Below are 125,088 nucleotides of genomic sequence, written 5' to 3'. Positions count from 1 at the left end.
GTTTCATGAAACCCCATTTGTTAATTGTTGTTAGTTCCTGCACTATTGCTCTTCTGTTCAGGAAGTTGTCTCCTGTGGCCATGCCCTACTAGCTCTTCTATTAGGTTCAGTGTTTCAGGTGTTATGTTGAGGACTTTGATCTGCTTGGACTTAAGTTTTGTGCAAGGTTATAAATATGCATTCTTCTACATCCAGTCAGCCAGTTAGACTACCACCATTTGTTGACGATACTGTCATTTTTTTCCATTGTGTATTTCTGGCTTCATTATCAAGACTCAGGTGTTCATAAGTGTGTTGATTCATGTCTGGGTCTTTGATCCTATTCCATTGATTATCATGTCTATTTTCATGCCAATATTATGTGGTTTTTATCACTACAGCTCTGTAGTATAGCTTAAAAATCAGAGATGGTGATACCTCTGGGAATTTCTTCAATTGTTCATTATTGCTTTATCTATCCTGTTTTTCTTATTTTTCCATATGAAATTGAGTATTATACATTCTGGGTCTGTAAATAATTGTGATGAAGTCTTGATTGCATTGAATATGTCAATTGCTTTTGGTAGAATGGCTGTTCTTACTATTGTTAATCTTGCCAATCCAGGAGCATGGGAGATATTTCCATCTTCTGCTATCTTCTTCAATTTCTTTCTTCAAAACTTGATGTTTTTGTCATACAAGACTTTCACTTGCTGAGTTAGGGTTACTGGAATATAGTCTACATTGTTTGCTGCTATTGTGAAATATATTGTTTCCATGATTTCTCTCTCAGTTAGTTTGCCATTTGTATATTGGAGGGCTATTGATTTTCTTGAGTTGATCTTTTATCCAGCCACATCAGTGATGGTCTTTATCAGTTGTACAAGTTCCCTGATAGAATATTTTTGCAGTGCCTATGTATACTACTATATAATCTACATATAAAGATACTTTAAATTCTTTCTTTCCATTTTGTATCCCCTTCATTTCCTTCATTTGTCTTATTGTTCTAGCTAAAACTCCAAGTACTATATTGAATAGATATGGAAAGAGTGGGTAGCCTTATCTTGTTCCTGATTTTAGTGGAGCCTGTATGCTTTTCTCTCCATTTAATTTGATGTTGCCTATAGGCCTTCTATAAATTGCCTTTATTATGTTTAGGTGTAGTGGGTAGCCATTCCAGATTTACAGATACATAGTCAGATGGACAGGTAATCTTCAAACACTTCATAGACCTAGAGAATATGGCATTTAAATAACTTAGAATTCTGTTGACATGAGACACAATTGCTCCTGGCTGCACCAATTTGATCCCGAGAGAATGTTGGGCTTCTAAGACATTTCCATTTGGAAGTTTGTCTTCATGGCACAAAATGGCCTACTGGGCAAAAAACTGCCCATGCCTCGATGCCTGACAGTATGAACTCAATGCTGTCCTTTCTGGACAAGTGGGACACAAGGAAAGCGACCACTGTACTCTGCCAAGACAGAGTAAGATGGTCTTTCAGAATTCCTGCTTCTGAAAATGGTCTGTCAGATACTTTAGGCCTATAGCCAATTTGAATGCACCAACAATGCTGAGAAACATTAGGTGACTTTCCAGGCTGCCAGCTGTCTCGGTCTACTCTTGCAAGATTCCCGAAAGTTGCTTGCATCCATCTACCATTTCTCAGGTACCATTATATTCCTTCTCAGGTCTTTGATGGGATTGAAGACCAGAAGTTATAGTTACAACTTAGTAGATGGAACATATTAAGTATTAGATTCAGGTTCTTTAGGATAGGACACCTTTTGGAATGATCTTTGTAACATGCCATTTACCTATGCTCTATACTTCTCTGGACTTTAGTATGTGTTTCTTGCTTGATATTGTTTGCATTGGTTGTAGTTCCATCTTATCTAGGTCATTATCCCTCATTATTCCTGGACAATATTTGATAACCATTCATTTGTATATAGTCTTGTATTAGGTTAGAACCTTCTTATTTAGACAAAAAGGGGGAGATGTAGTGGGTAGCCATTCCAGCTTTGATCTGGAAGTTCCAACCCCCATTGAGACTTTGGCAACTGTCACGCCTACAAGGCAGGGCCAAGGGAGGCACCTGGAGACCTGAGATCGGGCTGGGTGGCACTCACTCTGTTCTGGGAACCAGGACGGTGGAGGTGGGCCAAGCAGAGCTCCAGAGAAGACTGCTGGACTTCGATACACCTTTCTCAGACCCCACAACCTACCTATCCCTTAATTTGTAAGTTATGCCATTAAATGAATCTCCTTTTAACTACGTGGAGTGGCCTTAATAATTTCACCAATATTTAGGTATATGCCTTTTACCCCTAATCTCTCCAAGATTTTTTCTATATTTTAATATAATGTTTTTATTGATTATATGGGAATTTCACCTAATCCACCCCATCAGCCTTACATCCCCATCTTCTCAAGTCCACCCTCCACTCTTGTGGCCTCACCCCCAAAAATATAAAAAATGTCCAATTCGTGTTGTTCTTATAGTCCATATATTGGAGCATGGTCAAACTCTTGGTGACCAGACCCTTAAAGAAAAGTGAGTCCTTCCTCACTCCACTACATCCAGTTGTAGTAAGTAGCTCTTCCAGCTTTGAGCTGGAAGTACTACCTCCATTGAGGTTTCTGATAACTATCATGCCTACCTATGTCCTGCCGCTGATGCGCAGCCAAGAAAGGAGCCCTTAAGACCTGAGATCCTGATGTGCCAACTCTCTTGGTTCCTGGTAATCCTGGATGTCCTATGGTAGACTGAGCAGAGTTCTCCAGAGAACACTGCTGGACTGTACTTCACTTCTCCTGGATCCTGTAACCTATCCCTTTTCATGTTGTAAGTAAAACCCCAAATAAATTTTCATTTCAACTACGTGGAGTTGCCTTAATACTTCCACCAATATCTGGTGCTCATGTGAGGCAAACTCCAAAGGCCTGGGTGACTTCCACCCTCAGCCTCCTTTGTGGCTGCTGTGGCATGTTTTCCACACTTACCACACTTCCCTGTCTCTTTTAAAATTTCTTCCTCTCCTGGAGACCAAACACTTACCCATTCAGCCCTTCACCTCCTGATATTGTTTCTTCCCTTCCTTTGCTTCCTCCTCCCTTTTTGGCGGGCCTCTGCACCTGCCTGCCAAGTTCTGCATAACCAGGGATCACTTCCATGGTTCCATTCCCAAAGAAAGGGAGCAGCTAAGTATGGTCTCATTTCCTCCAGCAAGCTCAGCCCCCAAACTAGAGAAAACCGCTGTAAGTGAAGAGTTCCCTTCCCCTCCCTGTGCACAGGCTCCCTGCCTGAGCCCAAGGCTTCCACAGTCTCACCTGGTTAAAATAGATGCAGCACCTTCCCCCAGATGGCTTCCTGAGAGTGCTGCTTCAGCAGATGAAAAGGCACTGAGAGGGACTTGGAGCACCTTGGAGCTCTCTGTTCCCTAAAGCTCCAGGGAGTCACAGGAAGAACTGCCTATACTACCTTGTGCACACTCCTCTCTTGCCAGCATCTGACACCAGCCAAAGCCTTCAGCAGGACCTGCTTTAGAGCTACACCATTGACACCTGCTGGCTAAAAAGCGCTACTACTAATGATAGACACCCTAAGCCACATGTGGAATTTACATTACAACAGATTTCAAAGAGGGACTTTAAAATATGAAGAAAGCAATAGTATTGTATGGAATACACTCAACATAAGTAAGACAAATGTTAAATTCATGGTCTATCTCACATAGATTCATTCCAGATGACTGGCATCAGTTAATTTCAGCTGTTCTAGAACATAGCCATCAGTTACAGTGGAAAAGCTGGTTGAGAAAAGAGGCAAGAAATTTAGAGCAACAAGGTAAAGGTTTTACCTTTACCTTAACTCAGGTTTTTTTTTTTAATTTTTATTTTGCAATACAATTCAGTTCTACATATCAGCCACAGATTCCCTGGTTCTCCCCCCTCCCGCCCCCCTCACCTTCCCCCCAGCCCGCCCCGCATTCCAATCTCCTCCAGGGCAAAGCCTTCCCCACAGACTGAGATCAACCTGGTGGACTCAGTCCAGGTAGGTCCAGTCCCCTCCTCCCAGGCCGAGCCAAGGGACCCTGCATAGGCCCCAGGTTTCAAACAGCCGACTCATGCAATGAGCACAGGACCCAGTGCCACTGCCTGGATGCCTCCCAAACAGATCAGGCCAATCAACTGTCTCACCCACTCAGAGGGCCTGATCCAGTTGGTGACCCCTCAGCCATTGGTTCATATTTCATGTGTTTCCATTTGTTTGGCTATTTGTCTCTGTGCTTTATCCGACCTTGGTCTCAACAATTCTCTCTCATATAAACCCTCCTCATTCTCGCTAATTGGACTCCCAGAGATCCACCTGGGGCCTAGTCATGGATCTCTGCATCCAGATCCCTCAGTAGTTGGATGAGGTTTCTAGCACGACAATTAGGGTGTTTGGCCATCCCATCACCAGAGTATGTCAGTTCGGACTGTCTCTCGACCATGGCCAGCAGTCTGTTGTGGGGGTATCTTTGTGGATTTCTGTGGGCCTCTCTAGCACTTTGTTTCTTCCTATTCTCATGTGGTCTTCATTTACCATGGTCTCCTATTCCTTGTTCTCCCTCTCTGTTGTTGATCCAGCTGGGATCTCCCACTCACCCAAGCTCTCTTTCCCTCGACCCTCGCCCTTCACTACCCCCACTCATGTCCAGGCTGTTCATGTAGATCTCATTCCATTTCTCCGTCATTGGGCGATCCCTGTGTCTTTCTTGGGGTCCTGTTTTCCAGGTAGCCTGCCTGGTGATGTGAGTAGCAGTCCAGTCATCCTTGTTCCACATCTAGTATCCTGTTATGAGTGAGTACATACCATGTTTGTCTTTCTGAGTCTGGGATACCTCACTCAGGATGATTTTTTCTAGATCCATCCATTTGTCTGCAAACCTTATGATGTCATTGTTTTTCTCTGCTGAGTAGTATTCCATTGTGTATATGTACCACATTTTGTTTATCCATTCTTCAGTTGAAGGGCATCTAGGTTGTTTCCATGTTCTGGCTATTACAAACAATGCTGATATGAACATAGCTGAACAAGTGCTCTTGTGGTGTGGTTGAGCATTCCTTGGGTATATGCCCAAGAGTGGTATAGCTGGATCTTGGGGGAGATAGATTCGCAATTTTCTAAGAAATTGCCTTATTGATTTCCAAAGTGGTTGTACAAGCTTGCATTCCCACCAGCAGTGGAGGAGAGTTCCCCTAGCTCCACATCCTCTCCAGCATAAGGTGTCTTCAGTGTTTTTGAACTTAGCCATTCTGACAGGCGTAAGGTGGTATCTCAGAGTTGTTTTGATTTGCATTTCCCTGATGATTAGGGATGTTGAGCAATTCCTTAAATGTCTTTCAGCCATTTGAGTTTCCTCTATTGAGAATTCTCTGTTTAGTTCTATAGCCTATTTCTTAATTGGACTGTTGGGCATTTTGATGTCTAATTTCTTGAGTTCCTTATATATTCTGGATATCAGTCCTCTGTCAGATGTGGAATTGGTGAAGATCTTTTCCCATTCTGTAGGCTGTCACTTTGCTTTGTTGACCGTATCCTTTGCTCTACAAAAGCTTCTCAGTTTCAAGAGGTCCCATTGATTGCTTGTTTCTCTCAGTGTCTGTGCTACTGGTGTTATATTTAGAAAATGGTCTCCTATGCCAATGCGTTCAAGACTACTTCCTACTTTCTCTTCTAGCAGGTTCAGAGTAGCTGGATTTATGTTGAGGTCCTTGATCCACTTGGACTTAAGTTTTGTGCACGGTGATAGATATGGATCTATTTGCAGCCTTCTACATGTTGATATCCAGTTTTGCCAGCACCATTTGTTGAAGATGCTTTCTTTTTTTCTATTGTGCACTTTTGGCTTCTTTGTCAAAAATTATTTGTTCATAGGTGTGCGGATTAATGTCAGGGTCTTCAATTCGATTTCATTGGTCCACATGTCGGTTTTTATGCCAGTACCAAGCTGTTTTTATTACTGTAGCTCTATAGTACAGCTTGAAGTCAGGGATCGTGATGCCTCCAGAGGTTGTTTTATTGTACAGGATTCTTTTGGCTATCCTGGGTTTTTTGTTTTTCCATATGAAGTTGAGTATTATTCTTTCCAGGTCTGTGAAGAATTGTGTTGGTATTTTGATGGGGATTGCATTGAATCTGTAGATTGCTTTTGGTAAGATTGCCATTTTTACTATGTTAGTTCTGCCTATCCATGAGCATGGGAGATCTTTCCATTTTCTGACATCTTCTTCAATTTCTTTTTTCAGGGACTTAAAGTTCTTGTCATATAGGTCCTTCACTTGCTTGGTTAGTGTTACCCCAAGGTATTTTATGTCATTTGTGGCTATAGTAAAGGGTGATGTAACTCTGATTTCCTTCTCCGCTTTTTTGTCTATTGTATATAGGAGGGCTACTGATTTTTTTGAGTTGATCTTGTATCCTGCTATGTTGCTGAAGGTGTTTATAAGTTGTATCAGTTCCTTGGTGGAATCTTTGGGGTTGCTCAAGTATACTATCATGTCATCTGCAAATAGGGAAAGCTTGACTTCTTCCTTTTTAATTTGTATCCCCTTAATCTCCTTATGTTGTCTTATTGCTCTGGCTAGAACTTCAAGTACTATATTGAATAAGTATGGGGAGAGCGGACAGCCTTGCCTCGTTCCTGATTTTAGTGGAATTGCTTTGAGTTTCTCTCCATTTACTTTGATGTTGGCTGTTGGCTTGCTGTAAATTGCCTTTATTATGTTTAGGTATGTTCCCTGTATTCCTGATCGCTCCAAGACCTTTATCATGAAGGGGTGTTGGATTTTGTCAAATGCCTTTTCAGCATCTAGTGAGATGATCATGTGGTTTTTTTCTTTGAGTTTGTTTATATGGTGTATCACATTGACAGACTTTCGTATGTTGAACCATCCTTGCATCCATGGAATGAATCCTACTTGATCATGGTGGATAATTGTTTTGATGTGTTCTTGGAGTGTGTTTGCCAGTATTTTATTGAGTATTTTTGCATCAATGTTCATGAGGGAGATCGGTCTGTAGTTCTCTTTCTTTGTTGTATCCTTGTTTGGTTTGGGAATCAGGGTAATTGTAGCCTCATAGAAGGAGTTTGGTAATGTTCCTTCTGTTTCTATTGTATGGAACAATTTAGAGAGTATTGGTATTAACTCTTCTTTGAATATCTGGTAGAATTCTGCACTGAAACCATCTGGTCCTGGGCTTTTTTTGGTTGGGAGACTTTTAATGACTGTTTCTATTTCCTTAGGGGTTATTGGACTATTTAAATAGTTTATCTGGTCTTGATTTAATTTAGGTATGTGGTACCTATCCAGAAAGTTATCCATTTCTTTTAGGTTTTCCAGTTTTGTGGAATAGAGGTTTTTGAAGTATGACCTGATGATTCTCTGGATTTCCTCAATGTCTGTTGTTATGTCCCCCTTTTCATTTCTGATTTTGTTGATTTGGATGCTCTCTCTCTGTCTTTTGGTTAGTTTGGATAAGGGCTTATCTATCTTGTTGATTTTCTCAAAGAACCAACTCTTTGTTTCATTAATTTTTTGTATTGTTCTCTTTGTTTCTATTTTATTGATTTCAGCTCTCACTTTGATAATTTCCTGGCATCTATTTTTCCTGGGAGACTTTGCTTCTTCCTGTTCTAGAACTTTCAGGTGTGCTGTTAAGTCACTAGTGTGAGATTTCTCCAGCTTATTTATGTGGGCGTTTAGTGCTATGAATTTCCCTCTTAGTACTGCTTTCATAGTGTCCTATAGGTTTGAATATGTGGTGTCTTCATTTTCGTTGATCTCTAGGAAGTCTTTAATTTCTTTCTTTATTTCTTCCTTAACCCATTGGTGATTCAGGTGGGTATTGTTCAGTTTCCATGAGATTGTAGGTTTTCTGTAGTTTTTGTTGTTGTTGAAATCCAACTTTAGACCATGGTGGTCTGATAGAACACAGGAGGTTATTCCAATTGTTTTGTATCTGTTTAGATTTGTTTTGTGACCAAGTATGTGGTCGATTTTAGAGAAGGTTCCATGGGGTGCTGAGAAGAAGGTATATTCTTGTTTGTTAGGATGGAATGTTCTGTAGATGTCGATTAAGTCCATTTGAGTCATGATATCAGTTAAGTCCTTTATTTCTCTGTTAAGTTTCAATTTGGGGGATCTGTCCAGTGGTGAAAGTGGGGTGTTGAGGTCTCCCACTATTAATGTGTGGGGTTTTATATGTGATTTAAGCTTTAATAATGTTTCTTTTACATATGTGGGTGCCCTTGTGTTTGGGGCATAAATGTTCAGAATTGAGACTTCATCTTGGTGGATCTTTCCTGTGATGAGTATGTAATGCCCTTCTTGATCTCTTTTGATTGATTTTAGTTTGAAGTCTATTTTGCTGGATATCAGGATGGCTACACCCGCTTGTTTCTTAAGACCGTTTGATTGGAAAGTCTTTTCCCAGCCTTTTATTTTTAGGTAGTGTCTATCTTTGAATTTGAGATGTGTTTCTTGTATGCAGCAGAAAGATGGGTCCTGCTTTCGTATCCATTCTGTAAGCCTATGTCTTTTTATAGGTGAATTAAGTCCATTGATATTGAGGGATATTAATGTCCAGTGATTGTTCATTCCTGTTATTTTTTGGTGGTGATGTGTGTGTACTTTTCTTCATTGGGGTTTACTGCTGTGGCTTTATCTATTGCCTTTGTTTTCGAGGGTGTATCTGACTTCCTTAGGTTGGAATTTTCCTTCTAGTGCTTTCTGTAGGGCTGGGTTTGTGGATAAATATTGTTTAAATCTGGCTTTGTCATGGAATGTCTTGTTCACTCCATCTATGATGATTGAAAGTTCTGCTGGGTATATTAGTCTAGGCTGACATCCATGGTCTCTTAGTGTCTGCATTACATCTGTCCAGGACCTTCTGGCTTTCAAAGTCTCCATTGAGAAATCGGGTGTTATTCTGATAGGTTTGCCTTTATATGTCACTTGGCCTTTTTCCTTTGCTGCTCTTAATATTCTTTCTTTATTCTGTACGTTTAATTGTTTAATTATTATGTGGCGAGAGGACTTTTTTGGGGGGTCTAGTCTGTTTGGTGTTCTATAGGCTTCCTGTATCTTCATAGGCATTTCCTTCTTCAAGTTGGGAAAGTTTTCTTCTATGATCTTGTTGAATATATTTTCTGTGCCCTTGAGTTGGTATTCTTCTCCTTCTTCTACCCCTATTATTCGTAGGTTTGGTCTTTTCATGGTGTCCCAAATTTCTTGGACATTTTGGTTCATGACTTTGTTGACTTTAGTGTTTTCTTTGACTGATGAATCTATTTCTTCTATTGTATCTTCAACGCTAGAGATTCTCTCTTCCATCTCTTGCATTCTGTTGATTATACTTGCATCTGAAGTTCCCAATCGTTTTCTCAGATTTTCTATTTCCAGCATTCCCTCTGTTTGTGTCTTCTTCATTTTTTCTATTTCCCTTTTCAGGTCTTGGACTGTTTCCTTCATTTGTTTCATTGATTTTTTTATTTTCTTTCAGTATTTTATTGTTCTCTTCCAGGACTTTTTTGATTTCTTCTAATTTGTTTGCCCTTTCCTCTAGTTGTTTACAGTGTTCTTCACATTTTTTTGTCTTTTCCTCTACACGAGCCTCTAGCTTCTTCATGATGACATTCATAAGGCTATTTTCTTCTGCTTCTTCCAATTTCTGATGTTCAGGTCTAGGTGTTGGAGGAGGGCTAGGGCCTGGTGATGGTGTATTGCTATTCATTTTGTTGTATGTGTTTCTGCCTTGACGTCTGCTCATCTCCTTGTGGTTCATTCTTGGCCTTATCCGCACACTTGGTTCAGACAGAGCTGACAGATTCAGGAAGTCTCTCTCTCTTGTCCAGATGGGAGCTCTCTTGTCCAAATTGGGAAATCCGGGGCAAGATGGGAGCTGGGGGCCAGCCTCTAAGTCTCAAGAAGAGGCTTGGTGCTCGGGCGGATGGGCGTGGGGGCAGGGCGTGGAGACTGCAGGGTCTGCCAGGGGTCTTGGAGAAGGGGATCCTTCCCGGTGGGGCTAGAAGGGAACTTGCCCGGTGACCAGAACCTGGGGCCAATTTGGACAGGTCTTCCCGAGTGGCTGGTGCCCAGGGATGGGGTTCGGGGCAAGTTAGGGGACTCACCTGTGCTTCAGAAGGGAAGTCCAGGGCAAGATGGGAGCTGGGAGCTGGGGGCCGGCCTCTAAGTCTCAGGAAGAGGCTTGGGGCTCAGGCAGATGGGGGTGGGGGCAGGGCGTGGAGACTGCAGGGTCTGCCAGGGGTCTTGGAGAAGGGGATCCTTCCCGGTGGGGCTAGAAGGGAACCTGCCCGGTGACCAGAACCTGGGGCCAAGTTGGGCAGGTCTTCCCCGGAGTAGCTGGTGCCCAGGGATGGGGTCGGGGGCAAGTTAGGGGACTCACCTGTGCTTCAGAAGGGAAGTCCGGGGCAAGATGGGAACTGGGAGCTGGGGGCCGGCCTCTAAGTCTCAGGAAGAGGCTTGGGGCTCAGGCAGATGGCGTGGGGGCAGGGCGTGGAGACTGCAGGGTCTGCCAGGGGTCTTGGAGAAGCACATCCTTCCCGGTGGGGCTAGAAGGGAACCTGCCAGGTGACCAGAACCTGGGGCCAAGTTGGGCAGGTCTTCCCGGGAGTGGCTGGTGCCCAGGGATGGGGTCGGGGGCAAGCTAGGGCACTCACCTGTGCTTCAGAAGGGAAGTCCAGGGCAAGATGGGAGCTGGGGGCCGGCCTCTAAGTCTCAGGAAGAGGCTTGGGGCTCAGGCAGATGGGGGTGGGGGCAGGGAGTGGAGACTGCAGCATCTGCCAGGTGTCTTGGAGAAGGGGATCCTTCCCGGTGGGGCTAGACAGGAACCTGCCCGGTGACCAGAACCTGGGGCCAAGTTGGGCAGGTCTTCCCCGGAGTAGCTGGTGCCCAGGGATGGGGTCGGGGCAAGTTAGGGGACTCACCTGTGATTCTTAACTCAGGTTTTAAGATCTCCCAAGATCAAATTCTTGGTGAGGGATGTTTCACTGATAAGAATGTACAAGCCACTTGTGATGAGCATACAATATCCCTATGCTGTACAGCAGCTCTAAATGCTTGGGAAAAAATTCCAGAACCAGGAAAAACAACTGAGGTATACACAAAGATATTTTAGGGACCATGAGAACCTTTCACTGATTTTTTTTTTTTACAAGGCCGATCACTACTATAACAAAATCTGTGTAAGATAAAGAATTAAGAAAAGTATTAATTGAGTCCTTGGAATTCCAAAATGCTAATACAGAATACAAAAGAATACTTACACCATTAAAGGTCAGATCAGCTCCTTTGGAAGAATGGATTCAGTATACTAATGGTGTTGAGTCTCTTAACTATAGTAATGAGGCTTGGATAGGAGAGGCAAATCTCAGAGGTGAGAGAAGGCCCATGGTACCAAATGTTTAAAATGTGGTACACCAGGTCATATAAGTAAAAACTGTACATGGGGTGCTCCTAGAAGTAATATTCCTTCTAGAAATAACCCAGACAGGAAACCCTAACCTTCTGGATTATGTAGAAGATGTGGCAAAAGCCAACATTGGACCAATGACCACAGATCAATAATAGATATATGAGGCAACCCTTTAATGGTGGGAAACACCTCAGGGGGCCTCTTGCAGGCCCCCAAATCAAACATGGTCCAAACATTTCCAGCCACTGTGGAAAAAATTTCTCTCCAGGACTATCAAATAAACCAATGCCTAATGTAAAGAGTGATACTGCAATGGATGATAGAACAGCTCTGATAGAATCAAAAATTCCAAAGAACACAATAAAATGAATATTTTGGCAGACTTCCATAAATGAACAAAGACCAAAGCTTAGAACTGGAATTAATGGCCTTGTTCTGGAGGGCCTGGTAGACATGGCTGTGAATGTGACCATAATTACACCAAAATCATGGCATCCAAATTGGCTTCTTCAAGAGGTAGATGTCCAATTTCTAGGGATTGGAACTCTGTCTCAGATAAAACAGAGTTCAAGATGGATTGAATGCATATGGCCAGAAGGACAGAGTGGAAGGCTAAAGCCATATGTAGCAAGTGTAGCAGTGAATCTTTTGGGCCAAGATCTGTTACAACAGTGGAATACCAAGATTAAAATTGCGACACTCTCAGAAAAGGAATATAGACCAATGCACACTTCTAGGAATAATTTCATAACATGCTATAAAAAACAGATACCAACCATTCAGGCTGTACATAAAGATGACTGAATGGGTCCATCCTCACATTGTATGACAAAACCCAGTTTCTGGTGTCCTCATATTCTATACTGATGTAAATAAATCAGGGAAAGCAGGATACAAATCAGGAGACTTAAGTAAAATTGTTCCAAGTTCATACAACTCTGTACAAAAGGCAGAACTGTATGCCATTCTTATGGTACTGATGGACTTCACAGAACCCCTCAATATAGTCACTGCCTCTCAATATGCAGAGAGAGTTGTTTTACATATTGAAACTGCTGAATTTATTCCTGATAATACAGAATTAACTTCATTATTCATATAATTGCAGGAAATCATCAGAAATAGGGAACATCATATATATATATATATATATATATATATATATATATATATATATATATAAAACATAACAGATCCCATATGGATCTGCTAGGACCTCTAGCACAAGGTAATGATGAGATTAATCAGTTACTAATAGGCAACGTGCTAGAAGCCTCAGAATTTCATAAGAAACACCACGTAAATAGCAAAGGTTTGAAGAAAGATTTCTCAATCACTTGGCAACAAGCCAAGGATATTGTTAAAAAAAAAAAGAAATGTCCTACATGTTCCTTCTATAACAAAATGAAGACAGACAATGCCTCATTGTATGTTTTCAATAATATGAGACAGTTTTTGCTTATTACAATGTAAAGCATGTTACAGGTATAGCACACATTCCCATATGCCAAGCAGCCATGGAAAGATCCAATCGAACTTTAAAGGATGTGCTAAATAAACAGCAACAAGTAACAATGAGTTCTAGAAATAGATTTCATAGTGTTTTATTAACCTTGAATTTTCTCAATGCTGATGATAAAGGAACAATAGCTGCAGAGAGATATTGGATGACAGAAAAAACTTGTGAGCTAAATTAACTGGTTTATTTCAAAGATGTGTTGACCTCAGAATAGAAACTAGGATATGTCCTACATTGGGGAAGAGGTTTTGATTTTGTTTCTGCAGGAGAAGAAAAGCTTTGGATACCAAAAAATTAATAAAAAAATCAAATCAAAAGGAGAAACCTGGCCGGGCGGTGGTGGCGCATGCCTTTAATCCCAGCACTCGGGAGGCAGAGCCAGGCGGATCTCTGTGAGTTCAAGGCCAGCCTGGACTACCAAGTGAGTCCCAGGAAAGGCGCAAAGCTACACAGAGAAACCCTGTCTCAAAAAACCAAAAAAAAAAAAAAGGAGAAACCCCTTGGTGAGAAGTAAAAGCTCATCCACCAATGTGACATCTCTACAAGTCATAAGAGAAATTTAACAAACAAAGGTTGGGGTAAGAGTCTGTGTTTGTCTTTATAGGATAATAGAAATACCCATCTTCAAGAAATCATAAAGCCTTTCATATCCAGACATCTACAGTAGAAAGAAAGAATCTATTGGTACCAATCTACACAGGGTAATATCACTGTCTACAATCTATATCTCCTTAAATCTGGAAAAGATGTGGTTTCAATTTAATTATATACCAAGCTGGCTTTGGAGTTGGAATTGACTTGCTCCTTCTCTAAACTCAAGCATATTGCTAAAGGAAAAGGTTGAGAGATTCTTCTGTTTCATATCAGAAGAGCCATCTGGTGTGGAACAGAGGAAAACCAATAAAAAGAGACCATTGTCTTCAAGATTCTAATTCTCTGCATGCTTACTCTTGATTTCTTGGAATCCTTTCTTATGTGTCATGTCATCTTTCAATCTAAACTTTCCATTTTGGTATTAATATGTTTAAGTTTTTCATAGTAAAAAATAAGTTTTTCCAACAGCAATCTCTGAACTCTCCAGAAGGAAAATGGGACCCCACAACAACAACTCTATCCAGTCCAGAATGATGCCATGGTACATATCATCATACTACACTTCTAGCCAGAATCTCAGACACTCTTACCCATTACTCTGAGACTGGCTGCAGAATCTACAGTTAATCCAACTGAGACTTAACCATCTGAGCTTTCTTACAGAGCCCAACAGAGATAACATCACTCCTTGAACAGCAGGAAGCAATTCTAAGAAAATGACACCCCTTTTTCCAAAAGTTTTCATGTTTCTGAGGGTCATGGGTAATGGTAATAGGGCTGGAGTGAAAGAAAATATTGGATTTGGTACTTTCCTTAAGAAAACAAAAAAAAGGGGGAATGGATAGGCATAGGATATTAAGGTAGATTGTATATACTAGTAAACTAATTTAGTAAAATATCAGCTTTAGATAAGTTGCACTGTTATGGATTCTTGTATATTGATACAAATGTAAACTATTTTTACATTCTTATTACAGATAATTTGTATATTGATACAAATACAGAACCATATTTGTTGTAATGTACATATATTTCTACTCTTATTTGAAAAGTTTGTAAATTGATACAAATGTAAAATTATATTTGTCATACTCTATGTATGTTCTACCTCTGTTTAGATACTTGGTATATAGATATATATTTAGGATTATTGTCATATTGCATATTGTACTATACATTCCTACCTCTGCTTTAGCTATTTTGTATATTGTCATAATTTTGAGGTCATTGTCCTTTTACTATACAATTGCTTACAGACTATTTACCATGTTTACATGAAGCCTTAGTCCTTAGGTTATCTAGGCAGATAAGTGGATTCTTATGTGGCTTCTTAGTTCTTGAACCTGATCTAAGGATGCCTAATCAAATAGTGTGTCTATGGGAATATGACCACTGGAGAACCTTTTTCATCTAGTTTGTTGAAAAGTTGTCTGAATAAGTCACAAGAATTATCAACCATTGTAGCACGGATTCATAAAATGATAAAAGTATTAATTACAAACACAAAACACACCCACTTCAAAACATCCCTCTGAAATATTTGGTCAAGTCTTTGCGTTCCTTTTACTCTTACCTCTTCTTTTCATTTTTAAAATGTTGGATTCAAATTTCTCTATGGGTTAAAGCAAAGTAGATACTTATGATAGTGGTAATACCACTATTTTCTTTATTGTAGTTGTCAGAGCCCACCATGTCAAAAAATGTATCTCTCCAGAGGATTCTTCTCATGAATGCAACTTCCTTGAAGGTAGAGATAGTCATGAAGGCTGACGGACTGGTTAGAACTGACATGCTCCCATCAAATCTGCCTTGCAAACCTCACATCCTTGCATCCCACTACACACTGTCATTTCAGGGAGGCAGGGATGTTTGATCTGGTTGGTTATGTAATATATGCCATTACCTATGCGACTTAGGGGAAGTGAGCAGGAGCCTTTGTGGCCTCCCTTGTCCTCACAGATCAAGCTCAAACTTTCTTGGTGACATCAGCTCTTCTCAGTGTGGGACCTCACCATAGGACTTCCTGTGGTAACAGGTACCATATGAACTATGCAAGTTTGCTCCCCTCCCCACACTACAGAGCACCTGCTGACTCACCTGAACTTATCATATGGAATGAAAAAGTCTGTTTTTCTCTTTTTATTTTCTAATCTGTTGTATAATTAAAAAATCACTGTGTTTTTTTTAATATTGTTTGGGTAAATAGGAATACATTTATTTCTATTGACACCATAGATACAGAGAAAATGTAATAATCATATAATATATCACAATGATCTGATTGATACTGTGATAGCTGCAGTGCAGACATTTACCAATTAAGTGATAAGACATTCTGATAGATGGTGACATTACCTTATACATACAGGAGTTTTATGACAGACATTCATGAATGTGACACTGTGGAATTAGATTTTCTGTGGACATGACTATGTCTGTGTGTTTCTTCTATTTTATTTTATCATAGATGCCTCTTAATGAATAAGTAAGAGGTGAATGTATCCCATGATGTTTATAAAACACCAATACATTTTTTATGAACAAAATTGAACTTACTTATGCTCAGCTACAAATAACTGTGTCTCTGGACATATGCAACACAAAATAATTATTAAGATCATCTTATAAGCCATAAGATCATAGAATGAAGTGCCAAAATTGTTTCCAGAGAATGAAAATGTCTGAATAAGGTCTTCTAATTTTGTGATGACTTTAGGCAGAGACTCAACTTCTTGACCCAGAGTCAAAATCATCATCTGTTCTCTCACATTGATAAGATTCATATGAGCAAAGGATTTGCTCAGCAAAGCTTAGAATAAATGTTTCTTTTTTAAAAAAAAAATTTTATTTTGCAATATAATTCAATTCTACATATCAGCCACGGATTCCCTTGTTCTCCCCCCTCCCGCCCCCTTACCTTCCCCCCCCCCCAGCCCGCCCCCATTCCCATCTCCTCCAGGGCAAAGCCATCCCCGCAGACTGAGATCAACCTGGTAGACTCAGTCCAGGTAGGTCCAGTCCCCTCCTCCCAGGCCGAGCCAAGCGACCCTGCATAGGCCCCAGGTTTCAAACAGCCAACTCATGCAATGAGCACAGGACCCAGTGCCACTGCCTGGATGCCTCCCAAACAGATCAGGCCAATCAACTGTCTCACCCATTCAGAGGGCCTGATCCAGTTGGTGACCCCTCAGCCATTGGTTCATATTTCATATGTTTCCATTCGTTTGGCTATTTGTCCCTGTGCTTTATCCAACCTTGGTCTCAACAATTCTCGCTCATATAAACCCTCCTCATTCTTGCTAATTGGACTCCCAGAGATCCACCTGGGGCCTAGTCATGGATCTCTGCATCCAGATCCCTCAGTAGTTGGATGAGGTTTCTAGCACGCTGTGTTTTTTTTTATAGCTATTTATATCTCTCTATTTTCCCTAGGAAAAAATTCTGCTGTCTAGTTGATAAAATAACAATATTGAGTCCAAGTTTGTTTAATAAATGTATGTTTTCAGAAAAAAAGACCTTAGTGTTGTGAAGAGTCTAGTATGTTGCAACTCTAGAATCAAATGACCTCAGGCCATCTCAGCTTCCTTTGTAGCCATTTTTTCTTAACTCTTTATATGGCCTTTCATCTTTGTGACTATTAGGCAATCTTTTTTTTTTTTTAAATTTTTATTTTGCAATACAATTAAGTTCTACATACAGGCACAGATTCCCTTGTTCTCCCCCCTCCCGCCCCCCTCACCTTCCCCCCAGCCCGCCCCCCATTCCAATCTCCTCCAGGGCAAAGCCTTCCCCACAGACTGAGATCAACCTGGTGGACTCAGTCCAGGTAGGTCCAGTCCCCTCCTCCCAGGCCGAGCCAAGGGACCCTGCATAGGCCCCAGGTTTCAAACAGCCAACTCATGCAATGAGCACAGGACCCGGTCCCACTGCCTGGATGCCTCCCAAACAGATCAGGCCAATCAACCCACTCAGAGGGCCTGATCCAGTTGGTGACCCCTCAGCCATTGGTTCATATTTCATGTGTTTCCGTTTGTTTGGCTATTTGTCTCTGTGCTTTATCCGACCTTGGTCTCAACAATTCTCTCTCATATAAACCCTCCTCATTCTCGCTAATTGGACTCCCAGAGATCCACCTGGGGCCTAGTCATGGATCTCTGCATCCAGATCCCTCAGTAGTTGGATGAGGTTTCTAGGCAATCTTTTTGAATATATAAATAGATCCCTAGCTTCTACAAACTAAAATACTAAGAATGTAAGAAAGCATCTGAGGCCTGTTCCTGAGATTTCTCCATATTTTATAATCACCTTACCTAATGCTTCCAAAGATAAATTTGACAAACATCTTCAGTTATGTTTTTTCAAATGCTCCCATGTTGGAACAAGGTATATTGGGGGAAATATCATCCCAGTGTTCTCAGTTATGGTCTCTTATATTTGGCTCCAGAATAAACTATTTCTTTTTATTCAAGTGAGAGCAATTTCTTAGACATTGAAGAGGGACTATTTCAGAGGAGAAAGATGACTGTTAGTCAGAAAGAGGAGGCACCAACATGTTAAAGAAAGGGTGTTTATAATGTCACAATCATGATATATTTGAATAAAAATGGTATTATGAAATCTATTCAATCATGTAATGAGTATGTACTAGTATTTTTCATAAATATACCAGAATATTTTTAAAAATTATGTGATGTTGATGAAAGAAGAGACAAGCCCACAAACAAAATGTAATGAAAAGTCAATAAAAAGTTTTCTCAATAGTCAATTTATCTTGATTGAGTTACAGTGATTGGTAATACTCCATTCATCACCAGCAGCTCTGTTCTTAAAAAACAAAGCAAAATGCAGACCAGTTGAGTGCAGAGGCCCATCTCTCTTTAAGTGTTCTTTGATTCTTATATTCTATAAAAGGAAAACTTTGTCCAAAGCATCATGCTGACTTATAAATGTGCCAGAATAAGTATCACTCCAGGCATGAAAAGAAATCTACTGAGACTATTTTATTCAAATCCATTCTTTGGGATTTTAGAGCAATAAGATTTGGGCAACAAAATATTGCTTGTGTCATTGTAAATAATGAGGATAACCATGATTTTGGGTTATCAAAGTTTATCTTAGCTCCCTTTGCAGCTATTTTTGTAATATTTGAGCAAGATTACAAAACTTGAGCAAACTTTTCTGACTTCTATGTTAATACAATAATGATATAATTATTAACTAGATTCATGTTTACTGTGAATGTTAATGATTACAATCAGCATAGTGCCACAGTGCACAGTCAAGAAGTTGTGGTGGATATAATTAAACTGAATGCTTTTGTGCAAAAAGGGGACCAAATGCAAGAAGTGGGTTAAGTTCTAAATGTCTTCTTAGACTCAGGCATTTAAATACTTGGTACCTACTTGGTAGTGCTGTTTGGGGAGACTTAGGTCATACCAATTATTTTTACTGTCTCTATAGACTACTGTGCTTATCCTCTTTACATCTGCACTGGTGGGATGGGGACAATTCTAATACCTTTCTTTAAGAATCTATGGTAGAGCCAGGGGAGTAAGTATGCCCATTACATAGTCACTTTGATTTCTAAATTCTTCCAGGTATGAGCAGTGAGACACTGACAGTTCTTTCAGTCTCATTAACTTTAAAAAAGATGGTCTTTCATGGTTGAACTATACAACACTGAAAAACAACTTTCTTCAGCTAAAAGATTAATGTATATTTTCTGATTCCAAATGTGTGAGTGATAGTTTTTATTTTTTTGGTCATCTTAGTTTTATAAATTGTCAAAGAGTAAAATAAGGAGCTGTAGGGCCTCTACTGTTGATCAAAATATGTCCCAATGTTTAATATTGCAAAGAAATATTTTAGATATGCAAGACCATGGTGGTACATAAATATATTTGTAGTCATTGGTACAACGTAGCAGAAGAATTGTCAGTTTGAGGTCAACCTATGTTACATAATAAGACTTTGTTAAAAATATATTTCATAGAATATACAAACTATCCATAAGTCATAAATTCCCACCTGGTCACTGGTCACTAACCTGAGAATGTAAAGGTTGAGGAGTTTTTTTCCATCTCAATATTAATCTATTGCTTCTCAAGAAAGTTGTACATTATAAATATGTTTGTTTATTTTTATTAGCACTATTTAGACACCAATCAATACCATTAAACCAGAAATTTAGATGTGTACCCTGTAAAGAAGGACAAAGGTAAAGAAAATCTTATTTTTCTCTATCAAAAGCACAAAGTGTACTTGAGAGAGAGAGAGAGAGAGAGAGAGAGAGAGAGAGAGAGAGAGAGAGAGAGAGAGAGAGATTAATGGTTATCTGATTGATCAGTCAATGACGTTTCAGTGAGGAACATGTTGATTCAGTGGGTAGTGTTATAAAGGCTCCCTGCTGGCTGATCACAGCTGTGTCAGTGAGAAGTGTCTCCATGGAGCCAGTCCTGGTCCTGGTGCTCACTGTCTCCTGTCTGCTGCTTTTCTCACTCTGGAGACAGAGCTCTGAGAGAAGCAAGCTTCCTCCTGGTCCCACCCCTCTCCCAATTATTGGCAATTTCCTCCAGATAGATGCAAAGAACATTAGCAAGTCCTTGACCAATGTAAGTATTCTTTGTGCTCTTCCAATAAGAGCACAAATATATTTTTAACAAAGTCTGATTATGTAGCATAGGTTGACCTCAAACTGACAATTCTTCTGCTACGTTGTACCAATGACTACAAATATATTATGTACCACCATGTTATTGATAATGAACATAAATTGAAAGCTGTTTTAAATGAAAATCTAGTATAAGAGGAATATTGCTATAAATAATCATAGTCAAAGCTCTTGCAAAGTATTGTGTACCTCAAAAGTTTTACAGGTGTATCTTGTCAGGAATTCAGTAACGAATGTGGATTCAGATGAAAAGATATTTATTTCACTGTATTTTATGAAGAAAGAAAAAAATTCCCACAAAATTGCACAATTTTTGAATATTTACTATCTTAAAAATAAAACAAAAAGCAGCCTTTTCCATTATTTTTGGTTGAAGGTCAATAGTGAGTAATATTTTATTCAATAACTCAGGTAGAACTTTAGACTTACATTTTTACTGAGGTTATCTATTTGATGCTGGACTCTAAAGAACTAACTGATCCCTAATTTACCTAAATACCAGTAGATAGAATAACACAAGAAATGAAAGAAAGAAGCCAAGCTTTCAGCATATGTGGTGATATTTATATCCAGTTTTAATTTTTGCAAAACCTAAGTCTTGGGCAAAGAATGCTGCCAGAGAAGGACCTGTTTTTCCAGGAAATATTGCATGCCTGTGGTGCAACTTCTGTGGTGCCCACTCTCTGTGTTTGTAGTAGCAGTTGCCAAATCTGGAATGTTCAACAGAATCATTTGTGATGACATACAAGTTTACATTTCAAAACTAAGTGGGCCTAGCTTTGTTGCTGTATTTCTGCATCATTTCATCTATTCCATTGGTCTACTTGTGTATTTTTTTTTGTGAGTAACAGACAGTATATATTACTATGGCTATATAATATAATTTGAGGTCAGGTATTGATATACCTCCAACAGTATTTTTACTCTTTAGGAGTGCCTTGACTATTCTTGGTTCTTTGTGGTCCCATATGCATTCTTCTATTGTTTTTCTAAACCTGTAAATATGGCATTAGAAGTTTGATGTACAGCATTAAATCTGTAAATAAAGAAGTATGTGTTTCCTAGTATGGGTGTTTTGTTCCTTGGTTTCTGTTTCTTCTCTGGTCTTCTGGCTGGAGTGGCCTGTGTTTGAGGAGAGGGTCTCCACACCTGTAGGCTGGACTTCTGTAGGTCACAGTGGAGTGGCCTCTGTTCAAACAGGGCGATTCTGCCTGAGTTGGGGGAGTGGGACATGGTAGATAGAATAGGAGGGGTGATTGTGGTAGGGTGGATAGACACTGAGGGAGTGAGGGCAGTCAGTATGCAGGTGGGTGGCCTACATGGAGTTCTGGTTGCCAGCTTCCTGCTGAATGTTTTAACGTGAAAATTTGTTGTAATACTTATATAACAACTACGTGAGCTCTGAGCCATTACAGGGTTCACTGTAAGCGATCAATAACTGATACTCTCCATAGTGTGATAAAAATAGGCTTCAGAATCATTTGAGGCTCAGTTTCGCCTGAATAAAAAAAATTAAAATACCGATAAAACACTGATAATACCAGTGTGAATGAGGTTGACTCCATGGAGATTAAAGTGACTTTTTTGTTTATATTTACACTTTTCTTTCCTATTTCCAGCTTTCAAAAGTCTATGGTCCTGTGTTCACCTTGTACTTGGGCAGGAAGCCCACTGTGGTGTTGCATGGGTATGAAGCAGTGAGGGAAGCTCTGATTGATCACGGGGAGGAGTTTGCTGGAAGAGGAAGCTTCCCAATGGCTGAAAGAATTAATAAAGGCCTTGGTAAGTAAGTGTACACATTCATGTGAGTGCTGCACAGTGTTTACAGTGGAAGTGAAGATAAAAGATGTGGATTTCTTCCTTAGGTACACTTTGGACCTCTCTGTTGTTTCCACCGATCAGATCTCTCATCTATTCCTAGAATCTATTTCTAGTGTTTTACCATTTCGTTTAGGCCTTGTTTTTAGCAATGGAAGCAGGTGGAAAGAGATAAGGCGCTTCTCACTCATGACTCTGCGGAATTTGGGCATGGGTAAAAGGACCATTGAGGACCGTGTTCAAGAGGAAGCACAGTGTCTTGTGGAGGAACTGAGGAAAACCAATGGTAAGTGTAGGTTTATGCATTTGTATCTTAGTCTAGGTATGTGTGTATGTCATGTTGATCATATTCTATGCTAAATTTTTCTTTGTTTTTAAACAGAGACAGTGAATATAGGTTTCATGTTAATTTTCTCCTGAGCTGCTTGACTATGCATTTCCCATTAGCACAAGTGTAATTTTTCTTTGTGGATCATTTCTGTGGATCACAGAATAAGTACTATTGATAATGGTGACAATGCCCAATCAGAGGATATTTGTTTTCATTTTCTTGGTTTACAGAGGTTTAACCAAATTAATTGAGCAGTGCAGGGTTTCTTGTAGGTCAATATTTATAAACCTGGGTAACAATGATGTGATTTACAGTTTTCATTTCTTTTTTTTTTCTTTTTCATTTTTCTTTGTTTAGAAATTTTCTACTCACTCTACATACTACAAACAGTTCCCACTTCCTCCCTCCTCCTACCCCCCAGCCCTCCCTCCCAAACCACCCCACATCCCCACATTCCCCAAATCAAGGTCTCCCATGGGGAGTCAGCAGAGGTTGGCATGCTGAGCCTAGGCAGGTCCAAGCCCTTCCCCCACTGCACCAAGGCTGAGCAAGGTGTCACACCACAGGCACTGGGCTCCCAAAAGCCTGCCCATGCACTGGGGACAGATCCTGATCCCCCTGCCTGGGTGTCCCCCAAACAGTTCAAGCCAAACAACCGTCTTCTGTATCCAGAGGGCCTAGTCCTGTCCCATGGGGGCTCCACAGCCATTAGTCTTGTGAATACTCAACTGTCATCATAGAGCCTTTGTCTGGTGACTGATGGAGGCAGATGCAGAGATCCACAGCCAGATACCCAGCTGGGCTCTGGGAATTCAATGGATGAGAGAGAGAAGGGATTCTGAGGGCGGGGGACATTGAGATCATGATGGGAAGACGTACAGAGATGAGCAGCCACACTAGTGGTTTTCATTTCTTAACTGAGTGTAATAGAATTTTCATCGATTATTGTGTCTACTATAGCATGTTATCAAAATTGTATTGCTATTTGTTTAAAATTTTTATTACTTTGTGACTCTTACACAATGTATTTTGATTGTGATCAGCTACCAACTCCTCTGAGATACACTTCCACTTTTCTCTACCCTACTTTGTGTTGTCTCTTTATTTTAATATCCACCAAACCTCCTTTGTGCTTGAAATATATGAACATTTTAGAAAATTTTTGTTAGTGCTTTCAGAATTTAGTACTTGTTTAAATTGAAATAGAATTACATAATTCCCCCTCTTTCTCCTTCTATCCCTTCCCAAATGCCCTCTCTTTTCCCTTCTCATGCCTTTCACAATCTCAAGTTGATAGTCTTTTTTTCTTTATTATTGTATCTATGTATATACATGTGCACATACATGTAAAAACTCTTAGGTACTCTTTGTTGTTGGATATAATACATATGATTTCAGGGATGACCACTCTGCACTTGGACAACCAATAAGAAAGCTTAAGCTTTGGAGAGGATAATTATCCTTACCCCAGGAGTCATTAGTTGTATGGAGTTCCCTGCTTTGGGGAAGGACTCTGTGAAAATTTTTCTTTCCACATTATCACATCTATTGATTTTGCCATTTTCCCTTTCTTGTTTTGCAATCATTTCTAGGACAGAAAGTTTAGTAGTAGACTTCTTGATATTCTGGTTCTTACAATCTTTCTGCCTCCTCTTCTGTGATGTTTCCTGAGTCACAGATGTAAGAGTTGTGATGTACTTGTATCTGTTGTGACTGAGATCCCCACAATCTATTGTCTGCTTTATATCCAACTGTGGCTCTAGGATGGACTCCCTTTGCTGTAGAAAGAGATCTCTTTAATAAGGGGAGGTACCTATACTTACCTATGCATACAAGGATATGACTTAGAATGTAGTAAAGAATTATGCTGGTCAAGCAAACCCTATAGTAGATACTTTTATAAGGCCCATCACCTCACTAGCCCCACAAAGTTGTCTCATTATTGAGCACATTCTTCTTCCCTCCTCTAATTCTTCCCAGATCTACCCACCTTTTCTTCCTGACTGTTTTTTTTATATAATTTTTTCCACAAAGGCCAATTTGTGCTGTTCAAATATTCTTGTATGTGTGACTTTCTACCAACTCATGGTTGATTTATCAGTGTCTATATTCTAAGAAAAACTTGACCCTTCCTTTTCCAGAAACTAATGATTGCCAATAACACCTATATTAGGGGTAGAACTTAACACTGACTCACCTTCTTTTGAGAGCTAAGTACTGTCAGCAGCTTCTTGACTGTTGGTGATTTTGTACCCACTTCTCTCCATACTGTGAATTGGTCTTGTTTAAACTTACATGGGTCTTGTGAATGTTGTCACAACTGTTTTAAATTGACTAGTGCTTATGTCTTGATGTGTTCAGGAGACACTGTTTCCTTTTAGTCACCCACCACCTCTGCCTTTTTCTGTCCCTTCTTCTGTAATGATCCTTCAGCCTTAGGAAACAGCAGTGAGATACAGATATCCTATTTATGGCTGAGCATTCCATAGTCTTTTTTGCTCTGTGCCTTGAGTAGCTATGGGTTTCTGTGTTAATCATCATCTACTGCAAATAGGAGCTTGGCTGATATGGGTTGAGAGATGCATTAATCCATAGATATTACTGTAATTTATTTGAAGTTGATTAATAGTATGCCAATTTAGCAGAGTGATAGTAGATTCTCCCTTAAAGTTGATGATATGTCTAGGCACAGCACCTTGACCTGAAATGGTGCCAAGTATGGGATTTATCTCATGAAACAGGATTAAACCAAAAATAATGTTGTTTGTAACTTCCATGGTGTTTATGCTCACTCTGGCACCAGTTGATATGTCTTGCCAGGCAAGTTGCTGTTGTTACTTGCAGAGTTTATGTCTGAGTGATATTGATCATTACTTTTCTCTTCTTGTAGCCCACATAGTACCTTCCAGCACTATGAGAGCTAGCCTGTATCAAAAATTTTAGAAATCTAAAATTAATAACTTAATGACACACCTTAAATCTTCAAACATAATGAATAAATAATACCATAAGAAGTTAGATAGGAAGAAGGCTGGGTATGGTGGTGCATGCTTTGAATCCTAGCACTCAGGAGTTAGACACAGGTAGATAACTGTGAGTTTGAGGTCAGACTGGTCTACATAATAAATTCCTGGATAGCCAGGGCTGTACTTTTCTCAAATCAAAACAATAACGAATAAGTAACAGGAGGAAATAATAAAAATCAATAATGAAATAAATTAACGATGCAAAAACAAACAAAAATGCAGAGAAGCTATGAAGAGCTGATTGTATGAAACGATTAACCAGATTTTTTAAAAGTTCAAATTTAACTGAGAGAGATGCACCAAATAGTTAAAACTGCAGATAAAGTGGGAGACATTACAACACACATGATCTCTCTGTGTAGTTCTGACTGTCCTGGAACTCACTCTATAGGCTAATCTGGCCTCAAACTTACAGAGTTCCATCTGTCTCTGACTCTTGAGTGCTGGAAAGGTGTGTGTCACTATTGTTTTAAAAAAAATGTTAAGCAGCACTGGTTAACATGCGGAAAGGTCATGAGGCATAAGCCACAACATGACCCAGTATCAGAGCTTTATTAGGAGAAAGGGCGAGGGGGAGGGGGAACAAAAGAACCACACCTGGGGAAGAAGCATATGCAGAGTGCAAAGAGAAAGAGAGAGTGGAGGGAGGAGAGAACAGAGAAGAGAGGAGTCTGTGTCTGGCATTTTAAGGATTCCCGTGCAGGTGGGCTTACAGAGCTACACCATGCATGCCCTGATTGCATGACTGTGCTGTGCGCATTTGTGCAATCACTCAGTGTACTGATGACATAAGACGAAGACCCCTTGCTTAGCTTCTGAACTGCGCATGTACGGTCATGCAGCTGGAGGAGTGGCCAAATCCTAACAGCAACCACTGCCTGTGTCAGGCAGCACCATGAGATCTGACATGCTCTCTTAGCCACCCCACGTATATAACACACACACACACACACACACACACACACACACACACACTCCCTTGAACACATGCACATAAATAATAAAATCTAGAGAAAGAAATTTCCTTATGAGTTTTTGACCTGTAATATCATACACATGTGTGATACACAAATTTTAAGCATTATATCAGCATAGTAATTTGATAATAGCGACTGGAAAATGTTTACAAAACTGAAAACCACACTTTTGCGCTAATATGCTGTGTAGAGTTTGATAGAACATAATCATAGTTTACTTCTTTTAAAAAATAAACATTATTGCCAATCATACTCCATATAGTCTGGGGCTTCATAAAGACATTTCATAGCAGTGTACCATGTACTTTGAACATGCTCACTTACTATCACCTTTCTGGCCACCCCATTCCCTTTTTTCTATTGCATACTCCCCCAGCCTTCTTTGTTATACTTAAAAAAGATCACTTATTTTTATTTTATGTGCATAAATGTGGCCTCTGGCAGTTGGATCAGGACTTATCCCCAGTACATGAACTGGCTTTTTGGAGCACGTTGCCTATGGTGGGATACCTTGCTCAGCCTTGATGCAGGTTGGGAGGGGCTTGGTCTTGACCCAACTTGGTATGCCAGCATGTGATGACTCCCCAAGGGAGGCCTTACCCCCTATGATGAGTGAATGAGCGGTGGTGTGAGGGGGAGATGAGGGATGGGGCAGGAGAAGGTGAGGCAGAGGGAACTGTGGTTGGTATGTAAAAATGAAAAAGAAAATTAAATAAGAAATATTTTTTAAAATGTTGGCTGGCCCTCCCTATAGAGAGACAGTTATGTAGCTTGATCTGCTTAAGGGGCCCCCTGGCAGTAGGATCAGAATCAATCCTTGGTGCATGAACAGGCTTTTTGGAGCCCACCACTTATGATGGGACACCTCACAAAGCATTGAGGCAGGGGTAGGGACTTGGACTTGCCTCTAGTAAATGTACCTACCCATGGGAGGTACATTCTTATATTTTTGGTTGTGAGCCTAGCCTTTAACGGCTGAGCCATCTCTCCAACCCTAGGGAGGTACATTCTTGTAGGAGGGAATAGGGTGGCTTGGGAGGGGGAGAATGGAAAAGCTGGAGGAGGGAGGAGGGGGATCCTTGATTGAAAAAAAAAATAAAAATTCTTAATTAAAAAAATGTTTGCCTGCACATCCATGTGTGCACCACTTGTGTGCCAGTTGCCACAGAAGTGAGAAAATTGTGTCAGACTCCCCTGGAACTGGGAATTACAGACTGTTATGAGCTACCAGGAGGATGCTCAGAACTTAACTTTGGTCCTCTAGAACAGCAGCAAGTTCTTTGACGGCAGAGCTATCTGTCTAGCACTGACTTTGTTATAATTTGTGTCTACTTTTCAAATACTGCATTTACTTCCTATGGAGCAAAATGCATTGTTTTAAATGATCAAATGAGAAAAGAGAAGTCTCTATTACAACACTCATGTTTCCCCCTCTTGGAATTTAACTGTACAATAAAATCTTTCCTTTTATTTAGTAATGTAAACAAATCCACATAGGAGTGGCTGCTCTTAAGATTATACATTATTGTCCTGTGAGGAGGAGGAATTCTCCCCATTTTTTCTTCTCACACCAGAACTCTTCTGCAGTGTTGCCATTTCCTCTTTCCTTGGATCAATACTCGTTTCCTTGGTTACTCATTGTGACTGCAGATCTTCCAGGTGTACACTCCTCTATTTAAATCCCAGTGTTGTATGACAATTAGGCATTCCAGTAAGGAACAATTCTCTTCTGAATACTGGAAATTTTAGGTTTATAAACCTTTTGTTTTCTTTCAAGTATCAGATAAAAGTGTAAAAATTTGTGTAACAGATTTGATCTGTTCTTATTTAAGTAGTGAGGTTGTGGCCAACTCATTTTTAAGATTAAAGTAATATGTTGATTCTATATATAGCAAATGGTTAGCTGTTAGTAAAATTGTAGATAAGATATGATTTAAAACTTCTAAGGATTCTTTACCTATTAACAGAAGCAAAATGTCTTCTTTGTATATTTTAATAGTATTTTTCTAATTGTTTCTAATTCTTCAGGCACACCCTGTGATCCCACATTCATCCTGAGCTGTGCTCCATGCAATGTCATCTGCTCCATTATTTTCCAGAATCGCTTTGATTATAAAGATCAGGATTTTCTTAACTTGATGGAAAGAATGAATGAGAATATCAGGATTCTGAGCTCCCCCTGGTTGCAGGTGAAGCAAGATCTTTTCCTTTTTAGAACATACATATAATCTTTCATTCTCATAGTTGAAATTCAATATAGACCAAGAAGTATGATGAGATGATACCATGGTTCTGAATAATATATTATGAAAGGAAAATCTGGAAGGCAGGTCTAAGCCATTTGCTATACAAACAGCAAAACTGAAAGGCAAATGCCAGGTTAGCTCAAGCCTGTTAGTTCCCTATCCATTGATTTTCCAACTATTGTCCACAGAACTGTTTGTATAAAGTATTATTGCACTTACATCTAGAAATGTGGTCAGTTGTTCACAGGATATTCTTCTATGCATAATTATCATCATCTTTTCTATTATTAAACATAACCTCATCATATTACCAGGCAGGAATATTTTCATTTATAAAAATATTTTCTTAAAAGAATAAGAACATTAATGGCAATGAAATCTGCCAGGAAACACTGAGTAGTTTCAGTGATTTGATGTGTCAGCTGGAATCCTAGTTGAGAAGATGAAAGCTAGAAATAAGAAGATGAGTGGTTTAATGCTGTGTGGCCCACCCATCTTCTCAGAGTTATTCCTAGGCTGAACTGGCATCTCCTGAACTATCCATAAAAAATGGCTGTGATCTGGACTGCCCAGTGCAACAAGGTTTCAGGCAGTTGGGCACTACTATGGTGAGTGTGATATGTATAGTGTGATATGGGAAAGAGAGAGATGGAATGGTTCATGTCATGTGGACAGAGGCACATCTGAAGAGATGAAAGCAGGGAGCAGTGGGCTGAGGTGGGTGACTTGATTGCTACCCAGGGCCAAGGTGATGTCTGGGCTTTTGATGCTTCCAAAAGTCCATGTCTGGGTTCATGTCCTTATTGCAGTCATAGTCTGTGTTGATGCCCATGGCTGTGATACCACTGATCCCCAAAAGAAAAGGGATCAGTGTACAGTTGGCCCTGCCCCCTCTACTTTCTACATCACTAGGGAGATCAGGACCTCTACCTCCTATGGCCAGCACAGTGGAGTTGATCTTTTTGACATGGGTAAGGTGAGCCAGCACCAAGAATGTGACATTGGCCATCTGACCCTGCCCCTCATCTGATATATGGTAGCATGCGCAGGGGAAAGATATTCCCCAAGTGCAGGTGGGAGAGCTGGCCCTGATATTATAAGAGTGGGAGAGCTGCCCTTGACCCCATCAGCTGCAGAACTCAGGAGAGCAGACTTTGCACTTTGCTTGGGCAGCAGAGTAGAGCCAACACTGTTGGCAGTGGTGTAGGTGAGTCAGCCCCTAAGTTGTGAGTGTGGGAGATAGTCAAGTTGTGGTGTGGTTGGGATAGAGATGCCCCCTTTACTCCTTGCAGCCTGAGGCAGATGAGGGCACTGACCCTCACCCTTATCATCTGCAGCACTCAGTTAAGCAGGCCGTACTCCTAGCCTGGGTAGCACAGTAGAGCTGACCCTGTTGGCAGAGGCATGAGTGAGCTGGCCCTGAGGGTGTGAGAATGGGATAGCTGGCCACACCTCCATCATCTGTCATGTGGTGGAGAGGGAAAGGGAAAAATGACCTCCCCTTGCCATCTGTGATGGGTGAGGGAGCTGACCCTAACCCTTACCAGCTTCAGCCCCTGAGAAAGTGAGCCCTGCACCTTGCCTGAGCAGTACAGCAGAGCTGACCTGCATGAACCTATTGAGGTAGGGAAGGATGTGCTGAGTGTGAACCAGCCCAGAGAATGTGAGCAAGAGTTTTGGGCCCTCCTCTCATCTGCCTTATGGTAGTATGGGTTGGGGAGAAATTCTCTCCTCCCCCTCACAGACTGTGGCAGGTGAGAGAGCTGTACCTGCCCTTCACCAGCTGTAGCATGCGAGAGTGGCCACTGCACCTTGACTGGGTAACACAGTAGATAGAGCAGGCCCTGATGGTGTAAGTGTGGGAGAGCCAACTCTGAGGGCATGAAAGCAGCTCATTGATATAAGGGGTGAACTAACTTGGGCTATGCCAGAGAGCTCACCTTGGTCCTGAGGATGATGGAGAACTGAAGGCCTGGCAAATATTGCATCTTCTCAGGCTCAGAAAAAGGGTTATGAGTTGGCCCAACCCAACATCCACCCCATCTGTGATCTGCTGAAGCATGTGGAGGGGCTAGTCCTGCAGACCCAGGGCTGCAAGATCTTTACAGCACAGGGCAGCAACAGGATATCCAAGAAGACTCTCATTGAGATATCAGTATTTATAGTGTAACAAAATACAGAGGCCTTTAGCCAGACCAATGATTATTTGCAGTGAACACTTGCAAGTAAAGATGTGTGGATAATAGGGGGTACTACATGACTCACTGTGTTACACTACAGCTTCCATGAGGAATTTTTCTTTTTTTTCTGTTAAATTTTATCTTATTTTATTGGGGGGGGGATGTAAGGGCAGAGGGTGGATGTGTGGGGATGAGGAGGTGTGTGAAATCAAGATGCATGGTATGAGGGACACAAAGAATAAATAAAATAAAGTTAAGAAAGAATGACTGTGATAATAGAGAAACACCTAAGGGCTATGGTACACATTTGCTTTCAAAGCCTCTTGGAGGCTCACCCACTTCTGAATACTCATTTCATGTCATAGGCTGGTATACAGGAGTTAAATATGTATGTGTGTGTTACTTTTATGCTATAAATAATTTGCCCAACTCTCTTCACTTCTGCCATCATATAAAAACTGTAAATGACAGTAATTTACATCATATATTTCATTTTTGGGAATAAATGGTATAAGCCTTCAGTGAATTTTCATAATTATGCTTTATACTAAAAAGGATTCATGAATGTGGGAACTTGATTATAATTCTTGATTTTGGGGCAGGAATTTCTCCCCCAAATCTCTCTACTATCACCTAGAATTGTTACATTCATGAAATAAACACCTGTTCCTTATGTTAGACACCATTTTTCATTCATGCCTGAATCTATAAACCAAAATTGGTCTTGATACATATTATAGAAATGTGTATTTCCTCATATCTGTTCATTTAAAAGGTTCTTTGGCCAGGGCTGGAGAGATGGATCAGTGGTTAAAGAGTATGCATTCTTCTTTCAAAGGACCTGAATCCAAATTTCAGCATCCATGTAAGGTGTCTCAAAACCACTAGCTTCAGGGGATCTGATAGCTTTGACATCCAAGGCACCCACACAAAAATGGCACACACAGTTATGCATGTATACACACACCACACACATGATCAAAAGTAAAACAATACATCCTAACAAAAAATTCTTGGTCTGATTTTGTAGGTCTGCAATAATTTCCCTTCACTAATTGACTATTGTCCAGGAAGTCATCAAAAATTTTTGAAAAATGTTGGTTGTAACAGAAGTTACATTTTGGAGAAAATAAATGAACACCAGGAATCACTGAATGTTGCAAACCCTCGAGATTTTATTGATTATTACCTGATTAAACAAGAGCAGGTAAAATGTTAATGTTAATTTATTTCACTGCTTCAACTATTTGTGGTTTATTGAACACTGAAATGTTTGTCAGAGATGATTTAAGTCAGCAGCATTTTAAAAACAATTTATTATGTGCTGGGATGTGCCATATGAATACTGATTACATAAAGGAAAGTTGTTAACTGGAGCACATTCCCTCTCTTCTTTAAAAAGTATTGCTGAGGAGGAAAACAATACAAAGGGAAGGTAAGATGGAAATAAATTCTAATCAGGTATAAAATAACCAACTATCACGGCAGTGTGAAAATTGGCATCATAAATGCACATAGTATAGCTAGATTTCTTGCATGTCAAGTGGATTAAAATTGATCTGGCCATAGTGTTTATTTTAAAATGATAGATATAGGAGTTAATTTCAGAAACACTGAGTAGTGTATGGAGAGGTATGTGGTGGGAAAGATTAGGTGTATAGAAGAATGAGGCTTTGAGTACAAGTTAAAGTGAATTTTCACCAAAAGGGGTTAAGGATTGGTATCTATTGGGTATCCTATCAGCATGATTTGCATTGGTATTGTGTAGTTTATTCAAAAGACAATTTTTCATTGAATTTCCTTGGGACTCAGTAAAAACCAGCTGCTGTAGATGTTTGGGTTTGGTTGTGGGCATGGATTCTACTCCACTGATCCTATATTGTCCTTTGCTAGCAGTCTACTACCCTGAGTTCTTCATTACTGCAACTGTGTAACAATACTTAATATCCTGGTATCTGAGTCCCCTAATGTTGCTGCTTTCTTTTGACAGATTATTTTGTGTACTTTGAACCTTTTAAATTCGTAAGATCTAGTTCACAAAGACCACTGAATGTAAAGTGATATCTCAGGGCTGTAACCGTGCTTCACTTACATTATGGTGGTACTTCATGTGATCACAAAACACTGCAACTACCACCTCCTTCTAGTTGGAAAGCATTCCATTACAATGAAAAAACACACCACGTCCTCTACTGACCATTCTTTTCCCTCCACACCATCTGTAGTAGTTGTGTGATTTCTGCATGTATAGATTGCCTATGATGAATGGGTCTTCTAAACTGACTCAGTATATGTGGCTTTAAATTTCTGCCTTGCAGTTGCATAAAATCTTGGATATTGATCTAAGTTCATCTTGTTCCAGTACTTTCTCATTTCTTTGAAGCAAACTTCGTTTCCATGTATTAATAGCACAGTGCACTTATTACAGAAGGATATTTGTGTTATTTCTACCTGTGGCTCTTCTAAGCCATATTGGACATGTTTGTTCATAGCTTATTTTTACTTCCCTTGTCTATATCCCTAGGACTGGGGTTTGTGAGTCAAATGAAATCTTCATTTCTGTTTTTCTTTTTTGAACAACTGCTAAACAAATTTCTCATTAATCCACTATTTCATATCTGTGTGATCCCTTATTTTCCAAATAGCTGCCAAAAGGTGTAATTTTGAAACTTTATTATTTACAGCAACCCAGTGAGTGTGAAGTTGTACCTCAGGGAAGATTTGATGGGTATTTTCTTTTTTGTTGTTTTTATTATTAAGAAATTTTCTGTTCATTTTGCACACCAACCACAGATCCCCCTCTCCTCCCTCTTCCCTCTCCCCACCTAGCCTTTGCCAACAACCCACCCCCCATTCCCACCTCCTCCAAGGCAAGGTCTCCCATAGGGAGTCAGCAGAGACTGGTACACTCAGTTGAGGCAGGACCAAGCCCCTCATAGCACTGGGCTCCAAAAAGCTACTCATGTACCAGGGATGGATCCTGATCCCACTGCCTGGGGGCCCCCTAACCAGTTCAAGCTAAACAACTGTCTGGACTCTCCAGAGGGCATAGACCAGTCCCCTGGGGGCTCCACAGCTATTAATCCATAGTTCATGAGTTTCCACTAGTTTGGCTGGCTGTCTCTGTACGTTTTCCCACCAAGATCTCAATGTCCATTGCTCATAGGATCCATCCTCTCTCTCGTTGATTGTTATCCTGGAGCTCGGCCTGGGGCTTGGCCATGGATCTCTGCATCTGATTCCATCAGTTACTGGTTGGAGGCTCTATAATGACAGTTAGGTTATTCCTTAATCTGACTACCGGAGTAGGCTGGTTCAGGCACCCTCTCAACTGTTGCTAGTAGTCTAAGGTTGGGTTATCCTTTTGGATTCCTGGGAACTTCCCCAGGACCCTGTTTCTCCCTATTCCCATGATGCCTTCATTTATCATGGTATCTCTTTCCTTGCTCTCCCACTCTGTCCCTGTTCCAGCTCAAACCTCTCATTCACTTATGTTCTCATGCCCAATCCCTTGCTCTCCATTACCCACACCCCATGCCCAGTTTGCTCATGTAGATCTCATCTATTTCTCCTTAACTGGACGATCCATGCATCCCTCTTGGTGTCTTTCTTGTTAGCTAGCTTCACTGGAGCTCTGTGTTGTAGTCTGGTTATCCTTTGCTTTATATATAGTATCCGCTTATGAGTGAGTACATACCATGTTTGTCCTTCTGAGTCTGGTTTACCTCACTCAGGATGATATTTTCTAGTTCTACCAATTTGCCTGCAAATTTCATGATATTTTTTTTTTTTATTACTGAGTAGTACTCCATTGTGTATATGTGCCACATTTTCTTTATCCATTCATCCGTTGAGGGGTATCTAGGTTGTTTCCAGGGTCTGGCTATTTTTTTAACAAGTAGTGATAGTGGACATCATTTTAGGTGCTGATTAGGCTTTCTGTGTCTTCAGAGAATTTTTATTCCAGTATTCTGCCTATTGGATTGTTTGCTGTGTAGAGTTATGGAATTGTGTATGTGTCCAGACACTAACCTCTCCATATAAATGGCATGAAAACATATTTCCATTCTGTAGGTTGTACTTTTCACATTCTTAATTATGTCCTGAACACTTTGGCATTTTTAATGGATAAAGTCTGATTTATCTGCATTTTTCGACCTTTTTTCTGAAATCTATGAGTTCAAACCATAGGGAACAAGGCTTATCCTTAGTTTACTCTTCCAGCATCCTTCTTTTCATGTAGTTATCCTGCTGTCATCACTTGCTGAAGTCTCTTCCTTTAGATGGAGCAGGCTTGGAACTCAGTTGTAAAAGTCTTGGCCATAGATGTTTAGGTTAACTCCTGGCTATCACAGTTCTACTGGTTTTGATGTTGATTTGTGTGTCAACACCTTACTACTTTCATTACTGTAGCTCTGCAATAAGGATTTTTCAACATTGTTTTATGTTTGATGCATTTGTTTTATTTTTTGCAATATTTTATTAATTCTTTGGGAATTTCCTATGATACAATTTGAACATAACCCCCAACTTTCATTAACCTCCTCTCCATCCTCTCATATTTTCTACCAAACTTTGTGATTTCTTTTTTCACTTTTTTCCTCATTGAGTCCAGTTTCTGTTGCTCGCCTAGCCTCAGGCCTGACATGTGATCAACCTACCAGGGGTCACATCACTGAAGGAAATTGACTCTCCCCTTCTCAGGGGCTAATCAGCTAGAGGTGGGATTTCATATTTCCTTTCCCTACTTTGTGCTAGGTTTTTATCTGGTGAAGTCCACCCACTATTTGTGTAGGCTGTTATAGTCACTTATGTTCATCTGTCCTTCTGTGTTCAGAAAACACTGCTTCCTTGATGTTATTGATCACTGATGGCTCTTACAACATTTCTGCCCATTCTTCCACAAAGATACTTAAACCTTCTAGGGAGGTGTGTTATGATTTAGGAGTGAGCATGTCACAATGCTTTATTCTCTGCACATTGAACAGTTGATTGTCTCTCTATTAATCTCCATTCCTGTAAGGAGAAGCTTCTCTGATGAAAAGTAAGACAGTTCTGGTCTATGAATATAGTAGGAATCACTTTAACACTATGCCCATTAGTCCATTAGACTAGTAGATTTTATTGCCATTCCTTAGCCCCTTTAACAGTGGTAGATATGAGTCCTAATCTAATGAAGTGGGCCTTAGATCCAATCAGAAATTAGCTGTTTGCTCCCATGACATTGGTGTAACTATTGCACTAGTGGCATGACTTACCAGGCCACGCACTGTGGTAACTTGCTGGTTCATATCTGTGTGAGACTGAGAGAACTTTTCTCCCCAGTGGCACACATGTCACATTCCAGCACCACAAATGCTAGCCAATAGGGATGAGGCGTCTAGATGAGTAGCAGCTTGATTTCTTCATGGTCTGTGACTCAAACATATAGTGTCATCAAACTAGGGGTTTACCATCAAGTTCTAGAGAGTAATCAAGAATATTGGCAATAACCTGTGATACTTAGGGATATATGTGACTCGATTGGCCAATAGCTCAAAAAGATGTCTGGTCCTAGGGTATGTATTTGATGTATATGCGTATGTATTTTTGAAGCTGTTATATTAGTAGTTTTCCATAAGTTTTTCAAAGGTCCTTTAGTGTAACTTCTCTCTCCTCATATTTCCTCTTTTACTTTACCAACTCATGCTCACACTTTTCATCTATGATTTTATTAATTTGGGTCTTTTCTCTTTTCTTTGGTTATTTTGGCTAAAAGTTTGCCAATCTTGTTAACAAAGTTTCTACTCTTGGCTTTTGTTTGTTTGTTTGTTTCTATTTCATTACTTTCAGTCTTGACTTCTGTTATCTCTTTCTGTCTAATATTTTGGGTGTCGTTTTTTTCTTCTTTTTCCTAGGCCTTCACATGCATTATTAAATTATTATTGTGCAAAGTCTCCAATTTTTATGTAGATCTTAGTGCTATAAATAGTCTTCATAGGAGTTTTTTCCTTGTGTCCCATAGACTCATATGTTTTCATTTTCATGCAAGTTTAGGAATGTTTCAATTTCCTTCTTTTTGTCTCTCTTAATCTCATTTCCATTTATTAGTGTACTGTTGAACTTCTATGAGTTTGTGTCCTTTCTCTCATTTTGATTGTTATTAATGTCTATCTTTATCTTTTTGTGTTCAGATAATATGCAGGATATAATTTTAATTTTCTGATATTCATCATGATTTGCATTGTGCATTATTATGTGGTCAATTGTGGAGAAAGTTCCATGGACTTCTGCAAAGAAATTATATTCTTTACTGCTTGGATGGAAGGTTCTGTGATATCTTTTAGGTCCATTTTTTTGATGATGTCATTTAGCTCCATATTTTTCTCTAGTTTTTGTCTGCATGACTTATCTATTGACAAAAGTGGTGTGTTTAAGCCACCTGCTAGTCAGTAAGTTGGGTCAGTCTATGATTTTATATTTAATAATGTTTGTCTTATGAGACTGGGTGCCCATGTGCTTGATGCATAAATGTTTAGAATTAACATCCTCGTGGTGGATATTTTTAGAATTAACATCCTCGTGATGGATAGTTATTTCATGAATACAGAATGTCCTTCCTCATCTGTTTAGATTAATTTCTTTTTTGAAGTTTTGGAACTCACACTTCTTGCAGTATCACTTGAATTTGAAAATTTGTTTTCCTATTAGAATTTATGTGCATATGAAAGTGATTCATTAGATTATTCTGAGGAATATTATTACCATTTTACCAATCTTTTGTCTTCTGATTCTTAGCCCCACAGTTGTTTTCCATCTCTTTGGATACTTTTTATTTCTTGTCACTAGCAGTGGTTTAAGTGTGTGCATCCTTCATGTCTTTGATTATGCATTCTTAGGTCTTTCACCCTTTTGCAGCTACTGTATATGTGATTATTGCCCTGATTTCATTTCACATTATTACTTTCTGCTGTAAAGAGTCATAACTGGACTTAATTTGCTGTCCTGAAATTGTACAATAATCATTTATTAGCTTTGATTGATTTTATCCAACTCTGGATTACACATGATTTTCTGCATATTTTATTACACTTCATAAATATCATTGTATTTTATCCTTTCTAATTTGGATTCCCTTATTTCATTTACTTGTTTAATTTTTTAGACTAAGATTTCTAATGTTTTTTGAAATAGTTCAAAAGTACATGCTCTTAGATTTTATTTCCATACTAAATTTAAAATAAATTTTTGGGGTTTTTGTAACACAGTATACCTTATAATTGTAATGTTCTTAGATGTTCTTTTTGGCACATACCTTTTCTTCTACCCATACTCTTTAAGTATTTATACCATGAAAGTTTGTATCCACAATTGTCAACTGTTTCCTGTGTCAATTGTAGTGACTATGTGCCCTTGTTTCTTTTTTTTTGTTGTTGTTGTTTTTTTTTTTTTTTTTTTTTTTTTTTTTTTTTTTTTCGAGACAGGGTTTCTCTGTGTAGCTTTGCGCCTTTCCTGGGACTCACTTGGTAGCCCAGGCTGGCTTCGAACTCACAGAGATCCGCCTGGCTCTGCCTCCCGAGTGCTGGTTTCTTTTGTTCTAATAATGTGTTATATTATGGTGACTGATTTTTTAAAAGTAACTATAGAATTTGGGGGTAATTACCACTTGGTCATAGTTTGTAGTCCTTAAAGTATTTTACACTGTACCATTTTCATATCTTTTTGTTATTCATTTTAAGCTCCCCCATAGTTTTAGATATTGCCCTGCAAAGAATAAATTCAAATAACTAACACAATCATGGATGCCATTTTCCATCTGGAAGGACACATAATACCACAATGAGATTTTATACTACAGTAGTAACAGTGGAACTTTTTCAAAGAAAACAAAACTGCTGGTGGATAATGTAATGAGAAGGACACTAAATATTACTTTGATAGGAGTGTCGATTATTACAGCAATTGTAGAAAACAATGTCAGGGGTCTCCTGGACTCTCTCTCTCTCTCTCTCTCTCTCTCTCTCTCTCTCTCTCTCTCTAATGGGACCCATGTACGTTACTTCTGAGCTTATATCCAAAGTATATCAGCATATGGAAAAGGCACCTGCACATTTGTGTTTGTTTCCTACTGTATTTCTCAGTCACTGAGATAATCAATCTAGAATCATCAATGGATAGATAGATGGATAAGAAATGTGGGGTATGCCGGGTGGTGGTGGCGCATGCCTTTAATCCTAGCACTCAGGAGGCAGAGCCAGGTGGATCTCTGTGAGTTCGAGGCCAGCCTGGGCTACCAAGTGAGTTCCAGGAAAAGGCGCAAAGCTACACAGAGAAACCCTGTCTCGAAAAACCAAAAAAAAAAAAAAAAAAAAAAAAAAAGAAATGTGGGGTAAACTGCAAGGATATGGTACTTTTTAAAAGTAAGAAGAAAGAAATCTAGTTATTAATATGCTAAGAAGTAATGGGTTTATTTAACTCAAGGACAAAGGATCTCATTACAGACCCATCTTAGTTTAATAGAGAATTTCCAGAGATAGAGTCAAATGTCCTCCACTGTTCTTCACCATATGGCCTTCATTTTTATATATGAATCTGCATATCTGAAGATTAGACATACCAAAATTCTTCTTCATATATTTTTATGGGAGAAAATAGATAATAAATAAAATGTTTCATTTATGTTTTTTAAGGCACAAAAGTACAAAACTGTATACACTTATGTGCAGATAATCATATCAGTGCAAAAGTTAGGCTAGTGAGGAATTAGGGTCAAAGCAAAAATTATAAAAATCTGTGGCATAGTCTTTGAAATTATATGTTAGTTTCTCCTCTACTCTATGTTCCAGGATTTTTGTTGGCAACAATATAAAACAAACATTTTGTAGCAGTCTCATTATAAAATAATTGCAAGTAAATAAAACATCATGTCAAATTAACTAGACCCCAAATCTATGCAACTCAATAAATTTCTATAGAGTTAGAACAACCATTTGGAAGATGAACTATGGAGTTTTACTTTAAATTTCACACTTTCAGTAACAAATATATGAACTGTATAAACTGTGCAAAACTGTAAAGCCATTGTAATCACATGTGCTGATAAATAATCTATAATTATTGCACCAAATTACTTTTAGGAAATCCACAGTCAACAATCGGAATTTACACTTGAGCATCTGGCAGCCACTGTGAGTGATCTGTTTGCAGCTGGGACAGAGACAACAAGCACAACACTGAGATATGCTATTCTGCTCCTTCTGAAGCACCCACATGTCACAGGTGAGGACTCAGGTGATGACCCATAGCAGGCCTATAAGATGCTGGAAAGACTCTGCTCGTGTCCTGTGTGGTATTCTTAGAGAAGTCTCAGTTCTTCACCTTCTGTGCCACTCACTGGCTCTAAAGAACAGCATGAATAAGAGAAACAGACTACAGGAAAAACAATGAAATTCTGGTCAGTGTGTGAGTGATCTGGAAGGTAAACTATGACATACGTAGCCTGGATATATTGTCTTGTGAATACATGTTCTTTTATTCTTAAAAGATATGTCTTCAGATCACCTAAAATCTTTTAGTTTCCTTTCCTCAATCTGATGAATCTAACTTTGGGTGGAGAAAAGAAAATTCACCTCACAGAAGCATAAGCAGAAAGTCTAGAATGTACTGAATCTGGCTGAGAAATGTGCATTCTGAGAAGTGTTCAAAATATTTAGATTCTCTAGAAACATTTTTCCATTAATGCAGAAAATGTAGATTAAGGAATTTTTTCACTTCAGAAGTCCATTTTTTTTAAACTTCTGTTAAACAATGATTTTTTTCAACTGTACCAATAGTTTTTTCTTTTACACTGTACTCTAAAACAGATCCAGTGGTCCAGCATGTATGAAACACACCTTCCCTCCTGTGCCCAATATATACTACATGATAAAAACACAAATGTGAATCAAAATTTTTATTTCTAGGCTAGGAAGAGATAACAATAAACAGCAAAGAAGGCTTCACCAATTTACTGAACCAATAGTATGAGGAATGAGAAAAATATAGATCAGGAAAGACGATGTTGAAACATAAATGTTAGATGAACATGCATGTAGTAAGACAAACAAGCTGTGGAGCTACATCTACAGACCAGCAAAGACTCCTATTCCAAATCAATAGAAGTTTAAGTAGAGAATAAAGTTGTGTACCAGATGCTGGCCTTCCTATTCCCATTCAGCAGTTGACCCTCCTTTCCAGGAAAATAAAATTCTTAAGGAAACTGAGTCTAATAAGCCCTTTACTCTAGACATTGGTGATTGACAGGGAATGAGCAATGCATAGGGATAATAGGGGAGGTCAGCAACATTTGAGTCCCAGAATTCTGGTTCTCAGAGCCCTTTCAGTGCCTTGTTCCATCAATGTGAGCAGCGAGGTCTATCCTCCATACAAAAGGAATAAATCAGCACTCCATATTTCACCACATTAATAGAAAATGTTTTTCACATATTAATAAGAATGGATTCAAAACATTCACCCAAGACACACACATGGAGTTTCAGGACTGAATAGAAGCATAAAACCCTTCAGGGAGATCCCCAAGTCTCATATAAACTATTCTCATTGAGCCTACACCAGAATTATCAAGATCAGCTGGTTTCTTATTATTTTATAAAATGAAAGCTCCAGGTTTGCTATAATTTTTGTCCAATTTTCCATTTCTTCATGAAATTTGTGAGAATGTTTGTGAGTAAAGTCACAGTTAGTCATGGACTCCTGGATTCTGAACTGCTCTTGTGTGAGGGTAAGAGTATCAGAGAGATTGCAGGGTACCAGGTCTGGGAAGCTCCCAATTCAACATTTACCATGCAGGTGCTGTAGGTGTTTAACAAAAAATGAAAGATGAAAGAGAAACAATTTATAGTCTAATGCTCCTTTTAGTTGAGTATATATTCCCAGCACTGAAAAATATTCACCTAAATTTCCTAAATCTAAGTCAAGAAATGGAAATTACAAACAAGTGAAAATGGCTTATGTTGCCACCAAAGGCCACCAGATGCCTGCATTCTGGGTCACCACCTATGGTCAATACAAACCCCTGTTGCAGTAGGACCATCCCTCACCAAGGAAGTGGGAGAGCTGGCTCTGCCCCTCCCCTGAGGGGAGTGGACCCAGCAGACCAGAGTGACCAACTTAGCTACCACCCAGGTACACATCCAGGGCTTTGAGGTGGCCCTCCCCAACATCTACCCCATCTATGACCTGCTGGAGTGTGTGACAAGAGTGGTCTTGTGGAACCGTAGCCACAGCATCCCCATGATTTGAAGCAACAGATGTTGTACCAGACAGAAGCCAGAGGCCTTGAACCTGACCAACAATGCAATACACAATGGACATTTGCAAGTAAAGCTGTTTGGACAAAAGGATATACTACCTGATATACAGCACCTTCTCATGCCACTAAGAAAAATGAAGAGGGGATGGAGAGTCGGGAAAGTCAGAGGATCAGTTTTTTTTTTAATTAATATTCTTATTTGTATTTTTTATTTTTATTTCTTATTTTTATTATTTCTTTTTAAGTTTTCCTTTGGGAGTATGAGTGGATATGGAGGGACTGGGAAATGAGTGGGTTTGAGGTGCATTATATGAAATTGATTCCCAAAGAATCAATAAATAATTACATTAAAAAACAAACAAATGAAAATGTATCCATTTATCAAGGGGACTGCTAATAATGGAAAATAACCATAATTTTCATGATAAAGAACAACATTTATGTAATTACAATTAATCTAACAGTGAATATTGGTATAAGAAAGTATTACAATCTAATCTGCTCTCTTTTCTCTTTTATTGAAAATGGATTTTTTTCACGTAATATGTCATGATTATGGTTTCCCCTCCCTTTACTCCTTCCTGTTCCTCCTCACCTCCTCTCACTCCAGATATCATTTTCTGCCTCTCATTAGAAAACAAGCATGCTTCTAAAAGTAACATATAATATAATACCATGCAATAAATACAATATGACACAACAAAAATAACACATCAGAATTGGACAAAACAAACAAAGGAAAAGAACACAAGAGAAGGCACAGGAAACAGAGAAACATTCATTTGCACATCAAAGAATCTCATAAAAACACTAAACTGGAAGCCATAATATATATGCAAAGACCTAGTGTAGACCTCTGCAGGCCCTATGCATGCTGCCTCAGTCTCTGTGAGTTCATATGTCCCTTGATTATTTTGATTTTATAGGGCCTTCTTTTCTTTTTTTTCTTTTTTTCTTTTGCAATACAATTCAGTTCTACATATCAGCCACAGATTCCTTTGTTCTCCCCTTCCTGCCCCCTTCACCTTCCCCCCAGCCCACCCCCCATTCCCACCTCCTCCAGGGCAAAGCCTCCCCCAAGGACTGAGATCAACCTGGTAGACTCAGTCCAGGCAGGTCCAGTCCCCTCCTCCCAGGCCCAGCCAAGCAATCCTGCATAGGCCCCAGATTTCAAACAGCCAACTCATGCAATGAGCACAAGACCCGGTCCTACTGCCTGGATGCCTCCCAATCAGATCAAGCCAATCAACTGTCTCACCCATTCAGAGGGCCTGATCTAGTTGGGGACCCCTCAGCCATTGGTTCATAGTTCATGTGTTTCCATTCGTTTGGCTATTTGTCCCTGTGCTTTATCCAACCTTGGTCTCAACAATTCTCATTCATATAAACCCTCCTCTTTATTGCTAATTGGACTCCCAGAGCTCCACCTGGGGCCTAGCCATGGATCTCTGCATCCAGGTCCTTGTTTTCTTAATATCCTCCATCCCCTCTCATTTCCACACTCAGCCTCCTATTCCACAGGTTTTCCTGATCCCTGAGGGGAGGGATATGATGGAGACATTCCAGTTAGTGTTATGTATTCCAAGGTCTCTTACTCTCTGCATAATGTCTGGTTGAGGGTCTTTGTATTTGTTGCTATCTGCTGAAAGATGAAGCTTCTCTAAGGATGGCTGAGCAAGACACTGATCTACAAGTATAGCAGAATGTTGTTAGGAGTCATTTTATTGCTATGTTTTTGTTTTTTTGTTCTGTTTTTAATGTTTTGTTTCAAAACAGAATATTTGATTTTAAAATAGGTCCCTGGGCTATCTAGTCTCCCATTATTGGCCCCCAAGCAGTTTCAGGAATGAATTTTATATCATGGACTGGGCCTTAAGTTAAATCAGTTCTTGGTTGGTTACTCCCACAAGTTTTATGCCACCATTCTCCTAGCATATCTTGCAGGCAAGAAACCATTTTTGATGAAAGGCTTTGTTGTTGGGTTGGGGTTTATGTTTCTCTTTTGACAGTATACATAGTACATTCCTGTGCCAAAGATGCTGGAACATAAGGGTGAAGGTTCTATGTAGGCATCAGCTTGACTTCTCCATGTTCACAGTGTTGTATAGGTGTTGCTTCAGCAATGGGGCTTTGCTATCAGTGTGTGGAGAGCAACCTTGTTTTGGCAATAGCCTGGGTTATTTAGAGATTTCCATGGAACTCCTTTGACCAACAACTCAATTAGATATAACCTAACCCTGGTACTGGAAGTTCTGTTTGTTGACAAGGGATGTTCAATTGGGTCTTTCTCCCCATTATTTGGCTATTATTTAGATTACCTTCATATATGTTTCATATATAAATGAAGTTTTTCTACTGTGTTAAGGTTCCATACTATCACTCAAATGGCCCAGAATTTTAGGTGTCTCACCCTGTATTCCCTCCATCATCCCTCTTCTCCCTCCTCACTCAAGCCTCCCCCAATATATCTATAAATATCTATTTTATCTCCCCTTCCTAATAACATCTATCTGCCCTCCATAGTTCCTTACTTTACATCTAACCTCTGTGGTTCTACAGATTGTAGCTTGGTTACCATTGATTTAACAGTTAATATCCACATATAAGTGAATCCATACCATATTTGTCTTTCTGGATCTGGTAATTTTTTCTAGTCCCATCATTTTACCTGAGAATTTCATGATTTTATTTTTTTCCTCTTTTTATTTTTTTAATTTATTTTTTATTAAGAGATTTTCTATTCATTTTACATATCAACCATGGATTCCCCTGTCCTCCCTCCTCCCACCCTCCAAACCCGCCTTTCCCTCCAACCCATCTCCCATTTCTGCCTGCTCCATGGCAAGTTCTGCCCTGGGGAGTCAGCAGAGCCTGATATAGTCAAATGAGGCAGGATCAAGACCCTCGTCCCTGAACCAAGGCTGAGTAAAGTGTCTCACCATAGGCTCTAGGTTCCAAACAGCCAGCTCATGCACTAGGGACAGGTCCCAGTCCCACTGCCTGGGAGCCCCCTAAACAGTTCAAGCTAAACAACTGTCTCACTTATCCAGAAGGTCTAGTCCAGTACCATGGGGGCTCCTCAGCTATTGGATCACAGTTCATGTGTTTCCACTAGTTTGGCTAGTTGTCTATTTACTTTTTCCAGTCATGATCTCCATATCTCTTGCTCATAGAATACCCCCTCTCTCTTGTCTACTGGACTCCTGGAGCTCAGCCTGGGAGCCAGCCATGGATCTCTGCATCTGCTTCCACCAGTCACTAGATGAGGGTTCTATGATGACAGGGTGTTCGCTCATCTGATCACCAGAGTAAGTCAGCTCAGGCACCCTCTCAACCACTGCCAGTAGTCTATAATGGAGTCATTATGGATTCCTGGGGACCTCTCTAGCACTCTGCTTCTTCCTATTCCAATGGTGTCTTCATTTATCACGGTGTCTCTTTCCTTGTTCTCCCACTCTGTTCCTAATCCAGCTAGGACCTCCCAGTCCCCTAAGCTCTATTTTCCCCCACCCTTGCCTTCCATTACACTCCTCACCCCCATTTTGCTCATGTAGATCTCATCAATTTCTCAGTTGCTGTGTGATCCCTGTGTCTTTCCTAAGGTTCTCTTTACTAGCTAGCCTCCCTGAAACTGTGTTGTATTCTGGTTATCCTTAGCTTCACATCTAGCATCCACTTATGAGTGAGTACATACCATGTTTGTCTTTCTGAGTCTGGGTTACCTCACTCAGGATGATATTTTCTAGTTCCATCCATTTGCCTGAAAACCTCATGGTGCCATTCTTTTTCTCTGCTGAGTAGTACTCTGTTGTGTATATGTACCAGATTTTCTTTATCTATTCTTCAGTTGCAGGACATCTAGGTTGTTTCCAGGTTCTGGCTATTACAAATAATGCTGCTATGAACATAGTTGAGCATATATCTTTGTGGTATGATTGAACATTCCTTGGATATATGCCCAAGAGTGGTATAGCTGGGTCTTGAGAAAGATTGTTTCTCAATTTTCTGAGAAAGCGCCATACTGATTTCCAAAGTGGCTGTACAAGTTTTCATTCCCACCAACAGTGTAGGAGTGTTCCCCTTGCTCCACATCCTCTCCAACATGAGCTGTCTTCAGTGATTTTGATCTTAGCCATTCTGATAGGTATAAGATGGTATCTCAGAGTCGTTTTGATTTGCATTTCCCTGATGACTAAGGATGTTGAGCAATTCCTTAAATGTCCTTTGGCCATTTGAGAATCTTCTGTTGAGAATTCTCTGTTAAGCTCTGTAGCCCATTTTTTAATTGGACTGTTTGGTATTTTGATGTCTAGTTTCTTGAATTCTTTATATATTTTGGAGATCAACCCTCTGTCAGACGTGGAGTTGGTGAAGATCTTTTCCCATTCTGTAGGCTGTCATTTTGTCTTATTAACCGTGTCCTTTGTCCTACAAAAGCTTCTCAGTTTCAAGAGGTCCCATTCATTAATTGTTGCTCTCAGTGTATGTGCTACTGGTGTTATATTTAGGAAGTAATCACCAGTGCCAATAAGTTCAAGACTGCTTCCTACTTTCTCTTCTATCAGGTTCAGTGTAACTGGATTTATGTTGAGGTCTTTTATCCACTTAGACTGAAGTTTTGTGCATGGTGACAGATATGGATCTATTTGCAATCTTCTGCATGTTAATATCCAGTTATGCCAGCACCATTTATTGAAGATGCTTTCTGTTTTCCATTGTACAGTTTTAGCTTCTTTGTCAAAAATTAGGTGTTCATTTGTGTGCAGATTAATGTCGGGGTCTTCAGTTCGATTCCATTGGTCCACATGTCATTTTTTATGCCAGTAACAAGCTGTTTTTATTACTGTAGCTCTATAGTAGAGCTTGAAGTCAGGGATTATGATACTTCCAGAGGTTGTGTTATTGTACAGAATTCTTTTGGCTATCCTGGGTTTTTTGTTTTTCCAAATGAAGTTGAGTATTGTTCTTTCCAAGTCTGTGAAGAATTATGTTAGGATTTTGATGGGGATTGCATTGACTCTGTAGATTGTTTTTGGTAAGATTGCTATTTTTACTATGTTAATCCTACCTATCCATGAGCATGGGAGATCTTTCCATTTTCTGATATCTTCTTCAATTTCTTTCTTCAGAGACTTAAAGCTCTTATCATACAGTTCCTCTGCTTGCTTAGTTAGAGTTACCCCAATGTATTTTATATTATTTGTGGCTATTGTAAAGGGTGAGGTTTCCTGATTTCTTTCTCAGCCCATTTGTCATTTGTATATATAGGAGGGCTACTAATTTTTTTGAGTTAATCTTGTATCTTGCCATGTTACTGAAGATGTTTATCAGCTGTAAGAGTTCCTTGGTCGAATTTTTGGCATCACTTATATATACTACCATGTCATCTGCAAATAGTAAAAGTTTGAATTCTTCCTTTCCAATGTGTATCCCCTTGATCTCCTTTGTTTTCTTATTGCTCTAGCTAGGACATCAAGTACTATATTGAATAAATATGGGGAGAACAGACAGCCTTGTCTTGTTCCTGATTTTAGTGGAATCGCTTTGAGTTGGCTGTTGGCTTGATGTAAATTGCCTTTATTATGTTTAGGTATGTTCCTTGTATTCCTGATCTCTCCAAGACCTTTATCATGAAGGGGTGTTGGATTTTGTCAAAGGATTTTCAGCATCTAATGAAATGATCATGTTTTTTTTTTCTTTCAGTTTGTTTATATGGTGTATTACATTGACAGACTTTTGTATGTTGAACCAACCTTGCATTGCTGGGATGAAGCCTACTTGATCATGGTGGACAATTGTTTTGATGTGTTCTTGGAGTCTGTTTACCAATATTTTATTGAGTATTTTTGTAGCAATGTTCATGAGGGAGATTGGTCTGCAATTCTCTTTGTTGCATCTTTGTTTGGCTTGAGAATCAGAGTGACTGTAGCCTCATAGAAGGAGTTTGGTAATGTTCCTTCTGTTTCTCTTGTGTGGAACAATTTAAAGGATATTAACTCTTCTTTGAAGATCTGGTAAAATTCTGCATTGAAACCATCTGGTCCTGGGCTTTTTTGGTTGAGAGATTTTAATAACTGTTTCTGTTTTCTTAGGGGTTATTCAAGGTTATTTCTTAGGGTCTATTTCAGTAGTTTATCTGGTCTTGATTTAACTTAGGTATGTGGTACCTAACCAGAAAATTGTCCATTTCTTTTAGATTTTCCAAGTTTGTGGAGTACAGGTTTTTGAAATATGACCTAATGATTCTCTCGATTTCCTCAATGTTGGTTGTTTTGTCTCCCTTTTCATTTCTGATTTTGCTAATTTGGATGCTCTCTCTGCCTTTTGTTTAGTCTGGATAAGGGCTTGTCTATCTTGTTGATTTTCTCAAAGAACTGACTCTTTGTTTCATTGATTCTTCATATTGTTCTCTTTGTTTCTATTTTATTGATTTCAGCTATCAACTTGATAATTTCCTGGCATCTATTCCTCCTGGGTGACTCTGTTTCTTCTAGAGCTTTCAGGTGTGCTATTAAGTCACTAGTGTGAGATTTCTCAAACTACTTTATGTGGGTATTTAGTGCTATGAATTTTCCTCTTAGCACTGCTTTCATAGCATCCCATAAGTTTGGGTATGTAGTATATTCGTTTTCATTGATCTCTAGGAAGTCTTTAATTGCTTTCTTTATTTCTTCCTTGACCCATTGGTGATTCAGTTGAGTACTATTAAATTTACATGAGATTGTAGGGTTTCTGTAATTTTTGTTGTTGTTGAAATCTAACTTTAAACCATGGTGGTCTGATAGAATATAGAAGGTTATTCCAATTTTTTTGTATCTATTGAGATTTGCTTTGTGACTGAGTATGTGGTCAATTTTAGAGAAGGTTCCATGGGGTGCTTAGAAGAAGGTATATTCTTTTTTGTTAGGGTGGAATGTTCTGTAGATATCGATTAAGTCCATTTGAGTCCCAACATCAGTTAAACCCCTTATATCTCTAAGTTTCAATTTGGCAGATCTGTCCAGTGGTGAGAGTAGGGTGTTAAACACAATATTAATGTGTGTTGTTATGTGTGATTTAAGCTTTAGTAATGTTACTTTTACATTTGTGGGTGCCCTTGTGTTTGGGGCATAAATGTTCAGAAATGAAACTTTATCTTGGTGGATCTTTCCTGTGATGAGTATGTAAAGTCCTTCTTGATCTCTTTTGATTGATTTTAGTTTGAAGTCTATTTTTCTGGATATTAGGATAGCTAGCTACACCAGCTTGCTTCTTAAGACCATTTGATTGGAAAGACTTTTCCCAGCCTTTATTCTGAGGTAGTGTCTATCTTTGAAGTTGAGGTGTGTTTCTTGTATGCAGCAGAAAGATGGGTCCTGCTTTCATATCCATTTTGTTGGCTTGTGTCTTTTTATAGGTGAATTAAGTCTATTGATATTAAGGGATATTAATGACCAGTGATTGTTAGTTCCTGTTCTGTTTTAGTGTTAGTGTGTGTATATTTCTCTTCTTTGGGATTACTGCGGTGGGGTTATCTATTGCTCTGTGGTTATCTAGTGCCTATTCATGAGTGTATCTGACATCCTTAGGTTGGAATTTTCCTTCTAGTGCTTTCTGTAGGGCTGGATTTGTGGGTAGGTATTGTTTAAATATGGTTTTGTCTTGGAATGTCTTATTTACTCCATCTATGGTGATTGAAAGCTTTCCTGTGTATATTAGTCTAGGCTGGCATCCATGGTCTCTTAGTGTCTGCATTACATCTGTCCAGGTCCTTCTGGCTTTCAAAGTTTCCATTGAGGAGTCGGGTGTTATTCTGATGGGTCTGCCTTTATAAGTCACTTGGCCTTTTTCCTTTGCTGCTCTTAATATTCTTTCTTTATTCTGTATGTTTAGTTGTTTAATTATTATGGGGCGAGGGGACTTTTTTGGGGGGTCTAGTCTGTTTTGTGTTCTATAGGCTTCTTATATCTTCATGGGTATTTCCTTCTTTCAGTTGGAAAGTTTTCTTCTATGATCTTGTTGAATGTATTTTCTATGCCTTTGAGTTTGTATTCTTCTCCTTCTTCTATCCCTATTATTCTTAGGTTTGGTATTTTCATGGTATCCCAGATTTCCTGGAAGTTTTGTGTTATGACTTTTTTGGCTTTGGTGATTTCTTTGACTGATGAATCTATTTCCTGTTGTATCCTGTACATCAGAGATTCTCTCTTCCATTTCTTGTATTGTGTTGGTTATGCTTGCATCTGTGTTTCCTGTTCATTTACTCAGATTTTCTATTTCCAGCATTCTCTCTGTTTGTGTATTCTTCGTTGTTTCTATTTCACTTTTCAGGTCTTGAACTGTTTCCTCACATGTTTAATTGATTTTTATGGGTTTCTTGGCTTCCTTTAAGGGAGCTATTGATTTATTCCAATTTTTTTGTTTGTTCCTCAATTTCATTTTTCATTTTTTCTTGAAAGGCCTCTAGCATCTTCATGATGCTATTCTTAATGTTGCTTTCTTCTGCTTCTTCTACATTGTGATGTTCAGGTCTTGCTGTTGGAGGAGGGCTAGGTTCTGGTGATGCCATATTGCTCTTTATATTGTTGTCTGTATTTTTACCTTGATGTCTTCCCATCTCCTCCTCTCTTGGTCCAATGGGAACTGGCAGTTTGGTTTCTGTGCCTCAGAAAGTTGCTGAGGTCTCAGACAGATGGGTATGGAGGCAGGGCCTGTAGATTGTAGAGTTCAGGAGGGTTGGTGAGGGGGACGTCACAGGAGTTTTGCCTGCTGGCCAGCAGCTCTTAGTCCAATGAGAGCTGATGGTTTGGTTTCCCTGCCTCAGGAAGTTGCTGAGAAATCAGTCAAATGGGTATGGGGGCAGGGCATATAGATTGCAGGGTATAGTAGGGGGTTTTTGTGAGGGGAGCCTTCTGGCAGGAGTTTTGCCTGCTGGCTGGCAACTGGGACAGAGTTGGATGGGGATTCCTAGGGACTGGTTGTGTCCCAAGGATGGGTCTTAGGGGCAGGACTCTCTGAGTATGAGCAGAGTCACTCACCTCTTGGTCCAATATATTTTATTTTTTCTTAATGGCTGAGTAACAGTCTATTCTACTTCTACTTTGTTTCCAATTTCTGGCTATTATGAATAAACTGCACTGAATATGTTTGAGCAAGTGTTTCTTTGAAAGGATGAAGCAACTGTTAGGTGTATGCTCAAGAGTAGTACAGCTGGATCTTGAGGTAGATTGATTCCAATATTCCTGATGTACTGTCACACTGATATCCATTGTGGCTTTACAGGTTTGCATTCTCACCAATAATGCATAAAGGTTCCCCTTGTACCACATCTTTGCAATCATGAGCTGTCACTTAAAAAATTGATCTTTACAATTCTGAAGGGTGTAAGGTGAAATCTCAAAGTAGTTTTGATTTGCATTTCCCTGATGACTAAGGTTTTTCAACTTTTTAAAAGTTTCTTTAAGTTTTCCTCAGATATTTCAGTTTAATCTTTTGAGAAATCTCTACTTAGATCTCTACTCCATTTATTGCTTGTGTTACTCATTTTCTTGATTTTTTCTTTTAATTCTTTATATGTTTTGGATCTTATCCCTCTATTGGAAGTATAGTTGATAAATGTCTTTTTCCATTCTGTAGCCTGTCATTTTGTCCTACTGATGGTACATTTTGCCGTGCAGAAACTTTTCATATTCATAAAGTTCCAATATGATATTGTTAATAAAGTGAGGGGAAAGAGGAAGTGTGCATGTGGGTGTATGTTTAGCATGTGCTTTTTATGTAGATGATGTAGATGTAACTGAAATTTCATTTCCCATATCTGAAAGACATAAATGTTGTGCATACAGGGCATATAAGAAACAATCATTTTACAAATATGAATATATTTCATAAGTAGCTAAAGAGGTTGAACTTGTTCATTACTGGCTTTGGTAACAAAAAAGAAGAATCCTTCAAACTGTACACATGCAACACACATATATTCTTAACCATAAATACATTAGAATATGAATGTAAAAAAATATTGCATTTGCTCTTGGGCATATACCCAAGGAATGCTCAATCATACCACAAGAGCACTTGTTCAGCTATGTTCATATCAGCATTGTTTGTAATAGTGAGAACATGGAAACAACCTAGGTGCCCTTCAACTGATTTGGATAAACAAAATGTGGTACATATACACAATGGAATACTACTCAGCAGAGAAAAACAATGACATCATGAGGTTTGCAGACAAATGGATGGATCTATAAAAAATCATCCTGAGTGAGGTAACCCAGACTCAGAAAGACAAACTTGGTATGTACTCACTCATAACAGGATACTAGATGTGGAACAAGGATGACTGGACTGCTACTCACATCACCAGGGAGGCTACCTGGAAAACAGGACCCCAAGAAAGACACAGGGATTGACCAATGATGGAGAAATGGAAGAGATCTACATGAACAGCTTGGACATGAGTGGGGGTAATGAAGGGTGAGGGTCGAGGGAAAGAGAGCTTAGGCGAGCAGGAGATCCCAGCTGGATCAAGAACAGAGAAGGAGAACAAGGAACAGGAGACCATGGTAAATGAAGACCACATGAGAATAGGAAGAAGTAAAGTGCTAGAGAGGCCCACAGAAATCCACAAAGATACCCCCACAACAGACTGCTGGCAATGGTCGAGATACAGCCCGAACTGACCTACTCTGGTGATGGGATGGCCAAACACCCTAATTGTCGTGCTAGAAACCCCATCCAATGACTGAGGGATCTGGATGCAGAGATCCTTGGCTAGGCCCCAGGTGGAGCTCTGGGAGTCCAATTAGCAAGAAAGAGGAGGGTTTATATGAGCGAAAATAGTTGAGACCAAGGTTGGATAAAGCACAGGGACAAATAGCCAAACGAATGGAAACACATGAACTATGAACCAATGGCTGAGGGGTCCCCAACTAGATCGGGCCCTCTGAATGGGTGAGACAGTTGATTGGCTTGATCTGTTTGGGAGGCATCCAGGCAGTAGGACCGGGTCCTGTGCTCATTGCATGAGTTGGCTGTTTGAAATCTGGGGCCTATGCAGGATTGCTTGGCTGGGCCTGGGAGGAGGGGACTGGACCTGCCTGGATTGAGTCTACCAGGTTGATCTCAGTCCTTGGGGAGGCTTTGCCCTGGAGGAGGTGGGAATGGGGGTTGGGCTGGGGGGGAAGGTGAAGGGGGTGGGAGGAGGCAGAACAAGGGAATCCGTGGCTGATATGTAGAACTGAATTTTATTGCAAAATAAAAAAAAGAAAAAAAATACTGCATTTGGATGCAGATTTAGCATCTGACTTCCAATGTTCTTTTCCATAGACTAAATCATGTTACTAATTATATTCTGTTTTATTTGATAATTTAAATTTCTTATATATTATTTGCTGTTATGTCTACTAAAATATAAATATATGCTGATCTATTATAATATCTATATAGGATAGTGATATAAATCCACAACACAGTATTTCTTTATAAATATATGTATAAATACTTTTATTCCTGAATGAAAATGCACATTTTTAATTCTTTTGGCACACTTACATTATGCTGTGTATGCCCTAACATTATGCCAAACATATCACTTTTCTTCTATTCCTCCAATTTCTCATTGTGACCAACCAGCTAAAGTCCAGGAAGAGATTGATCATGTGGTTGGCAGACACCGCAGCCCCTGCATGCAGGACAGGAGCCACATGCCCTACACAGATGCCATGATTCATGAGGTCCAGAGATTCATTGACCTCCTCCCCACCAGCGTGCCCCATGCATTGACCCGTGACACTAAGTTCAGGAACTACCTTATCCCCAAGGTAAGCTTGTCTCTTCTCTGCTGCACCTCTGTGCTCCTGATGTTCCCAGATCACAGTGCAGTTCCAGTCCTCTGTGTCACCTGGTGCTGCTGGTAGCTTATACTGCTTCACAATCAGGAGGGCAGCTCTTCTGCAGGTACAGCTACATCTGGGTGAATATTTTTCTGTTATAATTTCTCTAGTGCCTCTGCTATTCTTTCCATCTGCTTAGTGGAATCAATTGATGTAATCATTCAGTTGGTCTTATTTTTTTCTGATGTATAAATTTTTATTATATCTAATGAGGTATCTTTAAATGTAGGTGGAATTTGAAGTTGTTATGTAGGCTGCTATTTTTCTGTGTACATTTCTTATTTCTGTGGTCTTAGTTTCTCTTCAGTTTGATGAATTACAGCATAGTGATGAACCATCCCAGTTGCAGTGGGCATCACTTGCTTCATTTCTGATTAGGATGAAGGATTGTAACTTTAGTATATCCTTATGAAGTTTGATGTTTTTAGAATACACTGATAGTTACATAGATCAGATAAAAATTCTTGATCTTATTTTTTTAATGGTATAAGAGAAACTTAGTGGAGCCAGTTACATGTGAGCATAATTCAGGAACACAAATTTTTACTTTGAGATGACTTTTATTCACAAAAGTCTGTACATTATTTTAAAGATTGTTCATTGCACCAATTTTAAGGTTCTATGTATTGTTTACCCTTTGACCACTGACTGTATATGTTATAAACACATATGTACATTGTATTTTCTCTACTACACATTGCTTATGACTTCTACGTAAAGAAATTTCTGTCCATAATTTTTCTTCCCTAAAATTTTTAGAATTTTTATATTAAAACAGAGCTGTTTGCATAAAACTAAGTTAAAAATATTCCCTTATATGTTTCTGTTTGGGCTTAGTTCATTTCTGTGACCAGTTGGTGTTACTTTGAGGATATTAAAAACTTTTCATTGATTACCAAATACTGCAGATGAAAAATGAATTTTTATAGTAATAACTTCATCCAGAATGGATGAAGTTGCTCTCTACTGGGCATTCCTGTATATTTTCGGGGTGGGGCTGGGGCAAAAAGATATTGGTAAGGTTACTGTGCTAACATCATATGGAGATGATGGAACTAGCTTTGCCAGTGGCATTGGGTTTTGCTGTGTGATAACAGACATAGTATATAGGTGAACTTGCCAGTCTGCTCTGGCTAAATGACACTCCTGAGGTAAGACTGTTGAGGTCTATGCTAATATACATAACTTGTTTATGTTTATATCCTTAGATCCAACTAAATGGTAAATAGAACAAAGGATAAGATAGGAATGACATATCTTCTCATAGCTTCCTTGGGTTTAGACCCTAGTTTGAGGCAAGTGTTGCATCATCTAAACTTATATCCCTTTATCCTTCTGCTCCTGGACCATGATATGACTGATCTCTTTTGGCTCTAGTCAATTAGAATATTCAATTTTGCCTGCCCTGGACTTCCCTTCTGGAGCACAGGTGAGTGCCCTAGCTGGGCCCGGACCCCATCCTGGGGCACCAACCACTCCGGAGAAGACCTGCCCAACTTGGCCCCAGGTTCTGGCCACCGGGCAGGTTCCCTTCTAGCCCCACCTGGAAGGATCCCCTTCTCCAAGACCCCTGGCAGACCCTGCAATCTCCACGCTCTGCCCCCATGCCCATCCGCCCAGACCCCAGCCACTTCCTGAGACTTAGAGGCTGGCCCCTAGCTCCCATCCTGCCCTGGACTTCCCTTCTGGAGCACACACACACACACACACACACACACACACACACAGAGAGAGAGAGAAAGAGAGAGAGAGAGAGAGAGAGAGAGAGAGAGAGAGAGAGAGAGAAGAGCTCCCATCCTGCCCTGGACTTCCCTTCTGGACAATAGCTCCCATCCTGCCCCAGACTTCCCTGCTGGACAAGAGCTCCCAACCTGCCCCGGACTTCCAATTTGGACAAGAGAGCTCCCATCTGGACAAGAGAGAGAGACTTCCTGAATCTGTCAGCTCTGTCTGAACCAAGTGTGCGGATAAGGCCAAGAACGAACCACAAGAAGATGGGCAGACGTAAAGGCAGAAAAACATACAACAAAATTTATAGCAATACAGCAATACATTCACCAGGCCCTAGCCCTCCTCCAACACCTAGACCTGAACATCAGAAATTGGAAGAAGCAGAAGAAAACAGCCTTATGAATGACATCATGAAGAAGGTAGAGGCTTGTGTAGAGGAAAAGACAAAAAAAATGGTAAATGATAAATGGTAAATAGTAAACAACTAGAGGAAAGGGCAAACAAATTAGAAGAAATCAATAAAGTCCTGGAAGAAAACAATAAAGTACTAAAAGAAAATCAAGGAAAATCAATGAAACAAATGAAGGAAACAGTCCAAGACCTGAAAAGGGAAATAGAAAAAATGAAGAAGACACAAACAGAGGGAATGCAGGAAATAGAAAATCTGAGTAAATGATGGGGAACTTCAGATGCAAGTATAACCAACAGAATGCAAGAGATGGAAGAGAGGATCTCTGGTGTTGAAGATACAGAAGAAGAAATAGATTCATCAGTCAAAGAAAACACTAAAGCCAACAAAGTCATAACCAAAATGTCCAAGAAATTTGGGACACCATGAAAAGACCAAATCTATGAATAATAGGGGTAGAAGAAGGAGAAGAATACCAACTCAATGGCACAGAAAATATATTCAACAAGATCATAGAAGAAAACTTTCCCAACTTAAAGAAGGAAATGCCTATGAAGATACAAGAAGCCTATAGAACACCAAACAGACTAGACCCCCCAAAAAAGTCCCCTCGCCACATAATAATTAAACAACTAAACGTACAGAATAAAGAAAGAATATTAAGAGCAGCAAAGGAAAAAGGCCAAGTGACGTATAAAGGCAAACCCATCAGAATAACACCCGAATTCTCAATGGAGACTTTGAAAGCCAGAAGAACCTGGACAGATGTAATGCAGACACTAAGAGACCATGGATGCCAGCCTAGACTAATATACCCAGCAAAACTTTCAATCATCATAGATGGAGTGAACAAGACATTCCATGACAAAGACAGATTTAAACAATACTTATCCACAGACCTGGCCCTACAGAAAGCACTAGAAGGAAAATTCCAACCTAAGGAAGTCAGATACACCCTCGAAAACACAGGCAATAGATAAAGCCACAGCAGTAAACCCCAACAAAGAGAAGTACACACACATCACCACCAAAAAATAACAGGAATGAACAATCACTGGTCATTAATATCCCTCAATATCAATGGACTTAATTCACCTATAAAAAGACATAGGCTTACAGAATGGATACGAAAGCAGGACCCATCTTTCTGCTGCATACAAGAAACACATCTCAAATTCAAAGATAGACACTACCTAAAAATAAAAGGCTGGGAAAAGACTTTCCAATCAAACGGTCTTAAGAAACAAGCGGGTGTAGCCATCCTGATATCCAGCAAAATAGACTTCAAACTAAAATCAATCAAAAGAGATCAAGAAGGGCATTACATACTCATCACAGGGAAGATCCACCAAGATGAAGTCTCAATTCTGAACATTTATGCCCCAAACAAGAGGGCACCCACATATGTAAAAGAAACATTACTAAAGCTTAAATCACATATAAAACCCCACACATTAATAGTGGGAGACCTCGGTTGGCGATTTAGCTCAGTGGTAGAGCACTTGCCTAGCAAGCACAAGGCCCTGGGTTCGACCCTCAGCTCCAAAAAAAAAATAGTGGGAGACCTCAACACCCCACTTTCACCACTGGACAGATCTGCCAAATTGAAACTTAACAGAGAAATAAAGGACTTAATTGATGTAATGACTCAAATGGACTTAATCAATATCTACAGAACATTCTATCCTAACAAAAAAGAATATACCTTCTTCTCAGCACCCCATGGAACCTTCTCTAAAATCAACCATATACTTGGCCACAAAACAAATCTAAACAGATACAAAACAATTGGAATAACCTCCTATGTTCTATCAGACCACCTTGGTCTAAAGTTGGATTTCAACAACAACAAAAACTACAGAAAACCTACAATCTCATGGAAATTGAATAATACCCAACTGAATCACCAATGGGTTAAGGAAGAAATAAAGAAAGAAATTAAAGACTTCCTAGAGATCAACGAAAATGAAGACACTACATATCCAAACCTATGGGACACTATGAAAGCAGTACTAAGAGGAAAATTCATAGCACTAAGTGCCCACATAAATATGTTGGAGAAATCTCGCACTAGTGACTTAACAGCACACCTGAAAGCTCTAGAACAAGAAGAAACAGGCCCTCTGAGTGGGTGAGACAGTTGATTGGCCTGATCTGTTTGGGAGGCATCCAGGCAGTGAGACTGGGTCCTGTGCTCATTGCATGAGTTGGCTGTTTGAAATCTGGGGCCTATGCAGGATCGCTTGGCTGGGCCTGGGAGGAGGGGACCTACCTCGACTGAGTCTACCAGGTTGTTCTCAGTCCGTGGGGAAGGCTTTGCCCTGGAGGAGGTGGGAATGGGGGGTGGGCTGGAAGGAAGGTGAGGGGGGCGGGAGGGGGGAGAACAAGGGAATCCATGGCTGATATGTAGAACTGAATTGTATTGCAAAATAAAAAAATTTAAAAAAAGAATATTCAATTTTTTCCTTCATGAAACAACCTGATCTAGAAATAAGCATGACTTCACAGCTGATTCTCCCTTCTAACAGTAGGATATGTGATTTCTTTGATAAGAGTAGAGCCACTGATCTCAGTAGAAGTAATAGGATAAGAAGGAATCAGCAATTTTTGCCATAATTGTTCTGGTAGATTTCCAACTTTTTAGGCTAATGGAATTGTGTTGTCCCTTCAGAAACTCTGCCATTGTAGCAGAGAAACAGTCACAAGCAATGTGTAAACAAATGGTTCTCAATATAATACATTCAATACCAATTGACATTAAACTTAATTTTCACACAATTTACATGTATCAATAATGTTCATTTTAGCTTTAAATATTTAAACATATTTAGTTAAGATGCATTATAACATGTGTGTCAGCCTTGTAAAAGCTTTGTAGAGCACATTCCTAGAAACTTTGAAAGGATATGAGGCTAGTTTGTGTACTATTTAAAGAAAACTTGCCAGCACCAGCTCCCAGCAATTTTTATGTACCTTCAGAAGTTTTATTGATTTAGCTGCCACCAGATCATCTTACTTCATCTTATTTTGTTTAATTTTATTTTTGTCTCTTCTTCCCATTCCATTCCATCCTTTTCTTCTCCCAAAGAGTCCTCATCCTACTTTTCTGACACATATACATATACGTATTTCTGTCTTTGTGTCTGTGCATTCATATAGATTGATAGATTACATACATGACTGCACACCTCTACTCTGGCACATAGCCCTGCATTTACTTTCCTAACATATAAATACTGATATAGATAGACAGATTCTGTAAATGAGAAAAAAGGAGTGGCATTTGTCTTTCCAAATCTTCTCTATTTTAATTAATGAATGAATGGTCTTCTGTTCAAAACACTCAGTGAATTCTTCTACTTGGAAACTGATTCGCTTGAGAAGTATGTACACAGATGTGGTAAGCTATAGCAGTCAGTGGTCTTAGAAGCATGAGTCCAATCTGAAAGAAAAGAAGAAGAGATTAAGAAGGTTTAGTCCAAGTACTCATGTGAAATATCACTGTATGGCACTACTGTGCCTGGCCTCTACCTCCTCCATGTTCCTTACCTGCTCTCTGTGTTGAAATGTCCCTGCTGTTCTTTGTATTTAACCCCCACTATGGAGCAGAAGGTGAACTAGGTTATTTTCCTAATGGGTTTGATCTCTATGATTTCTTTCTAACTCAATTTCTCTCTGTGTGTTGTTATAGGGAACAACAGTAATAACATCACTGTCATCAGTCCTGCATGACAGCAAGGAATTCCCCAACCCAGAGGTATTTGACCCTGGACACTTTCTAAATAAGAATGGAGACTTTAAGAAAAGTGACTACTTCATGCCCTTCTCGACAGGTAATAGAAGCTTATTTCCAGGGCTCTAGTGACATTAGAATCTGTGGAGACTCACGCAGTAGACATGCAATGATCAGGAGTATGACTCTCAGTATCCATGCAGTCTTCATAAAGAGATTTCTTCTCTTTCAGGTTATGAAACTGAGGCTTTGATTGTTCATCCACTGTTAAAAATTGAGAAAGCTAGAGTGTAGGGTGTTTGTATTCCTACTTTAACTACATCACAGAAATATCAAAGAAAGCAAACTTCATTTACACTTTACTCACTCACTATGAAAATGGAGACACCATAATTTATATTCATGTCTTTTGTGCTGTGTCACTCACCCTCATGCACTTACAATTCTTCAATTCTTCAAAATACAGAAAATTACCCAAGAGCCTCAAGTGCACTTGGTAAACACATGAATGAACAATACTTGATAAATTTCAGTTGAACTAAGGAAATGAGAAAGATTCCCAGGTATCTGAGTTATTGGGGATAAATTAGGTCATATATATCTCTCAAACATTATATATTAAGGCCAAAATAGAGCAACATTCTAAAAAATGACTTCTTAGCTGCCTCAAAATGCATGGGTAATGGAGAATTATTGGAAGAAATCACATACCATTAAAAGACGTTCATGACCTATTAGATCAGAGCATTTTTACTCAGTTCAGAATTCCAGGAACTTCAAGATCATCATGAGATGATGGAGACACTGTAGATGTGGCAGGACATTCTGCAAAGATGATTGGGAATCCTTTTCCTTCGATTCACTTGAGAACAATGGATATTGAGTCCACACCTGCAGTATGTATGCTGCCTTTGGATATGCAGTTTCTGTCCTCGGCTTTGTTATTCGTGATAATGAACACAGAATCCCTCTTCCTCAGTCTCCCAGTGATTAACCACACCTAGCTAACATTTATTTTTGAACAATGTATTTCTTAATAGTATAGGTTAATTGAGAAACAAATCTCTTTTGTGTTTTTCTATTTACCCAATTAGTTGTCCTTTCATGCAGCCATCCATCTACACACCCATCCAATAACTTATCCTTCATTAATAGTCTCTTGTGTCAGGTACAAGTACAGTGATCTTCACATTTACAAATGAGAAGAGTAATCTTCTTTGACTTTTTTCTGCCTAGGAAAACGGATTTGTGCAGGAGAGGGCCTGGCACGCATGGAGCTGTTTCTATTCCTGACAACCATTTTACAGAACTTTAATCTGAAATCGCTGGTTCACCCTAAGGACATCAATATTACCCCAGTGGCCAATGGATTAACCTCTCTGCCATCCCCTTACAAGCTCTGCTTCATTCCTGTCTAAAGAAGATCAGCTTTTCTGGCCCAGGCTGTGTTGTTTTCTGCAATACCCTCCAGACCTTCCTCAACCTTCCTCTCCTCTCATGTATTCCCATTCTGTCAAGACCCAGGAAACACCTGTCAACCATTTTGCAATTTCTGTAATCACTGCACAAATATATTGCTATTTTCTATTCTCTGCAACAGTGTTATTATCCCTTGTGCTAATGTGTATCTGGTATTAAGTTAAAATAGAACTTTTCTGTAAAATAACTAATATAGTAAGATAATTCATAGTCATTTTTCTTCTGCATATTTCCAATAATAAATATATTTGATTTGCATACATGTTATTTGTAGCTAGAGTTTTCCTGGTCCTGCCTGGCCCATAGTCAGGACAAATCTCTCTCACCTGCCAGTCCCACAGTTGCTCAGACCCAACCAAATGTAGTGGGTAGCCATTCCAGCTTTGATCTGGAAGTTCCAACCCCCATTGAGGCTTCAGTAACTATCACGCCCACAAGGCAGGGCCAAGAGTGGGCCCTGAAGACTCTGGATGTGCCATGCTCTCTTAGTTCCTAGACCCTGGACGCTAGAGGTAGACCAAGCAGAGTTCTCCAGAGAATACCGCTGGACTGTGCTATGCCTTCCCCAGACCCTGCGACCTACCTATCCCTTCATTTGTAAGTTACACCACTAATAAACCTCCCTTTTAACTACATGGAGTGGCCTTAATAATTTTACAAATAACCAAGTAAACACACAGAGATTATATTACTTACAAACTGTATGGCCGCACCAGGCTTTTTGTTATCTAGTTCTTTTTTCTTAAATTAACCAATTTCTACTAATCTGTAAGTTGCCACATGGCTTGTGGCTTACCGGTATTTTAACATCTTCTCACGGTGGCAGCTGGCAGTGTCTCTCTGCCTCAGCCTTCCACTTCCCACAATTCTCCTCTCTGCTTGTCCTGCCTATACTGCCTGCCTGGCTACTGGCCAATCAGTGTTTTATTTATTAACCAACCAGATCAACACATTTAACATACAGAACATCCCACAGTTGGTTACAATTCAGGTTAAAAAAAAAAAACACGAAAGAAAATAGAGTTCCCAACACATCATGCTGGTGCACATAACATGAAACACAGAAAATAAAACATAGAAAATAAAAATAGCTAGAGAGATATTTCCTTCACTAAAGTACTTGCCACACAAATATGAAGATCTAAATCCAATCTGTGGCATAAATATAATGACCAGGTACTGTGGTGTGTGCTTGTTATACCAACACTGGGGAGATAGAACAAGAGATCTTTAGAGCTTGCTGGACACCCAACCCAGCCTAATTAGTGAGCCTCAGGTCCCAGTGAGATATCCTATCTCAAAAAACAAGCTTGTCATCTCCAAAGAAATAACACCCAAGAATCACCTCTGATTTCCACACTTGTGTATGTACATGTACATACGTTCTGTCACATATATGCATGTGATTATGCACACACATCCACACACCCACATACATACATGTAAAACAGAATGTGAAGGGGAAGGTTGTTGTTGGATCCTAAAGGCCCCCTCAGGGAGGAGGTGAGAAGGTTCCGCATCAATGGCATAGTCACCAGGAGTAAATTGAAGACAAACAACAAACTCTTTTATTTTATAATAGGGAAGGCCTTATATACCCTTCTCCCAGCATCCAGTCTTTGTTACAATCTGGTGGCATTGTGTGGTCATTCCTCATTGGCTGGGCATGATCAGGAACTCTGGCAGAGACCAGGAACTCTGACAGCACCTGTTGCTAGGCCATCAGTCAGACTCCATATGATCAGTAACTCTGACAGTGACCAGAAATTCTGACAGCATCTGTTGCTAGGCAGTCAGGCAGACTCCAGGTTGGCACATAAGGAAATATGTTATGCGCATGTCTTGGCAAATGATCTAAGCCAGTTTCCTCAACCATATAGGCTTGTCCTACTAGAGAAGGTGGTACCAAAGCTCTTTGGCCGAGCATCACTTAGAATTACCATCGCTGAAGTGGCCTTTGCCAACCGGAAAAGATAGAGTGCCCCTTTCTTTTGTATTTGAAACATATAAACAGTGTCCAGGAATAGCTCTACCCTGTAGAGGACAAGTCACAGGGAGGAATACTCGTGCAGGGTCAGGTCATGCTCTGCTTTGCTGCTGTTGTCAATAAAAGGTAAAATTTTAAACATGCTTTTGACTTGATGTTCTCAGATTAGACCTGAGCATGCATTTTGCTTTTCTATTGCTAATTATATATATATATTTTGAGAGGCAGGGGTTTTATCTTCGAGAGAAAAGGAAAGCGGACTGGAAGGATGTCCAATGCTGCAGCGAAATTCTCTTCTGTCAAAATTTTCTATCTTCTATTCTTTTCTCAATTTCTATCTGTGAAAAATAAGTATAAGGTATAGCGTAGTAATATAGTGTAGGAAAAACTTAGAAGTATAAGATCGTGTAGAAAAATATAAGGCAACTAGACAGAAAAGCTCTACAATTTTCTAACTTTGGGGGCTATGAATGCAAAATGGGAAAAAAATCTTTGGGTTTTTTGGGTAGTAAAAAAGCTCTTTGAGCTTATGGGGAAGAAAAAGTTTCCTATGGAAGCTTTTGACCTGGGGACAGCTGAAATGCTAAGTCCAAGCAGCAAGAGAAAGTAACTTCTCCCTGAGGCAATAATGGGGGTATAAGAAGTCAGTTTAAAGTTGGGAAGTTTTGGGAAAAGTTGGTCTTTCTTTCTCCTGGGGGAAAAAATCTTTCTCTTAAACTATAAAGCTTTTCTTGGAAAATTTTGGGGGAAAATCTCTAAAAAGTCTTAATCTTTCTCAAAAGCTCTCTCAAACTTAAAAACTAAAGCCTTTAACTCTCTCAGAAGGACAAAAATTAGAATCACCTGAAGATATTAGTATGGGGACCACCTGTGATTAGCTCTAAGGGAAAACAACAAACTTAAGACAGCAAAACCTAAGTTCTCTTTCAAGCTTTAAAAATCCTCCCTGCAATGCAGGAGGCAGGGACAAGTTCCTAAAAACCTCTTCTAAGCTCTGTCTCTACAAGCCAGTAAAAGACAGTGGGTCAGAGTACCCTGAGGGAAACGCTTGGGAGAATGCGGGTAAAGAGCTACAGAGAGCCCAAAAGGGCAGGAAACTTTACCTGAGAAAAGCAAAAAATCCAAGCTTTTCAGTTACAGTGGAGCTGGGGCATCAAGGGTTTTGTTTGAGTGAGCGTTTCAGAATGAAAAGGTGTTCCTAATCATCCTAAATCAAAGATCCCCTGAAGCAGCGCAAACTGTTAGCATTGTATCCTCACTTCTGACCAAAAACCCAGTGGTGGCTGGCCAGTGCTGAAATGCATTTTGGGGATACTAGGGTTCCTGCAGTTGTAAACTTCCTGGAGCACAGAGCTGAGGCAGGAAGGTGCAGGACCCAGGGGAAGATTGCCAATGAACAAATAAAGCTAAATCTGGTGGGAACAGCACAGTTGCCTGCTTTCCAACAAGTCCCGGGTTGATAGGTCCACAGCTTCAAAAAGAAATCTGAGAAAAGCTTTCCTATCAGACTAAGTGAAAGGTTTACAACACGCCCCCAAGGTCAGGCGTGTTTGCATATGCCTGGCGGACACTTCCACCTAGCCAGGCCCAGGTCAGGATAGCCATTTCTGGGTCAGGGCATCTCGCGTGACCAAGATCTGTGATGTTCCACTAGCCACGTAAGCGCGCAACGTGGCCATGTGATCTACGTGCTTGCTTGTAGTAATGACGGCTGATCTGTCCACGCCCAGCCTTTAAAATCTGGCGCCATGTTCCAGGTTCCTTCTTCTCCACACATGTGTTTCTTGCAGGCCTGTTCACTCTCTGTCCCTTTACCTTTAATAAAACTCTTTGTTAGCGGATTCTGTCATGTTTCGTGGCATTTCCTTGCAGGGTATGAACACATCGCAGCCGAAAAACTAACACTAAGGACCTTTCTGGGAAAACAGTAAAGCTGAACTGTGTCTGAAGCAGTTGTGCTGCTGAGTCAGAACACTGTCTGGGGGAAAGAGCCCAGCCAGGGCAGAGCAGAACTATCCAGGAGTAAAGCTTTCTTTTCTGTCAGAGAAAGCATCTCCTTAAGAAAAGCTTTGTTTCAACTGACTCTCTGAGATGAGGGAGTGTAGCCCTGAGGGGTGATTGCCTCTGGCATAAACTCTGTCCTTGAGCACCCAGACAAGCAAACCCAACCCACTGGGAGACTGGACTAGGTGAAGGCCTGATGAAACAAAACGCCTGTCCTAATGGGAGTTTAGAAATGGCAAAAACCTCCCTTGTTAGATTTTTCAGTCTGTGTGCAAACCACACAGACCCAGAAAACAGACAAAAAGCCCCTACCTTCAGTAGCAGGGAAAGCCGCGACTGTAGTGTCGGAAACTGTTTCTGGGGTAGAGGGGATAGACTGAGACCAAACTGGGAACTGTCTGGGAGAAAGATTCTGAAGAAACAGAAAAGGGACATAATCCTCCCCAGAAAAATATGTGACCTGAAAAAGCTGCTAGAATTTGAGGCAGATTCGGGGGGAGAAAAAAAGCCCCTACTTCCAAAAGCAGCTAGCAGAGGTACAGAGCCGCAGACACATACCTGAAGCTCTGCATCTGGCGGGGAAGGAACAAGCAAAATGAGAATAAGATCAGTGGGAGGAAAATCTCTCTGAAAGAGCTATGGAAAAGCTGTTGTAAATGCTTTTGTTTTTCACTGACTGGCTAAGACAAACACAAGCCCCGAGGAAAGTTGCTATCAGAAATGCCAGCCTCAATGCCAGCTAACAAGGCAGGTGCAGTTCTGATTTGGGGGCCAGTTTCTGATGAAGGAGAAACACCTGTTAAAGCCAGTTGAGGAGAGAATAGGAATCTCCCAAACTGCCATAGCTGAAAATGTAAAATGCTTGTTCAAATCTCCCGTTGCAAAAGCAAAAATCTTTGTTCAAACCTCCTGGGCAAGAATTTGTAAGCAAGTCTGGTAAAAGAGAACCAGTTTGACTCTCAGACCCGAAAAGAACTATGGGAAATGACTGATATAAGGGAAATGATATAAGGACTGATATTATTATGGACTGATATAAGGGAAATGCATTCTGGGAAAGGTAGATTTTCCGCTAAAGATGGCGACATTGTTCTGAAACTTTTGTAAGCTCGAAAATAATGTTCATGGTAAACTTAAAATACAGCTTTTAAAAGAATAAGGAGGAAAATCGTCTAAGAGTTTAAGTGTCAGTTCCAATGAAAAATTGAAAGGATATGGAACTAGGTGCTTCGCGGTTTGGGGCTCCTTGGTAAAATGCCTTATTTACCCTAATAGCTGTGCAAAGTTTTTAACTGTAGTTGGATGACAAAAGGCTACCTTTAAGAGCAAACAAGCCACTTTAAAATCCTTAAGAAAGCAAGAGAAAGTAGTTTATACACTGAACATTGTTTTAGATATGAAGAAACTTATGTGAAATTAAAAATTCTTTACGTCTTGAACAAACTGCCTGTAATGAGTGATTCCTTTGCAAATCTAATTAAGGGGATAAGAAACAGGCATTCAAAAAAAGAAATGACTGCTTTATAGACTGGAAACAAACTTCAGAAAAATCTGCCTTAAAAAAATAGTTGCTTCACCTGAAAGTTCCTTATAAAAAACCAATGCTAAATATTACAGCTGCTAATAACATCAGGAGTTAAAGCTAAAGAAGTGAAAATACTAAATACAGTTCAGACCTGTGCCACTTTTGGCTTTACTAGCTCCTTTAGAAAAATACTTTATATCACCTAATAGCTGTGCAGTATTTGGCGAAGAGCTTTACAGCAGCTAAATATGGTAATTTCGCCCTCAGCGTGAAGTGAAGTTTTTCGGTAGAACAAACCAAAAATACTGCTGTAATAGAAACGTTTGTCTGAATTGAAGCACTTAGGGGAACTACTATGAATTTGGGTGAAGGGACAGTCTCTAGTTAAAAACCATTTACCGCTGACAGTGCATCTCTGCCAGTTCCGGAAAGGCTGAGAGAACTGGCAACTTTGGGGTATGGCTTCATCCTGGAAAGGTTACAGTCCCCTAGCAACAACTATCACAATTCTATAACAACAACACTCACTAAATCCCAGTGTTGTATAGCAAAGCTGACTATAAACTCTAAACTTTAGAAATGATATACATACTTCCTGTCTAGTTAAAAGAATCTTTATAATAGAGATAGTGATGATAATTAAGAGTATGAAGTAGAAAAAGATGAAAATAAGATATGTGAGTTTGTAGAAATTATTCTGTCTTGTTAGATCTGTGTTAAGAAAACTTTAGAAGTTAAATATATGCTAATGGTAGCCCTATATAAGTTTGTAAAATAGATCTATAGAGTTCCTTTAAGAATATATATAAGCTTGCAAGAAGTATCTAAGGTAGTCATAAGACATGTAGTAATAAGCTTGTAAGAAGTAAAGATGCTAGTTGTAAATGTAAGTTTAAATAAGAAATAAGATGGAATGTACATAAGAAATACATAAGTAATAAGAAATATATTTGCTAAAGTAGTTCTATAGTTTCCTTAAGGAGTATAAATAAGTAGATATTAATACATTATATGTGAGTTTGTAAAAAAGTGTAAATGTTGAATGTGAGTCTAAATGCTTTGCAAGGCAAAAAATGTTATATGTGAGTTTGTGAAAAAGTGTAAATGTTAAGTGTGAGTCTATTAATGTATATGGTGAAAGAACCTGAGACACAGAAGGTAGTGTCCTAGCAGACTGCAAAGTAGGCAGTCAGAGCGGTTTTCAAAAGTTCCAGAAGCCGCTAAGAAGCTCAGAATGGCGGACGCCAGAACCAGCACAAGGCATCCGCAGCTGAGATCTGTGGAAAATCCACTCAACACAGAAAAACCTGAGCTAACATCAAAAACGGTGCGGTTTAGAATACTACTGTACCTAAAAAGGTCGGTCTGTGAGAATAAAAGTTGCAGAGACGCTTGTTTGAACAAAAATTGTTAACTGCAAAAAGTTTTGGTTGAAAAACGTCTCTTCATATTTTGAAGTGAAAGCCTAATACCAGAATTTATTTGTTTGAACTTTTTGAACTTAAAATGAGATAAAACTACAAAAAGATTTTGATTATGGATTTCTTCGTATTTGGAAGGCTTGTACCAGAATTTATCATTTGAATTTTGGGACTTAAAAAAATGAAATGAACAATAGAGATTTCATTGCAATGCGACAATTTTGAGTTTGCTTATAGTTATGACCTAGAAACTGTTTTCTGGGACTGGAACTGTTTTATGTTACAAATGGAACTGTTTAAATGGAAAAGTTTGGGTTCCTTTAACTAGGTTTGAGATTTTGTTTAAAAAATTATAAAGAAAAGAAGGAGTTATGAGATTGAATTATGTTTGCAGAAACCTATTGATATTAATGCACCCTGGTTTTGTGGAGTTAAGGAAATATTTAAGTTTGATGTGAATATATCGAAGATTTTCCTATGTTCTGTTAGCAAGAAAATTCAAATGATTAAGAGTTAAAGTTGTAAGACGGAGAAAATTGTTAACTATATATAGCACCATATATGCTAATTCAAATGGTTCTGTTAAGAGTTTGCTTTGTGTTGTAAGACTGAGATAATTGTGACTATGTATAGCAATATTTATGTTAACCTGTTAATGGTAACGATGAAGCTAAGGGATTCTTTAAGTTTGTAGTCACCTTAAGAGTTTTTGGTTTAGAAAGGGCTTGAGGCAGCTAAGACTGCTGTAGTCACCTTGGACCTAATTCAAAAGAGAAATGCCATCTTTCTCATCCTCTACTCCCATACTGGGAGGTGTAACAGCTATGGAGATTGCTGTAAGCCATTAGTAGTTATTTTTTTATATATTAAGAAAGGGGGACCTGTGGGAGCCCGTTCTCAGGTTCCTCGTGGCTTTACCCAGCAGGTCCCCATAGAGGATAATTAGGACCACGGGCCTGAGTGCAGGTGTCTGGGATGGTCTGCACTTGACTGTGCTGGGGGAGGAGGTCTTTTGCTCCACCCCTTGGCATCGCTATAAAAACCCTGGGGCAGAGACAGTCAGGGCCCATTGGAATAGGTTCCAGGCCCTCTCGAGGCTATCCTTTATTTTCTATCTGTTTATCTCTGCAGTAAATACTTCTATCTAATATTTCCTGCTGCTTGCACTCAAGAAAACTCTGGGGGAACTGTGGGGGTGGTTGGGTAAATGCCCCACAAATACTGTAGTAATTTAAATGTAATTGGTCTCCATAATCTCATAGAGAGTGGCACTATTAAGAGGTATGGCTTTTTGAAGTGGGTATGGCCTCCTTAGAAAAAGTGTGTCACTGTGGTGGTGGATGTTGATGTTTTTTATGCTCAGGATACTTCCCAGTGTCTCAGTTAACTTCCTGTTGATTGCAAGATGTAGCACTTCCAGCTACTACTCCAGCACTATGTCTGACTGCCCGCCACCATGTTCCTTGTCATGATGATAATAAACTGAACCTCTGAAACTGTAAGTGAGTCAACTCAATTAAATGTTTTCTTTATACAAGTTGCCAAGGTCATAGTGTCTCTTCGCAGCAATAGAAAACCTTAGTCAGAAGTTGGTACCAGGGACTAGGGTATTGCTGTGATAGGACTGACCATGTTTTTACTTGGAGTAATATGGACTTTGGGAGTTTGGATTAGGAAAGCAGTGGAGTGCTTGAAGTGCAGCTTAATGGGCCATACTTGTAGGAGCATGGAAAACAGTGGTTGTGAATGTGATTTGATTAACTGTTGGGATCAAGAGGTTTCAGAGGAGAAGAATGGTAGTAGATGGCCTACACATTGGTCTTGTCATATTTTGATAAAGAAAGTGGCTGCTTTTTGCCCTTGTCCAAAGAGTCTGCCAGAGGCTAACATTAAGAGTTTTGGATAAAGCCAGGCGGTGGTAGCGCACACCTTTAATCCCAGCACTAGGGAGGCAGAGTCAGGTGGATCTCTTTTGAGACCAGCCTGGGCTACCAACTGAGTTCCAGGAAAGGCACAAAGCTACACAGGGAAACCCTGTCTTGAAAAACAAAACAACAAAAAAAAAAGAGTTTTACATAAATTCCACTGGCAGAAGAAATCTTAAAACACCTTAATATAGACTCTATTCTGTGGTTATTAGTGGTAACTCTAATGAACATTTATGATGAAAAAGTGCAAGCTGATCAGGGTAAATTACAAAATATAAATTTTGAGGAGAACAAGCACCAGGGAGTGGAATGGAACTAAGTCCTGTGTTTAAGGAGATAAATAGATTAGGAAATGTAATAAAGGGAGTGATGACCTCAAGATAACATCCTACCCAGCTAAGTTTCCAACTTCTGGAAAGAAACTAAAGTAATTTTAAGGACAGGTGTGTTGAGACACACCTTTAATCACAGCATTGAGAAGACAGAGGCTATGAATCTCTAAGTTTGAGGCCAGCCTGGTCTAAAGATCCAGTTTCAGGACAGCCAAGTTTAGGCAGCAAAGTACAGATATCTGGTAAAGACATAGTTGAACAAGGGGGCCCTGTTCCAGCCCCAGTAAGCAGGAGAACTTGGCAGATTCAGTCATGTAGCTCTGGGATTAAGGATAGAAGAAAGGGGCTATGGAATTTGCCAATAAGGAAAGCTGCTGAAGCCAGGAATGTGTCGGGGGTATTCCAGAACAGAGGCCTAGAGAGGCCATTGTGTGAAGCTGTGAAATTGAAGCCTGGATTGCCTTGCAGACTCCAAGATAGTAGAAATGCAAGAGCTGTGGGATATCTGCTGAGGAGAGCAGCTAACAGGGAATGGAAGCAGCCCAAAAGAAGAAAGTGTATTGCAGTCAACAAAGCTGAATGGACTTGGAGATCTGAAGAGTGTTTTGACAAAGAAATGGAAAAGCAAAGTTTGTGGCATGCACAGATGGCTTTCACTCCTGCTTTGTTCTAGTATTTCCTCACTATGTTCCCTTCTCTGTGCTTTGGAATGATAATGTATATCCTGTGCCATTATATGTTGGAAGTATGAGATCTACTTTTTATTTTCATTTTAAAGGAGATTACAGTTAAGAGAATACATGGATCTCAGAAGAGATTTTGTACTTTGGACATTAATATACTCTTAGGACTGGTATAGATATGGGGACTTTTGAAGTTGGATTAAATGCATTTTGCATTATGATAATGTTACAAGCTTATGGGGGCCAGAGAGTAGAATGTGGCAGTTTGAATATAATTGACCTCCATAATCTCACAAGAAGTGGCACTTTTAGGAAGTGTGGCTTTATTGAAGTGTATATGACCTTGGTAGAAGAAAGTGTTACCATCGGGGCAGGCTTTGATGTTTCTATCACAGGATACCACCCAGTCTCTCAGTCAACTTCCTGTTGCCTGCAAGATATAGGACTCTCAGCTACTACTCCAGCACTATGTCTACCTGCACACAGCCATGTTCCCCACCATGATGATAATTGACTAAACTCTGAAACTGTAAGCAAGCCACCCAATTAAATACTCTATAGGAGTTGCCATGTTCATGGTGTTTCTTCACAGCAATACAAACCCTAATTAACACATATACAAAGCCATATATCACATCTACAGAGATAAAATGGGATAAAACTAAAGCAAAAAATTATATAGATTTCTGGGTTCTTTGGGAAATACTCTTTACATAGTTATGACAACCTAATGTTTGAACAATGACCTAAGCAAAATCATGTTACATACCTACCAAAAAGACCCTTGAAAAGGAATTGGTTCATGTGGTGGTGCTATAAGATAAAGTAAGGAGATTACTGGAAAAGAACTCTTGGAAATTTCTGCCTGATTTCATCTAGACTTTTTTGTCCACCATCCATCATTCTCTCTGCATCAGTTTTTATATATCAAAATGCTGAACAAAAACCACCTCTGTATTTCAGTGGTAAAATGGCCATTATAATAGCAGAGTGTTTGGTGGCATAATTATATTATACCTAATCAATGCTATCCCTGCCCCAATGTTTGGGACCTGTAAACCTGTACCCATGCTAATTTATATGCTGAGAGGGCACTGCACTGATAAAATAGGAGAAACTTTTGACTGTGTAAAGATCTTGATGCAGGTAAGTTTTACAGGTTATACTGTGTAATCAGAAAAATCTTCATAAGAAAAGAAATCAATAGTAGATTCTATGCTATACCAAACAAGACATTTTAATAGTACAGAATATGTCAAGGTTATCCAAGGCCACAAGAAGTAAAATGTCAGGGAAGTGGGTTTTCCTCTAGATAGGTGGTTCTCAACCTGTGTATCATGACCCCTTTAGAATAGGATGACCCTTTCACAGGGGTCACATATCAGATATCTGCATATCAGATACTTATATTATGAGTCATAACAGTAGCTATAAAGTAGCAGCAAGAATGATTTTGTGGAGGGGTCATCACAACTTGAAGAACTGTATTGAAGGGTCACAGCACTAGATAGGTTAAGAACAACTAACTGATCTAGACTCACCAGATGGAACCTATTGTCCACACGCTGGTCTTAATATTGTAAATTGATATTGGAATTTTAAACTCAAGAACTTCAGAATAAAAATATTATTGTTTGATGTTGGTGAGCTTATATTACTTTATTACAGTAATTATGGGAGCTAATATCAATGACATTTTCTTCCTAGGTTCATGAAGTCAGTCAAGTAACAAAGACACCAAAAACCCAGAATCACAAGAAGTGAAATTACAAGATGAATCATTGAGGTAAGAGAAGATAAATTGCCGGGCGGTGGTGGCGGATGCCTTTAATCCCAGCACTTGGGAAGCAGAGGCAGGTGGATCTCTGTGAGTTCGAGGCCAGCCTGGTCTACTGAGTGAGTTCCAGGAAAGGCGCAAAGCTACACAGAGAAACCCTGTCTCAGAAAAACCAAAAGAGAGAGAGAGAGAGAGAGAGAGAGAGAGAGAGAGAGAGAGAGAGAGAGAGAGAGAAGATAAATTTTAACAGCACATTCAGGTGTCACTGACTCTGACTTTATTTCAAGGACAGCACATGCCTTTGCCTATACTTGTCCTATGACAATTTTATTTTCCAATAAAAAATGTAAAAGGTACACAGCTTGGGTTGAACTTGCAGTTTTTATTTTAAAACCTTTGTTCTCATTTTAGGTCATTTCCTGTCACTCTGTTATCCTGAGGCTTTTTCTAGAACATAGTTTTGTACAAATATAGCAAATGGCAAGATGCATGCTACATAAGCTCAATTCCATATAAATGTCTATGTATATATGGTATGTACTAGGCATAAATTGTAACTATGCCCATATCTATGTACATCTAGGCACTAATATCTTACATGGAGGAGTGGTATCAAGTTCCTTTTGGTCAACTGGAGATTTCAGATTAAAATTCTATAAAATTGTGGTCATAAATAAAAATAACTCCAATTGAGTCAGGCTCTCTCACACACAAAATCATTTTCCTACAAATAAAAGAAAACAGAATATAATTAAATACTGGGACAACCACTGTGTTTGTAGCTATAACAAAGAGAATGGCAGGTAGCTCCTCTGAGAAATAAACTTTAAAAGGTCAGTGACTGATGTAAGATTGAAAGAAAGGAAGATGTTGACAAGAATGTAATGATATCTATGTGTACATCTATGTATTTTCCATTGATCCAATAAGGCCAATGACTTCACAATCATAGCATCAAGTTGTCATCATACTTAAGGGTGAAAAGCAATGTGTGGAAATTTAAAAAAAATGAATTGGTGAGACTTTTCAAGAACTCTGGTCTTGTTTGGGAGAGAAGGGTTATACATAGAGTACAGGAATTCCATCCAGAGAATGGATGTATATTTGTTTCTAGGTAATAATCATAAACTGAAAAGACCATACCAAGTGTTTATGTTCAGAGTATCACCAACTCAGGGATAGGAATAATAACACTTAGTATGGAATCCTCCCTACATCTAGTCCTTTCTATATTTCCTTTTACAGCATCATTTTTCTCACTCAGGTCCAACCTTGTAGTCATTATTAGTGATGCTCAGCTAAAGAGCCTTTCTGCCACTGACTCTTACTTTCTTTGCACATAGTATGATGAAGAAACAAAAACACCTTGGGACATTAATTTATTACTGCTTGCCTTGTGAACAAAAACATGACACTGGATCAGGTTGTGCACATATATACATGGAATCCCAGAACTTGGGTGGTGGGACAGGAAATTTTTAGGTTACATTCAGCTGCACAGTGACTTTAGAGACAGCCTGGCCTATGTGAGTTCATATTTTTTTAAAAAAAAATAATATAAAGAAAATTTTGAAAACAGACAAGAATTATAACAATTTTATTTAAAACACACAGGGCTAGGTAATGCTGAAGGGTCATATTTTCTCAGTTTAACAGTAATAATATATTAATAACTCAGGATTAGATAAGAATTAGCAATGCTGAAGTCAGTAAATCATTGCACAGCATAGAGAGTTGTAGCTGTGTTTGTTCAGTGAGCCTGAAAATTGCCCCAAGTAGAAGACAGGCATTCTCTGGACTTTGGGGGGATGAGGCAATGTGAAATGGGAGGCCAGAGAAGCATGCCTGACAGAAGAGGTCAACGGTGCCCTGGAGGAGGGGGTTTCAGGGGGACATACATTCAGACTGGGATGAAGCAGATCTGGAACTCGGGTGGCACAGAAACAAATCCATTAGCAACAGCAGTGGTATCAAGGTCTTTTGGGTCAACTGGAGATTTCAGATTAAATTTCTGTAAAATGGTGGTCAGGAATAAAAACAACTCCATTCGGGCCAAGCCTTCTCCCAAACAAATCCGTTTTCCTGTAAATTAAAACAAACAAACAAACAAACAAACTGAGTAGCTCGACCTCCACGTTGGGGAATTGAACCCTGGTCTCCCAGGTGACAGGCAGGCAGACTGACAGCTGTGGAACCTGCATGGGACCAGACTAGACCCTCTACATAGTTGTGTAGCGGGGTCTGTTTTTTGCAGGCCTCTGGCAGTGTGATCAGGATCTATCCCTCGTGCATGAGCTGGTTTTCTGGATCCCATTACCTGCTGTCCCCCCACCAGAGAACTAACCCTTTTGATGGAGGGGATGGTGAGTTGATGGGGTTGGGGGAATTGGATTAGGGATGAAAGGGAGACCTGTGGTTGGTATGTAAAATGAATAAAAAATTGTTTTGTTTGGTTTGTTTAAAAAAAACTGAGTATAATTACTCCTTGTGTTTGGCTGACACAAGCACTGTGTTGCAACTATAATAGAGAATTTGTGTCAGTCTTTGATACACTGGATAGATGGATGGGTGGATGGATGGATGGATGGATGGATGGATGGATGGATGGGTGGATGGATGGGTGGATGGATGGATAGATGCATGGATGGATGGATGGGTGAGTGGGTGGGTGGGTGCATGAATGAGTGGGTAGATGGATAGATGGATGGACGGATAGTTGGGTAAATAAATGGAGAAAAGAGGACACATTTTTCATCATTTCTAATATTGGGAAACACAGTATTAAAATTCTCGGTTACAAAGCTTTAGAAGGTGCAATAGTAATACTGAATACTAGACTTCTCATCCACAGGGTGAAAACAAAGGAACATTCATTTAACTGCTCATGGAGATGAGTGGCCATAGTGAGCCCTGGGATTTAATGGTGCACAAAAGTAGAGCTGGTGTACTCCATAGAATAGAGAATACAGCAGAAGAGGCAGAGTACCACTGCTTTAAAACCAACACCAGGATAATGGGAGAGACTCCCATTAAAAGAGAAAAGGAAAAAGAGAAAGTCTCACAGCATAGGCAGAAGGCTCTCCATCCTATAGAAAAAGAAATAGCTTAAATGGGCAGATAATCAGGATCCTTCCCAGCTGAGAAAATTGAAAGAAAACCTTCACATATCAATCAGCAAATACTCAGAGTACTAAAGCCAGCAGCCATCTTGAGAATGGCCCTAAATTGTAGAAATTAAATTGTTTGTGGTATTGGAAGACCTGACATCATCACAGAGTCCCCATGGACAGTCCTCAGCTACAACTGGATATGCAGTGGCCACCAGAGACAGTTGCTTAGAAAAGAATCTTTGGTGTGTATGGAATAAATGTCCTTCATTGACTTCTGTATTTAAATATTATCTAGTTGGTAATGGTATTTTTCAATGTTGTGGAAACTTTAGTAGGTAGGGCCTCACAATAGAACGTCAGTCACTGAAGGTGGATCTTCCAGGTTTATAGTCTCCCCCAATTCCAGCCTGCTATCTGCTACATGTTCAGCCAAGATGTGAGGATGTGAGTGGTCTCAGCTGCTCTCTTCAGCGAACTACTTCCATGTCTCCTTCTTCATAATAGACTATACTCTCTCAAACTTTAGCCAAATGAACCCTTAAGTTGCTTTTTGTTAAGTGTTTGTTCACAAGAACAAGGAAAGTAACTTGTACAAAAAACTGGTACCAAACAATAGACTATCATAAAGCTATCTGCCTTCCTCATAGAGGGCAATTGTTTTATTGTCTAAGAAGACTTCAATTATAGCCCAGTGATATATCTAGACACACAATCCAAATGAACTGTGGTCTAGCATTATGAATCAGGAAGAATGAGTGAACACTCTAAAGGACCACTAATATGGCTCAGCAGATACAATGTTTCATCTCAGAGACAGTACATGGACATCAGGAATGGTGATCAGATCTACCATGCCAAGAGAAACCAACATGTAATGTTCAAGGGATACCTACAGTTTACCTTGTTGCCTTAGAAATATTTTTTGCAGTTATATTGATACATATAAATGTACCATGTAGTTATATATAAATAAATATCATAGAATGTATATGTAACATCTATGTATATAGATATAAAATACAACCTGCTGAGTCCATTAGTGTTACTTGTTCGTGTATGTTTTATATGATTTCAGAGCTGACCAATTAGTATTATAAAACTAATTAGGAGGATTGTAATGGGGATGAAGATTTCTCCCACTCTTAGCATTCTTTAGTTGTCTATTGCTCTTTGTTTATGGAAAGAAGTCCATGAGATTTACTCCTTCCATGTTAGCATACCTATTGGTATTGTGGTTCTTTCCATGTCATTTCTAGGAGACATAATTTCAGAAGGGAGGGAGGCAACCAATATACTAGACCTAGTTATGACACCCATGATCCACAGTCATGGCCAGAATATAAAATATCCCCAAGAGTGCAATAGTGGCACACAAGTCCTGGTAACCAATGGCTGTTCAATTGGTCTTAAAGCCCCTCAACAGGAAGCAAAATATTGCCCAGTACTAGAAATTTTCCCCCACTTTGCTGGGCTAGTGAGGTCATAGATCTACATTTCTTTATACCAAAGTCAAGTGTAGCTCTCATATTCATAAAAGAAATTTATATTAGCAACAAAGAGAGACCATTACAGAAAAAACAAAACTGATCAAAATGCAGAGAACTATTTATCATTGGGTGCCTAGCTCCAGTGGATACATCTACCACACAACTGCTGCAGCTGAGGCTCAAGGAACATTGAGGAAGTGGGGGAGGGTGTATTGTAAGATCCAAAAGACCAGGAAATCATTTTGATTACCTGTTGAGAAAGGAAAAAAGTAGTCACTTTTCTTAAACTTTCCATTCTCATCCAAAAAGTGACCGGGATCAAACTTCTCTGGGTTAGGGAATTCTTTGTCATCATGTAACGTAGATGTCAATGATGCTATGACAGTGGTACCCTGGAAACAAGAGGCATAGACAAGTCAAGTTATATAAATGTTACAGAGGTAAGAGACATAGTGGGGTGGACATGTCATAGTCAAAGCTTCAAAGGAAACCATGTCTAAACAAGAGCAGAGGCATATCTAGACAGAAAGATCATGTAACAATCAAGGATGAGTTGGGGTCTAGTGGTAGTGATCTTGATACAGTGTCCTCCAATATCTTTTGAAGTTCTAAGTAATGGGATATTCATTTATTGAAAAGCTTAACACTGGTGTCTATCACCACCTACTGTTCAATTTTAGCACTGCTGCTATTGGATCATGCATGTGTGGAATGTGGCTTCAAATGTAAGATTTTACGTATGATAACAGAGGTATCTGCTCATAGGAATGTTGCATGTACATGTCTGATAAAATTAACAATGTCTTCTGGAATAACACGGCCAAAAACAAATAAAACATTATTCAGTTTTTTCCCTGACACACAGTTTATTTGCCTTCATTTTAAAATGTGGATGAGATATTATGAATGAGAGATTATTATATTTCGGATTACTTGAAAATATTAAAAGATGACAAACTTAGAAATTTCCTGGTTTTGTAAGAATTCCCGTCAGGGTCATCAATTTACTTGAGAATAAATATTGAAACTGATAAGATGACTCACTAAGCAGGATATTTATAAGCTGTGAATGGACCATGCCAGAGATTTTATTAATTACAAAAAGAGCAGAACCTATACAATGGAGAGTTTTGAATATCATCTTAAGACAGGAAGAAGTAGGCATATCCACTAATACCATAGTTAACATATGCTAACCCTCCTTAAAATATGTGAGTCCTATAGGATATCCTTTGTACATTTTTCTTCTAAAGTTATAAGTGGAAGCAAACTGCTAGAGGATAATGATACACAAACCAACCCTGAAACTGAATATATGAACTGAAAGGTTTAGTGGGTCAATATGTGATTTCCCTAAATGTGCCCATACACTTCTCAGCATCCTGATACAATCCTAGAAGAGTCTTTTCAGAGAATGACAATTTGAACTTTTGGTTTTATTTGAAAGTGTAAACAATCAAGAGTGGCTTTAAGTTGAATGTAAATTTGGAAGACCTACAATTCCACAAACTGAGACTTGCTCTAAAATCTTGCTGGAAATATCATAAAGTCCACCCAGATTCCAGATTTAAGGTGTTTGTATTTCTCTCATCTTGTGGGGACAGTAAATTAGGACCAATCACACTGCAAATTCTCAAGAATTCTAATATAGTCTGATTGGGAATATACAATACATGGCTTTGTTCGTTTAATCTCCCTGAAGGTTTTTATAATGTTCTCTGCAACATTGGTAGTCTGAATTTGGAAGACCCAGTATCTTGGGCTTATGATTTTATTTCACTCACTCATTTGAGATGAAGGGCATTAAGGTGCAGTGTAGACAAAGGAAACTTACCTTGGGAATGAGATAGTTTCTCAATTTAATATCACAGGTCACTGCATGGGGCAGGCTGGTGGGAAGGAGGTCAATATATCTCTGAATCTCATGCAACACAGCATCCGTGTAGGGCATGTGACTTCTGTCCTGCATGCAGGGGCTTCTGTGTCTACCAATCACATGGTCAATCTCTTCCTGGACTTTGGCTGGTTCAACACAGTAGACAAAAGACAGAAAAGGAAATGGCACATTAGTCACAAGTCAGGGCTACTTGTAGCAAGATGAAGGTGCCTGGCAGCATTATGAAAGCATAATATATGCTAATGAAATGATGGTTGCTATGATATAAATACTTCTATCATATATACTAAATGTCAAAATACACAACCCTTATATATCATTTAGCATACTTAAAAATCAACATTAACTATTACTAACAAATAATAAACAGAACAGCAAGTCAAAAATGTCAACTCTTACAGAAGAAAACTATTGATCAAACATTATTTGTACCAAAACAATGCAGTACATTGAAAAATAAATTATAATGGTATTGTGTGCATATTTGTATGTAGTTTCCACAGATATGTAATACCCTCTTACTTCCCAAATATGACCACATACTAACAATTTCTCCTGAAATTTGTTTATATTTATATGTAATGACTATTTCTTTCTTATACATCATTGGAGAAAATAAATTCTTCTTCATGTAGAAATAATGTTTTCATACTCTCTAGATGTATTAAATATAAATATTCCTCAGTCCAATCCTCATAGGGCAACTTTGGCTTTATACATTGCTCAAACTTTTGTGCCCCAGTAAGAAAACAATGAGTATTGTCATTGTTGATGCTTTCTTAGACTTAACTCTATTTCTCTTTATCAGTTTACATTTTTTCCTTCTACTGGAATTATTTTACAATATTCAGGTAGATGATTCAAAGTCCTTCCACACTTGTCCAGTTACTGGGAAGTCTCAGACTATCGACCACTTATTTCCCTTTTGTTCTTGGTTCTCTCCTCACACCTTCATCATCCATTGGTCCATTCTGAACTGGATATTTTCTAGGTGTGATGCTAAGCAGCCTCCCTGACAGTCTCATCCTTCCCCTTGAGTTCTCCGGATTCCTATAGGACCTGGGTTCTCTAGATTTCTGGAGGACCTAGGTTCAATTACCAGCGTTCAAAAGGTGGCTTATAAGCACCTGTAAATTTCAATTCTAGGTATCTGATATCCTCTTCTGATCTCTGTGGGCATAAGGCATGCTCATGGTACACACACATAAATGCAGGCAAAAACGTTCATATACATAGAATATTTTTAATTTAAGATAAAATTAGAACACTCCCCCAATAATCCATCCTATGTTAAATAGTATTTTATGGAAACTTATTTCTAAAATAATAAATGAAATTCCTTTAGAAATTCTGCCCAAATAGGAATGTCTTTTTAAAGGATCTAAGCTTTTGGAATAATTTCCAGGATTATGTCTCACTAAATTCTAGAATTGGTATTTCTTCTTCTGTAAGGAGAGTTTTTATTCCAACAAAAGAATTGTCAGAATAAGGAAAATTATCCTCAAGAATATATCTTCTATTCAATATGGCTTTTTCCAATTTAAGCTAATTTGCATTTTTTATGTTGTACTTTTTTATTTTATAATTTAATTTAATTTTACATATCAGCCATGGTTTCCCTTGTCCTCCCCCCCCCTGCATTCCCCCCATCCCACCCCACATTCCCATCTCCTCTAGGGCAAAGGCTCCCCTGGGGATTGAGTTCAACCTGGTAGATTCATTTCAGGCAGGTCCAGTACCCTCCTCCCAGGCTGAGCTAAATGTCCCTGTATAAGCCCCAGGTTCCAATCAGCCAGCTCATGCACTGAGGACAGGTCCCATTCCCACTGCCTGGATGCCTTCCAAACAGTTCAAGCTAATCAACTGTCTCACTTATCCAGAGGGCCTGATCCAGTTGTGGGCTCCTCAGCTATTGGTTCATAGTTCATGTGTTTCCATTCATTTGGCTATTTGTCCCTGTGTTTTTTCCAATCTTGGTCTCAACAATTCTCACTCATACAAACCCTCCTCTTTCTTGCCAATTGAACTCCTGGAGCTGGAGAGGATGTGGAGCTAGGGGAACTCTCCTCTACTGCTGGTGGGAATGCAAGCTTGCACAACCACTTTGGAAATCAATATGGTGCTTTCTCAGAAAATTGGTAATCAATCTTCCCCAAGACCCAACTATACCACTCTTGGGCATATACCCAAGGAATGCTCAATCATACCACAAGGGCACTTGCTCAGCATGTTTATATCAGCATTGTTTGTAAAAGCCAGAACCTGGAAACAATCTAGATGCCCTTCAACTGAAGAATGGATAAATAAAATGTGGTACATATACACAATGGACTACTACTCAGCAGAGAAAAACAATGACATCATGAGGTTTGCAGACTAATTTTCATTTTAAAAAGTTTATGTGGACAAAATCACTTCTCATGAAATCCAGGCACTAGAACAATACTTTATTGATCTTTCCTCTTGCCTTCCATCTTCACTTCTATAAAGCATCTTCCTCTGTTATGGGCTAAGACATCTCACTTCAGTCCTCCTGATAAATGTAGCAGATTGTAGGGTCACAGAATGTTAAATGAAATAAAGCCTCAGGCTTTCATGAGACAAACAAAATCAAGGACTCCTGGGTTGTCTTCCCATTCCTTTCTGAAACTCATTAGCTTCCCATCTGTGCCCTTACCTGTGATTTCTGGGTACTTGAGCAGGAGCAGCAGAGAGTACCTCAGTGTTGTGCTTGTTGTCTCTGTTCCAGCACCAAACAGGTCACCTGCTGAGAAGATCAAGTTTTCAGAAGTAAACGCCGTCTTAGGGTTGTGCTTCTCCTAGGAATAGTTTGACTGTGTTAGCCAGAAAATTATTTGTCAGTATACTTATTACAGTGAATAAAATGACTTACATGTTAGGAATTTAACCTAACAGACCCTGGAAAATGCATCAGGAGAAGAAACTGACATGTGTTCAAGAGACATGTAGACCCCCAGATCCATCTTCACTGCCCACACCCAGTTTTCTAGTCTGGAAAAAGATCTTTCATGAGACTCCTCAGGCAGTGAGCTATGCAGTATACCATCTTCCCAGAGACATAAACAAAAGAATTGATGCTCATTTCCTTTTTAAAAATGTTTTACTCAAAACACATATAAAAAGGAGGAGAAAAGGCAGAGAGCATGTTATATGAGGGCTAGTCACGAAGATGAAGGTCTCAATTGTAAAAGTGGTAAAGAAAGATGGAAGGTTCCTGTCTTTAATGAGGGAAGTATACTGCATGAATAAGGATAGTAAATCCAGGACTCAGACAGCATAAGGGTACGGTTCAATGAAGCAGAATGGAGAGCTCACACACACAAAAAAAACCCCACCTTATCATGATAAGTGCTAACAATATCCAATGAAAATAAGTGGCTTTCAATAAATGGAGCCATGACAGAAGCATTTATTCACATAGGTGCCTGACAGACATCCATCTTTAATTCCATGTCCATGTCAATCCACTTGAAGTTACACTCAGTTAAGGCTCCTTTCATACTTGACACTAATCATTCCCTTCTCACACCACAACCTACACCTTATAATTTATCTGAAATTCCCTCACCTGTCTACAGCTAATATTTTAAGATTTAGTTCAATCTACAGACGCTATAGGAAGTCTGGCTAACTTGAGCTGCTTTTCTAAGTTTCCATACATAGTCTGCAAGGACAACATTCATCTTTATATCATGTCATGACATTTTTTTTCTGAGAGTTTTGGAAATATTTGCATCCCATGAGCCCATTGTATTATAAGACTTTTCAGCTAGGTTATTTTTGTCTAATAAAACTAGGGTTAATATATTTGAACTACTTAACTTTATATTTTCGGGGATGCTTACTGCAAATTCATGTACACATTAGGCAGACAAACTGGGTGTCAAACATTACTGGTCTGAACAATTTAAATATGCCTGTAAAACAGAGACGATTCATGGAACAAAAGATACTCAAGCAATCAAATAACTGAATTGAGTTTTATTAACAATTTACCTGCTCCATTTTGATCAGGAAGCAATCAATAAAGTCCCGAGGATTGTTAATATCCAGTGATTTTTGGTGTTCTATTAATTTTGCCAAAAAATAATGTTTCAAAAAAGTGAAATTTTTCAGTAATTTTCTGTGACTTCCTGGTAGATAATCAATCATAGCAGGAAAATTATTACAAATCTACAAAAGAAAAATAATAAAAGTTTAAAACATAAGATGTATATATGTGTACCTTATAGTGGGCCCTGGCCAAAAAGAATAAATATAAAAATAAATAGTATATGTCATTCATCTTGATGAGTGATTTTTATAGTGTATATAGAAATCCTCTTTGCTTGTAGAGATGTCAACACAAGAACATAATGAACCAGCTCAAACATGATAACCACTGCTTAAATTCTCACACAATTGTTATTCCATATATGAATATTACATCAGCTCATTTATTTTCTACACAACCTCTTCAATACAACCTTGAATATAAAATGGCATGAAATGATGTGATCTACATTGTGTAGACTGCAACAGAGATGAAGGGACTTGGGATATCCTGATTGAAAGCATAGACATCATCCTTGCTACTTAGTTTCTGTCAGCCACTCTCAGATACAGAATAAGAATTTTAGCAGTGAGATTCTTAAGAATTCTTGAAGTACAACTGTGAACCCGGGCAGACCAGCTGGTGATTTTTTCAAGATCATTAGACAAATTGTCTAGTTCAGCTCCGCACAGGGAAAAATTTGATGGGATCCAGACCCCACTCATTTGTCACTCCTATGACAGATATATTGCTACTTAGGATGTCAACTGTTTATTAAATATTACTGCCACACTCCAGGAATGCTAGTAGATTCAGTGATTCCAAACACTGTCCCTAAATGAAGAAAATAGTCTCATTGCAAATTATATTTCTAAGTGTTTTGATGGCAAGATCTCTAAAGTACTGAATGGATCATAAGCCTTGTTGCTAACAGATTTCAAAAATGAAACAGATATCCACTGAGTTATGGAGGTATCTCTGAGCATTCACCCGATGATTTTTAGAGAAAGTGATTTGAAATTTAATGGAAAGTCAATGAACAGAGTATTAGAAGCCCACAGTTAACTCTTCATTTTTTAAAGAATTTTTTGGAACTTTGGGGTACACATACCTCTAGGTGTTTCGGGGGGGTAGGGTGGGTTGGTTTTGGGTTTTGTTTTGTTTTGTTTTTGTTTTGAAGGAAAAAGCTTGAACTCACCTGTATCCAAGGGGAACTCAGAATCTCTACATTTTCATTTAAAATGTTCATGAAGGTAAGAAATTCCTGATCTTTATAATCAAATCGCTTCTGGAAAACAATGGAGCAGATGACATTGCATGGAGCACAGCCCAGGATGAAGGTGGGATCACAGGGTGAGCCTGAAGAGTTGGGAACAATTGTAAAATGCCACTGAAATATATGTGTGTAAAACACTCTATCTCTTAACAAGTAAAAGAACTTATGACAATTTAAAGCAAGATTTACCCACAAATGGCCTGGTAGACATAACAATATGCATTACATCTGTGCATCATTTTTATGTTTAATATGATTTCAGTGATCTGGTCATCTATCCAATTTATGAAATTGAATATACTCAGTTTTCATCTCATACCTTTATTGATTTGCCTGTCACCCCATGGGTCTGCTGTTTAGAAAGGGGGTAATGGGATTTTTTAAATATTCAGCAATTCAAGACTTCTGGGGGGATTCAAGTCTGTTTGTGAAGCCTCTAAACAATATGATACAAAGATGCATGGGGATGGCAGGCAGGTGGATCTGGGAAGAGGTGAGGGTGTGAATATAATCAAAATACACTGTACAAACTTCTCAAAAAACAAATATAAATGAAGGGGAAATGAATCTCTCCCAAAAAAGAGGAAAGGGAAAGAATAACAGGAACTTAGAAAAACTTATACATAGGAGTTGAAAGGCTCATGTTTTTAGCCAGTAGAGTATAATAAACAGAGAGATTGTGTTAAGTTCATGCATTCAGAAAACTAACATGAAAAGGAAACACAACTATGTCATGTGAATTGAAAATTGTATAAATAAACGTTAATTATAAAATAGATTTCTTAGGGTAAAATTAAGATGAGAACCTTTGTTTGAAATATGCCCCCAAAAGAAAGCAAACAAAAGTAGAAAATAGATAAAGTATTTAATTCTCAATTCTATGTGTAAACTCCCTATGATTTTCTGATTTAAAAGGAAGAAAATGCCTGTGATGATTAATATTGATTGTCAACTCGTCAGCATCATCAGGGATAGAGGCTTGTGTATGTGTCAGGGAGATTAGAAGATCCAACCTAATTGAGGAAGGCACCATTCCCTGGACTGGGCTGCTAGACTGCATACATGGAATGAAGCTGGGCAAGCAGGACCATTCTTATCCTCCAGTCTTCACTGAGCTGACAGCGTGACCAGGACACCTCCCTGGTTCAGGCTCCCCTTCTGTGACATCCCGTTAAGATAGATTAAAACCAGAAACAAGAATCCCAGATAATCTCTTCTTTCCTTCCGTGGCTTTTGTCAGATATTTTATTATAGCAACAGGAAAAGTAACTAACATGTTGTTCATCATCCCCTAAATTCCTTACATTTTACCATTTCTGTACTCTTTGAGGAGCTCTCTTTAATAAAATTACTAAAATCAAATGATTACATTTCATACAGAAAGTGTGCACAAAACTAAAATCCATAGACCCTAAAATAAAAATAACTTGAATCAAAAGCACTTTGGATAAAGACGAGGACATTGACAATAAGAAATTGTGTTAGGGGCTGGAGAGATGGCTCAGCAGTTAAGAGCACTGGTGTGCTTCCAGAGGTCCTGAGTTCAATTCCCAGCAACCATATGGTGGCTCACAAACATCTGTAATGAGATCTGGTGCCATCTTCTGGCCTGCAGGCATACATGAAGGCAGAACACTGTATATATAATAAATAAATAAATCTTAAAAAAAATAAATCTTTAAAAAAAAAGAAATTGTGTTAGTTGTTTAAATGGCACATGCTTTTAAAACCATAGCATTCATGGAAATGCTATATCAATACATATTTTATTATGTCAAAGGAGGAAGAAGTTTATTTAAGAAATGTATTATATTCATGGGTATGAGTAAATGGCTAGGAGTATATGTGAGACTGGGCATGTGTGTGTAACTCAGAGAAGAAATCTGGCTTTTTTCATTTCTTTCACTTAATTTGAAAGATGGCATTTAAACAAGGTCATGTTTCATTGTGAGAAGTATTTCAAGTGTTTTTAAACTTGAGAGTGAAAGAAGACAACTATTGTCGTAAATATATTACCCCAAATACAACAAACAGAGGGAGGTGAGATGAATAAATGAAGATGTAGCCAATAGTGAAAGCTAGTTGTATGCATCACTGAAAACTTAAAATTAATTTTGCAGAATCATGTAATAACATATATTTATTCAAAAATATAAATCAATAGAATAAAAGATTAGAAATAATTCATTCTGTCTTGTATAAATTATGCTGTGCTTTTAGAAGAGAATGAACTGATAAATCTTTACTAAGATATAGTAAATCTTTTTTGTTTACACTACATCATCCACCAGAACTTTGTGCATGGACCTGAGATATGTCAGTTGCACAACATAGTCCAATTAAAGACAATTATACCATCTAGTTACTTTTCTATACAAGTGTGATACAGTGATTGCCATCATATTCACAGACCAAGTATTTGCTAGTGAAATTAATATTTATGCTGAGGGAAATTATTGTCCCTTAAATCATCAAAAAATGAGCTTAAAACTAAAATTCATATAGTCATTTTGTTTTTTGAAAACAAAACAGTTGGAAAAGATCTAGATTAAATAATGGCTTAGATCCTCTACAACAGATAGAATCCCATCATAAAACAAAAGTCACAGATATAAAAACTCTCCTTTTTTTTTAACTACAAATCACACTTTCCATATGAAGACTGAACCAGAACACAGAATGAAAGCTCTGAAAGCTCTGGCCACACTCAAAACTTCTCAAGGACCTAATAACAAGACAGAAGTTTATGATGAGTAACACTCACCATTGGTTTTCCTCAATTCCTCCACAAGACAGCGAGCTTCCTCTTGAACACGGTCCTCAATGCTCCTCTTTCCCATTCCAAAGTTCCGCAGAGTCATGAGTGAGAAGCGCCTCATCTCTTTCCAGATCCTTCCATTGCTGAAAACAATGCCTAAAAGAAAGAGCAGAAATGAGTAGGGACATACCAAATAAGGAAGATGGGCTAATGGATAGTTGCCGCATAGAAAGCCAAGCTGGGTCTGAACAAGTTTTCAAGATTACATTCCATCCTCAAATTCCCTATGACCACATCCCAATATATATACATGGACAAATAGGTGCACAGACAAGAAGATGTATGGACATGTAGGCACAAGGACACTTACCATGGCCTTTAGCAATCTTATCAAACACTGGAAAGGTTCCTCTTCCAGCGAACTCTTCCCCATGATCAATCAAGGCTTCCTTCACAACTTCATATCCATGCAACACCACAGCAGGCTTCCTGCCCAAGTACAGAGTGAACATGGGACCATAGACTTTTGAAAACTGAAAAATAAAAAAAGGAATTAAGAGTGGAACAAAAAGATGTCAGTGTTTGAGAGGCCATGCCTACCAAAAGACTAGGTAGGCTACCCATGGACCTTCTCCACTCTTTCTATTACTCCAGAACCAATTATCAAGTTTGCACCTAGTGCTGTAGCAGAACACAACCTTGTGGAGGAATTGAGGAAAACCCCTTCTCCCCACAACCCCCATCCACATCTCCTGTGGATCCCACAGATCATCCATCCCCACCTTTCCCTCTCTGCCTCTTGGCTGTATTCCATACCCCAACTAGACCACAGGCCACATCTCCCAGCAGACCAGGTAGGATGCCCATGGGCCTACCCCATTCTCACTGTTACCCAGAACCAATACTCAGGATCATGTCTAGCACTGCAACAGACCAAATTTTTTTGGCCTCCTCTCCCCGCAGCCTGCAACATCAGTAAACACTCCAATGAGTACAGCAGATTAGCAGGCTAGGAAAAGAACCAACACACTCTGAAAATGTGGAGTAGAAGCAGAAACAAAGGTACACAACACCCAGCCAACCAAGATAAACCTAGAAATTCGCACCTAGACCTATAATCTCCTCAAACCCAGATGCCTAGATTCTAGTGTAAGAACCCAATCAATAACAGCCAGGACAATGTCTCCACTGAAGCCCAGCTGTTCTAACAAAGCAGACCCTGATTATTCCAGCATAGCTGGAGCACAAGAAAAAACCTTAAACCGATATGTGAAGATGATAGAGGTGTTTAGAGGAAATGAATAAATCCCTTAAAGAAATTCAGGAAAACAAAAACAATCAATTGGAGTAAACAAATGAGTCCCTCAAAGAAAGCCAGGAAACACAAACAAACAATTGGAGGAGATGAATAAATAAAGCCAAGAAAAAAATGAACAAATTAAGTAAACAAATAAAACTGTTCAAGAACTGAAAATGGAAATAGAGCAATAAAGAAAACACAAATGAGGGAATTCTAAAAATGGGAAGTCTAGGTAAATGAACAAGAAATACAGAGACAAGCTTCACCAATAGAATACAAGAGATGAAAAAAACTCAGGTATTTAAGATACAATAGAAGAAATAAATGCATCAGTCAAAGAAAATGTTAATTTAGAAACTTCTTAACACAAAACGTACATGAAATATGGAATACTATGAAAAGACCAAACTTAAGATAATTGAAATAGAAGAAAGAGAAGAATGCCAACTCAAAGGCCCAGAAAACATTTTCAACAAAATCATAGATGAAAAATTTCCTAACCAAAAGAAGGAGATGCCTATAAAAGTACAAGAATCATACTGAAGACCAGATAGATTGGGCCAGAGAAGAAATTTCCATTGCCTCATAATAATGAAAGCACTAAGAATAATCAAAACACTATGTGGTGGTATTTTACTTGTACTGAAATGTGATTTTAATTATATGTTAATAAATAAAGTTGCCCAGGGTGTCAGAGCTATTAGAGCCATAGCAAGAGCCTGGGCCCAGGTTGGCTTGGCATCAGGCTGGACTAACCTTGAGCTACTTGCTTAAAGCCGGTGCTACAGACAACTCAGGCCTGCCCTGCCAAACAGGGGCCCTGCCTGTAAAGCCAATGCACATGGTTGGAGCTTAAGGTAGCCAGAGCCAAGGCTTGACTAGGCTCAAGCGGGAACACTTGGCTAAATTCAAGCTGTTAGGCAGAACTTGTGGCTGTACTTTCTCTCTCTCTCTCTCTCTCTCTCTCTCTCTCTCTCTCTCTCTCTGGATTCACACCTCGGACACTAGGTGGCTGTTTTGAAATTCCCTCAGATTTGTACTGTTCTACACGGACTTGGTAAGTCACTTAACATATCAGATATTTTAAAGGAAACTATTTAAAAGAAAAAAATTTTCCACATTAAAAAAATGGGTTTTCTGTGTACATTGGAAGAAAATTGGGCTTTGTTTGCAATTTTAGGCAGTCTGACAATGGAACAACTATATGAGAAGATTAATGTTGATTGAATTATGCAGTTTATTACTATGCTTATCCTCATTTTACTATTTAAAAAGATAGTCAATTTAAGTGCCAGGGTGACAGCTTTAGAAAAACTTGTTAAACCTGTAAAAATTCAGACAGAAGAAATTAACAGTGAAGTTGCTTCAAGATTGGATTATAAGGTTACAAAAAGAAAGCCTGTTTTCACACAGTTACCCTTAATTTGTCCAGTAACCATACAGCAGTTGCCTGATGAAATGACTACACAAAATATTTGGGCCCCAATTGAAATGTTAGATTTATGAAGGTTTAAGGAGGCAATAGTATCTTATGGCATGCATTACCCATATGTAAAGCAAATGTTAAACTCTTGGTCAACATATAATAGGATTGTACCACAGGACTGGCGGGAGCTGGCACAAGCTGTTCTTGAACCCAGTCAAAGGCTTCAGTGGCTAACTTGGTTCAAGGATGAAGCTAAAAACATAGAAAAACAATGGAGGGATAAAGGAATACAAGTCTGCCAGGATCAGCTTATTGGAGAAGGTCAATATGCTTCAGCACAAACACAATGTTTATATGATGTCCAAACCCTAATTTTATGTCGAACAGCAGCCTTGAATGCATGGGACAGAGTTGAGGAACCAGGAAAAAAAACTGAGTCATTTACAAAGGTTAGACAAGGCCCAAAAGAATCTTTCACAGATTTTTTTACAAAGACTGGCTTCAGCAGTAAAGAGAATGGTCCCGGATTCAGAAGCTAGTAAGATAATAATTGAATTTTTGGCCTTTGAGAATGCGAATGCAGCATGCAAAACAATAATTAGGCCATCAAAGGCAAGATCTGCACCTTTGGAAGATTGGATTAGAGACACGGTTAATATTGAAGCTCATGAGCATGATGATATGTAGGTAGGAGAAGCAATTTCAAAAGGTTTGAGGAATGTTAGATGTTTTGGATGTGGAAAGCAAGGTCGTTTGAAAAGGGACTATAAACAGGTCATTCCTAGAAACAATGTTTCTTCAAGGAACAATGGCAACAGAATGCCCCTTCTTTCTGGAGTATGCAGAAGGTGTGGTAAGGGAAAACACTGGACCAACGAATGTAGATCAACAAGGGACAGACAGGGTAATCCTTTGCCTCAGTCTTCGGGAAATTCCCAGAGGGGCCTCATGCAGGCCCCAATAGCAAATCCAGTTCAAACCTTTCCTGCAGTCATAGAGGAAACCCCTACTCAGAGCAATTAAATAACCAAATGCCTATTGGAATAAATCATGCTGGTCAGGATGATGAAACAGAGAGAATAGAAAACATAAAGAAAATTTTTTGGCAAACTTCTATTAATGAACAAAGACCAAAATTAACGATAAAAATAAATGGCTTTTTGTTGTCTGGTCTGGTAGACACAGGTGCGGATGTTACCATAATTGCACCAGAATTTTGGCATCCAACTTGGCCTCTTCAGGAGGTAAACGTTCAACTGTTAGGAATTGGGACATTATCTCAGGTGAAACAGAGTGTGAGATGGCTCGAATGTATAGGTCCAGAAGGACAGAGAGGAAAATTAAAACCATATGTAGCTAACATAGCTATGAACCTGTGGGGTCGAGACTTGTTGCAACAATGGAATACTCAGATTAACATCCCTCCAATCTCAGAAACAAATCATAAACTAGCACATGTTTCTGAGAGAAATATTAGAAGGCATTATTCTGAGTGGTCACCAGCCATCCATATTATACAAGAACAGGGCACAACAACTGATGATCTTCCAAACACACCAACAGCTCTACCTTTAAAATGGTTAACAGACAAGCCTGTATGGGTCCAGCAATGGCCTTTAACAACAGAGAAACTACAGGCTTTAGAAGAGCTGGTAGAAGAACAGTTAAATGCTCAGCATATTGAAGAATCAACCAGCCCTTGGAATTCTCCTGTATTTGTTATTAAAAAGAAATCTGGTAAATGGAGAATGGTAACAGACCTTAGAGCAATTAACAAAGTAATTCAGCCAATGGGCTCTCTACAATCTGGAATTCCTTTGCCTACTCTGTTACCAAAAGGATGGCCTCTCATAGTTATTGATTTAAAAGACTGTTTCTTTTCAATACCATTACAAGAAAAAGACAGAGAAAGATTTGCTTTCACAGTGCCTACTTATAATAATTCTCAACCGGTTAAAAGATTTCAGTGGAGGGTCCTCCCACAGGGAAAGTTGAATAGCCCAACTCTGTGCCAATATTTTGTACAACAGCCATTGGAAGTGATACATAAAAAATTTCCTAAATCTATAATTTATCATTATATGGATGATATTTTATTAGCTGACTCAAATGCAGATACTTTAGAAAGAATGTTGGAAGAAGTAAAGAAAATTTTGCCTTGCTGGGGATTACAAATTGCTCCTGAAAGATACAAAGAGGAGATTCCATTAATTATTTAGGATATAAAATAGAGCTACAAAAAATTAGACCCCAAAAGGTGCAAATTAGGAGAGATAGACTACAGACTCTTAATGACTTTCAAAGATTATTTGGAGATATTTCTCATCTACGAACTATTGTTGGGGTAAAAAATGATGAACTGCATAATTTGTTCAAAACCTTAGAAGGTGACAAGGACTTAAACAGTCCAAGAGAATTATCACCTGAAGCTGAGAAAGAATTGGCGTTGGTAGAAAAGAAAGTACAGGAAAGGCACGTGGATCGTATTGATCCAAAGCTGGATTGCATTTTGGTTATTTTACCTTCTAGGCATTCTCCTGCAGGAATATTAATGCAGAGGGAAGATATTATATTGGAATGGATATTTTTACCAAATAAACCAAATAAAAAATTAAAAACTTATGTGGAAAAAATCTCTGACTTGATTTGGAAAGGAAAATTGAGACTTTGTCAATTAGCAAGAATAGACCCAGCAGAAATTGTCATACCTTTAACTAAGGAGGACATTGAAAAATTATGGACAGAAAGTGAACGTTGGCAAAGAGCTTGCAGTATTTTTTTTGGGAGAAATTAACAGCAAATATCCCAAAAGCGATAGAATTGATCTTATAAAGAGAGCTGATTGGATCTTGCCTCGAATTGTACAGGAAAAACCCATATCTGGAGTTCGTACATTTTATACAGATGCCAACAAACAAGGAAAGGCAGGTTACAAATCAGAAAATTCAAGTAAAGTGGTTCAAAGTCCTTATAATTCAGTTCAAAAATCAGAATTGTATGCTATTCTGTTGGTATTAATGGATTTTTCAGAACCTCTCAACATAGTAACTGACTCTCAGTATGCTGAAAGAGTAGTATTACATATTGAGACTGCAGAATTTATCCCTGATGCTTCAGAATTAACTTCACTATTTATTCAATTACAAGATACAATCAGGAAAAGGAGTCATCCTTTATATATAACTCACATCTGATCCCATACTGGTCTGCCAGGCCCTCTAGCACAAGGCAATGATGAGATTGATAAATTATTGATAGGAAATGTCCTGGATGCCTCAGAATTTCATAAAAAACATCATGTCAATAGCAAAGGTTTAAAAAAGGATTTTTCCATAACCTGGCAACAAGCCAAAGAAATAGTAAAGAAATGTCCTACTTGTTCCTTCTACAATCAAATGCCATTACCAGCAGGATGTAACCCAAAAGGTACTCAAAGGAATGAAATCTGGCAGACGGACGTGTTTCATTTTGCAGAATTTGGAAAACTGAAATATGTACACCACACTATTGATACTTATTCAGGATTTCAATGGGCAACTGCTTTGAGTTCTGAAAAAGCTGATTCTGTAATCACTCATTTGCTAGAAGTTATAGCCATCATGGGTATACCTGAACAAATCAAAACTGACAATTCTCCATCATATGTCTCTGTTAAAGTGAAACAGTTTTTTGCTCATTACAATATAAAGCATATTACAGGCATACCACATAATCCTACAGGTCAAGCAGTTATAGAAAGATCCAACAGAACTCTAAAGGATATGCTAAATAAACAGAAAGGGGTAACAAACCCCCCCAGAAATAGAATGCATAATGCTCTATTAACTTTGAATTTTCTTAATGCCAATCAGAAAGGAACAACAGCTGCAGAGAGACATTGGATAATAGAAAAAAACTACAGAATTAAATCAGCCTATATACTTTAAGGATGTGCTGACCTCAGAATGGAAACCAGGGTATGTATTACATTGGGGACGAGGTTTTGCTTTTGTTTCTACAGGAGAAGATAAGCTGTGGGTACCATCAAAATTGATAAAGGTTCGATTTGAACAAGAGAAACCTCCTAATTAGATAGGTGACAGTTCATCAACCAGCATGAACATCCAATTTAAACTAACTTATACCAGTAATACATGCCTTTTCATTTAATCAGATAATAACTTGCCAAAAAGGAACATCCCCAAAATTAGTCTTGGGGAAAGGTTTTTGTTTTTGCCTTTTAGGAGAATGAAGGTTAAGGAACCTGAAGAACACTGGACAAATGAGACAACTGAAGAAAAGGGACAAATCATCTATCCCAGGAAACAGTGAAACGGTATATGGGTATATCATCTAAAAAATTTTATGTCTTCCTAAATGTTTTTTTTTCTGCTTTTCTCTAAAGATTGAACACTATTGGTCTTCTAATAGTCCCAGTTCAATTACAATTTAAAGCTGACTTTGGAGTTGGAGAATGGCTCTCTCCTTCTTTAAACTCAAGCATGTTGTTAAAAGGAAAATGCAAAGTCCCTGTATTATGCCAGAATAAAAGAGCCATCTTCTGCTATGGGACAGGAGAAAAGCCAAATTAATTAAGGGACTATTCTATTACTAATGTCAACTCTTTGATTCTATTCTGATTCTTTAAACTTTTCTTAAAGTATAAATTTTATATCAAAATTTACAAGATTAATATATATAGATATATAGATATATATACATTTTAAACTTTGTTAGATATGAATGGTCATATAGAGTACTAACTAATTCTAGAAAAAAGGCTTCAATTAGCTGCATATATATGTCTTTGTGTTCGAGTCTCTTATCAGTTTTCTGCAGGAATTCACGGCCAGTCCTAACACCAACTGAAGTCTCCAGGAAGAAGATGGGGCCCCACAACAACAACAATTCCACGTGGACAATAATAATATCACTAAGCTGACAAACATCATCTACAGATCAGCTTTGAACTACAAGGTGCTCAGAGCAATTTTGAGATGACTAGCTGAGATGATCCAGTCTCAAAGACTACTTGAATAAGGACTTGAGATAAACCCTGAACTTTGCCATTATACACAGAATGGAAAATGAAGGATATAGTTACCTTTCCTAGAATTTGACAATTAACCTAAAATTTTTCTTTCAGGATAAAGATAACTTCGCCCATACCCAGCTGGAAGCAATTTTAAGAGTACTACGCCCACATTCCCAAAGAGGTGGTGTGGGGCGGGTGGTTTTTTTGGTCTTTTTAATGGGTTTTGGGTCTGGGATAATTTTCATTGTTTAGGGGGGTTGGTTACAAGTTGTTGTCAAGGGTTAGGAAAAAGGCTAAGCAAAGGAGATTAGATTTAAAGTTCTTGTTTAAGAAAAAAAGGAAAAAGAAAAGAAAAGAAGAGAAAGACAATTACTAGTTTTAAATACTTTACATTGGATTGGATTGTTTTATATTGTATACAAATTATATATATTGAAATTGATATTGTTAGAAAATGCTATATGTATATTTCTAATTGTACTTATACCGTTCATTTAACAATGCAATTTTCTGATCCTTGAATGTTATTATTACCAACTATTAGGATATAAAGAAATGAAAGTTAGTAGTTAGACATTACAATAGAACTTGTAGTTATATTAGATATGTTTTAAAAATTGAGCAGATATATTTTAGACAGGTCATCTTCAAACCCTTCAGAGATCTACAGAATATGGCATTTAAAATGTTTTAATAACTTAAAAAATCCTTCTTTTTTGAGATATGTCGGCTCCTGGCAGTACCAATCTACTTCAGAGAAAATATGGGCATTGAAGTAACTGTGTATGGAGTTAACTTTCATTGTGGCAAAAGCCACTGGACAACAAAGTATCCTCAAATCAACAGGACAAAATGGACAGACAAGACATAAAACAAAGGACTACTGATTCTTGCCAAAACAAGTGTGGTTATGGCTTTATCAAAAAGCATCTTCTGAGGCCAGGACAATATGGCACCATCCCTGAAGTTACCTTTGCAATTAGGAAAAGGTACAGTGCCCTTTTCTTTGAAGGCAGCTGAACAGGCAGTGGGCTGATGGCTTCTGATGTGCTATGGAACAGCAGCTGAAACAGTTATTCTTGAAGAGTGACTAAGCTCACGCCTCTCAATAGTAGACTGGCATTTGATAGAGGGATGTGGAGAAGAACAGGATGCTGAGATGAAGCCATATATACACAGCCAAGAAGAATGGACAGCTGAATTAAAAAACCATCAACAATTTCCAGAATTTAAAATCCTGAATCATGACATGACACTAGTGGAATTCAGGTGTTTCTGGTACATGGACTGCCCTTACCCAATGTGAGGTTGAACTGTTGACTTTGTGTACATCCTACTTCACAAATGAGTCTGTCAGATATGCTAAGCCTATAGGCTGAAGATGATGCCCCAGCACTGCGGAGAAACCTCAGGTGACTGTCCAGGCAGCTGGCTGTTTCTGTCAACTCACAATTTTTTTGGAAGTTGCTTGCATGCACTTCCTGTTTTTATTTTTATTAGGTAATATTATTTCCTTCTTGGGTCTGAGGGAGTTGAAGATTAGTTAGTTATAGTTGAAGGCTAGTTAGTTATAGTTGAAGGCTAGTTAGTTATAGTTGAAGATTAATTAGGATAGAAAGTGAATTAGATACATTTTGGACTTACCAAAATAGGATAGATAATGAAATTACTTTCTCTGAATTTGTCAAATACAAATGGACTAGACATTGTTTAGGCATTTATTACTTGTATATATTGTATATAGTTATTGTACTTTTGTATATAGTTTTTCTTTTGTTAGTTATAACCTTTTTCTTTTTTTATTTTTATTAAAATAGAAAAGGGGAAATGTGGTGGTATTTTACTTGTACTGAAATGTGATTTTAATTATATATTAATAAATAAAGTTGCCCGGGGGTCAGAGCTATTAGAGCCATAGAAAGAGCCTGGCGGCGGTGGCACACGCCTTTAATCCCAGCACTTGGTAGACAGAGCTGGGTAGATCTCTGTGTGTTCAAAGATACAGTCAACATTGGAGACACACGCCTTTAATCTCAATACCATAGAGGACCTGGAGGGCTGTACATACAGGCAGTGATGAGGCAGTCACATGTTTGGGTTTACAACCAATGAGAAGGTAGAACAGCTAGACTATATAAAGACATACACAAAGGAAGTAGGCCCCTTGTGGAGCTCTCTCTTGGCTGAAGAGGATCGCTGAAGCAGGAAGGGTGAAGCTCTTAGCTCTGACCTCTTGGCTTTCTTCTCTGAATCAGCTCTGTGTTTCTTATTTAATAAGACAGTTGGTTACATCTACAGCACTAAGCATACAGAGCAGAGAAAGAGTATTAAAAGCTGGAAAGGAAAACAATCAAGTAACATATAAAGCAGAACTACTCAAATTACACCTGATTTCTCAATGGAGATTCTGAAAGTCAAAAGGGCTTGGAAAGATGTCCTTCAGACTCTAAGAGACTGTAGATGCCAGCCCAGATTACCATACAAAGAAAAAGTTTCAATGACCATAGGTGAGAAAACAAGATATTGCACAATAAAGTCAAACAACAGTATCTATCTACAATCTAGCCCTACAAAAGTTGCTAGAAAGAAAAATCCAAATGTAGGAGGTTAACTACACTCATGATACATGGGAAATAATCTCACACCAGCAAAACCAAAATAAAGGAAGCACACACACACACACACACACACACACACACACACACATACACACACACAACCACCACCATCACCACTGCCACCACCAAAATAACAGAAATTAACAATCATTGATCATTGATATCTCTCAATATCAATGGCTTCAATTCCCCAATAAAATGACACAGATTAACAGAATGAGTGTCAAAATAGAATCTATCCTTCTGCCTCATCCAATAAATACACCTCAACGTCAAGGAGAGACATTACCTCAGTGTAAAGGGTTGGATAAAGATATTCCAAACAAATGGACTTAAGAAACAAACTGGTGTAGCCATTTTAATATTTAACGAAATAGACTTCATACCAAAATGAATCAAAAGACATGGGGAAGGACAATACATATTCATCAAAGGAAAAATCCACCAAGATGAATTTGAATTTTTTAAAATCTATGCACTAAACAGGGCATCCACTTTTGTAAAAGAAACACTACTACAGCTTCAATCACACATTTACCCTCACATAATGATAATGAGAGACTTCAGTACTCCACTCTCACCAATGGACAGGCTGCCAGATAAAACTAAACAGAGAAATTCTGGAGCTGGGTGACATTATAAACTGAATCAACATAACAGAATCTGAAGAACATTACACACAAACACAAAAAGTATATACTTTCTTTTCATCACCTCAAGAAACTTTCTCCAAAATTGAACCCATACTTATACACAAATTAAGTGTCAATACATACAAGAAAATTAAAATTCCTCCCTGTATTCTATCAGACCACCACAGATTAAAGCTGGATATCAACAACAACAGAATCAACAGAAAGCTTACAAACTCATGGAAACTGAGCAACTCTCTACTGAATGAAAACCGGGTCAAGATAGAAATCAAGAAGGAAATTAAAGGATTTCTAGGATTCCATGAAAATGAATGCACAACATACCCAATTTATGGGACACAATGAAAGTGTTGAGAGGAAAGTTCATAGTACTAAGTGTCTACATAAAAGAAATTGAGACATTTCATACTACAAACTTAACAGTACAACTGAAAGCTCTAGAACAAAGAGAAGTAACCATGCCCAAAGGAGTAGATGGCAGGAAATAATCAAACTGAAGGCTGAAATCAATAAAATGGAAACACAGAGAACAATGCAAAGAATCAGTGGAACAAAGAATTTGTTCTTTGAGAAAATCAACTAAGTAGACAAACCCTTAACAAAACTAACTAAAAGACAGAGAGTGAACATCTAAATTGATAAAATCAGAAATGAAAGGGGGACATAACAACAGACACCAAGGAAATTCAAAGAATCATTAGGTCATACTTTAAATACATGTACTCCACCAAATTGGAAAATGTAAAAGAAATGGATAATTTTCTCAATAGATACCACTTACCAAAGCTAAATCTAGGTCAGATGAACAATTTACATAGACCTATAAACCCTAGTGAAATAGAAGCAGTCATTGAAAGTGTCCTAACCAAAATAAAGCACAGGACCAGAGAGATTTAGTGCAGAATTTCTACCAGACTTTCCAAGAAGGGTTAACACCAATATTCCTCAGATTATTCCACAAAATAAAAACAGAAGGCATATTGCCAAATTCATTTTATGAAACCACAGTTACCCTGATGCCTAAAACACATAAACACTCAACAAAGAAAGAGAATTACAGACCAGTTTCCCTTATGAACATAAATGGTAAAATTCTCAAAATTTTGCCAAACAGAATCCAAGAACAATCAAAAAGTTCATCCACCATGATCAAGCAGGCTTCATCACAGAGATGCAGGATGATTAACATACAAAAATCTGTCAATGTAATATCTACCATATAAAAAACTAAAAGAGAAAAAAAACATGATGCTGTGGAATGTATTTCTGTATGCTGTGAATATATGTTAATAAATAAGCTGCTTTGGCCTATGGCAAGGCAGTTTAAAGACAGGTGGGAAATCCAAGCAGAGATAGAGGATAGAGACAGGCCAGAAGAGGAGATGCCAGCCTGCCACCCAAGGAGCAACATGATGCCAGCAGACAAGTATAACTGGAAGTTTTCTCTCTGGTCCCACCGAGCCCTGCAGTCCTGCAGTTGCTTATAAAATCATCACTCAGTGGCTTAATATTATTTACAAACTGTATGACCTATGTAAGGCCTCTTGCTATATAGTTCTTATATCTTAAATTAACCCATTTCTATTAATCTATGTTTTGTTACATGTTCCATGGCTTTACCAGTCTGCTGGCATGTTGTTTCTTTGGCAGCAGGCTGGCACCTCTCCAGACTCCACCTTTCTCTTTCCTTTCTCTCTCCTTGGATTTCCCACCTGCCTCTAAGCTGCCTTGCCATAGGCCAAAGCAGTTTATTTGTTAACCAATGGAAACAATTTATATTCACAGCATACAGAAAGACATCCCACAGCACTTCACATTTTCTGTCTAATCAAAAAGGAAGGTTTTAACTTTAACATAGTAAAATTCTATATAACAAAACAGTTATCAATTAGTTACAATATCTAGTCTATTTGTATTGGGCAAAATAAAAAAAATCTACCATCTATCCTATTTTTGTGAGTCTAAAATTTCATATTTAATTTATCTTTTAGCATAATCAAGGAAAATTATAACTATCTAGTCTTCAATTACATCAAGGTTAATTGTAATTGCATTGTAAACAACTTCCAAAATTTAGAAATGACAGAGACATCTGACTGCCTGAACAGTCAACCAAAGTTCCCCTTCAATGTTGGCGCACCCCTCTTCAGCCTATAGGCCTAAAGTCTCTGGCAGACTTTCTTGTGAAGCAGGAAATTTGAAGTATAGTCTCAATCATTGGCAAAGTTCATCATTTGTTTTCCTCTGCATCCTGCAGAATATCTGGTGGTATCTTCTGTGAAGCAGAAGATGAAAGATCATCTCGCCTTGTTCTGGAAAAGTTCAGTGGTCAATCTCCTATGGGTCCTGCATGTCCAGTCTATACAACATACTGTCAAGCAGTCCAGACAAGAGTAGTTTCCTACCCAAATGGCTAACTTTTGCCACAAAGACAGCAAACTCCATATGGAGATTCTTCTTTGATGCCCATCATCTTCTCTGAAGTAGATTGGGTAGATTGGTGCTGCCAGGAGCAGACATGTCTCAGTGTCTAGAAAAGCCTAAGTTTTAAAAACATTTTAAATGTCATATTCTATAGGTCTTTAAAGTGTTTGGAAATTACCTACCTAATTGAAATATACCTTTATATACCTAAAATCTTTAACTAACCTGAATATAAGCTTGATTATCATAGATGACTAATTATTAATCTGTATTTCTTAATTATCCGTTACAATTTTAAATTAGTTGCATAAACATAATACCTTAAACAAGAGTAGAAATATATACAGTTTAACAAAATTAACTTTAAATTTGTATCAATAAACTAAAATCCATAGCAATGTAAAACATTTTAAACAAATTGTTGCTCTTTAAAAGTAGATTCAATTATCTACCCTTTCACCTTATCATATCTATATCCCCTTTTCTTCTTTAGGAAGAGATTGCATTTATAATCAACCTGATTTAAATAAAAATAGACATTTATAAACAATATTTTGGGAATTGGGCATAGCTTTTCATACTATTTCCTGCTGATTGGGGGCACTAACAATGTTATGGGAATCCTGTGAAAATTTAAGATAATGGTCAAGTCCTGACTGGAGTAGTCTGAGATTGTATTGTCTGAGATATTTGCCTTGAAGCTATTCTGGATATTGGATCATCTGGAGACTTCTCAGGGGGTCTTCCTTGAAAGAATCCTATTAATCTGGAAGGAATCCACAGCTTCTCATCTTCTGTGGAAAGAAAAGCAGAACCTCTTTTCTAAAGCAACATATCCTTAGATATAAATTTTAAAGTCATGGAACATTTAATAAAATATACATGTTGGTTTAACTTAGTAGCCCCTACAATCAAATGTCTCTCTGCACTTAAAAGTCACAAAGACAATATAGTTATATACAGTATCCAGATTCTTTGTGTAATTTTCATCTTTATGTGGCTTTTTTATATTACTTTTATTGTCTTCTTAAAGACTTTATTTTTTAAACTATTTCTTTATATAACTGTTTATATTCATTTTCCTCTCTCTTCCAAGCCTACATACATTTTTACACACATTGTAAACCACTTAGAGTTTTATTCCACTTGAATCTGTCATATTGTGAATCTATAATACTTCTCTGACAAGGAGAGATTTTTAAACTGTTAAGCTGCATGGCTAAGATGAAAGATGAAGCTCTGGCTGCTGACTTCAACCCCCTCAGTTCCCAAACACAGTGGAGGTATGTTTAACTCCAGCTCTGGGAGCCATGGTCACCACCAACTCTAGGAAGCAGTGGGTCTACACCTAAAACCATCAGCATGTAGCCCAGAAACCTTTTTCTCTCTTTTTCTTTCTTTCTTTCTTTCTTTCTTTCTTTCTTTCTTTCTTTCTTTCTTTCTTTCTTTCTATCTATCTATCTATCTATCTATCTATCTATCTATCTATCTATCTTTCTTTTTTTTTTGGTCTCTACTGGCAAAATCTAAATCCACCATGCAGTGCGCTGCATGGCTTGGAGACATCTCTGTGCACCATGACAGGAATCTACCATGCTCTAGGTCAAGCCCACATGCCACAAACTTGCAATACTGTAGCTCAAGCCTTCACACTGCAGTGTCTCTATAGCATGGCTTGCTTGAGAGCCACAACTAGGAAGCTGTTTTTGGCTTCCTTTTAGATTCTTTTTAAAAAGCTTTCTCAGGTTTTAGGTGAAAATTCTTGCCCCATGTTGGAACACCAGATGTAGCTGGAAGTTTTGCTGTGTCCCACCTGGTCCTACAGCTACTTGGTACCAAGTAAACACACAGAGGCTTCTATTAATTACAAACTGAATGGCCTATAGCTTCAGCTTCTTTCTAGTTAGCTCTTTCATCTTAAATTAAGCTATTTCTATGCATCTATATATTGTCATGTGGCCGTGGCATTACTGGTCTGTAAAACAAATCTTAAAAGGTTTTATTAATAAAAACCTTGGAGCCATATATTGGGGTGAAAGCTGAAAGATCAGAGAAATAGAACAAGCCAGCCACAAGATCTTACTGTGAGGAAATCCTCAAAAAGAGCTACTTCCTTTATACTTAGGCCTTATATAGCTTTCTGTGCCCTGTCATCTTACTTTTCCTCTCTCTCCAGCTACATAACTTCCTCTTTCCACCCAGCTCTATCACTTCCTGTCTGTCTGTACAGATCTACAGACCTCTATGGTAAACTAGTGCCAGGATTAAAGGCATGTGCCACCACTCATGGCTCTGTTCACAGTGTGGCCTTGAACTCACAGAGATCCAGATGAATCTCTGCCTTCTGAACACTGGGATTAAAGGTGTTTGTTACCACTGCCTGACCTCTATATTTAATATAGTGGCTGGCTTTGTCCTATGATCCCCAGACAAGCCTTACTGGAGTATAAAATATATTACCACATTTTCCCTTTTTTATCTCAAATAATAAAAGAAGGCTATAATTAATATAATAAAAGCTATACAGAATAAGTACAACAACTATATACAATATATACTGGCAATAAATATATCAACAATGTCTAGTCCATTTGCATTTGACAAATTCAGTGAAAATATTCCATTATCTATTATATTTTTGTGAGTCTAAAACATACTTAAATCACCTTATATCCTAAATTGTATTACCAATCAAAAACTATCCTTTGATGTCTTTCAAATTTACACACTTTACATCGCTTTAGTGAGTTTCTGTTCTCAATCTTAACAAGGAAAACTATATCGGTCTAATCTTTAACTCCCTCAGAGACCTGAGAAAGAAATAATATTGTCTGAATAAGGAGGAAGTGCAAACAAAGAACTTCCAAAAAATATGAGAAATGGCAGAAACAGCTGGCTGCCTGGACAGTCACTGGAGGTTAAAATATTTTGTATTCGTTGCTCTAGATTTTAGTTTATTACAAATTCAAAGTTAATTTTCTTATACTGTATTTATATTTCTACTCTTGTTTAAGGTATTATGTTTATGCAGCTCATTTAAAATTGTAATATATAACTAAGAAATACAGATTAATAGTCATCTAGGATAATCAAAATTATAGTCATGTTAATTAAGTTTTTTAGGTACATAAAGGTATATTCCAATTAGGAAGGTAATCTTTAAACACTTCAAAGCCTTATAGAATATGACATTTAAAATGTTTTAAAAACTTAGACTTTCTGGACAGTGAGACACATCTCCTCCTGGTTGCACCAATTTACTTCAAAGAGGAAGATGGGCACGGAAGACACTCCATATGGAGTTTCTCTTCTTTTTGGCACAAAATGGCCTGCTGGGCAAAGAAATGTTCTTGCCTGGACTGCTTGACAATATATTATATAAAGTGGACATGCAGGACCCATAGAAAAATGACCAATGAAATTTTGCCAAAACAAGGCAAGATGGTCCTTCAGGTTCCTGCTCAGCAGAGGAGACTGCAAGACATTCTGCAAGACACAGGGAGAAGTGACTGAGAAACTCTAGGCCTATAGGCTGAAGACAGATGCCCCAACACTGCAGAAAAACTTTAGATGACTGTCCAGGAAGCCAGATGTCTCTCTCATTTCTAGAATTATGGAAGTTGCTTACAAAGCATTTTCTGTTTACTTAGATAATATTATATCCTTCTGGGATCTTTAATGTAGTTGAAAACTAGATAGTTACAATTATAGCTTTCCATAATCATGATAAAAGGTAAATTAGATATGAAACTTTAGACTCACAAAAGTAGGATAGATGATAAAATATTTTCTTTAATTTTACTAAATACAAATAGACTAGATATAGTAACTAATTTTTGCTTGATAACAGTTTTGTTCTATGTAATTTTACTATGTTAAATTAATACCTTCCTTCTAGATTATACAGAAAAGGGGAAGTGTTGTGGGATGTCTTTCTGAACGATATGAATATAGGTTGTTTCCATTGGTTAATAAATTAGCTGCTTGGCCCATGGCAAGGCAGCTTAGAGGCATGTGGAAAATCCAAGCAGAGAGAGAGGAAAGAGACAGGTGGGAAGAGGAGATGCCAGCCCACTGCCCAAGGAGTAACAAGATTCAAGAAGACTGGTAATGCCACGGCCACATGGCCACATATACGTTAATAGAAATAGGTTAATTTAAGATGAAAGAGATAGCTAGAAAGAAACTGCAGCCATAGACCATACAGTTTATAATTAATATAAGCCTCTGTGTGTTTACTTGGCAACAAGCAGCTGTGGGACCAGGTGGGACACAGGAAAACTTCGAGCTACAATATGATCATCTCAATTGATGCTACGAAAGTCTTTTACTAAATTCCACACCCCCTTAAAATGAAAAACACAGAAAAAATTAGGGATACAAGATACATACCAAAACATAATAAAAGCAATTTACAGCAAGCCTGTAGCCAACATCAAATTAAATGGAGAGAAACTCAAAGCAATTTCACCAAAATCAGGAACAAGACAAGGCCATCCACTCTCTCCATATCTTTTCAATATAGTACTTGAGTTTTGCTAGAGCAATAAGAAAACTAAACGATATCAAGGGGATATAAATTGGAAAGGAAGAAGTCAAAGAATCTATTTGCAGATAATTTAATAGCATACACACATGACTCTAAGAATTGCACTAGAGAGCATTTATAACTAATAAACATCTCCAGTAAAATGGCAGAATACAAAATTAAGTCAAAAATACCAAGAGGCCTCCTATATACAATGACAAACAGGCTGAAAAAAATTAAGGAAAACAGTACCCTTTACAATAACCTCAAATAATATAAAATAGCTTGAGGTAATTCTAAACAAGCAACTGAAAGACTTATGTGATACAAACTTCAAGTCTTTGAAGAAACAAATTGAAGAAAATATCAGAAGATGGAAAGATCTCCCATGCCCATGGATTAGTAAGATTAAAATAGTAAAAATTACCATCCTACAAAAAGCAATGTAAAAGATTGTGTTGGAATTTTGAAGCAATCCCATCAAAATTCCAAGACAACTTTATACAGATGATGTAAGGACAATTCTTTACGGCATATGAACAAATAAAATACCCAGGATAGCTAAAACAATCCTGAACAATAAAAGAACTGCTAGAGATATCACAATCACTTTTTTCAAGCTGTACTACAGAGCTATAGTAATAAAAAGCATATGGGATTGCCATAAAAACTGACACATTGATCAATGGAATTAGATTGAAGATACAGACATAAATCTACATATGTATGGACATATGATTTTGATAAAGAAGCTAGAAATATACAATGCGAAAAAAAGAAAGCATCTTCAACAAATGGTGCAGTTAAAACTGGATGTCAGCATGAAGAAGAATGCTACTAGATCTGTATCTATCACCCTACACAAAACTCAAGTTTAAGTGGATCAAAGACCTCAATATAAAAACACATATATTGAATCTGATAAAAGAGAAAGTGGAGAACATCCTAGAACACATTGGCACAGGAGACAACTTCCTGAACATGACACCTAACCTATATTGCAAGCACTAAGATCAACAGTTAAAAAAATGGGACCTCATGAAACCGAAAAGCTTCTGTAAGTCAAAAGACACTGTCAATAGGGCAAAATGACAGCCTACAGGGTGGGAAGAAATTTGCACCAACACCACATCTGATAGAGGTCTAATATCCAAAATATGTAAAGAACTCAAGAATTGAACTGCCAAATAATCCAATTTTTAAAATAGAGTACAGATCTAAACATAGAAGTCTCAACAGGTGACTCTCAAATGGCTGAGAAAAATTAAAGAAATGATCATCATCCTTAGCTATCAGGGAATTGCAAATCAAAACTACTTCTAGATTCCATCTTATACCTGTCAAAATGTCTAATATCAATAACACAAGTGAGAGCTCATGCTGATGAGAATGTGGAGTAAGGGGAACACTCCTCCATTGCTGGTGGGAGTGCAAACTTATTCAGCCACTATGGAAATCAATATGGTGTTTTTCAGAAAATTGTGCATTGGTCTACTTCAAGATCCAGCTATACCAGCCTTTGGCATATATCCACATAATTCTCCATTATACCTCAAGGATACTTGCTCAACTATGTTCATACCAGCTTTTTTCATAATAGCCAGAAACTGGAAACAATTGAGATTTCCCTCCATTAAAAAAATGGAAAAAGAAAATGTGGTATGTTTACACAACGAAGAATTACTCAGCTGTTAACAAAATGACATCAGAAATTTTTTAGACAAATAGATGGAACTAGAAAAAGAAATCCTCCTCAGTGAGGTAACCCAGACCCAGAAAGACAAATATGTTATATATTCATTTAAAAGTGGATATTAACTTTTAAGTAAATGATAACCAATCTACAATCCACAGACAAAGAAAGGCTAGATTAAAAGAAGGGTTCTAAGGGGGATTCATGGACCTCCCTGTTAAGAAGGAATAGAATAAATTGTGTGAGTGGACTGTGGATAGGTGGGAATGAGAAGAAGAAGGCTTATATGGGGAGGGAAAGGGATGGAGGGAGAGAATGGAGGGAGCGACAGCTGGAATTGGGGGTAGGAGAAACCTAATGAAGTGGAAACTTCCTGGAATCTATGAGGGTGACCCTACTGAGGCCTCTTAGTAATAGAGGATACAGCTCCTGAACCTGGTCGTCACTGTTAACCAGGCAAGGCTTCCCAGTGGTGGGACTGGGCTGCATTTGGTTGAACTTTTGCCTGAGGGGATCCTGTGGAGATCTCTAAACAACCCAGGCTGATGCTAGGACAGAAGGTCCCTTTCTAAAAACTGAGAGCAGTGCCCCATTTCTAAGGACAACATCCACACAGCTCATTTTGAATATAGAGAAGCAGAGCTGATATGGGCATGGAGCCTTCGCCCCTACATTCTAGTTTCTTTGGTGTGAAAAGGTACTCTGCAGACTACAGAATGAGAAAACTAGACATCAACTCAGCCACAAAAGCTTCAACCTGCAATTTGTCCTGCTTCTCAGATGTGCTGGGGCAATGATAGTGCAGAATTTGTAAGAGAGGCCAGCCAATATTTGGTTTAACTTGAGGTTTAACCATGAGATAGAACCCATACCCTGTTCTGTTGGAACCCCAGCTCGCCCCTCCACAAGCTGGGAAATCCTGTATGCCCTACTTTCCAGACTGAAAAAACTCCGAACAAAGGAATGGCATCAAAAACACAGATCCGTATTCCTGGCAGCCAATGAAATCCTCTTTTCTGACATTGCCAGTTCACCCAGGAGCCTGACCAGGAATTAGCTTTTGACCATACTTGTGATCGGTTCTAGCTCCTAGCTGACACGTCATCACCCCTCGCTTAAGGGCTATGAAATCTCCCTGCCTCTGCCCAGATTTGTGAATTCTCTGGCCCCATTCTTTGAAATCGGTGTACCTACCCAGAAGGACACCAAACATATCTGCATTTATCTGTTTTTAGTATAGTCTGATCTGGCCTTTTGAATTGGCAGAAACCTATCATCTGGTGCCAAAACAAGAAGTTGTGACTCCAGCCTGGAGAGCTGGGTCTCAGGCAACTTGGGGACCACTTCCCCCTCCTCTCTGCCTGACGTAATTGACTATTAATTTGGGTCAGTCACACTTTTCCTAGCAGCTGCCTTAAAGGTACCAGATACCTCTTTTGGTTCAAGACCTTGGAATCCTGTGCCGAGAGTTGCAGCTGAGACAGGGCAAGCCCAATCTGGAACAGAGATGGTCTCTGTTCAGAAGAGCCTTAGATGGGAGACGTTCCTCCCCAGGCTTCTGAACCTCCACTGCTTGACCCCAGGCTACTGTGGAGGATGCCTCCCTTTAGTGTCTCTAGCACAGGCTCAGGAATGGGCAACATCAGATCTAAACCTGATCCTCAGTTGCCTCTGGGGTGCCTGCTATGAAAATTTTCTTCAGCCCCTTCTTCACTGATACATACTCTACCTAGTGGCCAGCCTTCTTCTCTTTACCCACCTCTTCTTCCTTCTCCCCTTGGTAACAAAGGTCAAGGGTCATCCTCTCCCCATTACCCACCTCTCTCTCTTGTTCTTCCTTCTCCTACTGCCCCTCCTTCTCTACCACCCTAAGCTCCACCTAATAGTCAACCTATGCCCTATATCCCTCTCCTCCCCTCTCCTTGCCTTCTCTACCCTCCCTAATCACTACCCACACCCTTGTCCAAGTCCACACACAGGCCTACTCCCCCTGAGTGCTCTGCTGCGGCTTCTCATACATGATCCTGGCCGATCCCTGTTCTCCTCTGGCACCTCTGAGAGCTGCCCAGGTGCATGTTCCTTTCTCATTCCAAGATCTATTCCAAATCAAAAAGCACTGGGTGTGGTGGAGCTTTTGGAGCATAGGATTTGTAGAATACAATATTTGGGACCAATGGACAGCTTTCTCCAGTAGGGAAGCCTATAGCTGCAACACCTTCATGCCCCCCCTCCCCAAAATTAAATTCAATGACACACAAGTTACTCCTAAAATTCCAATACTAGCAGAGGTAGGAAAAGTTTTATTTATTTCATACATATTAATAGATCTGGGCCCATAAGCTTTATTGCAAACTCGGACCACCACAGAATAGTGTCAGACTCAGTTAAATACAGAAATGTATATGTCCACTGCATGTTTGTTTCTGACTGGTGTTGAACATGTAAGTTTACTATGTCCCATGTGTCTTGATAATAGCTCAACTGTTACTGTTGCATCTAGCTATCTGGGCTCAGAATTTACCTCTAGACTTTCTGGCCACTGAATCTAATGTAATAACAGGAATTTATATGTCATTAGATTATAAATAATATTAAAGTTGTTCTATGCTGTTCTACTTTATTTAAAAGCTGACTCTGGAAGTGGGTTATGGCTCAGCCTTTTTCAGACTCAGGCAGATTTTTAAAATATGTCTGAGGTCAAAACTGGTAGGAAGAAAGAAAAAAGCAGAGTAGCTAAGGGTTTATTGGCTTATAAGTTATTGGGTATGGTTAAAAATCTGAAATATCTGTAACAAGATTAACTTAAAACTCTTAACTCAGAGTTGGAGCTATTCTGAGAAACAACACATGGTTTGCCACCATCTTAACTAAGGGCAGCCACAAGGGCAGTTGCCATTTTGACTAGAGTTGGAGAAGGTGGATATCATGGTTTCACTGCCACCGTAACTGAGGTAACCACATGGTGTGGGCCAATCAAGGAGACAACAGATCTCCAGGGATACTTTTAAATTGGGACAAGATTTTGTATAATTCCTGTCCTGTCTTAAAAACGATGTTTATAAAGAATAGGATTTAAAATAATGTTTGTTTAATAGGGTTTTAAAGCTGCATATGTTTTACAGGCAGCCAAACTTTGTAACATAAGAGTAATCCACTTGGTATTGATTTTAGAGACACTGGATTACTTAAACTGTTAAAATTATGGTTTTGCCTTCTGCAAATTATGGTTGTCTTCTTTCTTGAAATGAAAAAGTACTTTTATTTAATATTACCAGAACACACAGTTAAGAGATCTTAAGCTTCTTTAAAAGGGAATTTTAGAATTTCATAAAAAGATTAAATAAACTGGATATTTGTATGAAACAGTTTTTAAAATGTTTAAATGTAGAAGTCTATGAGATATTTTAAATTTTATAAGATATTTTATTATGTCTTTGTTAATATATAATTTTGATAAATAGATAAATAAAAGGTTAAAACTTAGGACCACTGATAAACACCAGAGACTTAGATATTCCTATCGTATGATACAGTAATATGGTGACCTAATCAGTCTGGAAAAAAAAAAACAAAGAAAAAAGAAACTTGGGACCACCAGCTTAGCGAATGTCTTTCCTTACTTAAGGTCTATTCAAGCTAAGAAATACTGATTTAAAGATCTATATGTCTAACCTCCTTGTTTTTGCTAGCATTGTTAAGCTGTAGATATTTTGGTAAATTAAGTGTTACAAGAATTGTTATGTTCTATAGTGCTAAACTATGTAAGGATCAAAAAAGTTCCCAATCTCATGTACACTTTGTTTGTAAGTCTTATCTTGATACTAAAAGAGTGTCATGTCAAGATCATTAATTGTAGTATAAACTGTTAAAGATGATTAAGCCTTGAGATGTTTGGCACCATACTTAACAGATAATGGTCCTGTCAGAGATTTTCTGAATATGACATTTAAGATATTTAAACTTATATGACAGATACAGACTCCTAGATCCTAGCAGTGACCCCTAAAGTCTCCAAAAGAACAGTGGACACAATAATGGATTAATTCACCTGGACTGTGGTAATGCTAACCACTGAATAAAACCACCTTAATGCCTCATCTGCCAGGGCTCAGCCCAAATTGGAGACAAATAGGACACTGGAGAGTTGATTGACTACTTTGCCTAGACAAAGTAAGGGCAATCCCCCACTTCTTCCAAAGAAAAGCCTCTCATCTTCTGGGCCTGGCAGCAAAGAATGTTGTCTTGGTAACTCCTGCACCCAATGGCCTGGAGAGCACAGGAGCCTGGGAAATTGTCTAAGTAAAGGACAATGGATTAATCTCTGTCATTTTTGTTGGTCCTCAAATCTTTGATCACATTGATGGCTAGGCTAACTGCAGTTTTGTCAGTTAGGCAGCAGCAGACAATCAGCTACACTTCTCCTCTCCTCTCAAGGCTATAACCATCTAGGTAGTTCATTAGATAGTTAAAACTATTAGGTCTCTTGTTTTAAGAAGGCTGACAAGCCGGGCGGTGGTGGCACACGCCTTTAATCCCAGCACTTGGGAGGCAGAGCCAGGCGGATCTCTGTGAGTTCGAGGCCAGCCTGGACTACCAAGTGAGTTCCAGGAAAGGTGCAAGGCTACACAGAGAAACCCTGTCTCGAAAAACAAAAAAAAAAAGAAGGCAGACAAAATACCTCTTCACAGACTTCATATTAAAGGATAAATAGGTCTCAGATGGAGTTTCCCACTAAAGAAACATGCTTTGCTATGATTGTTCTCAATAATAACTATTTGTGTTGCTGGTAAATGATCAAACTCCATAGAAGGTCTAACTTGTGATGGTCTAAGAAAAATCTCTCATCCACAATCTCTCTGTCCACCTCCCTATGCCTTTTGGTGACACTGGTCCTGCAGCTGCACTCTGTGGACAAGCTGAGTTTGCAATGATTTCCTCTTCCTCTTTTAAGCCTGACTTGGGCTAGACACGTGGAGCAGTCTTTCTTCCAGCAACAATGGGCATTTCATTGTCCTCAGTTCTGATGGCATCTGGCTTAGGCACAAGTGCCATAGCACACTCAGTTACTGTAACTACAAAATTATCTGAACAACTCCAGAAGGACATCGAGGACTTGGTAGAGTCCTTGGCCTCTTTTCAGTGCCAAATCATTTCAGTGGATCAGGTCATATTGCAAAATTGCAAAGCACTGAATCTCCTCACAGCAAACAGAGGAGGCACCTGCATGTTCCTGGGGGAAGAGTGTTACTACTACATCAACAAGTCTCACCTGATGGAGACCCATGTCAAATCTCTCCAGAAATTGGTGGAAGATCTCAAACATTGTAACCAACCCACTTCCTCTCCTTTATCATGTTAATAGCAAGGGTTTAAAGAAATTTGTTTCTATCACTTGGCAACAAGCCAAGAAAATTATAAAGAAACGTCCTACTTACTCCTTTTATAACCAAACTCTGCTACCTGCAGGAAGTAATCCAAATGGTACTCAAAGAAGTGAAATTTGGCAAGTGGATGGGTTTCATTTTGGGGAGTTTAGAAAACTAAAGTATGTGCACCATACCCTAGATACTTATTCAGGATTTCAATGAGCAACTGCTTTGAGTTCTGAAAATGATGATTGTGTAATCACACCTTCCATAGAAGTTATAGCTATAGAATACCTATACAAATTAAGATGGACAATGCTCCAGCTTATGTCCCTAGTGAAATGAAACAGGTTTTGCATACTATAAAATAAAATATATTGCAGGTATACCACACAATCATACAGAACAATCAGTTGTAGAAAGTTATGCTTAGTAAACACAAAGGTGTGATAAAGACCCCCCAGAGATAGACTGCATAATGCTTTATTACCTTTAAATTTTTTAATGATAATCAGAAAGGAAGAACAACTGTGAATAGACACTGAATAGTAGAAACAACTGCTAAATTAAACCAATCTATATATTTTAGGAATGTCTTCACTTCAGAATGGAAGTCAAAGAATATGTTGAATTGTGGAAAAGGCTATGCTTTTGCTTCCATGGGAAAAAAAAAGTTATGGTTTTCTTCAAAACTAATGAAGATCAGATTTGACTGAGGGAGACCTCTTGAAAATCTTGACCACAGTCATGAAAAAAACAAGAATGATGACAAAACAGGTGGCATATAAGTTTTCCCTCTTCATGGGAAGAGATGAGAGACTGGATGAGACATTATAAATCTTGTTGGCCACAGAGTCCTCATGACTTATTATTACAAGCCATGCATGAGGCATGTGGAAGCACATAGATTAACAGGAATTGGTTTAATTTATGTTATACAAGCTAGTTAGAAACAGGCCTAAACAGGGGCTAAGCTTTCATAATTAATAATAAATCTCTTTTTTAAGATTTGGGGACTGGTGGTACAGAAAAAGACTTGCTACAGCACATGGCCTACATGGATCTGCACCAGGTCTTCTGTGAATATGTCTGTTAGCTGGGTGGTACTGTGGGACTCCTAACAGTGGTAGCCAGTGTGTCTCTGACTCTTTTGCCTGCTCTTTGGACCCTTTTCTTCCTATCAAGTTGCCTTGTCAGGCCTGAATATCAGAGCTTTTGCCTTGTTTTATTGTATTTTGTTTTGACATGTTTGGTTGTTGTCTTGTAGTTAGAGTTTTCCTGCCTGGCTCACAGTCAGGGCAAATCTCTGTCACCTGCCAGTCCCACAGCCACTCAGACCCAACCAAGTAAACACAGAGACTTATGTTGCTTTCAAACTGTATGGCCGTGGCAGGCTTCTTGCTAACTGTTCCTAAAGCTTAAATTAATCCATTTCCATTAATCTATACCTTGCCACATGGCTCATGGCTTACCAGCATCTTCACATGCTGTTCCTCATCGTGGTGGCTGGCAGTGTCTCTCTGACTCAGCCTTCCACTTCCCAGCTTTATTCTCCTCCTTGCCCCGCCTATACTTCCTGCTTAGCCAACGGCCAATCCGTGTTTTATTGATTAATCAGCAACACATTTGCCATACATCCCACAGCATTGTCTCCTGGAGGCCTTCTTTTATCTGAACACAAATGAAGGGGAAGTGGGTCTGGGGGAGAGGACAGGTGGGAAGGAACTGGGAGAAGGGAAGGGAGGGGAAACTGTGGTCAGGATGTATTGTATGAGAGAAGAACAAGTTTAAAAAAAGAAACATATGATCAGTAATTCTGGTATCTTGTATAATGTAACATATTTTCCTTAAATAAGAATACAAATGTTATGATGTCCTAATAAGATAGAAAGTAATTTAAATCCGAAGGGAAAATTAAATGCAGATTCTTCTTCAGATGAGAGAAGGATAAAGCTGTGAGTGTCTTTTCTATGCACTATGTTCAATTATTGTTTGTTTTGTTTTTGAGACAGGGTTTCTTTGTATAGCCCTGGCCATCATGAAACTCAATCTGTAGACAAAGATGGTCTCAAACTCAGAGATCCACCTGCCTCTACTTCCCAAGTACTGGGATTAAAAGCATGTACCACCACTACCCAGAAATATGCTCAATTATTACAGATATTATCATAATAATTTTGCATATTCTACCACATATTGCATCAATATTTTAATTTTATACATAACTATTAAAGAAATAGTAATAACTTTCACTTATGAATGGCCTACAATTGCCAACCTAGTTGGTAAACAGGTTTCAGTTAACTATTAAATATACATATTTAGCATTTACTATCATTCTATATTAAAATAAAAAGAGCAGAAATATCACAACTTATCTTCCAGTGTCCCAAATATCAAATTGTAGAAATCACAAAGTCAAACACATGTCTAGTCTGTGTTTCATACTTGAGCAATTAATTTACCATCTGCTGATGCTCACCTTGAAATTAATACCCAGGTGGCTGCTTCAGCATAATCTACAAGCTCTCTTCATAGAGGTCCTGGATCAGAACTTCCAGCATTGGCTAGAATATTCTGTAATTTCAAGTGATGTTAAGATGTGTTCATCACCCAGGCTGCTTTGCTCTCTGCAAGCATTAAAGCTGTAAGCAGCAGGAAAATGTAATAGAATTCACCTACTATCATAAAAGCAACTACTTGGAAAAGTCAAGGACTTTTCCAAAGGTCAAGCCATGACTTAAGAAGTCTTGGTGATATTTTAGCTTTTGTATACATATTAGCCAAATCCTGCAATAATTTCCTTGTATGCTATGTATGCGTCCAAGAACTCATAACAGTGTATTTTATCTGAAATGCCTATCAAGCATCCAAGGCCAAACGAGCTCCTGAATTAAGGTAAATTAAGCTCAGATCTTCCTTTCTTATACAGCCTTAGTGGTATTTATACTAACATTATAGACTCCTAACATTTTCCTAACCACCCCTTGTAACACAAATTGTTAGAAGGTCTTGTTAATAAAAATAAACCCTGGCCAGGTATTGGGGTTAACCCTGAAAGATCAGAGAAACAGAACCAGCCACAGCTAAACTCACCTTGCCAATTCCTCAGCTGATCCTGTTTCCTCAGCCTGGAAGCCTCTGGGTCCTCATCTTAATGGACCTCAGCTGAACTGCTGCTAAAAGCCTAAAAGCTTAACCCCTAGTTCCTGGTCCTCATGCGTTACATACCTTTCTGCTTCCTGCCATCACTACCTGGGATTTAAGGCATGTGTCACCATGCCTGACTGTTTCTAGTCTGGCTTTGAATTCACAGAGATCTGGATGGACCTGTGCCTCCAGAATGCTAGGATTAAAGGCGTGTGTGCCACCATTTTCTGGCCTCTATGTCTAGTGGCTGTTCTGTTCTCTGACCCCAGATAAGTTTATTAGAGTTTACAATATGTTGGTGAACAAATTATCATCACAACCACTAGGATTATAGTTTGAGCACATAAATTTCCTTTTTCTGATATGTTAAATGATTTTAGCTCTTAGTTGACCTCCTTCTTTATTATTCCCCTTTTGGGGTACAAAAGAAAGCTTGATAATCACTAGCTGAGGAAAGCTCTTATCAGCCTTTATGACCCTATAATAATGCAAGCCTGCTGACCGTGCTTTAGATAGAGCACTGCTATTGGGTGGGTATATAACAGTAAACCTCAGAGACTTAGAGAGGATTGAAAGGATTTTGACTGGACAACTAGATGGAGAACTAGAAGAAAGAGATGGAAGATGAGTAAGAGCCAGATGAAGAAGAATGAGATGACGAAGACCAAGATGGGGCAGAACTCCAATGAGAGATTTAAGATAGAACATAGAGGGAACAGCAGATAAATGTAGAGAGAAATCAGGCAAGAGAGGAGCTAGGCATGAGAACAGAACTGTAGCTGTGTAGATAGAATTTTATCCCAGAGGAATAAAGTAGACAGACAAAGAGCTTGGTGTACTTAGATTCATTTCCCAAAAATAATTTGTGCCAGTAATAGCTTCTCTTCTGGGCCCTGGGAAGATGATTAAGGTAGGTCCTTAATAATATTTGAGACATTACAAAGAAAAACTCTCTCAAATTGGCAGCATTTTCCAGAAACAAATTATGACATCATGCCACATTCTTGTCCTCAGAAACTGGGTGTGGTCAGACTCAAAAGAACTCTAATAGCAACTACTAGGCTCCGTCTGACTACTTATTCCTATCATTTCTTACATTGTTCAGACCCATAACATTTCTGGACATTGAGCAGAGGTTAACCTTGTCACAAAAGTTCTATTTTTTTGCCAACTCTACATACAATGCATGGCTAAGATATGTGAAGGAAATCTCTGTCTAATTACATCCTCTGTTTTACCTTCAACCAGCAGCCAAAAGTTTTAAGGAGGGGAAAAAACATTTACAACTTTTGCCACACTGTGATTTTTATTCTACTAAACACCCTCTAATGTATAACTATCCATATCACATTACCTCATTCTATGATTTCTGACAAGGCTGTGGGAAAATGCAGCTGGTACATCAAGCTTTGGTAACAAATTTACAATTGTGTGTTACATAGAGTGAGCCCAGCCATATATTTCATTCAAACAGTGGTCCACTTACTTCCCTTTGAATGCTACTCAGAAAACCAAACACATACTTACATCCCTGAGTGACTTGCTGATGTTCTTAAGATCTATCTGAAGAATATTTCCAATGATTGGGAGAGGAGTGGGTCCAGGAGGAAGCTGTCTTCTCTGAGAGGTCTGCCTCCATAGTGAAAGGAGAAGCAGACATGAGAGAACAAGCCCCAGAAACACACCTAGGACCATTGCTGCCTTCTCTTCTTACTGGCATGAATGTGTGCTTATAACACAAAGCTTATATAATGAAGTTTGCTAATCCACCTGGGAATACCTGATGCAGAACAGACCAACCAGGGAGAAAACTCTCCTCCCAGTGAACTTTGTTCCTACATAGTGAATAAAGTAAAATATTAACTCTTAGCTCTCATTTATAAGATAGCACATTTGTAGGTTGTGGCTTAATTGTAATGGACTGGGTACCAAGAATTTGGGTGAAAAGTACTTCCCATATGTAGCTGCAATTGAAAAAGAAAAAAATGAAGTTATTTAATGATAGGAAACTGGAAATTTACGCAAAATTATGGATTCTCAAGTTAATGACCACTTAAGAACTTACTATATTGTAGAAATTTAATATTTTATACAACTTGAAAATAAATAATTCATATAAAACGCTGAATATTGTTCCCAATGATTCAATAAATAAATTTTCAATTAATATACTAATGTTAATAAGACACAACTTAAAATATCAAACATAATACATATTGTGAATAACAGTACATCAAGTTTTAAATTAAACTGATATGCACAATTATTATCATAAAATAAACTTTAAGATGAGGGATAGTATTTTATATTTAAATTTAGACAGGAACTTTCTGTCAGGAGACCTGTCATTCTAACAAAGCTCTTATATGTCAAGCATATTTAATGTCAGATCTGATAACCGCTGTGCTGTGGGATAATGCTTTTGTACACTGGTTTAATAAAAAGCTGATTGGCCAGTAGCCAGGCAGGAAAAGCAGACAAGGAGAATTCTGGGAAGTGGAAGGCTGAGTGAGGAGACACCAGCCTGCCATCCAGGGTGCAGCATGTAATAGCACACAGGTAAAGCCACAGAACATATGGTGACATATAGATTAACAGAAATGGGCTAAGTTTAAGTGTAAGAACTAGTCAGTAGGTAGCCTGAGCTAGTGGCTGAAGATTTTTAATTAATATAAGCCTCTGTATATTTACTTGGGTCTGAGTGACCACAGTGCTGGGCAGGACACAGAAAAACTTTTGGCTACACCACTGTTATTCACCATTGCTTATAGCTCAGAATAAGTCCATCAAACAAAAAATAGCCCATGATAGGAATTAACCTATTGTATGTCCTCTCTTCTTGTTATAAAGCCAGAAGTTTTACATTAAATAGAAGCACCCCATTTGAATTCAAGGATAATACAGTAGGATAGTCTCACAAACAGAAACAAAAATGAATCTTGTTCTCCATATCTAAGAAAGACTGAATCCAAGAGAACTTGTTGATGACAACTTGGAAAATTGTCAACATCAAAATATTACTAAGAGATTCTCATTCTGTCATTTTCACAAATAAATTTTATTTTATTTTATTTTTTCTTCCTTTTTTATTAAGAGATTTTCTATTCATTTTACATACCAACCAGAGATTCCCCTATCCTCCCTCCTCCTGGCCCCCTAGCATTCCTCCCCAACCCATCCCCCTTTCATACCTCCTCCAAGGCAGGGTCTCCTATGGGGAGTCAGCAGAGCCTGGTACATTCAGTTGAGGTGGGTCCAAGCCCCTCCTCCCTGAACCAAGGCTGTGCAAAGTGTCTCACCATAGGCACTAGGTTCCAAAAAGCAGACTCATGCACTGGGAACAGGTTACGATCCCACTGCCTGGGGCAGCAGAAACAGTTCAATCTAAACAACTGTCTCACTTATCCAGAGGGTCTAGTCCAGTACCCTGTGGGCTAATGAAAACTTGTACAGTTACTTTGGAAATCAGTATGGTGGTTTCTTAGAAAATTGGGAATCAATCTTCCTCAAGACCCAGCTATACCACTCTTGGGCATATATCCAAGGAATGCTCAATCATACCACAAGGACATATGCTCAACTATGTTCATAGCAATATTGTTTGTAATAGCCAGAACCTGGAAATAACCTAGATGCCCCTCAACTGAAGAATGGGTAAAGAAAATGTGATACATATACACAATGGAGTACTACTTAGCAGAGAAAACCAATGGCATCATGATGTTTGCAGGCAAATGGATGGGTCTAGAAAATACCATCCTGAGTGAGCTAATCCAGACTCAGAAGGACAAGCATGGTATGTACTCACTCATAAGTGGATACTAGATGTAAAGCAGAGGATAACCAGACTGCAACCCACAGCTCCATGGAAGCTAGTTAGGAAGGAGGACCCTAAGAAGGGCACATGGATTGCCCAGTGATGGAGAAATGGATGAGATCTACATGAGCAAACTGGGAGTGAGGGAGGGTAATGGAGAGCAAGGGCCAGGGGATGAGAGCTTAGAAGAGTAGGAAGTTCGAGCTGGAAAGGGAACAGAGTGCGAGAACAAGGAAAGAGATACCATGATAAATAAAGACACCATGGGAATAGGGAGAAGCAGAGTGCTAGGGAGGATCCCAGGAATCCACAAGGATGACTCCACTATAGACTTCTGGCAATAGTCGAGAGGGTACCTGAACTGACCTACTCTAGTGATCAGATGGCTGAATACTCAAGCTGTGATCACCAGTGACTGAAGGAAGCAGATGCAGAAATCCATGGCCAGGTCCCAGGCAGAGCTGCAGGAGTTCAATCAATGAGAGAAGAGGGATTCTCTGAGCAAGAGATATCGAGACCATGACTGGAAAAATTACAGACACAACTAGCCAAACTAGTGGAATCACAAATAAAATTTTAAAATACATAATAAGAAAACAAACTTATAAACAGAACATTTGGGTGCAATAGAAGATGATTGTTGTAATCCAAATATGAAATGAGTCCCATTGGCTCATGTGTTTGAACACTTGAAGGCATCCTTTTGAAATAATATGGATTTGTTAGCAGATAGAACTTTGTCCAAGGTAGAGGTTAATTTCTTCAGAGTATTTGTGGGTGATGAGGTTTTCCAACCTGAATCCACCTCCCATTGCTCTCTGCTTTCTGTTCCGACAAAATGTGAAGCATGGATGTCTCCCAGTTAGACACTCCTGCTATCAGAAACCACCCTTCCCAGTGCCTCTCCTGTTGTGGAATATTATTCTAAGGTGTGTTATTTTTGTTCATGTTGCATTTGTTCAACTCTGTGAAACTGCATTACTATGTCTGTTTAAAACACTTGATGCTCTAATGAAGAGCTGAATGGCCAATAGGAAGACAGGAGAAAGAATAGATGAGGCTGGAAGTCAGAGAGTATATATAGGAGAAATCTGGGAGGAGAAAGAAGGAGAAGTAGACAGAGAAGGAGGAGGACTCCAGGGGCCAGCCACCCAGCTACACAGCAAGCCACGGAGTAAAAGTAAGATTTACAGAAGTAAGAGAAAAGGAAAAATCTGGAAGCAAAAGGTAGATGGGCTGTTAAGTTAAAGAAAGCTGGAAAGAACCAAGCCAAGCTAAGCCCGGGCATTCATAAGTAAGAAAAAGCCTTCCTGTGTGATTTATTTGGGAGCTGCGTAGCAGGCCCTCCAAAAGAGTAAAAAATAACTAATAACACTCTCCATACAGGGTTAACTGTAATACCTCATACTTTGAGTCAAAATAAACTCTTCTACCCACAAATTGCTTCCTGTCAGATATTTGGTCACAGCAACTAGAAAAATAACCAATAGAGAAAATTCATACAGAAGAGTGGGGTCATTCTAATCCACCTAACTGTGATGTTCTTGAGGTTTGGAACTGGTCTGCTAGAAGATTTTGTAAGAGTTTGAAGCTAGAAAAATTTTGAGTGCTATAGCAGGGCTTAATGGGGCATCTGGTAGGAGTTTGGAGAATTAGAATGCTGAGTGAATGTGGGCCATGGAAGACTATTTCACAAGGTTTCTGATGAGAAATAACTACTTTTTAGGAACTGGACTGAAGGCCTTTCATGCTTCATTTGGACAAAAATTCTGACTGCATTTATGTTATGACAACTTGAGTAAGTTTGGATTCAAAATTAATGAATTTGTTCAGTAGAGGTAAAAGTCAATACAGGACAGCATTTTAGGTGTGGCATGCTCGCTGATCAGTGCCATTACCCAGTCTGCAGTGAGAAAGAACAACAAGATGGATAGAACTATAGGAAAACATACAGTTTCATGGGGAAAGGATGCGAAGCAAGTCTAATGTAGTCTGTACTTGATGGATGAAGGTACTAAAACAGTGTAATTGGGAAAGATATTACCACCACAAATTAGAAACAAGGAGCTCTGAATTGAGACAATAAAAAAGGTTCCCTGAGAACAAAACCCCGTAGATAATAGGTTGTAACTTATAAGAATGCAAATTCATTTTAAAGGAGAAAACAACAGTTTTCATTTCCAAAAGCCTTGCCTATGAAGAGTTTTCTTATGATGAACCTCAAGAGACCACAGAAGTCACTGCATATGTGGCCCAAGGAAGTCTATCAATTATCTTCATCTTGTAGTAGAACCTGGTTGCATTGTCTACATGGCTAATAGCCTTGTAGGCATAAAAGACAAAGTTAGAGAGTCAAGGAGGCTTGCCACAGGCTCCAAAAAAACATTTAAGACCAAGTAGTGTATCTCAGGATGGAATTCCACACAAGAAAGAAGAGACCATTACATGAAGCTGAGAAGGTGAACCATATGTAGCAAGTAAGACCTCATGCTGTTGGAATGCCAGTACTATGGGACATTTGCTGAAGAAGATTCTATACATAGGATGTAGCTGAGTCAAAACAATAGTCACATAAACTATGGAGGACAGACATCAGGGGTTGAGGCTACTCTAAGGTGTCAAGACCTAACTGATTCCATCATGAGGCTCAGGTGCTGGAGATTGAGTTGCAGGTTTTTTTTTTATTCCCTACTTGGTTTCACTCATTATTCATTTATTAATCATTCTTTCCTTTCTCTGCTTCCATTCCTCCCTTTTTGAGTGGAAATATTTACTCCATCCCATATCAGAGGTGTGTACCTTGGTTTTTATCTTACAGAGTTTCTGTTAACAGATTACCTTGATCCTCAGAAGGGATTTTAGACTTTGGACTATTGAACAGAGTGTAGACTATCAAAATCTATGGGAACTGTTTGAGTTGCAATGAATGCATTTTGAATTATGAGACAGCCAAGGGACTGTCTCATGGTAGGGCCAAGATAGGAAATGTTGTGGTTTGAATGTGAAAGGTCTGTCATGGGCCTATGTGTTTGAACCATTATCCATAGCTTGTGATACTCTTTTAGAATTCTGTGGGAAGAATTAAGAGTTAGAAACTTCCTGAAAGAAATAGAGAACTGTGAGTTAGCTGTTAGGATTTTGTGCCTGGCCCCACTTCCTGTCTGCTCTATACTTCCTGTTCTGCCAAGATATAGGGATCCCCATTTCCACTCCTCCATGATGAGCACTATTCTCTCAAACTGTAACTCAAAACAAACCCTTTCTCCCTTAAGCTGTTTCTTGTCAGATACTGAGTCATACGCCAAGAAAAGCAGCCAATACAATGGGGAAATAAGTAAATTATTCATTGGACCAAAACTTGGAGTCATTACAATATTCACACACAAATGAGAGGAAATATTTAGTGGACATAAGGATCTAAGCATCTCTCTGATACAAGCTTCTACGTCACCAATGGCAATACTAAGAAAAAATAGCGTTTTGTAAAGATATTATTAGATGTGTGCTACATCAATCAATCCAGTTATTTCTAATCCCTCAACTCATACTTTTTTAAGAGATAAAAATTAAATCTTGTCAACATGCAGATATAAATGCTTTAACAGCCATCTCAGTGGGGAATCTGACAACTTACAGGAAATTTTTACACATGTAATATTATTTAGTACTCTCTCAATTACCTTTTCCTAAAATAAAACTACTCCCTATGTACGGTTTATGAATAAGAACTCAGAAATTCAGTCTTTTGGTTGATAACACATAGACTTCTCATTTTAGACCAGAGACAAAAATAATATCTGCTCAGTCTTCTAACCTTTCCTTCTAGCAAGTCTTTCACTTTGATGGGATTCAGAAATATTTATTAATTGTGAATCATAACTTTTTATTTTTATCATATTGTCTTTAAATGTAAATATTAGTTAGGCAATATTTAGAGCACACGTTGATCAGAGTGAATGACATTAAGAATTTGATTGCATCTGCATTTTGGTGAAATCTTTATGTACAGCAGAGAAAAGCATTATTTGCCACATGACTCACATAGCAAGAAATTCTTCTTTGAATTATTATTTGAATTTTAATACATATATACAATGAAATATCATCATATTAACCTCCATTTTCCACCTCTAATTCTATCATGTCCTCCTGAAAAAATCATACTCCCAACTTCAAGGGTTTTATTTTAATGTATATTGTAGAAGAACGATCTTGTTAAATAAGAAACACAGATCCAATGCAGAGATGAAAGACCAAGAGGTCAGAGCTAAGATTCTTACCCTTCACTGCTGCTGCTGTCCTCTTCAGCAAGAGACCTACATCCTGTGTGTTTGTCCTTTTTATTGACTTTCTATTCTGCCTTCTCATTGGTTGTAAACCTAACCACATGACCTCCTCATCATTGCCTGTCTGTACAGACCTCCAGGTCTTCTATGGTTGGTATTGAGATTAAAGGCATGTGTCTCCATGCTGACTGTATCCTTGAACACACAGAGATTTGCCTAGTTCTGCCTCCCAAGTGCTGGTATTAAAGGCATGCACCACCACAGCCCAGCTTCTGCTATGGCTTGTTATTAGCTCTGACCCCCAGGCAACTTTATTTATTAACATACAAATAAAATCACATTTCACTACAATTAAAACATCACCATAGTATATAATCCACTAAATCCAATTAGTGCTGCCCATATGTGCATGGTTATGAGGCCTTTCACTAGAATTTGGGAATCCAACCAATGGCTTTATCTTAAGGAAGAGGAGACCTGTAATTGTCTCAGCCTTTTGCAAGGAGCATCAGTCAATGTAGAAAGTGAGTGCTTAGCCTTAAAGAAGACATCTGTGTCAACCCCTTCCCCAAGACTAAGTGAGCATCATGGAAGTTGGATATAAGATCTAGAGACTGAGGAGGAGAGCTATGGAAAGCTGCCTTCTGCACATGGTATGGATAGTACACTTACAAACTCATGGCATCTGTGGTTACCAGCATAAGACCTGCAAAATTCCCACTTGGGGGGGTGTTAAGATGATCTTCAGTCCAACTTTTAAAGAATATCAGTATCTTACTCTGCATGAATTCAATTCAGTTAATGTTTTGAAAGCAATAATTTTATTCCTTCAGAGATGTTTCTCTTTCCTCCACTTTTCCTACCTTCCATATGGGTGATGCTTCAGACTGGCTGTCTCCTCCAGTAGAATGTCAGAGTCAGGAATAACTTGAAAATTGAACAGCTCCCAGAACAATTAATCCAAATTTAATATGAAATTAAGGAATGAGCAATTCATAATGCACTGTAATAATCAAAATTTTGTGAATTATTTGAACCAAAGAAATAAATGTTTCCATGATTTATATTACAAAGCACTAGGAAATGAAGTGAAGAAGGAAGAAGTGAAAGCATATTCTGCATTTATGGGAATTATTCAATATTTTGATCAATTTTAAATCTCCATATCTATACAGATTTAACAATTTATAGAAATTGATATCAAAATTATTTAGTGAGAGGGGTGCA

General features: G+C 38.7%; 2 protein-coding genes across 8 annotated transcripts; one reads left to right on the top strand and one right to left on the bottom strand.

The window, feature by feature from the left end:
* The first annotated feature begins 20,024 nt into the window (after positions 1-20,024).
* LOC131896292 (cytochrome P450 2C25-like) lies at positions 20,025-61,429 on the top strand. Of its 4 annotated transcripts, none has more exons than XM_059246871.1 (9): positions 20,025-20,192; positions 21,871-22,033; positions 22,206-22,355; positions 28,432-28,592; positions 31,860-32,036; positions 39,946-40,087; positions 53,736-53,923; positions 59,827-59,968; positions 61,105-61,429. In XM_059246871.1, the coding sequence occupies exons 1-9, from the start codon at positions 20,025-20,027 to the stop codon at positions 61,284-61,286; spliced, it is 1,473 nt and encodes a 490-aa protein (XP_059102854.1). In that variant the 3' UTR covers positions 61,287-61,429. The 4 variants fall into 4 exon arrangements, with proteins under 4 accessions (XP_059102854.1, XP_059102862.1, XP_059102871.1 ...); XM_059246879.1 differs by having other exon boundaries at positions 22,206-22,359; positions 28,463-28,592; XM_059246888.1 differs by lacking the exon at positions 22,206-22,355.
* A 13,475-nt stretch (positions 61,430-74,904) lies between these two features.
* On the bottom strand, positions 74,905-117,453 carry LOC131896265 (cytochrome P450 2C42-like). 4 transcript variants are annotated; one of them, XM_059246840.1, is made up of 9 exons: positions 117,271-117,453; positions 87,957-88,119; positions 87,593-87,742; positions 84,751-84,911; positions 83,516-83,692; positions 82,176-82,317; positions 79,436-79,623; positions 77,852-77,993; positions 74,905-75,086 (listed from the first exon to the last, which is right to left on the bottom strand). In XM_059246840.1, the coding sequence occupies exons 1-9, from the start codon at positions 117,451-117,453 to the stop codon at positions 74,905-74,907; spliced, it is 1,488 nt and encodes a 495-aa protein (XP_059102823.1). The 4 variants fall into 4 exon arrangements, with proteins under 4 accessions (XP_059102823.1, XP_059102829.1, XP_059102843.1 ...); XM_059246846.1 differs by having other exon boundaries at positions 117,286-117,453; XM_059246860.1 differs by lacking the exon at positions 83,516-83,692 and having other exon boundaries at positions 117,286-117,453.
* Positions 117,454-125,088: the final 7,635 nt, after the last annotated feature.

This window comes from Peromyscus eremicus, chromosome 1 (assembly GCF_949786415.1).
Source record: "Peromyscus eremicus chromosome 1, PerEre_H2_v1, whole genome shotgun sequence".
Taxonomy (NCBI): Eukaryota; Metazoa; Chordata; class Mammalia; order Rodentia; family Cricetidae; genus Peromyscus; species Peromyscus eremicus.
Note: the sequence above shows the minus strand (reverse complement) of the source record. Positions and strands in the feature narration are given on the sequence as shown.

Excerpts from the sequence above, each read along its gene's own strand:
- LOC131896292 (XM_059246871.1), top strand. The coding sequence starts at position 20,025 with ATGGAGCCAGTCCTGGTCCTGGTGCTCACTGTCTCCTGTCTGCTGCTT. Across the intron at positions 32,037-39,945 it reads ACCTGATTAAACAAGAGCAG|GAAATCCACAGTCAACAATC; the intron begins GTAAAATGTTAA and ends AATTACTTTTAG. Across the intron at positions 59,969-61,104 it reads CTTCATGCCCTTCTCGACAG|GAAAACGGATTTGTGCAGGA; the intron begins GTAATAGAAGCT and ends TTTTCTGCCTAG.
- LOC131896265 (XM_059246840.1), bottom strand. The coding sequence starts at position 117,453 with ATGGTCCTAGGTGTGTTTCTGGGGCTTGTTCTCTCATGTCTGCTTCTC. Across the intron at positions 87,743-87,956 it reads TAAGATTGCTAAAGGCCATG|GCATTGTTTTCAGCAATGGA; the intron begins GTAAGTGTCCTT and ends TCTTTCTTTTAG. Across the intron at positions 82,318-83,515 it reads TCCTGATCAAAATGGAGCAG|GAGAAGCACAACCCTAAGAC; the intron begins GTAAATTGTTAA and ends AACTATTCCTAG.